The sequence below is a fragment of the Peromyscus leucopus genome, chromosome 11 (genome assembly GCF_004664715.2).
Source record: "Peromyscus leucopus breed LL Stock chromosome 11, UCI_PerLeu_2.1, whole genome shotgun sequence".
Taxonomy (NCBI): domain Eukaryota; kingdom Metazoa; phylum Chordata; class Mammalia; order Rodentia; family Cricetidae; genus Peromyscus; species Peromyscus leucopus.
In genome coordinates, this window is record NC_051072.1 from 36247430 (window position 1) to 36391608 (window position 144179).

A 144179-nucleotide genomic window follows, 5' to 3' on the forward strand; every position below is an offset into this window, starting at 1 on the left:
CAGAACACACTGGCTTCATTTTTTGCCCACAAAGGGGGATAGTGGAGTAGAACTGGGCAACATCAAGGAGCAAATGTTTAGTGAATAATGTTTGCTCTATATCTGTTTATGTTCACTTGTGAGTTATATTTTTATCTTTAGCTCAAAACTGCATAACAGTGCTCATCAGAATCACCATTTAAAAACTAGAGCTTCCATATATAAAAAGCCAATTCTTTGCAATACCTTAAAGAATAGAACCTGTTCACTCCAAAAGTGAATAACAAATAATTTTTGTTTAAAAACATGTTCATTTAGGAAGTTTGTTCACATTTTAAATGACAGCTATATTAAATGATATAGTGGTTTGGCCTTTCTTAAATGTGGCATAGCCTGGCAGGTTCCATCTAGTGCTCACTAGATAAACGCTAACATCTTTTTTGGTGCTGAAACAGAAAGGTGGTTCTAGGAAAGTTTAAAGCAAGCTCAAGCTAGAGTGCTTCTCTCTCTCTCTCTCTCTCTCTCTCTCTCTCTCTCTCTCTCTCTCTCTCTCTCTCTCTCTCTCTCTCTCCACGGTTTCTCTGTGTAGCTTTGCGCCTTTCCTGTAAATTGCTTTGTAGACCAGACTGGCCTCGAACTCACAGAGATCCGTCTGGCTCTGCCTCCCGAGTGCTGGGATTAAAGGCGTGTGCCAACAATGCCCAGCGAGTGCTTCTCTCTTATATCTATCATCTTGTATTAGGACTTAAGTTCCTGACAAATATCTAGACATTTCTTCAAAGATTCAGAGAAAGGAAAATGATAGAAAAAAAAAAAAAAAAAAAAAAAAACGAGAACTGTGCTTTACATACATTTCATTGTTATGCTTTTGGGGGGACTGGTAAAAACATTGAAAGATTTTCCTTCTAAAGAGACGAGGAATGGACAGAGTTAGAATATGTAGTTAATGAGCGCTCTAAATACTGGCAACTGCCCTCATGGATGTGATGGGGCAAACCATAAACCCAGACTTTGGCAAACAAGCCATTTCTTCCTCTTTTCTGCTTGAGGGGCTGTTTTCTTCCCATTAGACTAGCTTTCTTGACCACTCCAAGATGAAATCGCATCCTCGCCCCCCCCCCTTTTTTTTTTTTTTTTTGTTTTTTCGAGACAGGGTTTCTCTGTGTAGCTTTGCGCCTTTCCTGGGACTCACTTGGTAGCCCAGGCTGGCCTTGAACTCACAGAGATCCGCCTGGCTCTGCCTCCCGAGTGCTGGGATTAAAGGAGTGCGCCACCACCGCCCGGCGCCTTTTTTTTTTTTTAATGGGGAGGAAAAAGACCCGCAAAAAGACCAGCATCGCTTCCACTAGGTTTCAGTAGAGGAGTGGAGGCAAGTGTGTATTCTTCAAATACAAAGAGAGAGCTTCAGACATTTAGACCCAGCAGGGCCAAGCCAGGCACCGTGGGAGGTCAAGAGAGGGCCTAGCAGCAAGGATGGAGGAGGGCATCTGCGTGGCTCCCATGCCATCTTGAAAAACCTTTCGTGGGAGAAAATGGAGCTGAGGAGGCCCTGGGGGGGGGTGGGGGGGGGTCCCAGGAGACGGGAAGGACGCAGTGGGTAGCAGGCCCAGGGGCAGCCCGCCCCCGCAGGGCCTAACAGGCCGCACTGCCGAGCGGGGGTGGGGTGGGTGGGGTGGGGTGGGGGAGCCTGGGCTACATCCAGGGCCCAGAACGTGCGCCCCCCCCCTTCCGTGGGGCGGGAAGCCGCGCGGGTCCGCGGGCGCTGATTGGCTGGCGGGCCCGGTTGCCTGGTGCTCTTTGTTGTCCGGGCCCCCCCCACCTCCCGCGCACTCGACGCAGTGGGCGTCGTCGTCCGCACGCACGTGCAGCCGTTTAAGCCGCGCCGGCGGCCGCGAGGAGCCCAGGAAGCCCGGAGCGGGGAGGTGAGTGGGCTCGGCGGCGGCCTTGCCCTCGTCTCGGCCGTCGGCCATGGACGCCCGAGCCAGGCCCGGCGGCCTCCGGGGGTGCCGAGTCGGGACAGAGCCGGGGGGCCCCCCGGGCCTGCGTGCGGTTTGAGGCCGGCCTCGCGGGCCCTCTCCCGTCCCGACCTGCGGCTTCGGCTGTGCTGGGTGGCGCCGGTGTGAGCTCACACTTGGGGCCCCGCAGGGGAGGGAGGCCCAGGCGGCCGTCTCTGCTCAGCCCCTGGGCGGCCGTTTTCCGGGAGAAACGGTGTTTGACGGCGCCCCTGGGAAGCTCGACGCCCTAGGTCGAGGGGATTTGGGCCGCCACCTTCCGACGACGACGTCCTCCCCGTCCCGTCCCGTCTCCCGGGCCTCCACACATCCTGTGTTATCTTTGAAGGGACGCAAAGGGGAATTAACCTGGACGGTGGTGGCAGACACTACCTGCCCAGCCACCCCGGGAGGCAGCGAGCTCTTTGGGGATCCCTTGCGGGAGAGCAGACAGATTTTTGGGCAAACCTAGGCATTGCTGGGGACCTGGGGATTGCTTGAATGATTCACCTAGGCTGTGAAAGATTAAAAAAAAAAAAAAATGCTGGCTCTAAATATCACCCGTAGGCGAGAAGCAAAAAGGCTTTTTGGGGAAGATGATCACATTAGTCTAATAGCTGCAAGTGGTGTGTAGGGACAAAAAGATAATTTATAGTATATCAGTGCCCTGTGCTTCATTTACTATGTCTTTCACCAACAACACAGCCCCATAGTTGAAAGATAACTCTTCTGACGTGACCGTGGCCGAAAATGTATATACATATATTTTTTTAAAGGAACCTGTAGCTACCATGGGAGATGAAGATTGGGAAGCGGAAATCCTCAAACCTCACGTGTCTTCCTACGTTCCTGTATTTGAGAAGGTAATGAAACTCGCAGTGTAGAGCCATTAAATGCTGTGGATTTTTATCAGTTAAAAGTCAAACTGCTGAGGAAGTTCTAAATTATGATAGCCTGTTTAGTATTTATCTGCATGTGATCTTTATTAACTATTTTATGGGGAATGAGAAAAGCAGGCTAAGCTTCAAATTGAATAACGTCTAAATGGTATTTTGATAATCACAAGCAAAAGCTGTAATACCACCAGTGTAATTCAAATCTCAGTGCTTTAGGACTTACAGGTGAACACAAGCTTGTACAAATGTGCTTGAAAGTCTTGACAGATAACTTGTATAGAAAAAGTTGAAAGTAATGGTTTGATTGAAAAGTAAGGAGCTCAATGAGAATATATTAGGCTATAAAATATTAGATTTTTTTCTGAATGGTATTGGGGAGTTAAAATTGTAACTCAAGGAGCTTTGGGTTTATATATATATATATTTTCACACAAATTATTATTATTATTATTATTATTATTATTATTATTGGAATGTACTTTCTAAGATACTGTTTTTGGCCAGGCTCTGGTGGTGCACACCTTTAATTCCAGCACTTGGGAGGCAGAGGCAGGCAAATCTCTTGAATTCAAGTCCAGCCTGGCCTACAGAGAGAATCCAGGACAGCCAGGGCTACACAGAGAAACCCTGTTTGAAAAACCAAAAACCAAACCAAACCAAACCAACCAACCAACCAACCAAACAACCCCCTCTTTTTTTTTTTTGCAGAAGCTCCCTCACATTTAGAAGTTCCATTGTGTGTATATCAGTTCTGATTATAAGTGATGTCTTTGTGGAAATGCTTATTTTATACAAAAATAAAATATTCAGTGTTTTGATTTAGTTGGGTTGATTGATATGTGGACTTTGAATTCAGATACTCCAAATAATAATCTGAATGTATAATATTTTTTGGATTGAAACTTATTTTAGCACTAGCAGCTTTAGTGTTTATACACACACACACACACACACACACACACACACACGTATGTACACACACTGTTTTTTGTTTTTGTTTCTCTCTGTAGTCATGGCTGTCCTAGAACTAGTTCTGTAGACCAGGATGGCCTTGAACTCACAGAGATCTGCCTGGCTCTGCCTCCTGAGCAATTAAAGATGAGTGTCACCACTGCCTGGGTTAGTGTGGCATATTTATTATTTATTTACTTATTTAAAATAATTCATTTTTATTTTATGTGCATTGGTGTTTTGCCTGCATGTATACCTGTATGAGGGTGTTGAGTCACTTCGAACTGAAGTTACAGCTGCAATGTGGGTGCTGGGAATTGAACCTGGGTCTTTTGGAAGAGCAATCAGTGCTCTCAACTGCTGAGCCATCTCTCTAGCCCTATAGTTCTCTCTGAGTCATAAAAACATAACATTTTTGTAGACAGAGGCAAGTTACCTAAAAGTCTTGCTGTCTCATTAAATTTTTAGTATTTGTTTTTCAAAAATAATTTACATAGTTTTAATGATGTGCATAACAATATTTTTGATTTTTTACTTCAACACCAATTATGATTTCTTAAAAATAATATTTTACAATAATATAAAATTTTGTCAAAAGAATGTACCGTAATGTAATTTTCTTTGGCTTTTTAAGATAGTTGTAGTTTTCCCTTATCTTATTATCATTAGTATCCACAGCTGTGTTTAATTTGAAATTTTTTTTTTTCCAGAAATGGTCAGAGGACATTTAATGGCTTATTGTTCCTTCTGGTTCTTAATAGATTCATGATAAAAATTTACTGACACAGGCTCTGTTGTACTGGATTTTGTAAGTCATCTGTCTGATTTTTCTTTTCTTCAAGATTTTTATTGTCATGAAATGTTCTGTAAACAGCATTCTGCAGTGTGGAATGTGTTGTGTATATTTATTGCCCTGGGTTCCTGAAGGTGAATGGTGGTTAAATTTCTACCCCCTCCCTTCTTTCTCTCCTCCCCTCCTCCCTTGTCTAAATGCAGGGATTATAGGCCTGGGCCATCGAATCTGGAAGGTGGTTAGATCTTTCAAATATACCTTTTTGGAGTCTGTACTTTTAAGTAATATAACCATGTCTCTTGACATCGAGAATACTGAGTTGATAATTCTATCTTATGATTTAATATCGTTGTATGGAGCCAGTTTGTAGTAAGTTTCTTATTCTTGTCTTCAAACTTGACACTTGGTGCTGGTTTTACAATTTAGTGACTTGGCTTAGTTAACCTGAAGGAACATAATACAATCCATAGTTTTGTTGGCCTTCCTTGTTTGAGTAAAAAATGCAGATGATAAGGGTAAATAATATTCTTATGGAGGAAAATCCTAAGGTCTTTTATTCAGAATTTTTTAAAGACACTATTTTGAGTGTTCCCAGTGAATTTTTATTTCCATTTTGAATTTAGTGGTTTTAAAATAATCTTGTGCTAATATCATTGTAAACAGTATCTGTGATCAGATTTTTAATGAGCATTCTTTGAGGTATAATAATATATACTTTGAAATATTAGGGCAGTGTTCTGCTAGCTCTTGGAACTTCTAAAATCTAGATTTGGAAGTAAACGTTCCACCTAAGGATAGAATAAAAGATGTGATTGTTAGTTAATTGTCCGCGTTGTGCTCTTACCCTGCAAGAAAATGTCACGAAACACAACAGAATCCGCTAATAAGAGTTTTATTAAAGATAAAGGGACAGAGAGTGCGCAGGCCTGTGGGAGAGACACGTGTGTGGAGAAGGAACCGGGAACATGGCCCTGGATTTTAAAGGCTGGGTGTGCACAGGTCACGTCACTACTCCACGAATGTGCATAGATCACATGGCCACGTTGTGCGCTTACGTCGCCATGGAACGTCACAGATCCTGGTCAAGCGAGACGCCTTGACCCGGAAATGGCTATCTTGACCTGGAACTGGCTAGGCGGAAGTGTCCAGGTCCGCCGGGCATCCTGGTTACGAGAGACGCCCTGACTCGGAAATGGCTATCCTGACCTGGAACTGGCTAGGCAGAAGTGTCCACCAGTGACTGTGGGGGCGTGTAGTGAACCCTTCAATTATGAAAAGCTGTTTAGCAATGTAGTCCAGAAGTCAGTTGTTACACATTTGTATATTGTTGGCATATTGGGATGAGTGTGTTAGATACTCACTTTGATTACTGTACTGTGATGCTTTTTGTTAACGAAGAGTAATTCTAAATAGTGATCATTTCTGTGTAAGGCCTATTTGTCTTTTGGGTACATTTTAGGATAAACTCCTGAAAATTAAAGTGGAAATAGATTGAGTTAATCTCTCCATAATTGTAATGTTATTAAGCAGTAATAGCAGTTAGTAATAGTTGATGAAATAAATATGTAGATGACATCTCAGACTTAACAGTAAGAATATAGGTAAACAAAACTGTATTCATTTAATGATATTTGTAGCTACACTGAGAGAATATGGGTCACATATTTTAAAGTTTCTATATTGGTGTATTTGGGTGGCTTAGGAGACAACAAATGGTTTTTAGCTGCTTGTTCTAAAAGCAAATGAATAACATGACCTATGATTTATTCAACATATTTTTACTTAATCCTGTGTGCTATACATAGTGTTGAACATGATAAAATACTTTCTTTCAAAGACATTGTATTTTAGGAGACAGAATAAACACATTCGAGAAACAACTAACTACCTGGCAGAAAGAGCCATAAAAACAGAAGTGTGAGTCTGTTATGTTGGGGTAGGTTTAGATCAAGGGAGAGGGATGGCTTCCTAGAGGCACCGACTTGTGAAGATCAGTACACAGAAAGCTTAGATGCATAATGAGCAAAAAAAAAAAAAAAAAAAAAAAAAAAAAAAAAAAAAAAAAAAAAAAAAAAAAAAAAAAAAAAAAAAAAAAAAAAAAAAAAAAAAAAAAAAAATAATGGAAACATGAGAACATTTTTTTTTTTTTTTTTTTTTTTTTTTTTTTTTTTTTTTTTTTTTTTTAATAAACATATCGATGGAACATACATACATGTGGAATAGATATGGAACGTGTGTGTGTGTGCGCGCGTGCACGTGCACGCCTGTATAAGTGTATGGTGTGTTCCTTGGATTACACCCATACCTAAAAGTTGAATGATTATCTCTGTATTAGAGCTTGGGGAAAATCAGGTAGAGTAAGAGTGTAATGGAGACCAGATATAGAGTTGCACATCTTAGGTCCCAACTCCCAAACCCTCAAATGGCAGTGCCACTGACAGTGTCCAAAGGGCTGAGCTCAGACTGGACTCGAGACAGGGTGAACAAGGATTGGTAGTGCAGATAGATAGATAGATAGATAGATAGATAGATAGATAGATAGATAGATAGAGGCTTAACATTGAGCATTCCCCAGAACTGGTGAAACAGGTTTCTGCCTGCCAGGAGTAGCTACTTTAGCTCAGTATTAGCACATACCTGTCACATATCTGAGCCCCATGCTAGCCTTCTGGCTCTTTGGGTATCTATTAGCAGTACCTTGTAATGCATGTCAAAGCCACCCTGGAGCCTGCAACTCCCTCCCCACTCCCTTAAACTTCCAGGCTGTTCCAGTTTACAGCTTCATGTTGTAATAAAATGGACCATTACCATTTATCAGTAAGGTTTTTGCTCTGTTTGACTGATATCACCCTGTCCATTGGTAAAGCTGGTTGGATAATTCTTGTTTTGGTATCTGGTAGCTATAAATGTGGGCTTTTTATTATAGCAGTTTTCTAGGGCATTTGAGGGACACTGTTGTTTTTGCTCTTAATGACAACTTTGGAAACTATCTGGATGATTGCTGAGCTATATAAAAGTTTTGAAAGTCACTTTAGTGTCTTTTATGAGAGAAATTTTAGGAAAGTGTTACCTGAAAATAGCCATCTTGGTGCACTCTTTTCAACTTTGGCACACACTTGGAAGAACTTACCTGAAGGAAGACTGTGACTTTAATGTGATCATTTGACTACAATAATACCTATAAGTAGATATACCTATAATACTTATAAGTGTAGGTCGCTTCATTCTTAAATTATTTGTGTTGAATTTCAGAGCTATAATCTGAAAGTTTTTTTATCTTAGAAGAAGCTTACATAAGAAGAAATAAAGGTGCTGGAAGTGAGAAAAAAATTACTTAAATTGTCATTAACACAGAGAAACCCTGAGAAATACTGGAAGGTTCAAAGGTTACCTTGGTATTTAGTTATTGATTTTGTAACACAAGTTGAATCTCCTAAGCCCATTGATTAGTATAATACTGCCACATAATGCACGTGCATCTACAGCAGAGTTGTTAGACTAGAAACAGGAACAGTGAGTATTTGAGGGCATTGGTAATCTTCAACTACTGCTTACTCAGGTTAATTGAAATTACTCGCGAATATTTTCACCCAATAGCTGGTGATTCACCCACTTCATTGAATTTGAAATATAACCCCAGAATTCATATAGTTTTCATAAATGAGTATTCTTTCAAGTCAGTTCTTTAAGTATAGATATATTATTTTAGTTCAGTTGAATTATTTATACAATAGTAGTGCTTCTTAAAACATTTTTTTGAGACAAAATCTTCTTAGTAGCCCAAGTTGGCCTCAATCTCTCTATCTTCCTGTCTTAGCATCCTGAGTGCTAGCATGCCTAGTCACAGTGAAAGTTTTAAAGTATGTTTACTGTGAACCTGCCTTCTGATAACTTTGTCCTGTGTTCTACTTTAGCTTGTAGCATTGGTAAGTTCTGTGAAATGCTGAGCTCTGCAAACAATATTGTGTGTTGTCATTGGTTTATTTACTTAATAACAGTTTATACTTTCAGGTATGTGGGTCAGCAAACCCTTCATTTAAAGTACTAGACAGTGAATGATTTACATGTTGTAGGTTTTAGTCTCATCCACAGCTTGGCTATTGCAGCTACTGATATAGTCATAGATTAATGAATCGCTGTGCTCCATTAAATTGTTTATAGAAATGGGTAGCCCACCAGTTTTGGCCCATGGCTGTAGTTTATTATTTCATAATTCCAAGTGATAATTTCATATCACACCTATAATGCTAAGGTTATTATGTCTTAGAAAAACTAGTGAGGCTACATTTAGTGACCTAGAAAATCTCACTGTTATCATGGTTTTGATGCAGTTCTATAGTAGTGTCTTCTTCCTTTCACTGCAGGTTTGCTGTTCACGATTTCAGTTACCAGTAGATAGCTGTGGGGTGAAAATAGTAAGTGGGAAATTTCAGAAGTAAATAATTGGTATTTAAATTGCATGTCATTCTGAGTAGCATGTTAAAACTTGCCATCACCCCCCTTTGTCTTGCCTAGAGAGTGAGTCATCCCTTTGTCTGGTATATCCATGCTGTATACACTACCTTTCTGGCGTGAGTTTGTGACCCATGATCACCTGACATATGTCAGAGGGTCACTAGTAGCTCAGTCTTACATTAGAATGTTTCTGTCCTCTGCCTCACTTTATCTCATTATATGGGCATACGTCCGAGCACAAGGGAGGTGAATAAAGAACAATACAGGTTTTTACAGTCTGCGGCCATAATTGTTTGATTTTCTTACTGTGCCAAATCCATAAACCTTACCAAAGGCATACATGTATAAGAAAAAGTATCTCAGCCGGGCGTTGGTGGCGCACGCCTTTAATCCCAGCACTCGGGAGGCAGAGCCAGGTGGATCTCTGTGAGTTCGAGGCCAGCCTGGGCTACCAAGTGAGCTCCAGGAAAGGCGCAAAGCTACACAGAGAACCCTGTCTCGAAAAAAAAAAAAAAAAAAAAAAAAAAAAAAGAAAAAGAAAAAAGAAAAAAAAAGAAAAAAAAGAAAAAGTATCTCATGTATTTTGTGTGTATGAGAGAGGGAAAGAAGAAGTGAGGTGAAGAGAGAAAGAGAAAGTGTATGAATGGAGATACTACTGGTTTCAGGCACGGAGGGTCTTAGAATTTATTTCTCATGAAAAAGGAAGGGACTGTAATTTTCTGTTTGTGAAATAGATGACATGTTCTTATTATTCAGAGTTGAAAACGTGGTTTTCTTTCTTACAGGATAAATACTCTTCTGGAGCAAATGGAGACACTTTTAACAGGTCTTCAGTTTCATCAGGTATGTGTTAAGGCAAGATGGTTTTTTTTTGAGGTTAAAGGTTTTGTATAATACTTAAGGAGTAGACTGATAGATATAGAGAGTTTTTTAATTTTCTAGTGAGGATTTATTCTAGTTTGGATATTTTGGATAGTGAAACTCATATCTAAAGATGATACAGTGTTAGAGACCGTATTATTTAATTTAGAGAGTGCTGTAAAACTTTTTCCAACCTGTGGGTTGCATATTTGGCTTCCAGTTGCTAAAGCATTGTCAGGCCTCCTGATATAAGGGAGCAGGATAGATGGTAAAATTATTAAAATAGGTCCTAATTATGATGTTTGTCCAAAAAACAACCGTTTAGGCCAGACACTGTCATACTGTCAAGAGCATGAGTTTCTTTGGCATCAGAAAACTAATTTATCAAAGTTCCCAAGAGAATGAGAGCTAAGTTTCAAAATAAAGGATCGCAATCTATTCTGCTGCTCCTAACCCCTCTCCTGTAAAATTTTTATTGGAGCTGCCCACCTTCCCTGCACGTGTACTACTACTACATGCTGTAGAATTAATGTGTACAGGAACATGGTAGACTCGGACTTGAGTAAGAAATTAAAGCACGGCAGTCGTCTTTGGCTTGCTTGAAACAGGCTGAAATGTGACTGCTGCTGTACAGTGAAAGATTTTTTTTTTAATGGTAAAATGTACATAACAGTGACCATCTTCACCATTATTTTTATTATGTGCATTGTGTGTGTGTGTGTGTGTGTGTGTGTGTGTGTGTAGGCCAAAAGATAACTTTATGGACTAGGTTCTCCCTTCACTCTTAGGTGTTTGAAACTTTAGGGAATCAAACTCAGATGGTCTTGTACAGCAAGAACTTTCTAGTTTCTGAGTCATCTTGCCAGCCCTGATCTTTGCCATTAAAAATTAGAAAAGATTGACTTTTATTTATGTGTATGGGTGTAATTTAACTTTGAGGAAGTATCTCATAAATTCCTAATACTGGCCTAGAGCTTACGTTGTAGGGAAGGTTGTCTGAATTTGTCACCTTCCTACCTCAGCTTCTCGGGTAGCTTGTCTCTGCCACTTTTCTTGTTAGTAAATAAAATCCCTCTGTTATGTGTGCGGCACAGTGTGTGTGTGTGTGTGTGTGTGTGTGTGTGTGTGTGTGTGTATTTGATTTGCTTTGAAATGTTATTTGCGTTAGAAATGGAAGATGGACCTTCTGGAAGAGATCATTTCATGAGAAGTGGATTTTCCTCTGGAAGAAATTTGGGAAACAGAGGTAAGTGTGGTCTTCCTATAATCTGAACTGTTGACTAATGACATAGGGGCTTTGACTGGCTATTTATGCAAAATTAAGTGGGCTATAACTCAGTGGATGGAAGGTTTTGTTGGTATGATGAATGAATTTTTATTTAATGTCTGGTATGCAGGGATGGGGCAGAGAGACAAAGACAGGCATGCTCAGCTAACTTCAAACACTGTCTAGTATAATCCATGCTGGCCTTAACCCACACTGGCCATAAACTCTCCATGTGTGTAATAGAGTGCAGACAGGTATTGAACTTGTGACCCTCCTTCCACAGCCTCCTAAGTGCTGGTAGCAGAGGCCTGTGCTACCACATCAGAGAATGCCAGTGCACTTTACTGCTGTTTTGCTTCCTTGGGATATAAGACATAGTTAAGTTGACTGACTACATGGACAGATTGCTGTTTAAGTTCAGATTTCAGGAACTGATGTGAGAAGAATGTTTGTATAACCTTTGGAGGGTAGAATAAAAGGACCTCCTTGAGTGTTAAGTTTTCTTAACAAAAACCAGTATGGGAGATAGCTCTATTAGCTTATCAATATTGAGTTTAAGAAGTTATTTTACCAAGGTTGAATTTATTTATTTATTTTTGAGACAGGGTCTCTGGGAGTCCAAACTGGCCTTGAATTTGCTGTGTAGCTGAGACTGGCCTTAAACTCTAGTCGCCACCTTCCAAATGATGCAATTATAGGCATCACTAAGCCTGACAAGACTGGATTTTAAAATTGTATTTTTAGAGCAATCAATACTTGCCATGTGTGGTGGATCCTGTAATTCTTGCACTTGACAGGCTGAGGCAGGAGGATTTTGAATTTAAGGCTGCTCTGAACTGTACTCAAAACCCTGTCTCAAAACAAATGAACAAACAAAAAGCTAGAAACACTTGGGTTTGTAGATATTAATAGAGCTAAATATCTTCATTTTTCCATAATTAATTGAGTTTATATTAAAGTGCTGAAAACATTTTGTACTATGTTTTATTATAATACAATAGCCTGTTATTAAAATTCCATGTTAACTTTAACCTGTATGAGCCTTTTATCTTTCAAGGCATAGCATAGCTGGTACTGTTTGGTAGTTTTAAAACACCTAACACTCATTCTTAAATTGGTCTTTTGAAAAACTTTATTGAATTTTCAGTTGCTATCATAATTAAGGTATTTCATTTGACATCTGGAAAATCTTACTTCTTATTTATATACAGACACAAATTTGAATTTTATATTTGAGTATATTCTTTCTACTAATTGTTAATATAATCTGTAAGTATTAAAGTACATTTTGTTTTTAAATGTTTACATATTAAGTTATGTTGCTGATTTGGATCATATAATTAATTTTTTTTCATTTAAAAGACATTTCTTTTTTTTTTTTTTTTTTTTTTTTTTTTGATTTTTCGAGACAGGGTTTCTCTGTGTAGCTTTGCACCTTTCCTGGAACTCACTTGGTAGCCCAGGCTGGCCTCGAACTCACAAAGATCCGCCTGGCTCTGCCTCCCGAGTGCTGGGATTAAAAGACATTTCTTTAAAAGATAGTTTTACTTTGTAGCCTGTCTACCTTGGACTTGCTATGTAAACCAGACTGGCCTTGAACTTGAGTGATCCTTTTGCCTCTCTCTGCCTCCTAAGTGCTAGGATTATAGTGGTGTCCCACCACACCCAGATAGATCATGTAATTGGGTGAGCTAAAAGGTTCCAGTGTTGGTTTTTCTAGCTCCTACTAACAGTAGAAATAGTTAATATCTTAGTATTATATTTAGGAGAGAATTAACAATGTAGTTATATTTTCAAATTTTAAAGAGGTTACATGATACATTTTGATGTGGGCTTCTAAATAATTGAGTAGAAGACTATAATTTCAGGGATTTATTTCTTCCTTCCCTCCCTCCCTTCCCTCCCTCCCTCCTCCTTCCTCCTCCCTCCCTCCTTCTTCCTTCCTTTTTTCCTTTCTTTTAGTGCTGGGCTTAAAAACATGCTGCTGTGCCTCACCTCAATACTTTTTCAGTGAGAAAATGACCAATGTAAAAGGTTTTATCATAAGTTATTTTCATTGTTTTAGTTTGAAATACACATTTTTTTTTTTAAAAAAAAAAAGTCAGAGCTCTGTGAGTTAGGTGTGGGGATGTACATACATAGTTCCAACACTAAGGAAGCTTAGCAGTGCGTGGGTTCAGAACCAGCCCAGAGCTGCGCAGTAAGATCTGCCTCAAACAAAACCAGAAATCCCTCTTGGGTGAATGCCAATAGCTTTAAAAATTATCTTTGTACTTTGTGAACTCAGAAGTTTATAGATTCATGAGTATGTTTTTTCCTTATGACTGACTTAGCATTTTATATGGTTTAATTGTGGCAGTGTTGTTTGAACTTGTATAGTTCAATGTGTGTTAATGTGTTTTTTATTTTATTCTTAGAAATGCAATGTACTGCTTAGCTTTTTATGTCTTTCAAATGGTGGCTGAAATCTTTAAATTCTTGAATTACATACAGTCCTTAAGATATGATGAAAATATTCCACTGTTGGACTGTGTCATTAACACATGATTGTTGGAGTTTTGAAGGTTTCCTTCATCATTTCAAAACTGGAATGTTACAGAGATGAGTAAGACAGTTTATAGGGCTCATAGAGAATGTGTTTTCCAGTTGTAGTGTAGAATAACAGTGCGTGCTGATTTGGATGTCTCTGTTGCTCCTTTCTGTTCCAGGTAGAAAGGGTGGTAAGGTGAGGAGCTGTGTGTGTGTGAGGAGGGGGGATACTTAAAATACACTGTATGAAATTCTGTAAGAATTAATGAAAATACTGTAAACAATAACCGACTGTGCTCCTTGTCGTGGTATCACTGACTTTAAGATTATTTTTCTTTTATGAGGTTCTTGGCAGTGTTGCCCAGGCTGGTCCAAACTCCAGGGATCAAAGGATTCTCCTGCCTCAGCCTCCTGTGTAGCTGGAACTGCAAGTGTGTCCTACCTACCAAGCAACTGGTTCTTAGTGGTAGAGAAACACGTGGGACATTACAAAGAAGGGAATAGTGCTATCTGGAACATGGAAGAACTACACGTGGTTCGTTAGAGTGCTAGAAAAGACTTCACAGAGGAATTGGTCTGCTGAAGGATGAAAATTTCAATAGGGAAAAACCAGGAAGGCAGGGAATGCCTTGCCAAAAGGAATATCATATAGAAAGGAACAAAAGACTAGATGTCCAGTGCGGAAATGGGTTTTTTAGTGACCTGGCAAGATGACTCATTTGCTCTATGAGTGTGATGCCCTGAGTTCAGTCCCCCAGTTCCAGAGTGGAAGGAGAAGATAAACTGAAAGCTATCTTGTGATCTTTCACGTATGTGCCATGACACATGCGCGCGCACACACACACACACACACACACACACACGCCGAAAAAGCTAGGTGTGGTGTCACACACCCTTAATCCCAGCACAGAGAAGCAGAAGCAGGTGTTGGAAGCTAGCCTGGTTTACCTAGTGAGTTCTAGGCCAGCCAGGGCTACATAGTCAGAATTCGTCTCAAAAAGAGAATGAAGGTAGGAGGCTGGCAAGGTGGCTCGGCCCAAGGTGCTTTGTGCTAAGCTGACAGCTGAGCTGGGGTCTCGAACCCACACGGTGGAAGGATGCAGTCCATCCTCTGACCTTCACCTGCATGCTCACACAGAACATCAGAGTGTAAAAAATGTTTCTAAAGTAGGAACTTCGGAAGAGATAAAAGTATTAGGAAAATAATAGAACAATTAAAACAGAACATAGTGCCGAATTTTCCGTAGTGAAGATTATCGTGTGGACTGAATTTAATACCTTGGGCTATCGAGGTGAGGAGGATTCAGTATCTAGAAAATCATAAAGTGAATTCCTGATTAAAGGTAAAAGAATGAATAGACCTTACATTTTACCACTAGTAAATTTATGATTTTTACTTTGGACTCATAACTTGAGAATTATAAATAATATACTTGCAAGTTATTTTTTTTTAAGTCCCTTTTCTATTTTCTTACTGTCTGTAAAAGTCATCTAACCCTAAAGATTCATTTCATTCCTATTTGTTAATGACAGTTATGCATATTAAGAAGTTTAACTATAAACTTTTTCAGATATTGGCGAGTCTAGTAAAAGAGAGAACACACCTTCAGCTGGGAGCTTTGGAAGAGGAAAGGGCTTTGGAAACAGAGGTAATTACTTACAGTATTTTACAAACAAAATTTTAGTTGACTCCTAGGTTCCCAGTTATGTTTTTTTAGAAAATAAAACAAAGAATGTGGCATGCTAGAAATTATGAGGATCACAAAGTATTTTCATTTAGATATAGTATAAAAGCCATGGTTTGTGCTGCTTTGGGTATATGCAGTGTTCCACTTGTCTTTTTAAAAGATTTGTTTTTATTACTGTTTGTAGTGTATGTGTGGGCGCACGTGTACTGCGGTGTATGTGTGGGCACACTTGTATGCGTGTATTGTCCACGTTACTGCGGTGTATGTGTGGGCACAGTGTACTCGTGTTGTTGGGCACACTTGTACTGCGGTGTATGTGTGGGCGCACGTGTACTGCGGTGTATGTGTGGGCGCACGGGTACTGCGGTGTATGTGTGGGCGCACGGGTACTGCGGTGTATGTGTGGGCGCACATGTACTGCGGTGTATGTGGGGCGCAGTGTATGCGGTGTATGTGTGGGCGCACGGGTACTGCGGTGTATGTGTGGGCGCATGGGTACTGCGGTGTATGTGTGGGTGCACGGGTACTGCGGTGTATGTGTGGAGGACAAAAACCTTTCCAGGTATTGTTCTCTCCTTCCACCATGTGGACTCCAGGGATTGACTTCAGGTCAGCAGGCTTTTGCAGCAAGCACTCTTCTTACCCTGTTGGGCCATCTTGCTGGTCTTCCACTTTGCCTTTTCCTCTTGCTTTAGTATCATTGGTTCACTATACATGAGCCCCAATTCTTTCCTCCTTTACTACTCAGTTCCCTGGGGAGACTTGTTTATACCTCAGTAGGAGAACCTGTGTGCTCATCTGTAGCTGAGCAAAGGAAGACCAGGAATGTATGGGTGAGAGAGCTTCCCAGTCTTTTCAGAAACTGAATGCTGACTCTTCCTTAGGACAGGGATGAGAGGAGCAAGCAGCAATTGAGAGCGGTGGAATAGTCATTTTCTCAAGCAAAATCGATGATTGCAAATGCTTAAGTGACAGTAATAATTTAAAACATAGGGTTTTTTTGTAGAAATATTATTATTTTTTAGGGATTGCATCTATCTTTTGAAAGGAAGTATCTGCTAAAGAATTTTTTTGGTCAATCATACAGTGAAGCTCTTGGGTACTTGCTCTTATATGAGAATTATATGTTAAATTTCCATGGTGTTTTATTGCTGGGGGCCCCTTAAATTTGGTTAAACCTGAGGATGTCAAGTGACTTGAGATAACACGTATATATCATGTATAAATTGAACAACTGTACAAATAATTCATTAGTTCTTATATTAAAGAAGCTTAATTGTAACTGAGTACTTTATAATGTAGTTAAGACCATGATTGATAGGTAGGTATTTATATTGACATTTAATTTTAAGGTATGTATCCCCACATATCTTTTCTCTGTGTGATAGAGAGTGGGACAGGCTAGGGTGTCTCACTATGCTGTCCAGGTAGGCAACTAACTCGTTAATTCAAGTGATACTCTATAACCAGCTTCCGAGTAGCTAGGGCTACAGACATGCACCACCATACCTAGCTCCTTGAGTATTTTTACACTAAAGACCATTTTGTTAAGAGTCAGCATTTTGGAGACAGATCCCTCTCTGAACCCAGAGCTCACTGATCTGGCTAGACTGCCTGGCCAGCAAACCGCAAAGATCCTCTGGTCTTGCTTCCTCAGTGCAGGAGTTAGAGGCACACACCATTGTGTTTTTTCACTTCCTTTTCATGTTCATTTCAGTGCTTTTTCTGAGTGGTGCTGGGAATTGAACTCAAGCCCTCGTGCTTACGTGGCAGGCACTTGATCGTGAGCCGTCTCCTCAGCCCCAAATTTGAATTTTTTTAAATTTTTGAATAGAAAGTCAGTAATGGTTATAATGATACATATTGTTGTTTTACCTGCATATATATATATAGGAATATAGGGTATTTGAGATAATATAAAATTTACTGAAATGTCTTTTAAACTTAAAAGAGTAGAGCCAATAACTTGATGAAGCAGAAACAAGTATAATTTGAATTGGTTCTCATACTGTATCTGTATATGTAGTTGTATAAGTTTATCTCATTTTGAATGTCATCAAAACTAGCTGTCCCTGAAAAGTATTTTATACTTTTAAAACAGATTTTATGTGTATATGCATGTTCTATGTGTTTCTGTACACATGCCATGGAGGCTAAAAGTGGGCATCCGATCTCTTGGAGCTGGAATTACAGGCATTTGTAAGCCACCTGCTGAGTGTTTCATCTGAACCCTTGCCCTCTGATAGATCTGGAAGCACTCTTTTTTTTTTTTTTTGTTTTTTTGTTTTTTTGAGACAGGGGGTCTTTGTTAGCTTTGTGCCTTTCCTGAACTCACTTGTGCCCAGGCTGCCTCTAACACAAAATCCAGCCTGCCTCTGCCTCCCCAAGTGGCTGGGGATAAAGCGGACGCACCCACCACACCCAGTCCTGGAACACTCTTAACTGCTGAGCCAGCTCCAGTTCTGAAAATCGTTTTTAAAACTGTAGTAGAGGTAAAACAAATTTTTTCAGAAAGTTGAAGTTTCCTTTTGTATTTTGTATAGGTTTTTTAAATAACAAGTTTGAAGAAGGTATAGCTCTGGTTTCTGGAAAGGTAAGTTGTGTTTTTGTGGCAACTTTAAACATACCCAATTTCAGAACAGGCTAGAAGATCAGATGGCATTTACCGGAGCCGCACTAAGTTATTTAGCCATTTCAATGAAGCAGCTACAGGGACCTTAGGCAAGGATGTAGACAAAGAAGTCGGGCATCTTTAATTTGGTACTTTGCCACTTGCCTTAGTTCTATCAATAAAGTACAGCCATTGAAAATTGTTACATCTGTACACACAGGTACAGGTAGTAGAAAAAGGTAAGTCAAGAGTTAGAAGTCTACTCTAGGGAAATGTAGTTGCCCCAAGCCTGATGATCTGAGCTCACTCTCCAGGACACATGGTGGGAGGACAACTGATTCCTGAAATTTGCTCTCTCACCTCCACGTGTGCCTGTGGCCCCCTCAGACATACATAAAATAATTAAATAGATTTAAGGAAAATAAATTTGAAGCCACGTGTAGCAGCTCATACCTTTAATCCCAGCATTTGGAAGGCAGAGGCAGGTGGGTCTCTGTATGTTCGAGCTAGTCTGGTCTACAGAGTGAGTTTCCAGGACAGCCAGTGCTTCATAGGGAGACCCCTCCTTGAAAAAAAAAAATCAATTCAACCCCACCCCAGTGTAAATGCTGGAGCTGTTTAAATTCCAGGAAGTCTAAGAGGAAGATGGCTAAAATGTGAGTCTCTCTTCAAAGTAGAGCCATGTCTAAGGTATTAATACTCTGGAGAAGTAGAATAATGTTATCAAAAAGTCAATAATGCTTTCTCAAGTCTGATGGACAAGGTTTGTGTGGGGTCTTATATATAAAGAGCATCTCTGGTGATTCTAATGTGCCTTTTGTTTGAAAACCACTGACCTGTAGAATCCTCAGGACATTGGGTTCCAGAGCTTATTCACTTCTTGGCCCTGGTTACCTGCTAGTTGAGCGACATTAAAACAAATTAGTCACTCTAAGCCTGTATTTATTACTCTGTAGACTGGAGACCATCCATTTTTTGTGCTATTTAGGCTGTTAGTAAAAGAACAAAGCACAATACTAATATTTGTGGTAAATATTTAATAAATGTCATTTTTTTTGTCATTAGATACTTGAGGTTTGACTCTTGAATGGAGCTCAGTGGTAGTCTTATAGGCACAAGACCCTGGGTTCCATCTCCTAGACTGGAACAAAGAGAATGGGTGGGGAGCTTATTTTATTATATGCTTTGATTCCCAAAGTCAAAACCAAGACTAGACACAATCACTAAAACTCTTTAAAAATTGAGATTGAGTAATTGTTGCTTTTGAGACATGGACTTACTCTGTAGCCCAGGCTGGCCTTAAACTGGGCAGTCCTCTTGGCTCAGCTTCCTGAGTGCAGTGCTGGAACTTTAGATATGAGCCACCATTCCTGGTTTAGATTGGATTGTAGTGTATGAAATAAGACAGTTTCTTGTAATTATTGTTTTTACCCTGCCCCATTCAAAAGAAAACATATAACATAGAATTAATATTCATGAGGGAAAAGTCAACATAAATTTTAAACTATGTTCTTATTTTAATCAAAGAATATAAAAAAAGAATTAATATTCATAAGGGAAAAATCACTTAAAATGTGTCTACTTTTGAGTTCTAGTTTTAATCTAATTTTAACTTAGGTACTAGATGTATTAGTTGTGTTTTCTCCTCATGTGACAAAAGCAACTTCAGGAGTTTGTCTGAAGAAGTCGGTGATCCGTGGTGGTGGTGGTGGTGGTGGTGGTGGTAAGGCCTGGCAGTGGGAGTGCGAAATGGCTGCTTCTGTTGTACACACAGTGAGGAGGCAGAGAAAAGGATACTGGTGATGCCCGGCCCACCCTTTCTTTTTCTTCAGCTCAGGACTCTAGTACATGGGTAGTGATAGCCACACACAGGGTGGATCTTCTTCCTTCATTTTTTCAGACTCTCTGGAAACATCCTCACAGACATGCCCAGAGTTGTGCTCTTACATGATTCCACATCCAGTCAAGCTGACAATGAAACTTTACCATCGTAATGATCAAGATTATTTCTATCGAACCACAAGTTTTCCACTTTCCCCATTTGAATCCTTTCTAGCAATTGTGGTTCCAATAACAGCAGAGCATAAATCAAGTTCTCATTATGCTAAAGAGAGCTTTTCCCCAAAATGGCTTTTCCTTTTGTCTATCTCTGATTTCATTGCTAATTAACCCTAAAGATGAAAAATGACACCTACAGATGAAATTCTTTCAGACTCACAGTTACAGGCAAATCTAGGAATGGGTGAGCATCACCATAGCACCTTTGCTTGCAACACATGGAGTGTCTGTGATTCTTTGCCCAGCTTGGTATAGTATAATGATCAGGGCTGGAGATTTTGGAGTTGGGTGCCTGAAATTTGAAACCCAGACCATCCTGGGAGTTGTAGTGTCTTAAAAACATTATTTAACTTTTTTTTTTAAACATCCTCTGTTTATAAGATGAGGAGTATAGCCATTGGACACAGATTTTGTGAGGGTTAAAGTTAATTCAGCAAAGCAAAACTGGGTGTGATTGCCTGTACCTTTAGTCCAAGCTCTGGGAATACTAAGATAGGAATATCAGGCCAGGCATAGTGGTTTCTCCCTTTAACCTCAGCACTTAGGAGGCAGAGGCAGGTGGATATCTGTGGGTTCAAGGTCAGCCTGGTCCACAGAGAGAGTTTCAGGACAGTTAGGGCTACAAAGAGAGACCCTGCCTTAAAAAACACAACACAACACAGCAAAACAATACAAAAAGATAGGACAGTCACTTGTGCCCAGGAGTTTAAGACCATCCTGGCAAATGTAGTAAGACTCTGTTTCTGACAGATAGGAAGGAAGGCAGAAAGGAAGGAATGTATTAATGATTTATTTAGAACAGTGCCAGGGGCATAAGTTATACGTGACATCATTTTTATACCATGCAATTAATAGGTTATAACTATTTAATTTTATTTAATTTTCATTTATTCTTGGTTTTATCTTCTATATCCACAAAGATCACTTCTTATTTTAAACTTATTTCTAAATGGTTAGATTCACAAGAAGTTAGAAAAATAGTATAGAATTGATTTTTCTCCAAGTTCTCCTAATGCCATTATTCTATTTTACCTCTTAAAGTGACCAAACTAAATACAGGTTGTTTTAGGGGAATAATTGATGAAAGATAATATAAGACCCCTTCCTTTTTGCCAGGTCCTAAAGTGATCTATAGGATATTTTTCAAATACAGATGTGTTAGCTCTCACCTCATTATCTCAAAGTCAGTCTTCTTTCTAAAAGCCCTTTTTTTCCAAATATATTTCTTAAATCTTCTTTTCGAGAAAGTTGTGCTAAATGATTCTAGGAATATATGCTTGCTGGACAATGGTGGCACATGCCTTTAATCCCAGCACTCCGGAAGCAGAGGCAGGCGGATCTCTGAGAGTTCAAGGGCAGCCTGATCTAAAAGTCAAGTTCCAGGACAGCCAGGACTGTTACACAGAGAAACTTCATCTTGAAACACACACACACACACACACACACACACACACACACACACACACAGTCAAAGAGGGACCTTCAGCTAGGTATCAAGATCATGTTTAAAAAATATAAAAGAAGGAGGCCGGAGAGATGGCTCAGAGGTTAAGAGGACTGGCTGAACTTCTAGAGGTCCTGAGTTCAATTCCTGGCAACCACATGGTGGCTCACAGCCATCTGTAGTGAGATCAGATTCCCTCTTCTGGTATGCAGGCATAGCGTAAATGCAGATAGAGCACTCATGTATATATAAAATAGATAAATCTTAAAAAATATAAAAAACCCCATTAACTATGCAGTACTTTTGTGCACGAGTTTAGATGATCACCTGTAAGCTGTTTGGTCACTCGACATCATTGCCATTTGTTTAAAGTTCTTGAATATTGGACCTTAGTGACGTGTAAAAGATACCTTGAAACTATCTCTGTATTTCCCAAATATGCCTTTGCTGTAACTTGAAGATCTTAGTGTTATATTAATAACATAAAACTCTGAGAATGGAGCTTAAGCATTTATTTTCACCCGGTTCACTTGGGTGTCTTTCAATGTTGTGATTGATCCTCACACCACCGTTTAGAGAAAGTCTTGGAAGTGTACTGGCACTGTCATTAAAACAGAAAAGCCATTGGGTAATTGAGTGACTTAATTAGGGAAAAGTGAGGAAAAGTTTGCATGGATTTAAGAAAGCACCACTGTCTAGCATTATTAAGAATGGTAATTACAGAAAAGGAAATGAGGGCATTTCAAATAGAACAGTCTTGTGTCTCTAGTAGCTCATGAATGCTTTTCAGAGCCATATGATTACTTGTGGAAGTTTTTCTTTTTGTATTTTTTTGTCTAGCACAACAGTGAGCAAATATTGACATACATAGACACTCTGTATAGGGAATTTACCCTGAGCAATGTTTTTATGTTTCTAGTAAAATTATCTTAAGAAATGCAATGTTTATATTTCAGCTTGGAAAATATTCCTATTAAGTTCTATTCTGTTCTTTAGCTTTTATGCCATTAAAGTTACTTCGATGCTATTCACATGTTATGTTTCTCTTCAAGAGTCTAATAATGACTGTGAAGACAATCCAACTCGGAGCAGAGGGTTTTCCAAGAGAGGCGGTAAGGAGGATGCATTGAACAGTTTGTGTGTAAGACAAAACTGAACTGACAAAACCAACTTTAGAAAGGCTGAAAGAAAAGAAATGAAAGCCTAAGAAATATGGTGGTATATGCTCCCTGCTCCTAATCCTTGAGCAGCTATTTGAAGGTCCACCTCTAATGTCATTAGATATTTGGTTTTTTCCTTAGGATCTCAAGAATGTGCCATCATTTACAAAAGAGAGATGTTTAGTGTCTTGATCAATCACAATTTAGATGAACTGAGAATGAATTTGTTTCTGAAAAAGGTCATTAGAAATTTGGAAGAAAAGCCGAAATAGCTCAGTTGGGAGGGTGTTAGACTGAAGAAATTTGGAAGAGGCAAGAAATTGCACATTATTTTTTGTTCAGATCTCATTGATAGTCCATCATTCTTTGTTAATTCTATCTCTAATGAATTTGAGGTGAGATGGTATATTACAATTATTCATACTTTTTTAATATATAGAGAGACATGTTAAGACAATAGTAGCAATACCTTCAAAGAACGCCAGTGAAATTATGATAGAGTACTCACTCGAGTACTCATCTATGCATCTCTGTAATAAAAGCTTTTTTGTTTGGAACTCCATCACGGTATGACTTGGGAGCGTCTTTTGTTTTACCTTTGAGATAATTAGCTGACTGAACAGTATGCTTCCCCTCCCTCCCCAGTGAAGCTATCACTCAGTTTCAGATTGAAGAAAGGCTGTTTCCTAAATTAAGCCTTATGATAATTTTGCAAAGATATGATAGTGGAGAGAAAAACAAAATTTAAAAAAAAATTCTCATTGAAAAAAAAAACCCACAACAGAAACAACAGTGCTATCCATCAAACCCAGGGCCTCCTGTGCTCCCTAAGATCTCCACCACTAGCTGCCTCCCCAGCCCTCATTCTCTTCCCCATTTCTTTCTTTCCTGTTTTTTTTGTAAAATACTTTTTTGGTGGGTTCCCTCCCCCCCTCTTCCAGACAGGGTTTCTCTGTAGCTTTGGAGCCTGTCCTGGAACTCACTCTGTAGCCCGGGCTGGCCTCAAACTCACAGAGATCCGCCTGCCTCTGCCTCCCAAATGCTGGGATTAAAGGCGTGCACCACTACTGCCCAGCCTTCCTTGTTTCTTACAACCAGTTTTTTTGATACCAGCTGTTTGGAAAAGATTGTTCATATTTTAAATATTCTGATTGTTTTCTGGAGAATGATGAATGTTTGTGTGTAGCCATAAGTTTCTCTGGTCCTGTCTGGACCCATGGTCACACAGCCGCTTGTAAAATAATCACTCAGAGGCTTAATATTAATTGTAGATTATATGGCCTATGGGTCAGACTTCTTATTAGCAAGCTCTTATAACTTAACCCATTTTTATTAATCTGTATGTGGCCGTGGCATTACTGGTCTGCTGGCGTCTTGTTGCTCCTTCAGCGGCAGGCTGGTGTCTCCTTGACTCATTGTCTCATCCTGAGTTTGAATGTCCCACCTAACCTTATCCTGTCCTGCCATAGGCCAGTGTAGCTTTATTTATCATCCAGTCAGAGCAACACATATTCACAGCATACAGAAAGACATCCCACAGCATTTGTCTTACCTTTAAGTCAGATTAATTCGTATTTAAATGAGGAAGCCAGAAGTCATTTGGAGCAGTCTGTTCGTGTTTCTGACTTAAAGCAGTGTAGGATGATTAGCTTGGACAGAGCCATTTTCTAGGGTCTTCTTGATTCCTGTTCCCTGGAGACATACATATTTTAGACTAGGAAGCTAGCACATGGCCACTCAGTGAATGTGTGTGTGCTTATTTTGTAATATGATATACATAATTTATTACTAGGTAGCTCAATACTTAAGAAAACTGAACACCTCAATTTATTCACCACACCTAGGTTAAGAAATAGAAATTACTAGCACCTCAGAAAATCCACTTTTTATACTTATCTTCACTTAGAAACAATGCATTCTGAAGGTTAATTTTATTCTGACTTCTAAATGTATAATTTTCTCTCTCTTTCTGCTTGATATAAAGGGACTAATATAGCAGGTGCTGTTTTGTTTTTTGTTTTTTTTTTTGGCTCCTGTTTAATGTTCTAGGAGAGCCATTTATGATATTGCTCTTATAGATCATTAACATCACTGAAAATAGTCTTTTTTCCCTACTAATAACAAGTGTTGGGGTTGTTTTCAGTTTGGGACTACTATGAAAGTGATGCAGTGAATGTTCTAGTATTTTTGTACATTGGTATACATTTAGGAGTAGAATTACTGGTTAATGGGCTATGGAAAGTTTTAGCTTTAAAATACATTATGAAACATTTCAAAGAGTTTATAATGCTAAGATATCCCTCACATCTATACGCTTTGCACTTTTCCTTTTTCATCTGAACAGTTCACTGAGTTTTTTTGTTGAACCTCATTATGCTTTTAGTTTTCATTTACTTTTGTATATAAAGTAGGAGTCAGAGGCAGACAAAATAGCTCAGTGGGAAAGAGTACTGCACAAGCTTCTAGGTTTTCTAGCCACATTTTATGATTTTCACTATGGAGTCCTTAAACATCTTCCTAATTGAGTTATTGGTATTTTGTGATACATACCACTTTTCTTTGAATTAATACTTCATATATTATAAAATTTGCCAGTTGATTTCAGTATGTTCACTCTGTTGTACAACTTTGGCTAATTCTAGAACATGGAGCAACGTGTTAAAATGAGTGCAGGATTTCTTTTGGAAGAGAATGAAAATATTCTTTTCTGAAGATTATTACCATACATTATCAGAAACTGCTAATGAAATATAGGCCATATCTCTTCTTACCTTTGAATTCAGGACTCATTACCTCTAGAATGTACTGTTGGAACTGAGCTTATAGCTCAGTGGTAGAGCATGCATATGGCCCTGAGTGTGATTCCTAGTGCTGTTCTTTCCAAATGATAATGTTACTTAGGAAGTAACATTTAAAGTAGTTAATTTAAAAACAATTTAATGACTCAGAAAAGTAAAGAATACTCTGTTATGAATGAACATTTATATATGGATACCTATATTTAGCAAGAACATTTTTCTGCATTTCCTTCAAAGCCTGGAAAAACTTAAGAATTATAGGATGGTAGAAGATGGTCTACTTTATATTTCATCTCCCCTTAACTGACTGGTTTATATTCTGTCCATATTTTGATAAAAAGTTAACATATATCTGTCACTACTAATTCATTATATTTTAAGATACCTGCTGGGTATGGTGGTTCACATCTCTAATCCCAGGACTTGAGAGGCTGAGGCAGAGGATTGCTGTAAATTTGAGGCTGGACTGGGCTATAGAGTAAACTCAAGGATAGTTTGGAACACATAGGAAACCAACCCTTTCTTAGTTTCCATGTTCAAGAAAGTGTCAGTCTGTTTGATTGATTGTTAATTTTGTGTTCTGTTCTTCCGTCAATCTGTTTATTTTAACAAGGTAATTGTTAAGATTATGGGACCAAAGAGCTTGTGCCGCTTCTTTAAGGTAGTATTGCCTATCTTGAGGGAAGGCATAACACCCATGTCCCTTCCATCTCTGGTTAATATTCTAATATAACTTGGAACTGGCATGAACTCTGGAGGAGCAGGGCGTGCTTCTTTAAATGCTTGCTTCTATTCTGTGTAGACATATAACGTAAAGATACTAAAGGTGCCAGAGCACAGAGGGGATAGATTGGCGACCCAGCTTGTACTTAGAGAAAAGAATAGTGTGACTGAAATTTTAAAGCACAGCACATAAGTTCAACAAAAACGAATCAAAAGTAGATCTGAGAAATTATAGTGGAAATGGAAAACAAAATGTAGTTAACTGATTGGAAACTGAGTAGAATGTCTGCTTGCCCACCATATACCTAAATATCTTCTAAGAGAAAACAAGGGGAAGGCAAAGAGGAAAGACGACTATTCAAAGGGAATAGATAAGACTTCTAGTTAGTCATAAGAGTTCTGAGCATATTAAATAAAAACAAATTCCTAATCTCATGCATATATTGAAATTAAAGTGTTTCAAAGGTTGAAATCACTGGAAAGGGCAGGAGATACATAATAGTAAGTAGGTTACAGTATAGAATACTATATTCAGAATGTTGAGGAATAGCTTTGAGTCCAGATTGCTGTATTCAGATAGTTAGGTGCCAGTGAGAAATTATGCTATTCAAGTAAAAACAGTATTTAACACTTACAAGATATTATAGATAATACTACAAAAATAACTATGAAATCAAAGGCAGAAGAAGGCAACAAGAAGCCTGGAGGAGGAGAGAAGCATCAGTGAGGAGTGCTAATGAGATGACTGCATATGTAAAGGCACATGGCTGCCAAGGCTGATGGCCTGAGTTCATTCCTGGGACCCACCATGGTAGAAGGATAGAGTCACCTGAGAAGTTGTTCTCAGACCTGTGCGAGTGCTGTGACATGCATGCAGCACCCCCATACACACACACACACACACACACACACACACACACACACACACACACACACAAAATAAAGTAGTAGAGTTTTCCCAGGGGCCTGCCCTGAGAAGATTCCTCCCAAGGTCCTGGGGGAGACGCTATGTCCAGCGTGGGGTAAGCTGAGGGAAAATAATCTATGTACACCATGCTCTTTATTTCTTTGTCCATTTACTTTATTTCTCTAAGACAAAATTCTGTCTATAGAGCTTCAGCTCCATCCTCACATACAGCTCCTCTCTGTACCTACTGCCTGTAACTAACTAAGCTCCTATGCTTTCGACCTCATCTTCGTCCACTAAGCTCCTCTGCTTTCGTCCTCCATCTTTCCTTCCTTGCCCTTTATGCCTTTACTCTGCCTTCTTCTCTTCTCTCTGGCCACAAGGTTCTGTCTACTGTCCACAGAAATTGCCTTCTTTGTCTCATGACCACACAACTCTACTCTGGCCAGGAATCCTGCCCCATCCTTCACTCTACCTAGATATGCGAAAACCTCCTTTGTTCTGAGTTAATTGCTCTGGAATGTCATTTTCCCTGTCTGGGGAAGAGAGGTCTGAGCTTCATTTGCACAAGAAACAAAACTACGCATCTACAACCAGCCTGTCTCCTAGGCCCTGCCTGGATGTTACCTAGTGGATCAGCAGTAGGTCTGAGAAGCTAAAAACTGTTTGTCATATAGCCTAGTAGTGTATGGGCACACAAGAATTTCGTGGAAGACAGCTGATATATTAAAAACTGAATAACACCAAATATTCCTTGATAAAGGGCTTCCTCTAGAAAAACGCCTTGACTTTTCTAGGTGTAGCTTTAATATCCAGCTGAATCTCTAATACATTCTTGTAGCCCACTGCAATAAAGTGTAATAAAACAGTGATAGGGCAAAAATGTATGAAACTGGTAATATATTGGTGATCGTAAGTAGAAGCTGCATTGACTAGCAGTGATGGCTTAGGGGTGTTATAAACACTAAAGAAGTAAAATACTATGAAAGATGAAAATTTAGGTTCATTGCCAGCTTGAAAGGAAACTAAAAGTTGCTTTTGACTAAAATTGAAGGATAATCAGAGAAAGGACAAAATAAAGTGTATGCTTTACTACTAGAGACAATCCAGTAGGAAGGCAGAACTCAGGAGGAACAAGGTTATGTTGAAACTAATTTAAATATTTTCTGAATTGATACAGAGAGAGGGAGAAATAGTTTTCTCTAAGGATGACCCTCCAACTGGTAATCCAATACAAATTGGTCAGCCCTGATTTCATTCATATACATACAATACAAGTAGCACTAAACAGACTATGCAGTTTGTATTTTTATATTTAGGCACATGTATATATTATAGATAAATAAAAAGAGACCATGATTTTGAGAAATAGCAAGGACAGGGTACCCAGGAAGTATTGGAGTGAGGAGAGGAAAAGTGAAAATTGATAAAATTCAATGAAAAAAAAAAAAGTTAAACCCCTCAAATAGTTAAAAAAAAAAAAAAAAAGCTGAAATACCAGATTCCAAAGAAATCAGTTTTTACAAGGAAGGGTTTTTTTTTTGTTTGTTTTTTTGTTTTTTGTTTTTTGTTTTTGTTTTTGTTTTGCATTTGGCAATAAAAAATTGATCTTTAAAAAGCATTTCCTTAGCTGTTCATTAATTAATTAGAACACTAAAGGAGAAAAAACAAAACTGAAAAAAAAACCTCAGTGAAGACAAAAAAAAATAACAAAAGCAGAAACAACCATAAGATGGTAGAAATAAAAATCCGTGTGTCAGTAATCATAATATTGGTAAATATATTCATTGATAAATTGAAAAGAGAAAGTTAATATTAACTAAAATTTACTTGATACAGAGATGGGAAACAATATAATTTAAAGTAGAGTATTAGGAATAAACATAAGGGAAAATTCATAAGTCATAGTATATTTTAGTCCCATTTCCCTCAGAAATTAGGAATGAGCAAACCACTAAGGATGTAGATTTGAATACCAGCTAACAAGTTTCATGTAACATTTCTATTTGGAATAATAGATTCCAAAATCATAAATTAGATGCTTTCTTAATATATATTGAAATCACATACAAATTAATCATTTAGTAAGACCAGATGAAACTCAGAAAATATGTTACAGAATTTGTTATTGTTTCTCTTACTAAATGAAGTACAATAAAAATAAAAAATTGAAAGTATAGCAAAAGCAGAAGTCAGAAATAGAAGTCTGAATTTCTTGGTTTATGAATAGTCTATAGTGAAAATGTATTTATTATCTAACACCAATATAAAATAGATCATAATGTGTGAGATACAGCTAGTTTATTTCATGGGAAGCTAGTGAACTGAGTTCCTGGAGGAAGACAAGTCAGTAGAAAGAAGATAATAGAGCATGTGTGATAGAGTGCTGTTCCTGGTAGGACAAGAACAAAGCCAAATAAAAGAAATGTAGATCCGCTTCTCTGGGATTCCACAACAGAATTAAGCGTGCTACTTATATATATGTACATAGATGAGAATATAAGCGTAGGGAAATGTAAAACAATACAAGGTGTTGGTTGAGTCGGTGAGGGAGAGAGGTGCTTAAGGAGAGAAACAAGGCAGAAGAAACTCATGGCTACTGTTAGCATCTTAGTCTTAAACTGGATGGCAGGTCCATAGTCCTAAATTATGTTTTAACTTTAGAGATATGTTTGATGTCTTATCTGATGACCTTTATGAAAATAATTTCTGCTTAGAAAAGAGAAGTCCAGAAGATTTTTTTACGAAAAGTAAGAAAGTTGATAGACTTCTTTTTAAATGTAAAGAGACACAAATAATTTAGAATTATTAAGTAGACATAACTATTAACTATTATTGAAAGATTAAGGATTGTGTTGGCTAATAGATACATAAATTTGAATTTTCTTTGATTTTTATAAATTTTGTTTTTGATTCTTTAAACAATGCCCTTTCTTCCTGTCATAGAAATATCTATATTGGTAAAGCAGAATATCTATAGAATATCAGTTGTGACTCTTGAAAAGTTAACTTTCTGTTATTGAAGTGTTCACTAAATCCATTTCAATTATACAAAGGTTAAATTCAATTACTATGTCTCCAAGATTTCTTTGTTGTTATTTTCTGCTATTCTTGTGTGTATTTTAATATAGGCTATCAAGATGGAAATGATTCAGAAGCTTCAGGGCCATTCAGAAGAGGTGGAAGAGGTAGTTTCCGAGGTTGCCGTGGAGGATTTGGTCTAGGAAGACCAAGTTAGTAGTGAATTGATTGCATAAGATGTTTTCATTTGTTAAGAAGGAAATGATTTTAAAAAATCTATTGCACAAAGTGACCACAAGGATTATATGAGTATTTTAGTAGAGTGATAGATACAAATTAATCACCCATATCATGGATCATTACTTTTAGAACATGGGTAACTAAATATTATATTGGAACACATATTTCAGAAGTTTGTGTTACCAAGTCTTTATAAAGTATTATGTTTTGGAGTCTGGGAACTATGGCTGATCTTTTATAAGTGGTCATCTTACGGCTCTCCCATTCATACATTCTTTCACCAATATGGCTGTCTACTCTAAATTCTAACAGACATCATTTTCTAGAAATACTGTTTCAGAAGTCACTGTTGGCATGTCTTTTAATAGAGGACAGATTAGTGACATTGGTAAACCTGTAATACTCATTAAACAAATGTACAGAATTGAATAAATTGCCCTTCAAAAAGAAGTAAAGGCCTCTGAAGAGTTTGTAAAGGGCAGAGCTGATAACATTAGATTTGGCAGTGGTGGGAACAGGGATGGTATTTTGGTGAACAAGTAGTGAAATGATGCAATGTGGTTTCTAGGCACTATTTAATTGCTATTTTTTGTGGGGAGGAGAGGCTTTTGTTTGGGTATAACATTGACCTTAACTTATTTATAAAATAACATTAATTTTTGAGGGAGTTATTTGTAATTGAAATATGTAATTTGTAAAGAAATCCTTTCTCTGACACTTAGAAAAATATACATTGTGATTCTTATTATACTATTTTACACATCTTTTAGCCAATAATACCATGACTTGGGCTTTTTTACTAAACGATTGTAAAACTTTATTAAAAGTAACAGTCAAATTCTGTTTCTTTCAAATAAAGATAATGAATATGACCAAGATCAGGGGACACAGCGTGGTGGTGGCCTTTTTGGTTCTAGAAAACCAGCAGCAAGTGATTCAGGTGAGAAATGAAACTTTTACTGAGGACTAATATTCATGTATGCTTTGAGCAAGAAGGCATGTTTAAGTATACTGAGGCTAGCTGACAGTTTCATCCAAATCTTAGTTATGTAGGCAAAAATACGTGGGTAGTTTTGGCTCCCTTAGAAAACTGGCACGCTGTGAATTATCTTTTCTTTGTTGACTGACAGTATGAGATGTGAGTAAATACTTTTAAGTGGAAGAAGGAAAATAAGGCTTGTATTGGTTTCAAAGGTAAGTTTCTGAAGTATAGGGGGCGATGATGTATATGATTTGAGGTGAAATGGGAAAACACACACACAAGTGAAAATTGCCTGGAAAAGAATAAGGTTTAAATGAATTCTATGAAATAAAAAAAATTGAAGGTATTAGGAATCCTGGGTTATGACTCTATACTGAACACAGTTATCTGTTCCTTGTGTGTCTGAGGGGTAGGGAAGTAGGAGGTATGTTTTCTCTAAAGGTGTCGCAATGTAATGTCTTCCAGGTAATGGCGACACTTACCAAAGCAGAAGTGGAAGTGGACGAGGCAAGTTCTCCCTTGACTGACTTCTAGTAGTTTAAATTTATTGTAATCTGAGTTTATTTTCTTTAGGATAAAAGTAATTGTCGTTTCTATATACCTGATAAGTATGAATTTTACATGGTCTATTGGGGTTCCTTAATTTTCTAGGTTATTTCTGATCTAGCAGTTCCATTGTAAGGTTTATACACAATAAGAGTATTTATAAACACCTGCATAAGGATACCAAGTTTTCTTTATATCAAGTAAAGCCTGAAAACCACCTAAAATTCATCAATATTTACTATAACCATAAAATGGGATATCATGCAGATAATAAATATTGAGATATTTGCATAAATTATTAAAACACTTTTCCTTTCATGATCTAAGAATAAAGGAATGCTAACAGTAGTGCAATAAATGTGACTTTTTTCCTCTCAAAAAGTTTTTTTCTTTTAAATATCTCTAAGTATTGTATGAAACTTAAGATACTTTGCAGATCAGTAGATCAGTAAAGTTTACTTGATTTCTGGTAATTATTAGTCTGAAAACATTCAAGGTAACAATCTACCCCTGACTTCTTACATTCTTCAATATAGAAAAAAGTCTATTAAAATCCAGTTTAATAAGATTGTCCACAGATGTTTGTTTATATATAGCTTGTCTAAAGGGGGTTTGGGAATATTCAGGAGTTGTCAAAGCTTATGGGGACTTTTGAAGTGGGACTGAAAGCATTTTGCAATATGAGTTGGCAATGAATCTATGGGGACAAGGGATAAAAAGTAGTCTTTCAAAGGTGATACATTTAAATGTCAAGTTAACAAGGGATAACTTATTATAGTTTATGCTAATTAATTAATCTTGACATGATCTATAATCACCTGGGAACCACATCTTTGGTATGTCTGTGAGGGATTTTCTAGACTGGGTAATTGAGGTGTCAAGACTCATGGGATCCTAGACCAAAAACATCCCCAGTGTTCATTGCTCTCCACTTGTTCACTGCTAATGCAGGGTGATCGTTGTCCTCAAGCTCCCTCTGCCTTGGCTTCTTTCCATGATGGATTCCTAGCAATTCTGAGCCAAAATAAGTCCTCTCTTCCTTCAGTTGTCTTTTGTCACATCAGTAAGAAAGGAACCAAGACACTGCATCCCTTAACCTGGTCGGGTTGATTGCTAAGCTAGCTCAGCTAACTTGTGAGAATTTGGAATTGGGAAAGAGGTCCACTCTTCTCTTTGAGAAGAGCAAGTCATGGTGCCTGACCTGTTTGTACAATATACATATGTGGTTTATGCTGAGTACTTGCCTTTTTCTGTGATGCTCTTGGATTTTTGTTATGGTATATATACTAGGCAGAAAGTACATGAGTTACCATTCCCCTAGTGAAAATTCCAGATATAAGTCTCTTAACTGCTCTGGTAAATACTTGTGTTGTCAAAACTCTAACACGAATAAGACTGGAAAACTTGACCCACGTTCCTTTTTTCTTGTTTGAGTACGTTCCTTATTTCACTTTATGATCTGAGTCCTCCCAGCAAACCATCCATGCTGGGGGATGGTCTAAGTTTTAGTCCCTTTTAGAAAATTATTCCCTTGCTGACCAGGAAAAAGATCTCATGGCTTAAGCAAAAACAGTAACTGCAGTTTGTAATCTACATAAAGCCACCATGTTGAATACCAGACAACCTTAAAATGTGTAAGATTCTTGCTTGCCACCTCCCTCTTGATCTTACTCCTCTCCTCTCCCTCCTTTCTTTTCATGCTGGGGATGGACAAACCCGGGCCTTGTGCACATTAAATGTTCACTGGTAGCACCAAGCTGTGCCTGTGGCCTCTAACTGTCTCAAACACCGTTTGTAAGAAGAAACATTAAAGATGCTTGCTATTTTAAGATTTACCCGCTTTGAATACAGTGAGAGTAAAGATGCACACAGCTTTGTATCTTAATTGATGATCACTCTGAATTTCTTTAATAGGTGGCTACAAAGGGTTAAATGAAGAAGTAGTGACAGGCTCTGGAAAGAGTAAGTTCTATTTTGGAAAAGGTTTTGATCTTTGTAGTACTGTCCATTTTACTCTTCAATTAACATCTTTTTTGTTTTATCCCCTTTAAGATTCCTGGAAGTCAGAAGCTGAAGGAGGAGAAAGCAGTGATATTCAAGGTACATTGAAATTTGCATTATCTATTTGAATATATGTTGCATTTCACTAAGGTGAAAGTATTCAAGAGTGTGGTTAAATTTAAAACATTTGAGCGATAATTTTAGTAGTGATTTCTACAGTATTTTTATTGGTTTTTGTCCTTTTCTCTTGTTTGTACTTCTAGTATGTAAATTATATTTTTCATTTCTATTCCAAGGTCCAAAAGTGACATATATACCCCCTCCTCCACCAGAGGACGAGGACTCCATCTTTGCACATTACCAGACAGGCATAAATTTTGATAAATATGATACCATACTTGTAGAAGTTTCTGGACATGATGCACCACCAGCAATTTTGGTCAGTGTATTATTTTTATATTGATATAAACATATGGTATAATTACATTGCTATCAATATAAGTTACCTTTTAGTGTCTAGGATCCTTGTTGAAAGTTGAGAAGCATTGTCAACCATTTTTAATAGGATTGCTCTATCAAAAGAGGAAGTGCTAGAATTCATATCTACTCCTTGTACCATATTAGGAACTTGTTTCAATTTACTAAAAGGCTACTTTTTTTTTTTAGAGAGGAAAAATATTCACATACTAATTATGTGAGAAAAGTAGGTCTTAGGAAGTGGATTCTGTGTGTATGGCTGGTTTGCTTGTATATGTCTGGGCATTACATGCCTGGTGGCTACAATGGCCAGAAGAGGGAGTGCATCCAGCTCCTGGAACTTGGTTGTAAGCCTGTATGTGAGTTCTGGGAATTGAACTCATGTCCTTTTGAAGAGCAGTCAGTGCTCTTAACTGCTGAGCCATCTCTCCAACCCTGGGAAGTGGATTCTGTATGGAGAATAACAGAAGTGTTCTATTCCCTGTTAATAATTATCCTCATAATGAGCCTTTGTTACTTATCAGTTTTTTTGTGTCTCACAGGGTCTAAGGGTGCAGAAAAAGATATTTCCAAGCAAAGTCTATGGAATATACTTCTACTATGTCATGAAAATAGGTTCTTATGTATTTATAGTGGGGCATATTGGTTAGTGTGTAAAGTAGAATCCATGTTTAAAGCTCACTTAAATGGAGTATGTTTATGAAATGGTGAGCATATGATGTGCACAATTTATCATTTAATCATTGCTTTCTTTTCTTTTAGACTTTTGAAGAAGCTAATCTCTGTCAGACCCTGAATAACAACATTGCTAAAGCTGGCTATACCAAGCTTACTCCTGTGCAGAAATACAGCATCCCCATTGTGTTAGCGGGACGAGATCTGATGGCTTGTGCTCAAACAGGGTCTGGGAAGACTGTAAGTCATCTTTCCAAATACAGCCAGCCCTCTATCAAACTTTTTTTCTTCCTAAGCAGCTTGAATCTCTTCCGTTGGTTAGAAGATTATTAGCGGTCTTCTGATTTGGGGTTTTCTTAGTGTTTATGTGCTTCTGTTTTCTTGCCTCCTTTTGTGTTTACACTTGAATGCTATGTAGGTTCTACACTTCTATGCCTATGTAGGTTCATTTTTATCATGCTCTTGGGTATATATAACTCGGTGAGGAGCATCCAGTTCTACATGTTTCAGTTACAGTCACACATGCTTACATTAGGCTTCATAGCAAGCCAGAGTGGCAGAAGTCTTCTTGTCTAAGCAAAAAGGCAAAACCATTGGGCCATGAGACCATAAGGGCCACTATCACTTGAACAGAGATTTGTGGTCATAGCTACCTTGAAGAAGCTATTTTTAAAATTGAAGTTAGCATGCAAGTAATAGGATTTATTATAGCATGTCTACATATATGTATGTCATACTCTGCTATTGTCCCTTTCGTGGATTGTTCTCCCATACGTCCCTCTTCCCCCTCTTGCTGATCCCCTTCCTCCCTCCAAACAGTCCTCTCTTGTGCCTTCATGTCCTATGTTCATTTACCCTTTCCTAACCTCCCGCTTGTTCCCATTGAGATCGCATCCTTCCCTCATGGTTATGGTTTCTTTCTATTTCCATGTCCTACTCACAAACAAAATCTGTATTAAACTTTGAGATAAAAGCGTAGTATTTGTCTTTCTGACTCTGGAGTATTTCACTTAACATAATTATATCTAATTGAATCCATCTTCCTGCAAGTGTTTTGATTTAGTTTTATTTATGGTTGAATGAAATCCCATTTCTTATATTAACACATTTTCTTTAACCATTTCTCTATTGATGGATATCTAGGCTGGTCCTGTTTTTTAGCTGTTGTGAATAGTGTAGCAGTAAACATAGATGTTTTGAGTGTTTTTGTTAGAATCCTTAGGATGTATATACAGTAGTATTTTGTTTGTTCTTCTATTTTTTTTTTTTTGAGAAATATCTATACTGATTTCCATAGTGTTGCCATCAGCTCACATTGTCACCAGTTAATATATAAGGGTCATTTGTTCTCTTGATAGCCATTCCCACTGGGATGAGATGAAATTTGAAAGTAGTTTTAATTTGCATTTCTCTGATGGCTAAAGGATATTGAACACTTTTTAAGTTTATTAGACTTTTTATTATTTTGGGGATGATGTATTCAGTTCATTACCCATTTATTAATTGCTTTTAGAGGTTACTCAAAATTTGAAGTTTTTATCTTCTAGATAATGGTCCTTCATTTTGGTATATAGCTAGCAGACAATTTTTTCCCCTTTATTCTGTAGGTTGTTCAGAAGCCATGTAATTTCATGTAGTTGTAAATTCTTGGGGTAGTTTTCTATATTACCAGAATCTTAAAACTGTTTCAAAGTTTCAGGTTTTACATTAGGAACTTTTATCCTTTTCTAATTCATTTTTGTGCAGGATGAGATAAATGGATCTAATTTCATTTTTCTATGTATGGATATCTAGTTTTTCCAATATCACTTGTTCACATAGCCTGTCTTCTAATGTATGTTTTGACACCTTTGTAGAAACTTAGGTAGCTGCAGCTGTGTGGACTTATTTCTGTGTTTCTGTTCTGTTACATTGGTTTACATGTCTGCTTCTGTGTCAGTACTATATGGATTTTGTTATTATGACTACTTGTCTGTTCTTGTATTAGTACTTTATAGATTTTGTTACAATGGCTCTGTGTTTGAGAACAGGTATTATGTTACCACAAGCATTGTTCTTTCTGCTTAACATCGCTTTACTTCAATATAAATTTTAGAAAATTGTTTTTCTAGTTCTATGAAGAATGCCATTGAAATTTTGATGAGAATTGTGTTTCCTCTGTAGATACTTTAGTTAATTCAGCCATTTTGTAAATGTTCCACCAGTCTCTGACAGTCTTCAGTATATTAAAGCTTTCATTGTAGAGCTCTTAGATATTTATGAATTTTCTATGTTGAACCAACATTGTATCCTTGTGGTGAAATGAACTTGGTCATGGTATGTCCTCTTAAGGTATTCTTGAACTAGAGTTGAAAATATTTTATTAAGAATTTGTTTGTGGGGGCTGGAGAGATGGCTCAGAGGTTAAGAGCACTGGCTGTTCTTCCAAAGGTCCTGAGTTCAATTCCCAGCAACCACATGGTGGCTCACAACCATCTGTAATGAGATCTGGTGCCGTCTTCTGTCCTGCAGGACATACATGCAGGTAGAACATTGTATACATAATAAATAAATCTTAAAAAAAGAATTTGTATGCACATCAGGAAAATGAATATATAATCCAAATTATGATTTTCAAATTTGTATGCTCCTTAATGAACCTGTGATAGATATTACTATTTCCTATGATAATTTTATTACTATTCTCTCAAAGACTGGTGTAGAATAACTTTTGAGAGTAGTAATTTACATGAGATTATACCTACATTCCTCTGTATAAGTAATGTCACTTTGTTTAGCTATGTAAGATACGTGTATTTTCTTAAAAGACTAATGTTTTGTTGAGCTAGATTATTTTTATCAAACATGTTATGTTATATAACATGACTATGAAGACCTAGTTAACTCCTTAAATAAAAGTTATGCTAAGCTGTCATCATCACTCTACCAGTAAGATGGAAGGGAATTTTAAGGGCTATGAAATAGGACTAGATTTTGGCAAGGACAAAAATGATATATTGTAAATTAATCAATTTAACCTCCAGGCAGCTTTTCTCTTGCCTATTTTGGCTCATATGATGCGGGATGGAATAACTGCCAGTCGCTTTAAAGAGCTGCAGGAACCAGAGTGTATTATTGTAGCACCAACTCGAGAATTGATTAACCAAATTTATTTGGAAGCCAGAAAGTTTTCTTTTGGGTAAGTACATCTGGAATGTTACTCTTAAAATAGTTCTTACAGAGAAGTATATTTTCTTATAAACTTGTTTATAGAACCCTTTTTATTTTTAGAAGAAATAAAATTAGATAACATGTAAAAATAAGAAAATATTACAAATATTGATATTCAGTAGATTGACTTTTCTGATACTAAGGATTGAATAAAGCACCTTGCACATGCTAGGCAAGTACTCCACCACTAAGCTACATACCTTTTTTAATTTTGAGATGGGATCTTACTAAGTTACTAAGCTTAGTCTCAAATTGAAATTCTACCTCAGTTTCCCAAGTAACCAGATTATAGGTATCTGTCACCACACCTGGATTTTTGGTAGTTAAAATATTTTACTATGTTATTTCTGAATTTATTTACAAATATTTCTTGTACCTGTGTGCCATGGAGGTCAGAGGACAACTTAGAAGTGTCTGTTCTCTCATTTTCACATGTGTGTTCCAGGGATCAAATTCAGATCATCAGACTTGAGGGCAAATGCCTGGTTGTGCTGAGCCACCTCACTGGCCTTCTGGTAGTTTGTAGTCCTTGGGGCTGGAGAGATGACTCAGAGGTTAAGCTCCCTTCTTGTTCTCACAGAAGACCTTTGGTTCTCAGCCCCCATGTGGTGGCTCACAACTACCTGTGAGTCCAGTTCTAGGGGATCTTTCTTCTGACCTCCACTGGCACTGCACACATGTAGTCTACATATATAACTCAAGAAAATACACATGTATAAAAATGGGTGCTTTTTAAAAACTCTAAAAAGTTTACAAAATGAACTTTGAATGTCCCTGGTAATTACCTATGTTTTGACTTCACAGTGTGAAAGACTGTTTTGTATAATCAAGTTTGATTTTAATGACGTCAGGTTTGTTTATGCATTTTATCTTAAGGAATTTGATTTCTTTGGACTGTTGTAGTAAAAGCACAATGCCTGTCTTGTGTGAAGATTGTAGGGGGACTGGAGAAAGATGACTTAGTTGGTGAAAGTGCTTGATTGTGAACATGAGGGTCTGCGTTCACATTGGTAGTTCCCATGTAAAAGCTGGGTGCATATTGAGCATCTGTTGATCTCAGTGCTGAAGGGTGGGGCTGAGGCAGTGAGTCCTAGGAGCTTGTTGGCAGCCAGTCTGGCTGAACTGGTGAACTTCAGGGTCAGTGAGAGATCCAGTCTCAAAAACTAGGGGAGAGTCTCTGACTGAGAAAAACACCTGACTTTGACCTCTGGCTTCTGAACATACACCAGGTGGGGGGGCACGCACACACGTGCGCACGCACATACACACACACACACATACACACACACACACACACACACACACACACACGGGGTAGGTGCAGAGAGAGGGGGGTTTTATGGTTTTTAATTTTTATGAAGTGAACTTTATAATTTAATTTTTATGATTTCCAAATATGTATGCTCCTTGAACCTGTGATGGATATTATTGCTATTTCCTATGATAATTTTATTACTATTCTCTCAAAGACTGGTATAGAATAACTTTTAAGTATAGTAATTTACATGAGATTATACCTACATTCCTCTGTATAACTACAGGCCTGCCTACAGCCTTGTCTTATGGAGGCATTTTCTTTTTCCTTTTCTTTTCTTTTTTACAGTATTTTTTAAAGATTTATTTATTATGTATACAGTGTTCTTATAGCTGGAGAGTTTTCTCTTCAGATCCTACCAAACCCTGGCAGTCCGACAGCCCACTTATAAAATAAACACAAAGACACTTATATTATTTAAAGTGTTTGGCCTAATGGCTCAGGCTTCCAGCTATAATGTAGTTCGTTACCATCTTAGACAGATAGCTTTTCAATAAGGCTCAACACTCTCTTATTCATGAGTTAGAAGATAGGAGAAAGAGATCTGCGTGATGTCTGTGATTATCCAGTAGGAGATTAGTGGCGTTCTCGATACATCGTGGTATTATTCGCCGTGTGATTAGGTGACGTGGAGATGGGCGAGGCAGGCGATGATTAGTTCAACTGATGGATGGCAGAGCTCACGTGTACTGTTCAATGATGGTCAGCTGAGGTTGGCACGGATCGTTGCACGTGGTCATGTCGCAGGTGCTCTACACCGAGTGTACGCTCGTTCTGACTCAGATGATGCGTCCTCAATCGTCTTCTTCGTGTCTGACGACGTAAGGTACAGGCACGCTGTAATATCTGATGGATGTCGGCTGGTGGTCGTAGAGGGCGCTTGGATAGTAGTGGGCAGTAATGTTCGTCAGTGCAAGAGGTCAAGAGGTGATATGTATGATGTGTGATTGAACTCACTGCAAGAAGCAGCATGTTGTGACCAGTACACGCAGCGTATTGACTACAGTATCATCGCGGTAGGATAATTGACGATGCGGGGGCATTGTCTCTCTGCATGTATGCTGCAGGCCAGAAGAGGGGACCAGGTTCTCATATATAGATGGTTGTGAGCCACTCCATGTGGTTTGCTTGGAATTGAACTCAGGAGCCTCTGGAAGAAGCAGCCCAGTGCTTTTAACCTCTGAGCCATCTCTTCGAATGTGCCATGCCACCCCTCCCGTATAACCTAATGGTCACTCCTGGTTAGATATGTATAGATATGTGGTATTTTCTTAAAAAGGACTAATGTGATTTGGTTGAGGCTCAGATTTGTGTTCAGAAACTGGCTTTTGAACTCCTTGCTGAAGTGATCATGCCTGCGTCAAGCCCTGCAAGCCCTTCCACTGAGTAACTGGGGCACTACGGTTGGGATTCAGATGTGCCAGGCTGTGTAACCGCGAGACAGGTCTCTGTGGATAGTGCTGATTACTCTATTTATAAGTCATGTGAGTGCGGCGGCCTTGAGTGTTTGGTTAGCATGATTTGTAGAGTTTTGTAACAAGGCATTGATTTTGAAGTATGCTGTGACACGACCTAGAGATGTACAGATTCTTGTAAATCTCAGTTCATGATACTGAGAATGTCTAGGTTCGCACTTAGGCTGCTTGATGAACATTTGTTTATGTTACCTGTTAGTCCGTATTTGGATTGCGTGTAACGTAGAGTATAGCTTCATCGCAGTATGTGTGCTGTGACGCTGGTGTGCCGTTAGGTGCGAGTCTAAGTGCATCAGGGAAGGAACGCGTATGTAGTTGAACAGACATAGTCTGTGAGAAGACCTTGGTTACGCATGCGACCACGACTGCTGACACTGGAATTCGGGTTAAGAATTGAGGGAGGCAGGTCGGTTGGAGATATTGGATGTGCATGTGGTGTGGTTGCGCTTGATTTGTATATAGCTGCTCCGTAGGGTATCTACTGTTGTAGGATATACGACTCTAGTGAGATAGTAGTAGCATATGCGAGAGCGCCAGATCATTAAAACGTCTACGCTCGCAGTCATGTCAGGCTGGCGGGTATATGCGTTTGAGCAGCGGGGAGCACATTCACCAATGAATAGTGAGCGTTACTAGTGCCGAGTGTGTCGCGTCTCGTGTCAGTGGATAGACAGTGTGGTAGTCGACGTGAAGTGTGGCGCTGGTTGTTGGTCTCGCGTGCACTTGCGAGTGGCTGTGCGATTAGATACCAAGCATAGGGGCGAGTATGCATGCGCCAAGTGAAGTGTTTGACATAGAGTGCATTCGCGCCGAGGGTGCGCTTGATAGTCATCTATAAAGGTACGATTGTGAATCAGAACGGCGACATCGCCACGAGTCACTGATTGAAAGGTGGATGTCGCGCTGCTACAGTTACTAATGAGATCAGAGGCTGTCATGTAGGTCAGGCTGGCGGCATAGCATACTCACGTGATGTTCTGGGAGCATGGGTTTATTGCGACTGAGTTATCAAGTAGTAGCTGCACAGCGAGTGGGTACTCGTGGACGGACAGATGGAGGACGAATATGAGGGCGTGTATGAGGTAGGTATAACAAGACTAGCGTAGCTGGATAAAGGCTGCAAGTGGGTGTACTCGAAGACTGCGCTCGTAATGCTGAGCACATCGCGTGATTGTGCATGCCGATGCAGTATGTTCTGTAGCTAGCAGCCTGCTGAATTGCATACTGATGAGTGTGATAGCGAGCACTAAGCATGTGAGTGAATGATATACTGACGTGAGATTGAGACGGCTAACGATTGGTTACAGATTGGATCGCTGGTGAGTGACTGATAAGTGATCACTGTGGATAACTCGGTACTTAGCGTCGAAGATGCCGTCGCGCGTATGCTGGTGTGTTCGTTAGCGTGCGCTCGCAGAGAACACTGGTTGTTTGAATCGAGGTGAGCCGCCAATTACCGATGGGCTATAGCGGTCGCCGCGACAGGAGCATGGTTCGATTGGCGGTATTGAGTGATGCTGCATATGATGGTATACGATAATAGACTACCATCTGGACAATGCTAGTGACGAGCTCAGCTGATTGTGAGCAACGCGACACTTCTGTTGCTATGGGTTAGCGAGGGCGTCTGCCTGGTATGGGTATCTATGTGGCGCCTAGTCGTCCAAACCGTGACTCCGTATAGTACTTGCGAGATATCATTCTATTACCCTGGATCGGCTTATCATCGCGCTGGTGTACACGCCTAGGTGTAATGTGTTAGAGGACTGCCGGGGTATTGGTCTATTGTGCGACCTCGGTCATGATTGACCGCTCAGCTGGGATAGCGGTGTGTAGTAATAGTATCTATATAGCTATGAGCGTCGCTGCTATACCGTTAGAGAGGTGATTCGCGTGCCATAGCATAGCACGTAGTAGCGGTGCTACTGGTCGCCTGATTGATAGATCAGATGTTTAGAATACGTGACTGAGTGTTAGTCATTGGTTGTAATAGAAGTAGTATGTCTGATATGATGTTCTTGTGGACGGACGATAATGATCGCATGGATAGCAGATGCGGGTTTCTATCCTAGCGAGTGTGCAAGAGGAGAGGCATTTCTTGAATCTTTGCGAGGGTGAAGGGAGGTGGATGCGCGTTATCAGAACGTTAGTGCTACGAGTAGACGAGTGCTAACAGTAGGCGTCACTTGGCGGGATAGAATCACGTGGATGTATTCTATGACTAGCTGCTGAGGCAGTGTTGTCTGTAGACAGATGACCGCGGGTACTACCACGTAAACGATGTGTTATAGCAGTGATACACAGATGAATTCGTCAGAAGTCAGTGCTATAAGAAGTGAAGTAAGTCCCTTGAAATGATGGCTTGGGTCTTCTGTATGAGGAAACAGGAGCTCAATGGTAAGATGGGTTGTATGCGCTCATCCAGATGTGTGGATGGCCGTGTGAGTTGCTGTGGAGTCGCAGGGGATGTGTGGGGATGTAGTGAGGCAGAAGGTAGTTGCATGAATGAGTTGATTCTTATTCGTAGAGGGTGATGGAGTCGACGAGTGGTGTAGTGGACGGCAGTAGGTGTCCGAGGTGTTCGATTAGGACATAGCGCACACGGCGATTAGGTTATCGTTTGTGTGTAATGATACTATGTGCATCTATGTGTCTGAGGAGTGAGCGATAACGATTTAGGCCTGTCAAGTCGTCGTTTAGGTTAGATGGCAGGGGAGGTTGGGCGAAGGTGTAGCACGCGCGTGATATGTCTATGGAGGCACGCAGAGGTCGTTAGTCTGGGAGAGTCGCACTGCATGAGACATGCGGCTCTGGAGTGATTAATTGATCATGCGTACGGAGAGTAGACAGTGCGCTGATTATAGGTAGTAGGCATGTAGCGATTTCGTCCCGCGGGAGAATAGATGTATTAATACAGCAGTGTTATTACTACATAGAGGGTAGGTTATTGTAGCGTTAGAGTCGTTGGGTGGACTAGGTTAATTGTGACTGAGTTACAGTTAGGTGTCTGTTGATCGAGGACTGTCGTTGGCAAGTGTCGTGTGAAGCGAGTGATTGCGATACATCTTAGGCTGTATGCATGCGTTGTGCGACTCATGACTCAGATAATTTCGTCAGCATTGTCCAATGGTAGCGGACAAACTATGCTGTTAGCGCTTGGATGCAGTGTGTCCTGCATGGTCGGTCTTTCATGTTGGGCAATGAGTGATAGAAGTGTGCATAGACATCTGTCTTCTGGGATGCTCATCATGAATCCGTGTGTAGAGCGAGGTATAGTCATTTCCGCTTAACTGGTCGAGGAGATTTGTAGAGTTTGAGCCACTGTGTTAGGAAGAATCAGTGGTCGCTCAGTCATTATATGGATTGTTGTTGTGTAGAGATCTATCGCGCGTCTGGCGAGTCGTGGTGTAGTTGGTAGCAGGACTGGGCGTGCTGTGGGAGTGGCTTGTAGTCGGATCGGGGATGCCACTAGCGCAGGTTTGCGTGTGATGTCGTGCGGTATGTTGTGAAAGGTTAGATGAGATGGGAAGGTAGGTTGAGTTGATTGCGTTGGGGATACGGTCATTTGTAAGAGAAGTGCCTGTCTGTTAATGTCAACAGATGGCTTCTTACTCAGGGGCTCTTTCTTGCGTCATTACATGTGTGTGAACTGATCGGTTGCGGCGTATGGTGTAAGAGTAGTGTTACTTGATAGAAGGGATTGATTATACGATGTTTATGGTTTTCTTGATGCATCGTTGCACGCTGTCTAGTAGTGACTTCAATTTCAGTGAGCTTGGGTGTGAGGCTGATGGGTATGTCTTCGAATAATGTTAGATGATAGTAGCTTTTAAGTGCAGATAGATATAAACGTTAGAAAGTTGACATATTAGATATTTGTTTCGAAGAGCCAAAGATACGAAGTGCGCGAAGCGAGCTATTAGCCGCATCATTCAAGGAGTTGTGATATGACAGTACGAATATATATTATTGTCAAGTGATCCAAGAGATGGAAATTTTAGATATTTTGTATTGTTCGTTGAATGTATATGTAGGGTGGTGGGTGCACGATATCTTGAGGCAACTATCATGAGGATTTTACGAACGTGGAGCTTGGGGTGATAAACACATGGAGTGTTAGACGATAGTACGCCATGACTAGGGTGTGGATGGATGTGGATGTCTCAGCGGCTTGAGATCCAAGTAGCAAGATGGTGGCTACGTCGATATGTGTCATCAGCTTGCCTGTATAGCGAACAGTGTTGGCTCTTGACGTCAGGAGAGAGCAGTGAATCTGGCTACGCTGGAGCCATTGTCGCAGATTATATTTAATGGATAGGTGTGAGAGGCGACGCGTGCGCTAGCTGCAGCAGACAGGACGGCAGGTGCTGGTGAGAGTTGGGATAGTCCTGGTTCAGAGTTCTAGTAGAGTGCCAGTAGCATAAGTGAGAAGGTGTACAGTGAGAGCTCGTAGGGAACGAGCCGTTAGGCAGGTATGTCGTGTTCTGACAGCGCAGTCGGACGCTTGGCTCGCTATAGGAGTATATTGAACTGTATGTGAGTTTGTAGTCAGAGCACCGTCCGACTGTCAGAAGTTCTGTGCTATTGTGACGTGCGGGCGCCTGTAAAGATCAGAGAGAGGAGTCAGGAAGGAGAGTCTGTACAGACCTCGACTTGGTAGAAGCAGTTTGCGTCCAGTGTAGGTGTTCGGTGTACTTCTAGAAGAGTGATGGATCTGTGAGTTGGAGGAGGGAGAGACGAGAGATAAGGATGTTGTGTAGGTGAAGGAACTTTGGGTATTTGTGTTCGCGCACGCGGACTCAGTATGCTTGATGTCTTGATAGGTTCCGCAGTGTAAGCGCAGTACGGCGCATATGTTCGTGACGATGAGGATGAGAGGCCAATTGAATGAGCTGTAGTCCCGATAGTCAGATTGGGAGCGTTACACCTGGTGTCCCTGAACTTGTTGCTCATGCGTAGAGCGAATTCGTGAGATCTCATAATTAGTGTTCGAGTTATGTGGCTAACCGTGATAATTATGCGGAGCTAGTTAATCTTTCAAGTGGTGGGAAGGAGGTTTAATGCATCTGCTGTGTTGTCTTGAAGGAGGGATGACGTGCTGATAGAGTAGGTGTGTTGTTATTGTATCGTTGCGGCTTGGATTGTGCGGTGCTGTATATATGTTGTCACGAAAGAAATGTTGGAAACAAAGTGGGTTACAGTGATAAGAATATTGGCTCCGCAAGATAGTAGCTTGGAAACATTGTCGGAGATCGTTGGTTGCATGCCTTGTGATCTTCATATGTGCACGTACGGTTGGTACTCGAGTGAGATTGGGTGATGCTATGAGGTGCTGCTAGGTTGTTATGTAGATGCGGATAGATATAGGTCAGCGATAGTGCATTGAGTGGAGGGTGCAGTGAGCCGGCAGGTCGCATAGCGCAGTATGGACTCGAACATTGTGTACTAGTGCGCCGGCAACTGTCGGTGCAAGGATGTAAGTATGCGCCCGCACGGGAAAACACTGGATAGGTAAGGGAAAGCTGGCGCATGGATAATGGTAAGTTGACTTAGCTGGCACTAAGTGTGCGGTGCGGAGCGTGTACTCTATGAGAATACCCAGGGAGGTACGGATGATGTGATGCGAGGATGATTGCAGAGTGGGTATATGTGATGAAGCAGGTGATTGCTGAAATAAAGTGATGATGTAGCTATCGCAGAAGTGTGACTGTGTAAGAGAGCAGTTAGAGGATGGACTAGGAGTAGTCGCTTCAGGTACCATTCTATCGACGGCAGAGGGTGGAGCGGTGCAGAGACTGGGATATTATTCGATGTCTGATAGCGAAATTGAGTAGCAACGCTTAGAGATAATGTGATTTAGCGATGGCATGGGAGCAAGTGATATTATTGTTTCGAGGTGAGTGTGCCATAGGAATGTCGTCGAATATTCAATGCTGAGTTATAGAGTATAAGTAATAACGTGAATCGGTGCAGGTGATCTGGATTCTACCTGTCGAACGATATGCGCGATATCACGCAGCTTAGATGTTAGAGAATAGCTGTCGAGTCGAGCATCTAACTAATCGGTATTCAGTTATGGTGTGTGATTCCTATGATGCTAGGAGAGTATGATACGCGCTCTCGCAGCTGCATAGAGCTCGATGCGCGGGCCTGCCACGAGCGGATGACGGGCTGATAATCGAGGTGGGTGATGAAACTGTTTGAATCGTTACGCCGGCATGTTCGTATATGATGAGTACTGGTTGAGATGCGGGATGGGACGACGACGCTGACTGCCTCTAAGGGATAGTATGAGAGTGTCCGATGAATATGAAGTGTTGCATTATGCATGAGAACATCAGCTGAGCTATCAGTTAGGGTTGCGCCGCTATTCAGATGATTATTGCAATCGTAAGACTGCGTCGAGCTGTGGCGTGTACGTGAGAATCGCTAGTTCGCTTCGTACCGCATGGAGAGTCGTGGCAGTGTAGCTGCGGTGATAGCAGTCTGCCTGCCGTCTTCTTTACTACGATATTCGAGTTACAGGTTGAATGTCAGTACTATCTGGCTAGGACTTAGGCAAGCGTCAGCAGGGGGATTGTGCGTTAGCATGAAGTGGTTGCCTGGAGTACTGAGTGGTGTAATCCATGGAGTTCCACACCTTTAATCACTAGACTTGGTGAGGCAGAGGCAGGTGATCTCTGTGAGTTTGTAGTAGCTGATACGTTATCATTTAGTGTGTACGAGCTATATTCATGGATGACAGGAGACAGGTGTCGCTGTCTTATGGATGTGGTGTTGTAGATCTAGCGAAGGGTGAGTGCAGAGATATGCGGTGTTAGATGTTTGGAGAGATGAGTTACGACGGATGTATAGACGTCACGTGTACTCACAAGAGGGGTTCAGTAGGAGTACTAAGTGACGCATCGTTGATGGCCAGGATTGAGTGAGACCTGAGAATTGATTAGATTCTCATCCACGACCGCGCAAGTTATCTCCAGGAGGATTCGTCACGTTATAAGATTCTTTCGTAGTCGCTCAGAGATAGTATATTACATCGCGGACGCCGCGTCGCAGCATGAAGTATAGAGATGTCGATCATACTGTGAGTAAATATTCCATCAGCACGTCGCAACGGGAGATAGATCGCTTAGACAATTGGCAGATAGATGAGCAGGTGTAATAGTACTATGTGACTGATGTGTTCAGTCGGTTTAGGGTGCGCTACCGCATCGCCCACTCGCTGTGGTGCGTCTAGGTGTTGTCGAAAGAGTAGAATCAGATTCTTGGTTGGATGGATGAGTCAGCTCGCGTAGTACGAAGGAGTTCAGATAGTCGAGTGCTGTTTGGCTGGCAGAGGAGTTGACGGAGGGCTGGCTCGGGTAGCAGATATTCAAGTAGATGAACTATGTTTGTTTGCTCGGGGTGGATGCAGTCGCGTTAGGTATATATCATAGAAGAAGCCTGGCTGGGATCGAGTGACACGCTCAGGCAGATTGCAGGATGTACGGCATTGGTGCTGAGCTAGGTGTATGCAGAGCAGTAGACGTACGTCTCTGTATTATTGCTGGTAATTTATGAGATACTATAGGGTTTCTGAGTGTTGTATACGAGGGATGAGAATGATGAGTGGTAGTCTGTTGTTATTGTCATGCGGTTAGTACTTATATAGGTCTGTCAGTGTTATGACGTGGATCGCTTCGAGGTGACCGATCAGAGTGCATGGTTAACTGTGTTGATGATAAGTACAGGTTCGGTTTGTATGATTGTAGTGTGAGCTCAGTGTGTTCATTAAGTGTAATTATGTGCTGCAGAGCAGTGTTGTTATGATGACTAGCAACAGTCATGTCGTATATGTTATGAAATGTATCATACATTTGGTATTGTTTTGTATGTTAGCGTTCGCTTGTCGATGAGTGAGCAGAGTTATGGTAGTAGTGATCACTCTGTGTGGGCGAGTATTCGTAATAAATGAGTCAGACTAGACTCCGTAGTCTACTGTTCGTGACGTATTTATTACTGTTACACTATCCGAGGTTTGCGAGGGCTGGAGTCGGAGTAGAAGCGACGTCATGATGATGTGTCGGTGATGATGTGTTGCGCGTGATGCGTGTGATGATGATGTAATAAGCACGCAGTGAAGTGACGTTAGATGACTAAGAGGTTTGAGAAGATGAGTGCAGCAGATAGTGTCCGTAGTGCATATCGTAGTGAGTCACTTAATGCATTTCTGGTTGATAGGCGGATCAGTCACTTAGTTCCAGGACAACCAGAGCTTCACAGTGAGACCCTGTCTCAAGTTAATATATTTTCAGTATTTCATGTTGTTAGATTTTGTTTTCTTACATTAAAAAGTTTGATTTCATCATATATTATAATATGGATCCATGTTGTCCAGTATAAGTAACTATTAGCTATATGTTGCTACTTACTGCTTTAAAATAATACAATAAAAATTTAATTTCACAATTATTTGTTTCAAACTACATATGGCTAGTGCCTAATAGGTTAGACATTGGAGATAATAAAGTATTCAGTTAATGCGGGAAGTTCTGGGGTAAAGTATTGCTGTAGATATTTTAGGTTCTTTTAAACTTAATTTATGAAATATTTTATATATCAGTAAAAGTTTAGATCAGGCTGGGCAGTAGTGTTGCATGCCTTTAATCCCAGCACTTGAGAGGCAGAGGCAGGCAGATCTCTGTTAATTCAAGGCCAGCCCAGTCTACAGAATGAGTTCCAGGATAGCCAGGGCTACACAGAGAAACCCTGTCTCAAAACTACGCCCCCCCCAAAAAAAAAAAGTTTAGATCAGATATATTAGTATTATCTATTATCTATGATGAACCTAACAGTTATTTTATGCCTTGATTTTTCACGTACTGGGTAAGGTTTCTGTTGCTGTGATAAAACACCATGATCAAAACCAATTTGGGTAGGAAAAGGTTGAACATTACAGTTATTATTGACAGAAATCAGGGCAGGAACTCAAGGCATGGCAGGAACATGGGGGCAGGAAACTGAAACAGAGGCCATGGAAGAATGCTGCTTACTGGCTCGCTTGCTCACTCTTCATGACTTACTCAGCCTGCTTCCTTATAGCAACCCAGGATCACCAGACCAGAGGTGGCACCATACCCTGTGAGCTGGGCCCTCCCGCATAAATCATTAATCAAGAAAATGCCTCATAGGCATTATTTTTCAACTGAGGTTCCCTTCCCAAATGATTCTAGCATGTGTCAAGTTGATATAAAACTAGCCAGCATAGCCCCTAAGAATACTTTAACAATTGAAATTGTGGAGTGTGTTTTTGGCTTAATATAAACTAGTATGCATTTTCTGTTCTTGTCTTTGAAAATATCCTTAAAGATTGGTCTCAAACAAGTCAAGTACTTAGTTTTGGATGAAGCTGATCGAATGTTGGATATGGGTTTTGGACCAGAAATGAAGAAGTTAATTTCTTGTCCGGGAATGCCATCAAAGGAACAGCGCCAAACTCTTTTATTCAGTGCAACTTTTCCAGAAGAAATCCAGAGGTAAATACTTTCCCTTTTAAAAACAATTAAAGGTACACATGGTAGTATATGCCTTTAGTCCTAACACTCAGGAGACAGAGGAGACAGTTTGAGACCAGCCACAGTTACATAGTGAGACTGTGTCTCAAAATTAATTACTTAATTTAGGGGTAGGTAAAATGCCTGTCATGTAAGTATCAAGACCTGAGTTTAACCTCCAGCATATATGTACAAAGCATGGTGGCAGGCTTTTTATTCCAGTGCTGAGCAGGCAGAGACAGGCAGATCCCTAGCGCTCACTGGCCAGACATTTGAGCCTATTATTTAGATCCCTGTCTCAGAAAACAAGGTTGACTTCTGCCTTTCATATGTACAACCATAAACACATAAATATGCATATGTCTGGACATGTGGGCACACATGCAGATACACATATACAAAATACCGTAGCTATATAACAAATGAAAGCAATGTGAATATTCTAATTTCAGATACTTGAATTGCTCTTTAAAAAGGGCTTTGCACATGTAGTACAATAGTATGTGTATGCTTTAAAGTTTTCCATTTTCTCATTTTTTTTCAACTTTTATTCCTGACTGCATTATCATCACCACCCCCTTCCCGTGTGTAGCTGGGAATCAATAATTGTTTACTGAATGAAGTTATTCTCACTGTGCCATATTTTAATCCTAAATGTATAGGAGGCGAATTGGTCTTTGGTAGAAGCCAATATACCAATCATTGACAGATACTTGAGAATCATCCTGTGTATCCTGTGGTCTTATGAATTCAGAGATCCTTCATAGGATGGCAGCTTCTTCTACCAGCTAGTCCCTTACTTGGCACCAGGAGCCTAAAGTGTCTAGGCAATGCCGGTAGCTTATGATTAAGTAGAATCCTTGCTCTTTTGTCTGGTGAAACTGTTCTTGAGAACTAAGAACTCTGTTCCTCCCCATCAAAGAGGGAGAGGTCAGGAAGCACAGATTTCCTAAGTGGATTGATTATTGGGGGAGTGATAGTAGATGACCCATTCTGGCTTGTATGCCATGCAAAGACCCATATTCTATGGAGGTACTGTGTCATGTTGTTTGGCAGCCTCTCCTCAAAGTTGCCTCTAGGTGGTCAGTCCATAGGCTGTTCTTTCCACAGAAAACACAGTTCTCTTAGGCTTGAAGCTTGTAGCTAGTGCAATACATGTTGTAATCTGTGGATCCTAGAATACAGGCCTATTTCTTTTATGCAGAGTTGGTCTTTGGCCTCATAAAATATTATGTGGGATTCTGTGCTAGTGTATCAAACTACACAGTCTTTGGTTAGGCTTGACACTGGCCACTGATTTGTTTTACTTACATGATCAAAACTTTTCATAGAAAATTAAAAAGCTCTTAATTGTGGAAAAACTAAGTCATAGAGCATTAGATCAGTTTCTTAGTGGTACTTGAGATAGTCATTTCTTTTTCTAAAATTTATTGTGTATGAGGGTGTTTTGCCTGTGTGTATGTCTATACCCTGTGTATGCAGTGCGTGAGGAGGTCAGAAGACTTTGGGAGTGGAGTTACAGGTCGTTGTGAACCACCATGTGGGTACTAGTAGTCATGCCTTGGTTTGCTGAAAGAGCAGCTAGTGCTTGTAACTGCTGAACAATCTGCTCCACCCCACAATAATTTAATGGTTGCATTCACTGTATCTTAAATTTGAAATGGAGTATCTGCATTCCTATCAATGTTGATAATAAGTAGACATTAACCTAACCAGTGAGCAGATAATATTCCTGCTGCTGTCTCTTTTCAGATTTTCTTTAATGTAGGAAAGTAAAAATATTAGCCACTCAAAATGATTCATGTATACTACTGTCAATAGTAGTATTTGTTGATCTTTTATGAGTCATGTTTGATTAGTAACCTTGGATATACATGGTAAACAGAAAATATCTTGATTTTAAATTGTTTACATTTTGTTTATAGATTAATTTTTATTTTTAAAAATATTAAAATTAATATATGCATACTATATTTGCATCATTCTCCCCCTTCTGCCTCGTAACTACTCCTGTACTCCTACTCCCTCAAATTCAGGGCTTCTTTTTCTTTCATTATTATTGTTATGTATACATTCTCTCTCTTTCTCCCCACTCCCCTTTTTCTTACACACATGAATTAATATGTAAATCAACCTACTGAATCCACTTGATGTTGTTCATATGTATATGTATTAGGCCACTTAGTATTGGATAGTCAGCAGGGAACTCATCCTTGGGGAAGACTGGTTCTTCTTCTCTTAGTAGTCATTAACTAACTGCCTGTGGCTCTTCATCTATGAGTGGGACCTTGTCAGAGTTCCCATCTGCATTGGCATGTCAACTGATGGTATCATTGTTGGGATCATGTTTAGGCAACCATATTGTTGAGATTTCCTGGAGTAGCTTCCTTCACATGTACAGATTCCAACAGCAGACAGTTCTTTGACTCTTGGAATCTTTCTTCCTCTTTTTTGCAGTGTTCCCTGAGCCTTAGGTGCAAGAGCTATTTCGTAGATTTATCAGTTGGGGCTGGGTACTCCACCGACAGTTCTCTGTAGTTTGTCAGGTCTGAATCCCGTCTTACTGACTGGACCTTAAGTCCAGTTAGACAGCTGTGGCTGCCCTCAGGTATAAGTGCCACTGGTGCACCTCTGCTGATAATCTTGCACTGCTGCTCATTATTGAGGTTTCGTCACAACTGGTGAACTCTTGTCCTGAGGGCACCACTCCCTTTATTCCATTCAGTATTAGACCTTTCTTTAAATTTCTCTTCTCCTTGAGTACGGGAATGGGCTCCAACATACCCTGGGCTTCTTTTTTTCACAAACTGTACATTTTTTATTTCTTCCTTCACTTGCTCTTCCTTTGTAGATCTCCTTAAGAGTAATCACTGATAACTACATGACACAGTCAATACTAGGCTGTCTTGAGATTTCCTCTGCCAGTGACATTAGTCCATAATTCTTCAATTTAGCCGAAGGGCAAAAAGCAACCACATTCTTAGCCAAAATATCACAGGAGTGGTCTCTAGGACAGTTGCTGTTGTTTTCTGAAACCTCATGAGCTAGGCCTTCACTACCAAATTTGCTCTCAGCACTATTGTTTTCCTGCCCCATTAAGCCCCCCCTTACAACTTTCAGCTGATTTCCTAATCCAAAGTCCCGAAGTTCACGTTCCACCAACAAGCAGCATGGTCAGGCAGTACACCACTCTCTGGTACCAACTTCCATCTTAGTTGCCATTCTATTGCTATGATGAAACACTATGACCAAGGCAATTTTTTTCTTATTTAAAAGTTTTTTTCATTTTACATATCACAGTTCCTCCTTCTTCCCCTCCTCCCAATCCCCCCACACACCTCTTCTCTTACCCCAAGCCCCATTCACTCCTCAGGGTAAGGCCTCCCCTGGGGGAGTCAACGAAGTCTGGCATATCAAGTTGAGGCAGGACCAAGCCTCTCCCCTGCTTCAAGGCTGAGCAAGGCATCCACCATGGGACTTCAGAAAGCCAGTTCATGCACTAGGGATAAATCCTGGTCCCACTGCCAGGGGCCCCACAAACTTTCCAAGCCACACAACTGTCACCACATTCAGAGGGCCTGGTTCAGTCCCACACAAGTTCCCCAGCTGTCAGTCTAGAGTCCATGAGCTCCCAGTAGCTTGGGCTAGCTGTCTCTGTGCATTGTCCCATCATCTGTCCAAGGCAGCTTTCTTTACGAAAGCATTTAACTGGGGGCTTGCTTACATTTGCAAAGGGTTAGTCTATGACTACCATGGTAGGGAGGGTGATGGCTGGCAGGCAGGCATGGTGCTGGAGCAGGAGCTAAGGGCTTATATCCTGATGTGTAAGCAGGAGTCAGAGAGAGAGAGAGAGTGAGTGAGTTGAGACTGGGCCTGCTATGAGCTTTTGAAACCTCAGAGCCCACCCTAAGTAATGTACTCCTCCAACAAGGTCACACCTATCTCAATAAGGCCATACCTCATAATCCTTCCCAAACAGTTCCACTAATTAGGAACCAAGCGTCCAAATTTATGAGCTTATGGGGGCCATTCTTATTCAGACCACCATAGTAGGACTACCTATTCTTTTCTCCTATGACTGCTTGCATGGCACCTCACCTATGAAAGCTAGTCCTCAGGGAGGAGGTTTCCAGATCATATCTTAGCTTAACTTTTCCCTAAGTCCCATGTTTGAAGTTGGTATCTTCAGCCATAGGGACTTAACTTCAGTTCTGGGAGGCAACCAAAGGCAACAGTGATAGCCTATACTGTTTGAGAGTTTCTGGGACTCCACTGACCAATAATTCAAAAGGAGGTTTTTCATACTTGATACTGGAGGTTTCCTTAGGTCATCTATTGCTTTTGGAGGGAGCATTATCACCCTAAGTATTCACTGCACACTTTAAAATTTTACCTGTAGCCCACTCTCTGTCTAGTCTTTTCTTTGCAATTTATTTTTTAATTTCTCTTATGTGTGTTATATATACATATTTGTTTGTGCAGGTACCAGGTGGGCATGCGTGTTGAGGTCAGAGATCAGTATCTTCCTCTCTTGCTTTCCATTTTGTGGTTTAAAACAGCTTCTCTTACTAAACTTGAAGCCCTAGTTTCAAGGAGCCGAGGCTGGCTTGCCAGTGAGCTCTGGAGATCTGCCTGTCTTTGCCACCAGAGCTGGAATTACAGATTCATGCTGCTGTGGCCAGATTTTGACATGGATGCTGCAGATTTGAACTCAGATCCTCAGGTTTCCCTATTGAACTTGGAGTCAGGCTGGTAGCCAATAAGCCCTGGTTATCCTCTTGTTTCTGCCTCCCACAGAACCCTTTTTCTTTTTAATTTTAACTTTGCACAAACAGAAAGCTACAGGAGATGCTTGTCTTTCTCCCTCTGGCTTATTTTGCTTAACAGTTCTATCCATTTTCCTGCAAATGACATGATTTGATTTTTATGGTTGGTACTACTTTATTGTGTTAGGTGTCATATTTTAAAAATCCAGCTGTTGATGAACAGTTCAGCTGATTCCAGATATTGGGTACTGTGAATAATTCAACACTAAACATGAGTATTCAGGCATCTCTTGTATGCTGTCTTCATTTTGTCAGATAAATACCCAGGAGTGATGTTTTTTGAGAACTGTGTACTGTTTTCCACAGTGGCTGTGCTGTTTACATTTGAATGAACAGTGATGGGGGTGTCCCCCCCCCAACATTCTTGCCAGCATTTGTTGTTCGTTGGTTGGTTATTGTTCTTTTTAAATTCTCTGATGGCTAAAGTACTTTCCATTTTCATATTTTATTAGCTATTTTTAAGTCAGCAGTGCCTGTCCATTTGCCCATATTTTGATTGGACTACTTGTCCTTTAGGTATTAAGATTTTGAGTTCTTTTAAATTCTGAGTATTGTTTGTATCAAATGAATAGTTACAGAGTTTTCCCTCATTCTGTATGTTACTTCTTTGGTCTATTGATTGTTCCTTGCTGTGCAGCAGCTTATTAATGCAATTCCAGTCATTTACCGATTTTTGGTTTTGTTCTTGGGATATTGGGATCATATTTTGGAAGCTGTTCTGTTGCTTGGACCAGTATCTTGAAGAGTCGTTCCCTTTCTTGTAGTAGTTTCCGAGTTTTAGGTCTTGGATTGTGTTGAGTTGATGTCTGTACAAGATGAGAGATGCATGTCTAATTTCAGTGTTCTCCATGTGGCTGGCCCGTTTTCCCAGCACCACTTGTGGAGGCTGTTTTTCCCCTCAGTGTTTTCTTGTTTGGTTTTGAAGACAGGGTCTCACTATGTACTCTGGGCTTTCCTGGAGCTCATTATGTAGACCAGGCTGGCTTTAAAGGTGTAGAGAGTTGCCTGCTTCTGCCTCTCAAGTGCTGGAATTAAAGGTATGTACCACCAAGCCTGGTTCTTTTCAGTGTGGTATTGATACCTTTGTTGAGATTCAGTTGATTGTAAATGCATGCATTCACTTTTGGGTCCTTTTCTCCATTCATCTGTGTGTCTATTTTTTGCTACTACCATGAAGTTTTGTTACTGTGGCTTTGGAGTGTATTTTTGAAATCGGGTATGAAGTCCTCAAATTTTTGTGTAACTCATCTCTACTATTGCTATGGGGTAAATATACAGCAATGGCTTGTTATAACCCTCCTCACTGTGTTTTCTTAGTGTCAGGTCAACATCTGGGGATTTTCATGGAACCTTTTATTTAATTTGAAGTATCTGCTAAGGTTCAAGCAGGACTGGGTTGTAGGTAGAGTAAAGCAGAATTATTTTGGCTAGGTTTAGTGGTATAATTCAGTGGCAGAATGTTCCATCCAACATGCTCAAAGGTTCAGCACTACATAGAGGTAAGCAAAAAACAAAACAAAACAAAACAAAAAAACAAACAAAAAAAACTACAGAGTGAAACAAAACAGAGATAAAAACTAAGTACCGAATAGCCACCACAACACCAAATAGATGAGAACATGGCAACACACAGTAGAACAAGCTGAAGTGTTAAGATAAAAATTAATTTTAAAAAGGAAGAAAAAAATTAAAAGATCAAAAATAAGAAATAAAGAAGCAAAAATAATGTAAAAAGGGGAAAGAGGAATGAATTATTGAAAAACGAAGGCAAGAAAGAACACAAAATGCATATCTAAAAGTAAAACACCAATAACAGAAAGTCTTAGTAAAAAGTAAGACTTTCTTCTCTTCCCATATGGTTGACCCATGTGAACAAGAGTAAACATGGCAACTCATGTATTCAGAGCATCCTTTTGTCTTCTTAGGCTGTGTGGTCCTTGGAAAGAGCAAAGACTTAAGGTGATCAGCAAGAATGGTTGAAATCCCTCCTAGATGCCCTGAGTGTCAGTATGAGCTATGTAGAAATAACTCCTCCTCCAATGCTTTACTCCAGAGTTATTTGACACACCCAGAACAGCGTGATGGATGTCCCAGGTACCTTTTGTGCTGCCTGCATGAAGACAGAGAATCAGTCAGCTTGAATTATGCATGCTAGATTGAGGTGGAGGGAACTCCCATAAATCCAACTGTTGTTATTCTAAAGTTGGAAATGATATCCCATGGCTATTGTACTTCAGAAGTCCTGTAGCTGGCTTCCTAAGTTATCAGTATTGAGGGGGAGCACAAAGCATTTTCGTAAGGCATAGAACTGTCAGTGTTTTTGTTAGTTTATTTTGTTTTGTTTTTAAGAAGTAGCCTTCTCCTAAGGTTCAAGGTAGATGCCTGCTGAATCAGTGTAGAAATAGTGCTATTGGATAGGAAGCTGTAGGATAGATAATATGATTCTCAGAGTTCAAGCGCAAGGTAAAACCTGCTCAAAACGGTTTCCTCCACTAAAACCAGGAAGTCTGCTCTGAAATGCAGAGAACTTCTCCGTGAGCCAGGTTGTAGGTCTGCTGTCTGTTCAGATTGCGCTTCTGTAGAGTGCCAGAGTCTGTGGCAGAGGTGACCAGTTTATCACTCCCTTTTCTTTCGTCTCTGCCCTGTCCTTCACCATGCTGCTTCGTAGTCTGCAGTAGAAGACACTCTCTCTGTTTTACTCTCCAGGGTCTGGGTTTCCCTAGGTTTCTGATTGTTCACTATTAGACTGGAAACCACCCACCTTTCTAAAGGGTGATCCCCTCTAATTTTGATTCTCTCAGAGAAGAGGGTAATTGCATGGTACCTTTTCTGATTTATCATCTTAGAAATAACCGTTTTCTCATTCTGTACATTCCTAAACCAGAGCAGTCTTCATTCCATTGGCTCCCACATGTACCTGTAACTCCCAGTTACTCTTGTACATGTGATTTCTTATATCAGCCGCAGAGTTTTATATTTTTATAATTTTTGTGAATATTTTTTCTTATAAACAAGTTAGTATTGACTCTTGTTGAGGTCCAAAATTGAACCTACTTTCCCCTTTATTTCTGTCTTTTCTTATTTGGACTAATGTATCTTAGTCTTTTGAAGCTAAAAGACTTTGAATCATGGTAATTCCTCCTTCACATTCCTTTTTCTGTCTTTGAAAAATATCCAGATTGACAATTATTTAAAAATTACTCAAATCTAAGATTCTTTACTTTCTGCTCCTGTGGATCAAGCCTGAAAGTTTTAAAGGTTCTTCTTCATAGACTTCATTTCATTCATTTCCTGCTCGTTTCCATTGTGGAAGAAACTGTAGAAAGCACTGCACATGTCTTGGAGCCTAATATCTGTGAAGTAAATGGTAACTATTCTAATACCGAATTTAAAAATTTCATTTAACTTTGTCCTATTTGAGGCTGGTACCAATGTATTCATCTTGTGCTCCCAATACCATGTACCATGAATACTTAAGCAAGTGAAGGGGTGACACATGCTAAGAATTTCAGCTGCCTGGGAGAAGAGGGTGTTATAGTAAAAGAAGGAGGTATATTAAAAAAAAAACCTTCTGAAAACATGCATGCAAGTAACATCCCAAAAAGGTTGTTTTCTAGGAATGACTATGCATTGTATAACAACAATTAAAAAGAGGCCATGAATTTGAAAGGGAGCAAGGTGGGGGAAGCACATGGGAGGGCTTGGAGGAGGAAAGGGGAAGTGATGTAATAATATCAAAAAACTGGCCGGGCGTTGGTGGCGCACGCCTTTAATCCCAGCACTCGGGAGGCAGAGGCAGGCGGATCTCTGTGAGTTCGAGGCCAGCCTGGGCTACCAAGTGAGCTCCAGGAAAGGCGCAAAGCTACGCAGAGAAACCCTGTCTCGAAAAACAAAAAAAAAAAAAAAAAAAAACTGAAAAATAATTAGAAGAAACTAAGGGAAAAGTTGTGTTTTTATGGCAAGAGACTAGATAAGGAGCAAGAAGAAGGAGTAACTGAACTAGAGTTTGGGTATGCTGAGTCTGAACTGTTTTGTTACATTCACGGAAACAACGAGAAAATACTGGACTGCTACCTACACAAGAGGGGAGAATTTACCAAAGACTTGTTTTCTCCCTTCTTAACCCTTCAAAGCTCAGCTCCCTTACTTGACAATGGCCTCACAGAATTATGTTAGGGGCTGATGTACAGCAGTGCCTTTCAAGTGCATACTCATAGTATGCACTTGAATGACTGTGTGTCAACTTTGGGGGCAACCTTACACAGCTTAATTTTGCATTGCCCTTAGGTTTCATTTTTCTATATGTATTAGGACAGGAAAAACATTGACCTGAATCTGATTTACTTGTAACCATTTATTTAAAGAAGAGTAACTTAACAAGTAATATTTCAGAAAGCAAATCTGAGCAATAGCAAGTATTCATAAGTATTGAGATTAGAATAAAATTTGTTTTAAGTTTACATTTTAATCCCCCTTCCCTCCCCCTCCCTCTCTCTTGTGAGACAGGGCCTCATATAGCCCAGACTGGCCTCAAGCTTGCTGTGTAGCTAAGGGTGATCTTGAACTTCTAGAGATCATCCTGGCTCTACCTCCTGAGTGCTGAGATTACAGACGGGCACCACCACAACCTGGGTTTTTTGTGGTGCTGGTAATCAAACCCAGGGTTTTGTACATGCTAAAGGAGCAGTCTGCCAATTGAGCTACATTCCCAGGTCCCCTTATAGTTCCATTTTTAACTTAAAAAATTCTTCTTGTTAATAGTCAGCATTGTAGTTCACATTTTTTATTGTTATGTACAAGTTTAATATAACTTTGCATAGACAGAGAGTTCACTGGAACTTCCTGTGTCCATAGTTTGACACAGATGTTTTTGTGAACTAGTTGTCTATTTTCAAAGTCTTAGCATTGTATCCTGACCTCTGAAAGAAACGCTTGGGTAACATAAGTACCACCTCACCACGTTTGTGTTGCTGTCTAGCTAACATGAAATTGCACTCACAGGACTGAAATAATACCATGAGCACAAGTGGACAAGACGAAGCTAAGGAGTAATATTTTCTCTTTGAAGGTTGGCTGGGGAGTTTTTAAAGTCAAATTATTTGTTTGTTGCTGTTGGACAAGTGGGAGGAGCTTGCAGAGATGTTCAGCAAACCATTCTTCAAGTTGGCCAGTATTCAAAAAGAGAAAAACTTGTTGAGATTCTACGAAACATAGGTACCTTATTTTAATATAATTATTATGCCATGATTTTGAATTTTAAAATATTACTTATTTTTTAAAATCATCATTGTTTTGTATAACTTAATAAATCTTATTTTTTGTAAATCTTTTATAGATGACTATGACAATTTTTGTATAAATTATATAAAAATATTTATCTCATAAAAGTAAGGTATTGAGACTTAGTTTGACAATGCTTGACTAAAAAGTATTTCAGCAGAAGTGTATATATATTTTGTTTTTTTTTTTTTAGAAAGCTAGAAAGGTTTAAAAGTAACACATGTTTTTATTACTGTTACTATGTTGAAAGATAATTCTTCAGTCTGTACGTGAGAGAACAGATCTGGAATCCCAGCTTTCATGAAGCTAAGGCGGGTAGCTTGTGAGTTTGTGGCCACCCTGGCTTAATAGCGAGACCCAGTCTTCAAAGAAAAACCAATGTGAACTCTTGCTGACTTTGTGTTTCTGGTTCCCTCACTTCTTGCTTACTTAACAGTCTTCCCATATTCATAAGATTTAAAGTGTTTCAGGGATGGAGGGATAATCAAATTCTGTCCTAAATAATACCCGTGAGAAAAATTTTTCTCTGCCTTCCTCCAAGTTATTTTTGTTCTTAAAGTATTTTGTTTGTTTTGTTTCTTGAAGTAGCTTTATTATTAGATTGGAAATAACTGGTATGGTCCTCTTGATGTCTACTTATGTGCTATACTTCCCCTCCCCCTTTATTTTCCTAGTTTAGTAATTCTGTTTCGGTTTGAGTGTCAGTGTTGAGACAGAGGAATGAGAAGTCAGTTGTAATTATGAGCGATGTTTCTTAAATCGTGACTTACACTTGTTTATGTGTGTGTGTACACAACATACCATGGGGAATGTATGAGGGTCAGAGGAATTCTTGCAGGAATTGTTTTCTTCCTCCACAGTATTCCGGATCACTCTCAAGCTCTCAGGTTCAGTGGCAAACACCTTGACCCACTGAACTATCTTGTAGTCCCTGAGAGATGTTATACTCCTAAGGACTGTTTACTGTTCTACTGTTTTAGCTACAGGCTAAGAGTTAACATAGAAATACAAATTTTAGCAATCTGGGTACATGGCTCATTTGGTAAAGTGCCCTTGCCCAGTCCATGTTATTTTTTGAGACAGGCTCTCACTGTACCTGGAGCATACCTCTTTGGCTAGACTGGCTGGCCAGGAATCCCAAGTGATCATCCCACTATCTTCATTTCCTGTATGCTGGGGTTACAGGTATGCGTTTTTTGTGCTTAGTGTTTCTACATGGATGCTGGAGATCTCAGCGTACATCATGCTTGCGTGGCTGGCACTTTACCAACTGAGTCATCTTCCCAGGGAGGTAGGAAAGAGTGATCACTAGCAGCCAACATTCTTTCTTCTGTTAAGGCTATAGATATCTTACCATCTTTCTTTTTCAGCATTTTATAGAGTTATCCCTTGTGTAGAATAATCTATGCCAGTTCAGTACTTTAATCTTGCAAGCAAATACTGTTTAATGAGTTAAGCCTCTGGACAAGGCCAGCATTTAACTTTGTATCATGTTCTGGGAATGAAAGGGTTTGCATTAAGAGATGACGTTGCACATAGATTATAGAGTTTATAGGGTCGGATGTCATTAGTGTAAATGCCTTCACCTATCCAGGCAGAATGAAAGATTGGATTACTTTTGGAAGTAACAAGCATTTATAGAATAGGAAATGGAGAGGCAAAAGTGATTGAGACAAATTTGAGATTATTAAGAGATGGCAGGCAGCTATTTATATTTGCTTAAGAAAAGAAGACCCGCTTATCTTTTCTCAATCCCTCTAATAGGACAACAGTTGTCTCTTTCTTTGACATCTATTTGTTGAGGAAACACTAACTCTTTTCATACCAGGTACTAGTACTACAGTTGTGGAGGAGACAGAGTTTCTCGTTCTAACGTGCCGCCTTTTCTTTTGCTTAATTTTGTATTTTGGATAGTAATCATTTTGTGGTTTTGTAGGTGATGAAAGAACTATGGTTTTTGTTGAAACCAAGAAAAAAGCAGATTTTATTGCAACTTTTCTTTGTCAAGAAAAAATATCAACTACAAGTATTCATGGGTGAGTACATTATTCTTTTTTTAAAAAATCATATTATTTTAGTATTTGTTTTTTTTTTTTTTTCTCCGAGACAGGGATTCTCTGTGTAGCTTTGCACCTTTCCTGGAACTCACTTGGTAGCCCAGGCTGGCCTCGAACTCACAGAGGTCCTCCTGTCTCTTAGTATTTATTCTTGTGTGTGTGCCAGTACTGTGTACATGTGGAGGTCAGAGGACTTACTCTGTAGCCCAGGCTAGCCTCGAACTCACAGAGATCCGCCTGCCTCTGCCTCCTGAGTGCTGGGATTAAAGGTGTGCACCACCACCCAGCTCATTCTTTGTTTTGATAGGAACTAAGTAGCAGAGACAGGCAACCTAAAAGTCTGCCTTAAACTCCTCATGAATGGGAACTTGCCAATAGCAGTCCTTATGGTCTCTGACTCTTAGATTTCAATGTTTCTTGTGCTTAATCTAATCTTTCTGATGCCTGACTTTTCTTTTTTGAAGTTGGAATACTAAAAAAAGGCACATTAACACCACTTTATTGGTACTTTACTAGAAGATCTAAAATAATTTTTGCACATGTAAAATTCTGGAATTGAACTTTAAGAACATTTTATGAGCAATAATTCTAACCAGGTAGATCTATAGTCTTTTGCTAAGACTAGAAATTACTCTTCTATTACTGGGATTTATATTCTGGTCCTATTAGCTGTCTTATTCCATCTACTTATGGGGTGGTTGTTCCACCTGAAGACGGTGAGGACAAAGTGGTGGCTGGGATGGGTTATTAGAATAACTTGTATGTGCGCAGTGGGTGCTAATACTATGTGCTGTCATTTTCACTTTTTGAAATACACTGCTTGATGAACTTTATAACTTCCTCAAAGGTGACTCTAATACAGACTTCTTTTTTTAAAGTGATCGGGAACAGAGGGAGAGAGAGCAAGCTCTTGGAGATTTTCGCTGTGGAAAGTGCCCAGTTCTTGTTGCTACTTCAGTAGCTGCCAGAGGGCTTGATATTGAAAATGTTCAACATGTTATCAATTTTGATCTTCCTTCTGCCATTGATGAATATGTTCATAGAATTGGGCGTACTGGGCGTTGTGGAAATACTGGCAGAGCAATTTCTTTTTTCGATACTGAATCTGATAATCATTTAGCACAACCTCTAGTTAAAGTACTATCAGACGTAAGTCTAAACAATTTTTTTAACTTTAAATATTTAAAATAGAATAGTTCTTTGTTGTTGACATCTTGTACAATTTTCCAGATTTCATGTTGCATAATAAATTTTTATTTTCTCAAGGCTCAACAGGATGTTCCTGCATGGCTAGAAGAAATTGCCTTTAGTACATATGTACCTCCTGGCTTCAATAATAGCACCAGGGGAACTGTGTTTGCATCTGTTGACACTAGGAAGGTAAGTTGAGAACATTGAGAAATGGATTTCTAATTACTCTTTCAAAATGTGCTTGATTCTGTTAGGTAATACCATTCAGTAATTAATCTAAAGCTATCATTTTAATTATTTATACTATTTATATATATATATATATGTACTATATCACACACATATATGTATATGTATGTATTTATTTGAGATTTATAGCTGAATACCCCAGTTCTTTTTGCTGGTATTTGTTCGGATCATCTTCTGAACTTTCTAGAATATTCTTTCATTTTGACCACATCATTAAGACAAAATGCTAGAGCTGTGGGGCAACAAATCTTAAAGACATGCCAGGCTTTTGTTTTTGTTTTTGTTTTTTGCAGTAAATCTTGTTATAGAGGAGTGTTGTTACTAAACGTTTATGCTTACTGGAAGTTTAATGTTAAATTTTTCTGCTCTCTAAAACTTAGTGACTTGAAAAATCATTTCCTTGAGTTATTTTGTACAGTTTAGACTTTACAGGTTTGTATGGGCCTTTTTTTTTTTTTAAAAGACAATCATTTTATAAGAAAGTCTTTGCATTCTTGAGGTAGTCGAGGTAGAATATGAGTCTCTGCTATCAGTCTAGACAGTGTAACATTAGGGCTGTCATAACTTGTCTCTTTCATTTTTCTTTTCTTTTTTAAAAAAAGAATTACCAGGGCAAGAACACTTTGAATACAGCGGGGATTTCTTCTTCACAAGCTCCCAATCCAGTCGATGACGAGTCATGGGATTAAAGCAAACAAACATACCTCAAGTCTGATAGTTTTGATGCAGAGAAGAAAAGTTTTTATTTTTAAAATTTTAACAGAAGTGTGAAACCTGATATTCTTATATCTCCTGTTCTTCTGTTCTTACTCCAACCCCTTAAAAAATAACCAACTTCATTGACTAGTTACGTGAGATGCTGAAAGTTACAACATTGCAGTTACTGATACAAATGGTGTTAACTGAAGACATTAAAGCATTCTAAATGTTGTGCTTATTTCTAGAATATTCTTCAGAAAGTTAAGGCATGTTTCATGTCCAAGTGCTAAGTCTTAGTATAGTGTTTATGATCTTATAAAACAAACAACAGGATATGATGTATGTTTGGTTAATTATTGGGTCTAATTTCTACTTGATCCTCTAAAAGAATAGTGTGTTGGTACATTGTAATAACATGATTTTCATGAAACAGTTGAGACTGAAGCCTTTCAAAGTTATTTGATTTTTTAGATCATCAGTCAGGTAATGAAAATGGTTCCGTTTGCAATGTGAGCCCTGTACTTGGTGGTATGGCAAATGTTTGCTTTTATAATATACAGATTTTCCTTGGAAATAAAAGATGGAACACATTTCCCCCTAAGTTTTCCAACAGTGTTTTTTATTTTTCTTGTGACATATTATAATTTCTAGCTCTCATATTTGGAAAATTTGTTTCTTGTGAAATCAGTGCAGTGAGCAAGGAGTTTTAAACAAATGAAATATTAATGTGTAACATCCTGACTACCAAGATGTGGTAATGAAAACCAGTCTTAGACTCTAACCCGCTTATCAGCAAATACAATGTTTCAGTTTCATCATGATTTTTATTCATGTTTTAAGTTGGTAATGGAAAGAGCTCTTTCATTTATGTACCTTGAATTTACCTAGCGTATGCCATATTAAAAAATAATTTCATGTAAACTTAAAAAAATGCCATGAAGATATTCAGTACCCTGTATGTTAATTTAAAATAGCTGAGACTACAAAATACAGAATTTTAAAAATCTTTTGAGTTAGGAATTAAGGTTGACTTCAAGTTCTAAGGACGAAAATCACAAAGAAGGAATAGATTGGCTAAAAATGTATTGAGCCTATAGAAAAGAATGAAAACTAGACAGGGAATAGATAACTGTGACCACTTGATGATCAGTGTGTGGTTCTTTATGAGTGGTTATGTGGGAATACAATACCATGCATGGACAGCCCAAGTAAGGCACTTCAACTCACGAAAATCTGGAAAACATTTACTTTATAATCTCACTTCTGGGAAAGACTAAATGAATGAAGATGTTTGCATTATATTTTTAACATCTGTTTTAATTTTTCTCTTCTAATGTATTTGCAGAGAGCATTCATAGTAAATACTTGTCTCAGTTTTTTTTTTCATTTACTCAGAATCTTCGTCCTAGCTATCATGATTGCTTTAAAGTTTTTGGTTTTGCTTAATTTGTAAAATTACTATAAACAGCATCTTTGAGTCAAAATAAAGCTGGAAAGCATACATAATCCTACCAACATCACAAAAACAACTGTGAATCTTCCTATGTTCAGTTAATTCTTTCGTCTCTAGGTGTAGGTTTGAATAATTTCCTTAAAATTATCTATAATTAGGAAATACAGTTATGTAAGAAGTGTTTATAATGGCAGTATTCTTCTGGGTTTTTTTTCTTCAAATCCCACCCCCATTTCATTATCAACTGCCTTTAGCAGTTTCTAGCTGCTACTTTTATATATCCATACATATTTTTGGCCTGCAGTGTTTAGACATTGATAATTTTGATATTAGGATATAACTCACTTCTCTTTAACTTAGCATAAAAGCATATTTTGTGGGGTGATAGTAAAGGTACCCTTTCTCTTGCCTGTCTTCTTTTTTACATAACAGGCTACATAGGATATTTGCATTTTCCAGACACTTGCATTCTGTTCCATAACTATGATCTCCTCTGAATCTGTTGGTTGATTGTAAAATTAAAACAGTAGCCAGTATTTATATTGTACCTATACAGATGTCCACAAGGTGGGCCAATTAACAGTCTTGATAATCTTCACAGTCTTCCTAGTTTTATGATCTCTATTTGTATATAAGGAGAGAAAGGTTATAATTGTTGGGGTCAAATGGAAATTTTCAAAATATCCCATAAACAAACTTGCCTTAAATATGGATCCTAATTTGAGCAATTTATTTACAATGTATTTTTTAATCATAATTTTGCCTAGGAGGTTCAAATTTTCCATAACAGTTCTTCTACTTTATAGTGATGAGTAGGCCTTTTAATTCTAGGAACTACTCTGTGCTTTGAAGAATGTCTTTTTGGGGAGAGGGTGTTCCAGGCATAATTTTTTTTTTCTTTTTTTTCTTTTTTTTTTGGTTTTTTTCGAGACAGGGTTTCTCTGTGTAGCTTTGCGCCTTTCCTGGGACTCACTTGGTAGTCCAGGCTGGCCTCGAACTCACAGAGATCCACCTGGCTCTGCCTCCCGAGTGCTGGGATTAAAGGCGTGCGCCACCACCGCCCGGCTCCAGGCATAATTTTTATTGTTATTTCTTAGCTAGTTGGCTCCATAACTATTTAGTTCTTTGTATCATATCTTCATTTGTTTTTTGCTTGTTCTTATGTTTTGGTAGTTTGTTGTTAGTGTCTTTCAAGCCATTTTAAAGCAGTTATTTTTAATATCCCAAGCCTTTCTTAATTTCCTTCCCCAAATTATTGCTTAATCAAATTTTCTGTTTCTTAATACTACTTTCTTAGAATTTAACTTAAATCAGGTTTACATCTGAGGTTCTGTAGCTTGATATCAGAATCTTAAGCTGCTGTCATTTTATAACTTGTGTATTTTATTCAGACTGAACATTCAGTCCCTTTTTTGTATTTAGATAGAGTCTGATGCTCCTTTTTGCCTGATGATCAAAGTCGTCTTCAAGAGAAGGCAGAGGTGATGGTGTGTCTAACATGGGTTAGTTTTCGTCTGGGATCCTCCTTCATATTTTAACTGGGATTGAATGGCTGTCCTAAGACAGCTCAAATACAGGATAGCAAGCCGCTGCACACATGGGACTTGGGAGGAATGGAGACGTGACTGGGGACAAAAGGAAGGAGGGGTGCTCTTAGGGTTGGCAGCCTGCCTGTTCTGCTCTTTCCTGGGGACTTGGGACTGATGCAGTGGACATGGTTTCCTGATAAGCACCGAAAATACCTGTGTTCAGAGGGACGGTATGGGGTGAGCTCACAGGACTTCCTTTCTCAGCTCCATAATTGAATGATTTCTGTAGTTATTTCTCTGTTGCCTCTGACTGAAATCATGTCAGTTTTTGGTTTTGTTTATTGGTGTATGTTTTTCTCCTGGGGAATCTATCAGAACCTGGCAAATGCCAGATAAGTACTATACCACTAAACCACACACCCAGGCCCATCTTGATACTTTGTTACTTACATTTATTGAAAATTGGGGATTGCCAGGTGATGGTGGTGCAAGCCTTTAATCCCAGCACTCGGGAGGCAGAGGCAGGCGGATCTCTGTGGGTTCGAGGCCAGCCTAGCCTACAGAGCGAGATTCAGGAAAGGCACAAAGCTACACAGAGAAACCCTGTCTCAAAAAAAAAAAAAAAGAAAAGAAAAGAAAGAAAGAAAACTGGGGTTCTACATTTAGTGTACAGAGAAGCATTTCCCAGGGGTTGTATTTAAAACTTAAGCAATCTGTCTCATATTAATACCTTCGAGCTCCTTGAAGACTGTTACTGCTCTTTTCATCTGATCATGTTAAATATTCTCTCAAGTCATATGTTGAGAATTGCAGTGTGACTGGGGAGAGTTCATTCTTTCCTAAACCCTTTAGCTTCTCCCATCCTGCACTGAATCATTTTCTTGGTATGTGTTTTGTACAAATGAATTCCACGTTTCCTGGGGCTCTGGCTGTGAGGCACTAGCCAGGAAAGTCTAGCTCTGGTGCCTGGCAGCCGGCAGCTGGCTACCTGTGCTGGAGCCATTGCAGACCTTCTGCTGGTCCCGAGAAGCTGTTGCTGTCCTGACTCTGAGAACATAGTGCTCGAAGCCACAGCGGGTCCTGAGAAGCCACTGCTGCCTTGGCTTACAGAGATAGATCCCACAGTGCTGAAACAGCCCTGGTCCGGGTCTCCTTCCACTCTGTACCTGGTGACCCTAGCCTGCTTGGGGTCGAACGAGAGGCTGGCCAGGTGGGACCTGGGGGAGCAAGCTGAGCAGCCACAAGGGATCCTGCAGCCAGGAACCAGGGGCAGCCGTGTCCAGGTGAGAGTTGCTGTGTAGTTATGTGGATTGTAGACCAAAGCCTTATCTAAAAAGTCAGGTAGCTGATCAACTTGTCAGACACACTGCTCTGCTAGAAGGAAGAATTGGCAGCTGCAAACGAAGACCTCTGTTGTTGAGGTAAATGGTGCCACAAGAAATAAACCCTGGTAGGAGAGGAGGGAGGACTAGGAGCAACAACAGGCTTTGTATGTGGGAATACCAATGTGAGTGAATGCTGGTAATTGAAGTGAGAAAATGAGACCCTCCTACTCTGGTAAATTCCTTAGTCCTTTGCGTAAGAAATTATTTTGCTATGATGTAGAGGGTGACTATCAAATCATCCAAGCAGGGCACCAGGAAATTACGATTTTTTTTTTAAATTGGGGGATTCCATGAAGAATTGTCTCCACAGTTAGTTTTTTCTATATTTGAAGTCTCATGTTTCTGTGAAATTCCCTTTCAGTGTTCAGGAATAAAACCCTTTTTCTTCTTTCTGAACACATTTACCCAAAAGTCTTGGGCTTGATCTATTTCAACTTGGTTTTCATGTGAGATTGAAAAATTCTCAACAGATAGCATAGAACATAGTTCTTTTTTTTTTTTTTTTTTTTTTTTTTCGAGACAGGTTTTCTGTGTACTTTGTGCTTTCTGAACTACTGGTATCCAGCTGCTCGAATCAAGAGATCGCTGCTCTGCTGAGTGCTGGGATTAAAGGTGTGCGCCACCACCGCCCGGCTAGAACCTAGTTCTTAACATTAAGAATTTTTGCACGTAGCACACAGTGAGTTGCTATACAGTGAGATGAACATGAGGCTTCATAAGTAGCTAATTGGAATAACATGACATTGACTTTATCGTGTGTGTGTGTGTGTGTGTGTCTGTGTGTGTGTGTGTCTCACAGGGAGAGAATCGGCACATCCAGTTATCACCTTTGGACCTCCGTTAACTTGTGTAAAAGGAAGATAGTACCCGGGGCCCCTCCCACCCATTTCATGTGACTAAGTCAGACAATCCATGTAATCACATAAAAGTTTGGAGAGGCAGACTTGTGGAAGAATGAAGATTATCAGTGCTGCATGCTGGTGCACTTGTGTAATATTTAGGTCTTCTTATCCTAGTAATGTATTAACTGCTCTATCAATGTTAAATAGTTGGTTCTTGACCACATTCCAGCTGTATTCTATGTTTCTATTGTCCTTGAGCTATCACACAACTTGTTTAATTGTCTATCTTGGCATCTTACTACACCCCTAATCAATTGTTCCATCAGAGTGTTCTGCCATTGAGATTTATTCATGATAATTCAGGAGTTCTAATCTGCTCAGGCTGCTCCCTATTGAGTTCTTGCCAGTAAGTATGGTGTGAGGAAACAGGAACTTGCACTCTTAAGGTGTAGGGATCAGGTACTAGAGGCTTTTAAGCAGTTCAACTGAGACCCTCAGGGGTGAGGACTCAGAGGCTTTTAGTCTGAGGAGTCGTGGAAACAGGATTGGCTGAGGAAGTTGGCTGTGGCTTGTTCTGCTTCTCTGATCTTTCAGCATTCACCCCAATACCTGGCTCCGGTTTTGTTTTTTTTTTATTTTACTTATTTTTTAAATTAAGACCATTTAGCAATTTGCCTTACAAAGTGTTTTATTGTAAGCTCTGATAAGTTGCCTCTTAACATACCCTTCAGCTGAGTTGATTGGGTTAGCAGTCATCTGAAAAGGAAAATTTGGTTCTGATAATTGGCTTTAAAATAATAAACAGAATTACCTATGTCATTAACCCTAAAGTTAATGTTATTGCTTGGAATTTAGAATGTCTGTGTTTCGGTGAGTAGTTTATCATAGGATACTATGAATAAAACATGTTGAGTGATGCTAATCACTTTTGAGTAGTTATAGACTTCATTTCTCTCATCTGTGTGTAGAATTCAGCAGGAAAAGAAACCCTACACTAAGAAAATAACTCACATTGGCCATTGCCAATTATGTAATGTGTGCCATTAATTTATTTTTAATTTTTATTACATTTTGTTCTCTGTCTGTACATGCCTTCTGAATTCTTTATGCTCTTTTGTCAAGCCAGAAAAAAATGAAAGAGTAGGAATAAGGCTCATAGACGTGAATGTAAGATTGTTATGACTTAGACATCTTGCCACATTCCATGTTGAGAACTCAGCCTTACCTATGTGTCCAGAAAGTTGAAACTTGACTGGAAGGAAGTCTTAGCTAATAATGTTTAAATAGGATGTGTTCTAGGATGATCAGTAAATTTCTGTACTAAATTGAATCAGGACAAAGATGATTGAGTATGAGAGAGGGGGGGAGGGAGGGAGAGAGAGAGGAAGGAGAGAGAGAGTGTTCGTGCACATGCTGGTAGCTGGAATGGAGGCTAAAGAAGACTTTGGATGTCTTACTAATCTTAGTTTTTTTTTAGACTGGATCTCTTACTGAACTGGGAGCTCACTGAGTAAGTAGACTGACTGGCCAACGAGCTTCAGGGATTTGACCGTCTGCTCTCTCCTGCTCTCTCCTGCTCTTGGTGTCGGGGTTGCAGAAGCCAGCCACCACACTGCCTTTTGTGTAGGTGCTGGAGATTCAAACTTGTATTCTCATGTTTCAATGCCAGGTACTTTACCAAGTCAGCTATCTTCCTACTCCCAGGACAGTGACTTCTTGATCTCCTTCAGTTACTAAGGAATCTGTAATTAAGTGTAGCTTAAACAAGGACCCCTCCTCATTCCTTGCTTTCTTCCGCCTGAATATGCTCCGCAGTTGGAAAGTGACCATGTAAGTAAGGATACAGGCTGGTGAGGTGACTCTATGGGTAAGGGCTTGCTGCCATGTTGATGACCTGTGCTTGATCATTGAACCCCATATTGTAGAAGGAGAGAACTGACTCCCACAAATTGTCTTAGGACTTCCACACATCAAACACACAAGCACACACGAACATTTTTAAAAATGCAGGAAATAACTTCTCATTCCGTGTGCTGGGGATATGGTATAGTGGAAGAGAACTTGCCTAGCATGTGTAATCCTAGGTTTATACCCAATAAAGAGCCTCAACCAATAGAAATGGAAAATAAAAATTCCAAGCCCTATTATAAAACCTCAAAACTTTTCATGTCCTAAGTCTCTGTTTTCATTTTGCTGTGCTTACCTTATCCAGGGATTATTAAGACCTCAGATCACCCCACACTTTCCTGGGCAGCCTGAAAGTCTTGCTTAGGACCGTTGGAAGACAAGTGACATGACAGAGGTGACATTGGTTTGCTTAGCTTATACATAGGAAAGGAGAGAGGAGGCAGAGCTTGCAAATGCTTCTTTCTGGATATGACATGACAGCAGCTGTAATGTCTTGCACAGATTTGTACAAGATCCAGCAGTCAAAATTCCACATAGATGGGGAGGCACTCTCAAGACCCCACCCATTACTAAGGAGTTTATTGGCAGTTGATCGATGCTGAGTGAGGGAGAACCACTCTTCCTATGGGGATGTTGTGACTAGTAGGTTGCATAGTGGGTGACCCCACACCTCTGTACATGGTCAGCATGAATTGGACTTACTGGGTTACTAAGGAAAAAAAGACATGAAGTTAGGAAAAGCATACATTGAAGGGAATCTGTAGGATATGGGGGATGATATGATAATATGTGTATATATGTATGTGTATATATATATGTATATATATGAAATTCTCAACTTTATTTTAAAATTATTTAAAATTTTAAAAGATGAAATAGATCACTGGCCCCTTTGTCAAGAGTGCTGTGAGATCTCCCATATTGTGCCCAGTGCAAAACAGGTGGATTAAAAATGTGTAAGCATCTTCAGGACCCACCCAAAGCCATTTTGCCCAAATCCATCTATTACACCTGCCCAGGAACAAGCACTGAGGCTATAGTTCTAATGACGTCACAATGGTGTGTCTCTACACTGTTGTTCATTGTTACTGATTGAGAAATGTCCCGTGCTGGGTTGTGTTTTTGAACACTTTACCCTTAACTTGGGAATGTTTAAGGGTGTTGTGGAACCTTGAATAAAGAAGGCATGGCTGGAGGAAGTACGTCACTCTGAGGGTTGCAGCCCAGGCCCTCTTCCAAGGGCCTGTCTTCTGTTCTGCCAAGATGTAAAGAGCTGAACCACTGTGTGGAGCCAGCAGCTCCCATGCCTTCCAGGGACTGATGGGACTGATACCCTGAAACTGTGAGGTGGGATGAATTCTTGCCTGTTAGTTGTTTCTGCCAGTATTTGGGCACAATGAGAGAAGTAACAGAAATTCACTGTTGGTGCAGTTTTGGAGACCATAACCAAATGGGAGAGGAGGAAGCCAGAGTCCTTTTGTTTTGATTATTTTTGTGCTGTTAGGAACTGAACTCGGGTTTGCACAAATGCTGTGTAAGTACCATGTCATTGAGCCACATTCTCACCCTTTTTATTAGAGACCAAGTAATGGGATGTTGGCCCAGGAAAGTTTTCTCTGCAATAGACTTCAACCAGGGGCTTAGAGTTAGGACTCGGAGATGGGGCTTCTTCCTATTATCCCACCTTACCAGTCATGTTTTTCTCCCTTATAACATCTCCTTTATCAACGGTTATTCTGTCTTTATGCACTCATACCCAAGAACTACTTGCCAAAGTTTACATATATGTGTGTTCTGTTTTTCTGTTTCCTTGAATTGAATTTTGCTTTAGTTACCTATTGACATATAATTACTCCTAATCTGAGTGACATAAAACATTTCCTATCTTAACCTTTTGGTAAGTTAGAAATAAGAGTAAGGCTTAACTACTTCTCCGGTTTTAGGTTCTTACAAGGCAAGATATCAGCTACAATATAATCGAGGTAGGGCTTGTCTGAGGAAGGATCTGCCTGCAAGCCCCTCAGATAGTTGTGACTCTATCAGTTTCTTATGAGCTACTGACTGAAGTACCCAGAATTCCTTGCCATGTGTACCTCCCCCAAGTGCATCTTGTAACATGGCAACTGATGTCATCAAAGTAAACAGAGGACAGGAGTGGGAAAAGCACATTACTGGATCCAGACATGTCTCATTGCTTTTGCTCGAAAGGTTATTTAAGAGGACAAATAAGGCAAAGTCGCTGGGAGACATTTTAGAAGCTTCCCATGCTGTTCGATTCCTTAACTCTTCAGTGTAACACTACCAGAACTTCAAACATCTAACTTGAGTTTGACAGTTGTCTTACTGAAATATCCAGACATTTAATAACAACTTACTGTTTGTATTGTAATTGATAAGGTCTGTCTTAGTTCTTGCTTACAATGGGAAGAATAGAAAAAAATAAAGCACTAATTAAGCTCTCAGAATTACCTCAGTGGACCAGGTATCAAGAGAAAAACATCATAAAACAATTTAAATGTGATTATTGTGCCAAGCTCTTAATGATATCTTTGAAATTTTTATTTCCTTTGGCTGTCAGGCCTTATGAAGGGTTGATTTATCTGCATAGTCTGTCTTCTGCCCAGCTCCAACTTGTCAATGGGAGTAGTAATTGCTTTTGCAATCTTTGTCTGTTTACTATCAGTTTGCATTGCTCTTAATTACCACTCCTTGTTACTGAGGTATGTTGTGAATCTCTCCAAGCAAAGGATCATCTGCCCTGCAGAGTTTCAAATCTTGGCCGTATTTACTAACAATGTCCAATTACTAACATAACTTTAGTGACGCGGCAGTGTTTATCGTCAAGAACTAGAAAAACTGACTTCAGTTGCCCGTTTCCCACTTTACTTTTCTTTGAGACATCCAAATTTTAACAGGTGAGGTTTACAGTAATATGTTTTTATGAAATATGTTTTATTATAGGTAAAGCTAAGAATTAAAATAGTAATGAATTTAAAATGTAAACAAACTAAAGCATTCATTATGTAATTGAAGCACTTTTTTGTAACTAGTGAGATGAAATGAATTTCAGTTTTTGCTTTTGGTCACCTTTGAAACACTGGTCTCTATGTCGTATTTTATTTTGTGGGCTGGAATAATTTTCCTTCATATATGTTAACTGGTGATAAGTTTCTTTTCACATTTAAAAATGATATGTGGGACAAATATTTAATAGAGCAGAGCAGCCGTATTTGAGTGTATTTGGTACAGAGTCGTGGAACACAGTCCCAATGGATACACACACACAACATTCCTACACCAAAGACTCAGGGAACATTGTGTGTGTGTGTGGGAGATTGTTAGAGCCAGGAGATCAGGGAGTTTGTTGTGAGATTGTGTCTCCTAGTAGTGTCAGGAGCTACACCCATAAAGTCCCACCAGCATGACTACCTAAACATGAGCTGAACAAGGCCAACACCAGTAGATGTGCCACAGTGGACAGGAAAACCGTTGAAGCCTGAACCCTACCCAAAGAACTATAGGCAGCTAAGGAATGCTGAGAGTGGAAGAAATAGTCTCTAGGGAGGAGCACACCAACAGGTTATCTAATACCATGTGGTCACTCCCGAGAACACGCCTATGAGTAACATGCAGACTGTGAGCAGCTGTAGTTAGGAATATATGCATATAACACAATGAAAAGATGCCATGAATCTGAAGGCACTAGGAAGTATATATGGGAAGGTTTGGAGGAAGGAAAGGGAAAGGGGATAATTTTCTCAAAATTAAAAGAAAAAATGAGTGTATTTGGTGTTGTGTACTTATAATTTTTGATCTGGAAATCAAGGTAGTAGGTCAAGAATCTGAGACCAAGGGCAGAAGAAATGGCTCAGTGGTGAACACTTGCTGCTCCATTGGGTTCCCAGGACCCACATGAAGGCTCACAACTGTCTGGAGCTCCAGTTCCATGGGTTCCAATGCTGGTTTCTTGCCTTTGCAGGCACTTTATATACATGGTGCATGTCTATATATACAGGCAAATAAAAACACTGATACATGTAAGAATTAAATAAATAAACCACCAGCAGCAACCCTTGAGACCAACTTGGACTACATAGCAAGTTTCAGGCCAGTCTGACATACACAGTAAGACCCTGTCACAGATGGAAAAGAAAGCTTAGTTGACCCACTGTTCATATTTAATTTTACCTTTAAGCTATGCATCATGGCCTACACCTGGAATCCCAGTACTTAGTAATCTTAAGGTGAAAGGTCATGAATCTGAGGCCAGCCTTAGCTACCTAGTAGACTTTTTCTCAAGGAAACTGAAAAACTAGAGCTGGGAATGTAGCTCAGCTGGTAGAGCGTCTGTCATGCATGAAGCACCTGTACCCATTACTCAGCCCAGGGTAGAACTAAGCATTATCTAAAATCTAGCGCTTGGAAGGTGGAGACTGGAAGATTGAAAGTTCAAGATCACCTTCAGCTCCATAGCAAGTTCAAGGTCAGTCTGGGTTATATTGGATACTGTCCCATGCCTCCCCACCCAAAATCAAAATAAAGTAACTCTTCACCCAAAATATCTACATGTATCTAGTTTGAATAGTCATAGTTTGAGATTTGTTAACACAAAAAGTTATTCTGTTCCAGTCATCTGTTACTGCACTAGCTCTCCCAGCGAGCTAGGGAGATGATGGTAAAGTGCTCGCTGGGTTAGCATGAGGACCTGAGTTGATCTAAAACCCACATTTAAAACAAAATGTGGTAAACATGATGGTGTAAGCCTGTAATCAAGCAGTGAGGTGGTGCATGCCGGAAGATCCCTGAGGCTTGCTGGCTAGCCAGGCTAGCTGGATTGGAACGCTTCAGCAGGAGACCTTCTCTTAATAAGATGGAGAGCAAAGGAGAAAGATAACCAGTATCTACCCTTGACTCCACATGCACACAGGCATGTATGTGCAGATGCACATCCTCCTACCCATGCCGCTGTTTGTTTTAGTTTTCTGTCACTGCAACAAGTATTTGAGACAAAGAGAAAAGGTTTATTAGTGCTCATGCTTTTTGAGTTTGGGTTCATTATCAGTTGGCAGTTTTTCTTTTAGGCTTGGGGTGAGAGTACATGGTGGCAATGTGTGGCAAAGCAAAGCAATTCACCTCACGGATGGTGAGAGAAAGAGAGGGAGAAGGAAGCCAGAATCCCAAAATCATCTTCAAGGAGATTCCTGAAATCACCCAAGACTCTCCACTAGCCCCACCTCCTAAGAACCACTGTCTCCTTCTAGTGCCATGCTGCCAGGCCTTTATCACATGGACCTTTGTGGGAGACACTGTGGTGCTTGTTTTAGAGCCAGTACTCTGTGAAGGCTCCCCTAGTACCCTACCTAGATCAGATAATAAATGCATATTACATTATACTGAGACTGAGCCTTTGACAAGAAGGGCTGTGTAGGGCTATTGCACAAATTTAATGCGTGCACGCACAGTAAGTAGTTGCAGGTTGATCGTGCCCAAATTCTCTTGGTACTTAAGCTACATTGAACAACTCACTCTTGTTGGTGTAGTTCCCATCCTTAGTGCCAGTAGAGAAAGCAGGAGAGAGAGGTGGTAACCAGAGAAGGAAGCTTATAATGTAGAGCTCAAAATTGCAAAAAGAATTTTAAGTATAAATGGCAAGTATATTTGGGGGAAGAACTTAAGATGTTCCTAATTCTCTTCAATAAGAACCAGAACTATAGATGTGAACTTCATGCAAAAAGAAAATATGGGGCCTTTTGTCCAAAAGATGATTAAGAATTTCAAGGCAAGCCGGGCGGTGGTGGCGCACGCCTTTAATCCCAGCACTCGGGAGGCAGAGGCCAGCCTGGTCTCCAAAGCGAGTTCCAGGAAAGGCACAAAGCTACACAGAGAAACCCTGTCTCGAAAAAAAACCCCAAAAAACAACAATTTCAAGGCAGCTGGGCTTGGTGGTACTTGCCTTTAATTTCATCACTTTTGAGGCAGAGGCAGGATCTCTGTGAATTCTAAGCTGATCTGGTCTTCATACTGAGACTCTGTCTAAAAAAACTAAACAAAATCAAAACCAGAATTTCAAGGCAGTAATCTCAAGACTTTAAAACAAAGACCCAGAAAGAGCTAGATGACACAGTTACACAGGTCATGTAACCTGTGTATAGAAAATGAACAAGGAAGAATGGAAGGTTGGAAAGTGACTTGAAGCATTTGTCTACATTGTTCTATTATTAATAAAAGCTCAGGAGTCAGATATTGGAGTAAAAACCCAATAGATCATGAAAGCAGTGGAGGAACAACTATCTGACCCTCTGTCTCTATGCTTCTCAGATTGAAAAGGCCCATAAATCCTTTTCAGCCCTTTCTACTCTTACCTTTGTCTCTCTATTGTATGGTAACCTGGGCCCTCTAAGGTCTGTATAGCTAATTCCAGCCACCTAGTCATTGACTCCACCCCCTGATTCAAGGTTAACTTTATTAACAGTCTTGGAGTGTCACAGTATAATCAAAAACCCTGCAACAGTGACTGCAAGGAAAGATCCATTTGTATGATCAGTAACCCAAAAGACCATTTGTACTCCATACAGCTTTAGAGCAAATCTTCATCTCACGTGATACATAGACGAGTGACATGATTTTTAGTGTCAGTCTGTCAACTAGATGGAGTCACTTTCTCAGAGGGAATGAATCTGATTCTTATTTTGATCAAAGTAAGGAAGCCAAAGAAAAATGCCCTAGAACAAATTACTAAGAGACCTTGGCTGTCCTCTCTGAGAGTTTCTACTTCTTTTCTAGTAAAAAATAAGAGTGAAAAATGATCAGACCATGAAAGAAAAACAAGGTGGTTTTCAGAAGTTGAGAAACACAGCTATAGAAATGCATAAATTTGAATATGAAAGATTGCCATGCAGTTTACAGAATACAACAGTCTGTTCAAATATTTGAGAGCCTGACAGATACAGTAGACCTTCCCTTCAGTGATAGATGCAGTAGACCTCTTCAATGACTGATAGATGCAGTAGGCCTTCCCTTCAATGACTGATAGATGCAGTAGACCTTCCCTTCAATAATAACTGCAGTAGACCTTCCCTTCAGTGATTGATGCAGTAGACCTTCCATTCAATGATAGATGCAGTAGACCTTCTCTTCAATGACTGATAGATGCAGTAGGCCTTCCCTTCAAGATGCAGTAGACCTTCCCTTCAATGATTGATAGATGCAGTAGACCTTCTCTTCAATGACTGACAGGTACAGTAGACCTTCTTTCAATGATTGATAGATGCAGTAGACCTTCCCTTCAATGATTGATAGATGCAGTAGACCTTCTTATCTAGGTGGAATTGCTTGTGCTTGCTTTACCTTTGGACATAGCATGCTTATCAGTGCCTGTGAGAGGGAGGGTTAGGAAGCAGAATTGACAAGTCAACAATCTGAGAAGCAGAACTGGGAGGCATGTCCAACGAAGCCCAAGAACCATTGGTAGACAAGCCCTAATGTATTTATGGTGACTGTGGCTCATACTAGGAATAAAAACTGAAAGACATGAGGGACTTGTGTCTGTGTCCAGTGTTCTCCAGTTTCTTTTCAGTCATTATAGTGGAAAAAATATTTTGTACTAGTGAGATATACATAATTATGAAAAAGCAGATAATTTTTCCACTCACTATTCTTAAGGAAACATTTTTTAAGAGTAAATAATGGGTCCAAGGTTTAAAAAGCCTGAGGAGTTTCCAGAAAATTGTGATGATACATTATAGTTGGCATGATAAGGTAATGAGATCCATTTGTACTCCCTGGCAAGGGATTGTGTCTCTGTCATTGAGTTGCTTTTAAGAAAAGGTGGTTTCAGAACCCCCACAAAGTGCCTTATTTGCACTGTCTTTGAGTGGAATTGCGCCTTGCTGCAGCTTTCTTGTTCTGAGGCGGTACAGCCATGATTGCATTCTACAGTCAGCCTGATCAGCTCTTGAGGACGGCAACAGGACAGTTCCTTCGTAAAGAGTACAGTTGGAGGTGAGAGCTAGAGGAGGCCTGAGTATATAGGTTAAAGAGTTATGTTCTGAAGACAAATCAGGATCTAATGACCTAAGGAAATGTGGACCATCAAAGTGTCATGAGAGAGCAAATATGTTCCAGGAGTATTATAATTGTTCAACATTAAATAAATTCCAAACCCCCTTTAGGATAATTCCTTCAGTTGGCTTTTCTAGAGGATCATTAATGAGAAGTTAGCTTTTTGAGAGTTCTCCACATCAACTTCTATAGTGGCTGCACCAGTGTGCAATCCTCCTCACAATGAACCAGGCTCTCTCTCCGCCCCGGCCCTCTAGCATTTGTTATCTCTTATTTTGTGGGCCTTTGCCATTCTGACTGGGTAAAACGAAATCTCAAAGTTGTTTTGATTTACATTTCCTAATTGCTAGGGATTTTTTAATTAGCCATTTTTTTCTTCTTTTGAGAACTATTGGTTCCATTCCCAGGTCTATCTTTGTATCATTTGGTTTTTTGACTTTTTGGGTTTTTTTTTGTTTTTAAGTTCTTTTTTTGTTTTTTTTCGAGACAGGATTTCTCTGTGTAGCTCTTGTTGTCCTGGAACTCTCTCACTGTAGACCAGACTGGCCTTGAATTCAGAGACCTGTCTTTCTCTGCCTCCCAAGCACTGAGACATTCTTTATACATTCTGTATATGAGTCCTCTGTCATGTTTAGTTGGGAAAGATAGTCTCCCAATCTATAGGCTTCCTCTTCACCTAGTTGTTTCTTTAGCTGTGCAGAGGCCTTTTCAGTTTTATGATGCCCCACTTGTTCATTGTTAGCCTTACTTCTTGGGCAAATTAAATCCTGTTCAGAAAGCCCTCCCCCACATCTAAATAGGTAGGGTACTGCCTATGTTTTTTCTAGCAGTATCATTGTTTCAGGTGTCACATTTAGGTCTTTGATCCATTTGGAGTTAGTTTTGTGCAAAGTGATAGCCACAAGTCTAATTTTTTTCCTTCATGGCAGCATCTAGTTTTCCCAGCACCAATGGTTGAGGAGGCTTTCTTTTCACCAGTGAATTGTTTTTAGCAGCTTTGTCAAATATTAAATGGCTGAAGTTATGAGTGATCATGTTTGGGTCTTCAGTTTTGTTCCCTTGGTCTACATAGCTGTTTCTGTGCTAGCACCATATTTTTATTACTATGGCTTTGTAACGTATCTTAAGCTGGAATGGTAATTTCTCCAGCATTGTTCTTTTTTTTTTTTTTTTTTTTTTTTAATCAGGATTGTTTTGGCTATCTGGGGTAGTTTGTGGTTCCATGTGAATTTTAGGGCAATTTTTTTTTTCTATTTCTGGGATAGGATGGTAATTTTGATTGGAATTGTATTACATCTGTAAATAGCCTTTAGTAAAATTTTGGTAATTTTCACAATATTCTGCCAATCAATTAGCATTGGGTGTCTTTCCATTTTCCAGTGTCTTTTTCTTCAGAGGTTTAAAGTTTTCATTGTAGTAGTCCTTCACTTCCTCAATTAGGTTTACTTCTGGGTGTTTTATTTTCTTGGAGGCTGTTGCAAATGGCGGTGTGTCTACGATCTCTTTCTCTGTATGTTTGTTGTTGGTATAGAAAAGATATTGGATTAGTATAAGTGATCATGTGTCCTTCCATGTTGCTGAATTTTCTTACTGTTTCTAGCAGTTTCCTGGTAGAATTTTTTTGGGGGGATATCTAATGTATAACATCATGTCATCTGCAAATGGGAATAGTACGACTTCTTTTTTTATTTTATCCCTTCGTTTCCTTCTCTTGCCTTATATTCCAGCTAGTATGTTGAGCACAACATTGAAAAGAAGTGGGAATAGTGGACACCCCTTTCTTGTTCCTGATTTCAGTAGGGCTGCTTCAGGCTTTTCTCCATTAAAATGATGTAGCCTGTGAGTTTCTCATATATAGCTTTTATTATGTTGTAGTATATTCCTTCTAGCCCAATATTCTCTAGGGTTTTTACCATGAAATCATGTCGGATTTTGTCAAAGGCTTTTTTTTTTTTTTTTTGAATCTTATTGAAATGATCATGTGAGTATTTTTCTTTAAGTCCATTTATATGGTTTATTACATGCATTGACCTGTGTGTGTTGAACCATCCCTACATTTCAAGGATAAAGCCAAGCTGGTCATAGTAGATAATGTTTTTGATGTATGTCTGTATTCTGTTTGCAAGTATCCTATTGAGCATATTTGAGTCTATGCTCATCAGAGAAGACATTGGCCCATGGTTTCCTTTGTTGTCCTCTCTTCACCTGGTTTGGGTAGTAGAGTGATACTGACTTCACAGGAGTTTTCGACTGTCCCTTTGCTTTTTTTTTTTTTTTTTTTGTCTATTTTTTAGTAGTTTAAGAAGTGTTGGCTGTAGGTCTTCTTTGAAACAGAAAGTAGAATTCTGCTGGTCTATCTAGCCCTGTACATTTCTAGCTAGAAACCTTTTTATTACTATTTCATTCTCCTCATTTATTTTGGGTCTATTTAGGTTGTTGACTTCCTTTTGGTTTGATGGTTTGAATCTAGAAATTCATCCATTTATTTTAGGTTTTCCAACTTAATGGAGTACAGGTTTTTAAAGTATTTCCTTAAAATATTCTGAATTTCATAGGTATCTGTTGTAAGATATTAATTGTTTTTTAATTAATTTAATTGATTGGTTATTGTTTTTTAATGTTGTAGTGTTGTCTATTTCTGATTCTGTTAATTTGGCTCCTCTGTCCTTTTTGTTAGTTGGGCTAAGGGTCTGTCAATCCTGTTCATCTTCTCAAAGAACCAGGCTCTTAGATTTGTTGATTCTTTGTATTTTGTTTGTTTGTTTGTTTGTTTCTATTTCATTAATTTATGCTCTGATTTTTATTATTTTCTTGCCATCAACTGGGTTTAGATTTGGTTTGGTCTTTTTGTAAATTTTTGAATCATATCATTAAGTCATTTATTTGTGACTTCTGATTTTTTTAATGTAATCACTTAGCACTAAAAATTTTTCTTGGAAGACTGTGTTTGATGTGTCTTAAAGGTTTTGTTGTATTAGGTTTTCATTTTTATTTAATTCTAGGAAATTTCTTATTTCTTGATTTTTTTTGATTCATTCAGTAATGAGTTGCTTAATTTCCATGAGTTTGTATATTTGCTAGAGATTTATTTGCTGTCCAGTTTAAGTTTTATTGCATTGCAATAAAAAAGGATACAGTTATTTCAGTTCTTTCGAATCTGTAAAGATTTGTTTTGTATCCCAGGATGCGGCGTTTTTTAGAGAAGCTTCAGTGTGTTGATGAGTATTCTTTGGTCTTTGGGTGGGATATTCTGTAGATATCTGTTGAGTACATTTGATGTATGATATCAATGGCACTCACACCTTTAATGCTAGCATTCTGGAAGCAGAGATCCATCTGGATCTCTGTGAGTTCAAAGCCACACTGGAAACAGCCAGGCATGGTGACTCACGCCTTTAATCCCAGGAAGTGATGGCAGAAAGCAGAAAGGTATATAAGGTGTGAAAACCAGGAACTAGAGGCTGGTTAAGCTTGTAAGCTTTTAGCACAGTTCAGCTGAGATTCATTCTGGATGAGGACTCAGAAGCTTCCAGTCTGAGGAAACAGGATCAGCTGAGGAATTGGCGAGGTGAGGAAGCTGTGGCTTGTTCTGCTTCTCTGATCTTCCAGCATTCACTCCAATAACTGGCATCAGGTTTGATTTTATTAATAAGACCATTTAGAATTACATCTACATTTACCATTGTATATTGATATTTCTTCTTTTGAGAATTACTCATTAGCCCATTTATTGTTTGGATGGCTTGGGGTCTTTTGGTGTTTAATTCTGCAGTTCTTTATGTATCTTAGATATCAATCCCCTACCTTGTATGTAGTTGTTGATGTTCCCCATGTTTTAAGGCAGTCTCTTTACTCTGGGGATGGTTTTCTTGCTGTGTTAGTTTCATTTCCATAGCTCTGATAAAATCTCCATGCAACTCACACTCCGCCGCCGATTTGCGCTGCGTGTCTTTTCGCTGCTCCGTCGCCCCGTCCTTCGCTGATATCAATGGAAGAAGAAATCGCCGCACTCGTCATTGACAATGGCTCCGGCATGGCAAAGCTGGCTTTGCTGGCGATGACGCCCCCAGGGCCGTGTTTCCTTCGATCATCGGGCACCCCGGACACCAGGGCATCATGGTGGGCATGGGCCAGAAAGACTCCTATGTGGGTGACGAGGCCCAGAGCAAGAGAGGTATCCTGACCCTGAAGTATCCAATCGAGCACGGCATTGTCACCAACTGGGATGACATGGAGAAGATCTGGCATCACACTTTCTACAATGAACTGCGTGTGGCCCCTGAGGAGCACTTGGTGCTTCTGACCAAGGCCCCCCTGAATCCCAAAGCTAACAGAGAGAAGATGACGCAGATAATGTTTGAAACCTTCAACACCCCAGCCATGTACATTGGCCATTCAGGCGGAGCTGTCCCTGTATGCATCTGGGCGCACCACTGGCATTGTCATGGACTCTGGTGACGGGGTCACACATACTGTGCCCATCTACGAGGGCTACGCCCTGCCCCACGCCATCTTGCGTCTGGACCTGGCTGGCCGGGACCTGACAGACTACCTCATGAAGATCCTGACTGAGAGGGGCTATAGCTTCACCACCACGGCCGAGCGAGAAATTGTGCGCGACATTAAGGAGAAAGCTGTGCTACGTTGCCCTGGATTTCGAACAAGAAATGGCTACTGCTGCATCGTCCTCTTCCTTGGAGAAGAGCTATGAGCTGCCTGATGGGCAGGTGATCACCATCGGCAATGAGCACTTCCGGTGTCCAGAGGCGCTCTTCCAGCCTTCCTTCCTGGGCATGGAGTCCTGTGGCATCCACGAGACCACCTTCAACTCCATCATGAAGTGTGATGTGGACATCCGCAAGGACCTGTATGTCAACACAGTGCTGTCTGGTGGAACCACCATGTATCCAGGCATTGCTGACAGGATGCAGAAGGAGATCACCGCCCTAGCACCCAGCACAATGAAGATTAAGATCATTGCTCCCCCTGAGCGCAAGTACTCAGTCTGGATTGGCGGCTCCATTCTGGCCTCACTGTCCACATTCTGGCAGATGTGGATCAGCAAGCAGGAGTATGACCAGTCGGACCCCTCCATTGTCCACCGCAAATACTTCTAGATGGACTGAGCAGGTGCCAGGCATCTGCTGCATGAGCTAATTCTGAAGTATCAATTTGCCCTGGCAAATGTACACACCTCATTAGCTAGCTTCATGAAACTGGAATAAGCCTTTGAAAAGAAATTTGTCCTTGAAGCTTGTATCCAATATCAGCACTGGATCGTAGAACTTGTTGCTGATTTTTGACCTTGTATTCAAGTTAACTGTTCCCTTGGTATATGTTTAATACCCTGTGCATATCTTGATTTAGTCCTTAGTCCTTAGCTCGGTCACTTGGTGGCTGGGAAGAGCACAGCTGTGGTGGAGAACCCCAGCCTGGTGGATCTGTGAATCACCATGCAGTGATCTGTGCAGGGATTAAAACCAACAGCTGACTTCCAGGATTTCTCGAGGCTGGCAAGGGTTCCTGAACCAGTTACCACTTCCGTCTTGCCGGTCTAACGGTGGGAAAGTCCGAGCCTTAGGACCCAGTTTCCGTTCTGGTGTTTCCCTCCTGACCGCCGTGGGTTGTTACTTGCCTTGAGTTGGGAAAGTTTGCATTGATACCTGTAAATGTATTCATTCTTTTAATTTATGTAAGGTTTTTTGTACTCAATTCTTTTAAGAAATGACAAATTTTGGTTTTCTACTGTTCAGTGAGAACATTAGGCCCCAGCAACACGTCATTGTGTAAAGGAAATGAAAGTGCTGCAGTAAAAAAAAAAAAAAAATCTCCATGCAAAAAGCACCTCGAGGTGAAAGGTTTGCTTGAGTTCACTATTCCAGGTTACAAGTCAAGTCAGGGAAGGCAAGGAGTCCGTTTTTATTTTTAAATTACAAATTAGTTTACAAATTACAATTTTTTTTAAAACAACACATGATTTTAAAATAGGTTTATTATCGTGAGTGTGTGTGTGTGTGTGTCTGCTGCACTGTGTGCATGCAGGTGCTGGAGGAGGCTAGCAGAGGGCACTCGATGCCCTGGAACTAGAATTACAGGCAGTTGGGAGCCACCTCAAGTGGTTTCTGGGAGCCAAGCCCAGGTCCTCTGGAAGAGCAGCCAGTATTCTTCACTTCTGAGCCATCTCTTTGGCACCTGCTGGGTTTTTATAAACACTATCATGATAATTATCCTTAAGGGTGTGTCTCGAGAAAACTCCATCATTGTTCATTTTTAGTAAATGTCTAGAGGTGGAATTCCTGGGTCAATGGCATATCCAGTGTGTTCATCTCTGTTTCCCACTAATGAATTACGACACGCCCATTGCCCTGCTCTTCAGGGTGTGGCTTGTGAGTGGAGCAGCCTCAGGGGCTATAACTCAAAGACCATTCCACAGGGAAGAACTGTTGTCAGTCCGTCAATCTGTCCTTTAACTGTCAGTCTCTGACTTCCCCCTTTCAAAACCAATAAACAAGGATGAAACGAAAGAAATAAAACAAAGACCCCTCTTAAATTCTCCAGTTACCCAAGAAACCAGTTCCTTTTGTTCCTCATGGCAGGACATGGTTTAAGTGTCAGATTGAGAGGGACATTGCCCACATTCTGTAGTGGGAAGAGCACTTGTTAATTCATCTATCAATTCTCATTATCATGTAATTGTATGTGTTATCGCAGTATTCTGTGTATATAGTGTGCACTTCAGAGAGCACTCAGGGCTACGACTGAGACAACGCATGCCAGATCTCTTCCCCAACTTTCCCCCAGAAATATTGTCCCCTCAGTTTTATAGTGGAGGTTGACCGCAGACCCTTCAGCAAGCTGGGCAAGGGCTCTGTCACTCAGCTGCACCCTCAGCCCTTGACATTTTCAGGTAAGATCTCACTATATAGCACAGGCTAGTTTCGAACTCAGGATCCTCCTGCCTCCAGCCTGCTAGGTGATGGAATGAAAAGCATGCATCCTCATACCTGATACTGTAATTTTGGGGATTTGAATTTCAGATAATTATTATCTTCTTGCTATGATAACTCCCAGGAGTGAAAAGTAAACAAAGTATGTTATATAGAATTATAGAATTAGTAAGTAATACATTTTAATAAAACCTCATTGAAAAAAAGAACCCCATTTGTTAGTCTCTCTCTCTCTTTCTCTCTCTCTCTCTCTCTCTCTCTCTCTCTCTCTCTCTCTCTCTCTCTCACACACACACACACACACACACACACACACACTTTGCTAATACCTTTCTTACAATATAGTTATCTCACAATTTTTGGTTGAGTCTATCACTGTTTTCATTGTGATCACTATGTAGCTGTTCATAGCTGAGCTATGTAATAAACTATAAAAATACTTTTATAAAGTTTCCTTTTTCTTAGAAACATAGCCCTCCAAAACTTAACTATTTTTTATTTTAAAATTATATTTATTTAAAATTCTTGTGAATGCATGTGTATATGTGTGGGTGCACATATATCACAGTATGACCTGGAGACTTGGAAGATGGCTTTTGGAAATCCATTGTTTCCTTCTACCGTTGTGGAATATTAAAGTGTGTTACATTTGTTTATGCTGTGGAACATTTGTTTAATGATACAAAGATGTTGCATTCTTTTGTGTTGCATTTGTTTAACTCTGTGAAGCTGTGTTAACTGTGCCTGTCTAAAACACCTGATGGTCTAATAAAGAGATGAACAGCCAATAGTGAGGCAGGAGATCGGATAGGCAGGGCTGGCAGGGAGAATAAATAGAAGGAGCATTCTGGAAGCAAGGAGGAAGAAAGAGGGAGAGGAGAGGAGAGGAGGATGTCAGGGGCCAGCCAGCCATGGAGTAAGAGCGACAAAAAGATATACAGAAGTAAGAAAAGAAAAAGCTCAAAGCAAAAGGTAGATGGGAGAATTTAGGTTAAGAAAAGCTGGAAAGCTGGGGGGGAGGGGTGGCACACTCCCTTTAATCCCAGCACTTGGGAGGCAGAGCTAAGTAGATCTCTGTGAGTTCGAGGCCAGCCTGGTCTACAGAGCGAGATCCAGGACAGATATCAAAACTACACAGAGAATCCCTGTCTCAAAAAGAGAGAGAGAGGGGGGGGGAGGAAGGAAGGAAGGAAGGAAGGAAGGAAGGAAGGAAGGAAGGAAGGAAGGAAGGAAGGAAGGAAGGAAGGAAGGAAGGAAAGGAAGGAAGGAAGGAAAAAGCTGGAAAGAAAGAAGCCAAGCTAAGACCAGGCATTTATTAATAAGAATAAGCCTCTGTGTGTGAGCTGGGCAGCAGGGCCCCCAAGAGCCCAAGAGCACAGAGTAAAAAACAACACTATTCTACCATGTGGGGCTCAGGGATTGAACTCAGGTTGTTAGGGTTGTAGGCCAAGTGCCTTTGTACATTGAGCCATTTCACAGACCCCACACTTTACTGTTTGTTTAGCACTAATCCTTCTCCAGACTTCCAGTTTCAGTATCTGTCCCTTTTTTTCTTCATTCGTTGGAATCATCAATCTAGTCAGCGTGTTCTTTAATTCTGGGGAACTGAAATTTTTTTTTTCATGATTTCTCCCCATCACTTCTCTCTTTCTGGAACCACCTCTAGTCAGATGTTGTTTATACTTTGTATCCTTGCTGCTGCTTCTGCACTGTGAAGCACTGTGCCAACTTAGATTTCACTGTGTGATTAATTTCTAAGGAGTCTTTTTTTCTAGTCATGGCTTTTTCTTAGTATATTATTCTTACTGTAGAGGTATGGTCTTTTCCTTATTTTCCTAAGGACTTTAGTAAAAAGTTCATAATTAAATATAGTTTGTATTGTACAATACATCTCTTTCTTTCCACTTATTTTTGTGCAAGTGTGGTGGGGAAAATCGAGTCAATTCAGCTTTGTGGGTTTGGGGAAAATTGTAGTAGTCTATTTTCTCTGCAGATTTTTAACCAAATATTTCATATCATTTCCCCCAAAATCAATTGTTGTTATTTTTGACAGTTTTGTTCTCTGAAGTCACTGAAAACACTGAATTAGCAAATATTGAACAATTTCCCAGTGGAAAATACAGGGCTGCGTTCCTCTGGGCCTTTGCTCTGTTTCGTGCTTTAGTGTGTGTTTGATTTCAGTTACTGTGCTAGGTAGTGGGACCTTTCTATTTGGAACAAGTGCTCTTCAATTCTGGGAATTATATTAGTTCTCTCATGATATTTCCATCATCTGAATAATGCATAACCTAGTTTTGAGTGTGTTTCCCTTAAAATGCATTATTTGTAGTGTATTGTTGATGAACTCAGCTCAAGGCTAACCACTATACTTCATGCCTGAATGAGGCTTTGTCTAGCATTTATTTGCTCCATAAAGCACATCCCATAGTCTTGGGAATGGTAGCTAGCACTCAAAACTATGCACATGGCCATTTGAAACAGTATAGTCAGTAAACATTGGTACAGAAAACAAAAATTTTTTAAAAAGTGGCACTAAGTGGACCACAAAAAGGATACTTGTATACTTTGAGTGCGGATCAGAAGGCAGCTAGGTTGGCTTCAGCTGGAAATTTGTGTATCAGGTAATTTAATTTTCTGATACTGTACACACATCTACAAATGACCAAAACTGCTATATTAGTTTGAGAGTTTACAAATAAATATTAGTAAGTAGGCAAATTTAGAAATAAAAGCCATGAAAAACGAAGGTGAGTTATGCCAACTAATGTCTCAAATTCCTGAACCATATGTGAGTCTATAGCATAATTATACTTATTTCCTATTGACATTCTTTAGATACTGTTAGGCCTCAGCATTCTCATTTAACAATTCATTTACCATCGGTTTCACTTCCCACTGTTTTGAAAAAGAGTTTAAATTTTAATTAAAATGTAATTGCATTTTATTTTTGCATTAATGTAATTACATTAATCACTTTCCCTCTTCCCTGTCCTGCTTCCAATCCCTCTCATATCCCTTCTCTGAAACTCCTCCTATGCCCTACTCTCTCTCAAATTGATGGCTCCATTTTGATTATTATTATTATATATTATATAAATGCATTAAAACAGCCTGCTGAGTCCATTAGTGTGGCTTGTGTGTATGTCATTTCAGGGCTGATCACTTTGTACTGGATAACCAATGAGGGTGCTCATCTCTGGGAGAGACTGTCTCTCTCTCTCAGCCATCATTAGTTGCCTATAGTTCTTGGTCTGAGGGCAGGACCCTGTGGGATTTCCTCCTTCCCTGTTAATATGTCTATCGATATTATCATTTGTATGGGTCTTGTTTCATCAGCCATATTGTTGATGATGTATCATGGGTGTAGCATCCCTGTCATTTCTAGGAGACACAACCTCACAGCACACTTCCTGGCCCTCTGGCTCTTATAATCTTGCTGCCCTCTTCTGGGATATTCTGTGAGCGTCAGGTACAGGGGTTGTGTTGAAGATATATCTAGCATATATAATATATTATATGTCAACATAATCTGCTGATCTCGACATTATAACCTGTGTGGTTTTCTGTAATGGTCTCCATTTGATGTAAAGAGAAACTTCTTTGGTGAGGAATGAGAGCTTCACTTGTCCGTGGATATACGGATAAGTTTTAAAATGCAGTTAGGAGTTATGTCTGTCTAGTAAAGTGGTGGTAGTAGATCCTCTTCTAAGATTCATGATCTCAGTAGCTGGCTAGGTTTCTGGTACCAGGCATGGTTTCCCTCCCGTTGAGTGGGCCTAGAGTCCCATCAGATAGAAGTTACTGCCAAGATACTGCATCTTTAGGGATATCTTACCACTGGTTATTGTTATCATTCATTGGTATCGCACTGTTGATTCCTGCTCTCCCTTGGTAGTCTGTGTAGCATTTTCTGGCATTAAGAAAGCTGGGCCACAGGAAGAAGGCCTTCAGGTTAGAGCCAGCTCACATCTGAGTCCTGTGTCCAAAGTGTGCCCTGTCTTCAGCAATGGGAACGTAGCCTTCAACCTCTGATAGGCAACCAAGAGCAGAAAAGCCTGTGTTGTTTGGGGAGTCACTGGGACGACCCTGACCAACAGTTCAAATGGGGGTGTCTCATGACTGGCGCTGGGGGTTTGTTAGCATGTTGCTCTTGTAGGAAGCATTGTTAGCCCAAGTGGCATACTTTCACTTATACATGTGCATATGTATATATGTATGTATATATGCATGTGTGTATGTGTGTGTATATGTGCATGCATTACGTATAATTTTAGGTAAATATAAAATAATATGATTCTTGGACGCTTTCTCAAACATCTTTTGTGTTACTTGTCACTCTGCCCTCCTCCTTCATCTACCTTGACTTCCCCTTAAGTCCCACTATGAAAAAAATAATCAACATTTCTTATTTGCTGTTGTCTCTTTTCTCGTTTGTTTGTGGTTCTATAGTTTCTCGAGAGATTGAAGGTGGATACCTTCAGCTGGCCGTATCTTAACTGGAATTCCTGTGCTACGCACTTTGGGCAGATGTTACACATACCTCAGGGATAAGGACGGTTGACTAAGGAAGGGCTCTGTACTTCTCCTATTAGCTTTCCTATGTAGTTCATTCGAACAAGACCAAATGTATTTATGTTTACTGTGTAAACAGCTGAGCCTGTCCCCTCACTCCAGGGTTTCTGCTAACTTCTTCTGCACAGTGGAGAATTGCCTAAAGAAGATGGAGAGTGGGTTTAAAATAAACAACACGAGTCCAGAAAACATACCTTATCTTCAAACACAGGCTCTGTTTCTTCCCTGTTGTAACACAACTTCTTCTCTGGTTTTTATTTCTCTGTGTTGATGGTTTTATCAGTCAGTTACAGAAGGTTGCAAAATTGGGGTGCTCAATGGGAATCCCCCAAATCCTCTAATGAGGCCTTGGTATATAGGACCAACAACACGGGGTGGCCGTGGTTCTTGGATCCAATCTTAGTCACTTTTATACTGCTGTGGTTAAACACACTGACCAAAAGCAAGGTTTTATTTGTTTTAAATTTCCTGAATCACAGTCCATTGAGGGAAGTTGGGATAGGAACTCAAGCAGAGCAGAAACCTGGAGGCAGGTGCTGATGCAGAGGCCATGGAGGGGTACTGCTTACTGGCTTGCTCCTCCTGTCTTGTTCAGTCTGCTTTCTTAGAGAATCTGGGACCATCAGCCCAGAGATGGCACCACCCACAATAGGCTGGGCCCTCCTCCATCAATCACTAATTAAGAAAATGCTCTACAGTCTTGCCTACAGCCCGATCTTATGGAAGCATTTTCTCAGCTGAGGTTCACTCCTCTCAGATGGTTATAGCTTGTGTCAAGTTGACATAAAATTAGCCAGCACAACTCCATATTTTGTGCAATTTCTCAACCATTTTGAATTCAACTTCTTCACTTGTACAGTAGACATACTGTCAATCTCACGGGATCATTGTGAAGAAGAAGAAGTGAGAAAATTAAAGTTCTCAGTCCTGACCCAACACATAGCGAGGGATTCATATACTGTTAGTAATTCAGCATTAGTGTTGAGCTGGGTTTCTACTCAGTTCATATACAGATGCACAGTTCAGTGTAGGCAGAAATAAGAATTAAAAACCTCTTTTTAGAGTTAACTACCATTATCTCTTTGCTCTGGCTCCTTCCTGGCTTACACATCTCATGGTTACATATTTCTTTTTTCAAGTTGAAGATACTCAAAACATTTTATATCCACTGCCACATTTGCCAGGACTTCCCGAATATAGACTTGAAAGTGAGTAATTTTCTTGAGTTGTTTGTGGCCTCTCCGATGGTACTTCCTTTAAAGTTGAGTGGTCTAGCAGAAGCCGATGATTATTTATTTAATTGTGCCGTTACAGTAATGCAACCCATTTCCCAGCATAAGTGGGTGAGTGCCACCCTGGGTTGGGCTGAATTTAAAAGCCAAAGGAAAGCCCTCAGAGAAGCAGAGGAAGTGCACATCTCCCTAATGATAAAGTGCACATCACCCTCCATATCCTGGGTTGTGCATAGCCTTGGCTTCTGTGAGGATCCTTTGAACCAGACATTATGGGGTAACACTTAATCATGAAGGTGAGTGTAAGGACTTATTTGCTGATAATCAAACTCCCTTTTTCCTACTATGTATGGGTTTGCTTGCTGAAACTATGGGTCAGAAGCCATCTTATGGGTCACTCCCGAGACAGCTGTTGATTGTAGACACTTTTGGAAGGTTGTGTTTTTAAAAGCTATGATGAGGAGTCAGGGGGGTCAGGAGTGAGAGGTTGGGAAATGTTTCTTAACATACCAGATTTAAACTGTAGACTAAAAAAATTACACCTAGGTGAGTTGGAGCAAAATCCTTGTGGGTAGTAGAGTTTTGAAGCAGGAAAGATGCGGGAGACTAAATCACTGAGAGCTATCATACCATTTAATTGAGAGACTGTACTGAAGAGCTTGGATTTGTTTTTGTCTTCACAAACTAAGCATTTTTCTTCTGTGCACATTTTTGAAATGTTTACAAACTATCTCTGATGTTTGCTTATCTATGAAGTGGAGAGAGTGCCAGCTCTCCAGGGATTTGTAGATGAGGGTACTATGTAATGTAATCACCACTCACTGAGCTCTTCCTGTTAGCTGCAGTGTGTTCTTGCCAGGCTAGCTGCTGGCCACTTAGAGCATTCTTCCTCGGAACAGCCCACTTCCAAATGGGCTTACTGACTTTAGGGCTGAAGGCAGACCTCTGACATCTCAGTTTCTTCCTGGGAAAGCATTCAATACCTCATATAAAAAGTAAGGGGACCATTATTTGTGAAGTTTAAATTGCTAATATTTGGCTGAGTTTGACTTATGAAAATAGTAATTTTATGTAACTTAACGTAAAATGTAATCGATAGAATATATTTTATATAGTTTTAAATAATGTAAATAAATAGGAAACATAAGTTATCTGATTTACTTCAGGGACCTGGGTAAAAATACCTGTGTAAGTGCTGTATAAAGCTGAGGCCATTATTATTATTTCAAGGTCCAAATCAGCATTTAAGAGAAAGAGAGGGGCTAGAGAGATGGCTTAGGTGGTGAAGTCCTTGCCACACAAGCACAAGAACCTGAGTTCAATTCCTGGAACCCACATAAAACCCAAGCACAACTGTACACATCCTGGAATCCCCCAGAACTGGGGAGGCAGAGACAGGAGGATCTCCAGGACTCTGCTCAGGCAGGCTAGTTGAACCACTGAGTGCTAGATCAGCGAGAGACCTTGCCTCGGTAATGTGGAGAGACTAGAGAGATGACTTAGCATTGGCTGCTCTTCAAGAGAACATGGGTTTGGTTCCAATTCTCAGCACCCATATGCAAGCTCACCACTGTCTGTAACTCCAGATCCAGGGCGTCTGATGCCCCCCTGTAACCTCTGTGGACATCAGGCATGTATGTGATGTATAAGCATACATTCAGGCAAAAATACTCAAACTTATTTTTTTTTTAAAGGCGGAGTACATCTGTTGAGCTCTGACCTCTGCATCCATGCTCACACATGTGCACATGAACCTTCACATACAGCAGCAGAAGAGAATGAGAGCGGGGGCCCTTCTGTTTAAGCAAAAGAAGAAAAACTGTACACCAGATCCTGGGTGGAATTCTGAGGGACTGTGCTCGGTACTGTACTCAGCCGTACTGGGCGGGGCAGCCCTGTGCTTTGTAGAGACTGAGAAAACAAGTGCGAGTGGCCATCTGGTCCAGTACCTTAGACTTCACACGAGGGGTGGGGGGTAGGGGTGGAGGTGGGGGGTGGGAGCTGATGATGGGCGATCAAGCTGCCCTGCCTCACTCAGTCCCTCGGAATTTCTCACAGACATTAAGACTTGGTTGATAGTTTTGCTCTACTGTGCCTGGCCCAGAGTGGCTGTCGACAAGGAATTGAATGAGTTATGAACAACTAACCAGATGAGAGAAAGTAAAAAACTGGAATCAAAGTTGAACATCTATGGCCCAACCTTGATAAAGAATGGAAATGGCGAAAGTGTGGAGTGGTGTGGAGGATTGCTAGGGAGCAGGACGGCCACCCTTCTTGCTCCTTCACTTTGTAGCACGTGATAGGACATGAGGAGGCAGAGACAACATTCTCAGATTTGCAGTGTCTACTGTCAGAGGCCGGAGACTTCCACTTCTCTCCTCTTCAGCCTGGTCATTGCTTTGTAGCCAGCGGCAATTGCTTGGGTTGTCTCCTCACTTGGTGCCAGCTGCTCGACTCCAGATCCCCTGCTCTGCTCAGGCTGGATAGTGTCCCACCACCCGGCTAGTGTCACATCCTTGGAGGAGTTGTAATTGGTAGTGTGAGATGGAGAAGTAGCGTCACCAAAGTCACGAAGAGTCCACTGTGGCATATTCATTGTCCTGTTCAGGAACTCTGGGGCTTCACGAAATTCTCTGTTCAAATGCATTTTCTCTGAGACTGCCAGTTTCTAGGAAGGGGTCTTTCTTTGAAGACCAGGTACCTGCTAGTGCTCCATTTCAAAGTGAAGGCTGATGACCCAGGATCAGGAAGTGGTTTGTAGTTCTTTCTGGCAGCGCAGCAGAATCTTTGTGAATTCCCTAAAACAGACTTACTGAGGATGATTCACCTCACTCACAGCTCTAAGAGACCCATGAGGGACAGTGATTCTTGTGGGAGTGCAGCTTCCACCTTCCAAAGGGTTCTTAGGTGGAGGAGAGAGGAATAAGAAAGCATCAGATAGAAGGATAGACCTGGACGACAAGAAGAAAGACCAGAGACACAGGATAGCTTTGGGAGGGCCTGGGTCAATACCCAACAGCCTCAAGGTTTATTCAAAAGGGCTTTTTATAATATGCCAAGGGGAGCGACAAAAGACCTTCCCCTTGCAAGATCAAAGCACAGCATACAGCCAAGTGTAGACCCTTCCAAACACCTGGTAAACACACCCGTGGCCAAATCATCTCCTTATGCAGCCCTGCTGGGTAAAGCAAGCTCAGATTCTCTGACCTTGAGTAAGTTCTCACTAGGAAGCCTCTGTGGGCTCCCACAATTTCTAACACAGGAAGTCCTACATCCCTTGCCCTGGGCTTCTCCTTCTGCTAACCTTGCAATCAGAAAAGGCTTCACTGATTCTGAGCAACCTGGGAAGGAGACTTTTGGCTTTTGAGGTATCTTTCACAAGGCTGTGGTACAGTCTTGTGGCTGCCCTGTTAGAATCTGTCACTCTGATTGCAGAACATTTTGTAATTTCCCTTAATAAATCGTACTGGATAAAAACTGCCGTGTGTGTGTGTGTGTGTGTGTGTGTGTGTGTGTGTGTGTGTGTGTGTATGTATGTGTGTGTGCACGCGTGCATGCGCATGTGCACACATAACAGGTGTTCCTGCCCACAAGTGCTTGTGAAGGCCGGAGGAGGACCTTGGTCTCCTGCTCTAGCACTGGCCGCCTCTTTCCTTTGAGAAAAGATTTCTCATTTAACCTGGAGCCGGGTTTACAGCCTCAAACCCCAGTGATCCTCCATCCACCCCAGGGCTGGGGGTTACAGGCATGGGTGTGACTATGCCTGGCTTTTTACATGGGTTCTGGGGATTTGAACTCAGGTCCTACTGCTTGGACAGCAAGGACTCTTACGAAGTGAGTCACTTCTATCCTTTGAATCATCCATGTTTTACCTTCTGAGATGAGTTCTCCTCAGGGACCCCCACAAGCCTCACTGCCTGTGTGGGGGGCAGGGTGGACAACAGCAAGGATGATCCACAGAGAGTGAAGAATGAAACTTGAGACAGTGCCATCTTTGCGAGCACCGGGTCGGAGCCTTCCAGAGTCTGACCTCGTGGTTCACTTTTCTTCCACACTTAAACTTGTGACCTAGTGACCTTTACAATAAGAACTAATTCTGTTGGCTGAGAAAGAGAGCTCAGGGCTAGGACCTAGAGGAAGGGTATAAGAATAAGGACAGAGTCTATTGGTGGGGGATGCAAAGTACATGGGTCCTCTTTCATACGGATGTGTTCCGTTCACTGCGGGACTAGAACCTGAAGGATGCTCGGGATACTAGGGGGATTCAGATGGAGGCTGGCTCTTAATAGAAAATAGCAACTGTTTTTTCTAGGCATGAGCCTGCTCTTGGTCAGCTGGCTAGAGGATTCAGTATACGCTTAATTGGTTTAATAAAGCATGGCGAGCTGTTATTTTTTTCATGGGGATTGTTTCACCTGCCATCCAACTATGAAGACTTTCCCTATCTCCCTCTCTGAGATGATACACAGGTCCTTGGCTGAAGTTTTGAGCGAACCCGTGCTCTTCAGTTGTGCCGGGACTTACCACCCACACTGTGATTGCCTCTGCACACAGATTTTACTGGTTGAAGTCCCTGAGTTTGTTTCCGAACTCCTGGGAGAGTCCACTCATCTAAGAACGTTTACAGCAGCAGACAGATCTTTCTACTGTGATGCTTCACAGTAAGAAGTGGAAAAGTCCCTGTGACAAACACACATTAGAATGACGGCCCCATCCTGAGGGCAGGGCTTGTTGGCTTAGCTGCTCTGTGTCCTCCCTGCATACTTGTGCTCACCGTGGGACATTTAGGATCACAGTCCATCTGTGACTCTACCGGGAAGCCCGAGACTTTTTATCCATTTTGTGCTCAGGCTCCCTGGAGGAAAGACAGCAGGGCAGTCATCAGTAATAGCAGCTCAGTCTGGCATTGGTAGCTTGAAAAGGTAACTACCCTGGCTGTCTTCTCTCTTTGTCCCTTGTTAAGAAGCCACGACGACGCAGCTCTTGGAAGTTAGAGCTGGGCTCTTCTCCCTGCGCATAATGCTGAATGAATCCAAGAAATCTGGCTGCCAGTGTCTCTAGTAATTCTAGAAAGCCACTCTCCAGCTGTGAGCTCTCCAGCTTTGTCCTGGCTGAGGTAGTGCCGTGAGCTGTTTAAAGTGTCTTTCTAAACTTTCACCATTAACAGGTAAGTGTTCTCACAATAAAGGAATGATGTGATGACTGGCATTCATTAAAAAATATCATATGTTAAATTTTAGTTAGCATGAAATGATTTAATAATAGATTTAAAAATGAAAAATAACTTATTGGTAACAGTTTTAGCTTTATTATATAGATAATTATTCATTGATTCAATTATTGGACTGGTGGCATCTGTTTTTATGGAATTTCCATATCTAGACCTCTCTCCCTATCTAATAATGCTTTTTGAATGTGTAAATAAAGTGGGAGCGAAGACTTAAAAGACTTGTTTTCTCCTAGAAACAGATTAATATAAATTCTTAACAATGAGAAGCAGAATATTATTGTGCAATGATTAACTTTTGTTTCTTTTTAAGTTTTTTATTTTAATTTTGATAACATTTTTTAATACATTTGTGTGTGTGCATATCACAGTGTACCTTTGGGGGTCAGAGGACAGCTGGCAGGGGTTAATTCTCTTCTACTGTGTGAAGCCTGGGCCTTGAACTTGGCTGGTCATGCTTGGCACCAGATGTTTTTACCCACTAAGCTATCTTGCTGGTCCACATGATACATTTTAAAAGCTTACTTATTCTCCACTTGTAAAATATTCCCCCTTGATGTTCCATACCCATGTCTACCCAAAGTGGCTACGTCTTGAGTGAGGAAAGTCTCTAGAGTTACGTTAGGCATTAACTGTTGCTCTTCTACAATCAACAGTCCACTCCTCCATTGATGCCATTTTCCTTCTTCTGCTTTCTCAGTTTTATGAATTAAGCTTGTTTGTATCGTAAACTGTCCTCAAACTTGCCAAGGTGAGTAGGATAGTATTGAACTCACAGCCGAACTTGGACCTCAGCCTTCTGAGTGCTGGAATTCTAGGCATGTTTTCATCACTTCTGACCGTTTTTGTTCCTGTAGATCAAAGCTCTCATCCTGATTGATTACTTTAGGTATTTTCATTTCGTAGGCTTCATTTAGGTTGTCTCAGGCATAAGAGACGTTTATCCCTGTAGCTTTCTCCAGAAATTTGATGGTTGGCTTTGTTCAGCACCACCCCTGTGCACACATCCCATGATCTGTCACAGGAAAATGTAGCATTGTTCATTTCTTCCTGGAATGAGTTATGCTTTTACATTTGCCTCGTCTTTAGATTTTCCTAGACCAGAGCTGGCAGATGTTTTATTCCTTGTTAACAGCTGGGTTACATAAGCAGTACTGAATGTCTGCCATACAGCAGGCACCGTATTGAATAGGCTTCATTCTCACAAAGCTGCCAGAGCGTGGGTAAGCCAGAAAGTATGTTGCTGAGCATCACTCATGCCCACACTCCGTGGGCGGGGCTCAAAGGAAGACTCAGAGGATGCTCATGGAGGGCATCCTAGTGTAGACTGGCCTTGCTTTGAGTCTAGGAAAGTGATTAATGTGCCAGGAATAAGGATGTGGCAGGCAAAACAAAATGTCTTGATTTCTTCTGCTGCTAGACCACAGTCACCACAGAAACTTCTAATAGCAGATGGGTGGGGATTTCTCACATAGCAAACAATTGATTCTGTAGCACCAGATGCCAGAAAAATGTCCTCTAATTTGATTCAGTTCTGATACCGTAAGCCCAGAGATAACATCAGACCCCCCAGGTTGGAGGCACAAACTCCAAGATTCTCTCCCAGAAAATGCAGCTGCTAGTTCCAAGCCTTGGGTGGTTTTATTTGTGCTTTTGGATCAACTGACTATAAATCGTGGTTGTTATTACTCCTCCTTGAATTTGGCTAATTTGTTTGAACAACTCGCTGAACTCAGGAGCAGGCTTATCACATTATTACGAAAAATTATTTAAAAACATACAGATAAAGAGAAGCATAGTAGAAGGTGTGGGGTAGAGGCATGGAGCTTCCACACCTCTCCTGAAATCTCTGCTTCACTCAATTTTCATCTCTCTGAGAGCTCTGGGAGCCAGGGCCTTTGGGCTTTTTCCCAGTGTATAGGCTTGATTGATAGTGAATTGGGTGGAAAACCCAGCAAGTCTGTGGGTGGAGACTTTCTTCCTCTAGGAAATGGAGTGGGCTCCGTCTGCAATGATGAGAGTTTTAGGACTTGATCCTACAGGGGAGGGTAAGGTAGTCAGAGGGCTCTTGTATGCCTAGAAGCCAGCTAGAGAGGCGGCAGGAGAAGCTGGCACAGTGACATAGGCCAGGAATTCTGGCACTGAGGGTAGCTGGGACAGGAAGATTGCTGCTGTGGGTTCAAGGTCAGCCTTGGCCACATAAAGCTCTTGGGTGACCTTGGTTCCAATGTGAAACCTTGTCTCAGTGAAGAAAGCAAGGAAGGGAGAAAGGAAGAAAAGATAAAGGAAAGAAAGGGGAAATTAAACTGGGCAGTGGTGGCACACGCCTTTAATCCCAGCACTGGGGAGGCAGAGGCAGGCGGATCTCTGTGAGTTCGAGGCTAGCCTGGTCTACAGAGTGAGATCCAGGACAGGCACCAAAACTACACAGAGAAACCCTGTCTCGGGAAAAAAAAGGGGGGGAGGGGTATTAGAATTTCTGTTAGAGCTTCTGTGACTTATCTCAGGAAAGAGATAGTTTAGTTTCTATGGTCTGCCTTGAGGAAGGAGTTATAAGCCAAGGACCAGGTGAAAACCCAAAGTATATATCATAATCTTATAAGGTGAAAGGGCCCTGTAGGTACATACACAGTTTGGAGACATGAAATAAAATAGAGTTTCTGGGAAACTGGGGGTTATTTCATTTGATCCAGTGCTCAGTAACTGAGGCAAAGACAAGAAGCTGGCCTCAGATCTGTACAGATTTGTGGTACCTTCTGTCTGCCTCAGTCCTGTTCTCGATGGTAGTTTGCTTTGGGTATTGCAGAGTGGTGTGCATTGTGGACAAAAGAAAAGCCTGTTGCCAGTATATATCTATAATAAGGACTGGGGTTGATGTAATAATTATGAAAAGATCTGTGTTGTGAAAGAGCCAATGGGATGGGATGGGAGATGGGATAGGATGGGGAATGGAATGGATAGGATAGGAAGGAGGATGGGATGGGAAGGGGATGGGATGGGATTGAGGATGGAAAGGGATGGAGGATGGGATGGAATGGGGGATGGGATGGGATGGGGGATGGGATAGAGGATGGGATAGGATGAGGATGGATAGAATGGGATGGGAGGATTGGGATGGAAAGGGATGGGATGGGATGGAATGGGGGATGGGATGGATGGGGATGGGATAGAGGATGGGATGGGATGGGATGAGGAATGGAATGGGATGAGATAGGAAGGAGGATGAGATGGGATGGAGGATGGGATGGGATGGGGGATGGAAAGGGATGGAGGATGGAATGGAATGGGATGGAAATAAAACTATCCTTCATGCCCACGTGCCTAGAATCCATCACTGGAGTAGTGCTGTTAGAGAGACCCTCACTTGACTGATGACATCTTGAGCTCTCTCCAGCCTCTGGGTGTGAATTCCGGAACAATGTGGACCTTGGCACTATGGGTGTTCCCTCTACTCTGCAAATGCAGCCTGGCAGGTAGGTCAGCCTTTCATAAATCATGTAGTTCATATGTTTTTGGATAAGAATTTTAACTTCAGAACAAAGGAATTCTGAACATGCACAGATAAACAGCATAGAATCTGTGGCAGTGTGTGTGTGTGTGTGTGTGTGTGTGTGTGTGTGTGTGTGTGTGTCCACATGTGCACAAGCTTGCAGAAGTGTACTGACAATAGAAAGTATATAGTCTTACAGTAAATTTGGAGTGATGATCTGTCACTCTTTTAAAGGAAGAGGTATCCTTCAGGTCAAGAGCATTTAGACATGTCCAACATGTGGTCCACAGGCTACATACATTCCAGGTTAGCTATGAATGAGATCAAACACATTTCTAGATCACAACATCATGCCACAGTGTCAGAGGGTTGGACAACCCAAGGATAGCTGTAAGTACAGTCTGGCATAACATTGTAAGCCTACTTTATGAGATAGCTTTTGCCATGTTTTTGTGACTCAATTGCATGGCTCTCAAGAGTGAAGTTTGTAGATGACAGTTTCTTGTGCCAACGTCAAAAGGTTGGTCACATCTAAACCATGCCAGCCTAAGAGCAATTCATTTTATCACAACTTATGTTTAAATGAATTAAGATTGGGAAAAAAAAGTCACTCTGGGCTGGATAGTAAAAGGGAAGGGAAGTACCATTTACCAGCAAATGTAGGTTTCTTGCATGTCAAATGGTCAAGGCATGCCCCCATGACCTTTCCTCATCTTTTTTTTTTTTTTTTTTTTTTTTTTTTTTTTTTTTTTAGACAGGGTTTCTCTGTGTAGTTTTGCGTCTTTCCTGGAACTCACTTTATAGCCCAGGCTGGCCTCGAACTCACAGAGATCCGCCTGCCTCTGTCTCTCAAGTGCTGGAATTAAAGGTGTGTGCCACCACTGCCCGGCCCTTTCCTAATCTTAAAGGGTCAAGGAGGTACAGTCTTCCTGTGTGTTCAGGAAAAAGAAATAATGATGCTAGAGGACATTTACTCTGTCCTAGATTTCTTCCCTAATATCCGTGTCAACTGTCTTGGTTTTTCTTGTATGGCAAGCAGCAAGCTCCGAACAAAGGCAGCACCATGCAGTCAGCCCTGGCTGAGTGGAACATCAGATTCAGAGCCATTCTCTTTTCTCCTGACATCTGGCGACATCTTTATTCTGGAAACTAAACATGTGATTCCTTCTGTTTATGGGTTTTAATGCATGTTAACCAAAGCTGCTTCTTTGTCTTTGAAAACTGGCTTTAATGAGATAAAGTTCACGCATCTTACAATGACGCTGAAAACATTGGATCCAGAGGTTTTCTCAGAGTGTGGCTCAGCAGTTAAGAATGCTTGCTGCAACTTGGGCAGTAGTAGCACACACCTTTAATCCCAGCTCTCAGGAGACAGAGGCAGGCGGATCTCTGTGAGTTCGAGGCCAGCCTGGGCTACAGAGTAAGTTCAGGACAGCCAGGGCTGCACAGAGAAACCCTGTTTCAAAAAAGAAAAAAGAAAGAAAAGAAAAAGGAGAAGAGAAGAATGCTTGCTGCTCTTGCAGAAGATCCCAGTTTAGATCCCAGGAGCAACCCCAGCTCCAGGGATCCCATGTCCTGCTCAAGTACTGGCACTTACAAGTACGTGGCCCCACACAAATACTCATAAGTACAAATCTTTAGAAAAACCTGTCGTCAATTTTAGAATATTTTCATCACCCCCCAAAAGAAACTGTAACCATATAATTATGGTTATGTGGGCCCTTTGTAGAATGTGTTCATTGTACACCTTCTAATCTCCATGTAACACGTACTGTTACTGGGTTCCAGGTCAGTTCATTTTTGTCTTGTTATGCATCTAAACTTGCAGGTCATCATCTTTTTCATACTTTTTAGTATCTGAGCCTCGAGATGGAAACTCTGACTGAACTGCTGAGTGGTGGGTGGTACAGATCTAGAGCTTGTGGGAAGGATTTAGACAAAGCACAATATAGAGGAATCCATCTCTCCCTCATTTTTTTTTAAATATTTATTTATTTATTTATTATGTATCACAACATTCTGCCTCCATATATGCCTGCAGGCCAGAAGAGGGCACCAGATCTCATTACAGATGGTTGTGAGCCACCATGTGGGTGCTGGGAATTGAACTTAGGACCTCTGGAAGAGTAGTCTGAGCCATCTCTCCAGCCCCTCTCCCTCATTCTTATCTGTTACTCTCCAGGGGCTCCTTTGTGCCTGTGGACAGTGCACATATTATTGAACAAAAATATAAATGTGTGTGTAAACATTTGTACATAGAGCCCTTTAAAATCATAAATGCTAAAATCTGAACAAAATGATGAATGTCACTCATCGTGGAGTCCTTTACTGTTGCCTTCCTAGGAAGAGGTAATACCTCTGGCAGAGTTAAAATACAAATCGAGTTGTTCAGGTATTGCAGAGGGATGGGAACACCTTATTTTCTGTGATTAAGCTAAATCAAACAAAAAAGTCCCCTGTCCACTGAAAGAAAAGTCAGGCAGAATACAGAAATAGAGGAGGTGTTAGAAATCCTTTAAATCAGGCTGGAGAGATGGCACAGATGTTAAGAGCACTGACTGTTCTTCCAGAGGTCCTGAGTTTAATTCCCAGCACCCACATGGTGGCTCACAACACTCTGTAATGAGATCTGGCACCCTCTTCTGGCCTGCAGGTGTACACGCAGGCAGAACACTGCATTCATAATAAATAAATAAATAAATTTTAAAAAGACAGGAAGAAGAAAGAAATTCTTTAAATCTGTTAACCTTACCTCACTTTCTTCTGGTTCCCAGCATCTTGTGGTTAACTCAGTCTTTCTGGGGTAAAAACTTCCACTTCCAAAATTCTTACTGTTCCCTTGCCTTCCCTTCTGATGGTGTGTGGGCATTAGAGCAGACTTTGTGTAACACCAGTGTTGGTGGGGATGGGTCCTCCCGCTCCGCTGCTCTTCTCTGGCCCATCTGGTCTGGCCCAATCTCTCCTCTGCTATTCATTGTGGGGCAGCAGGCTCTACCTGAGTACTGGGGCACCCATCATGTGTGTATCTACCCTTAAAGTTCATGACCACATTGTTTGGTCTAGAAGTCCCTCTATATATAGAAAACTCTCGATCCCAACCCCAGGCCTACTTTAGTATTACAGACCTATCCTCAGCCCGCCCCAAACCTGAAGCTCAAGAAGGATTCTGGATCCCTGAATGCTATACTCACCTATAGGCAGCTCACCTAGAGTTGCTCTAGGCCTCCCCTCTGCCACTCAGGACACAGATGCCTTGCTGGATTTGGTGCCGAGTGCTGAAATCTAGCTCCTAGACTTCCCCACCTTTTCATGCTAAGCCCTGTAAAATAGGGTACCTGTAGCTGAAGTTTTCTCCAGTCCTGCCTGGCTCATGGTCAGGACAAATCTCTATCACTCGCCAGTCCTGCAGCTGCTCAGACCCAACTGAGTAAACACACAGGGACTTATATTGCTTACAGACTGTATGGCCGTGGCAGGCTTCTTGCTATCTAGTCCTTCTATCTTAAATTAATCCATATCTATTAATCTATAAGTTGCCACGTGGCTCGTGGCTTACCGGTACCTTACATCTCACTTCTCATGGCAGCGGCTGGCAGCGACTCTCTGCCTCAAGCCTTCCACCTCCCAGAATTCTTCTCCTCCTTGTCCCGCCTACCCTATCCTTCCTGCCTGGCTACTGGCCAATCAGAGTTTTATTTATTAACCAGAGCAACACATTTAACATGCAGAACATCCCACAGCAGGTACCAGCCTAAGATGGCTGATGGGGCTCATTTACATATTTATCTTGCTGTGCCTTCCTTTCATTCCAATCTCCTCTTTAGTTGTTCCTTGCTGGAGGGATAAGTTGCTACTACCACCAGTGCCTCTTTCCTCCCTTCTCTCCTGTGATGAGCGTGTGCGCTCGCTCGCTCATCCAGGTGCTTGTGCCCATACCAAGGCCAGAAGAAGATACTGGGTATCCTGCTCTTTCATTCTCTACCTCATTCCCTTCCCATCTCCTTCCTCCAGTGTTGGTTCAAGGCTCATGAGTGGCCTTGCCCAGCTTCTTCTGTAGCTGCTGGGGAACCGAACCAGGTTCTCATGCTTCTGCAGAAAGCTCTCTTACCCACTGAGCCATCTCCCCAACCCAGCCTTCCCTAGTCCTTGTCAGATAAGGACTTCCTTCCTAGGAAGCATTAAAGCATTGGTTTAATGTGATTGTAACTTAAGTTGATTTCCTCTCTCAAATATACCTTCTCTTTAAAGGTTATTATCTTGTCAAACATTCAGAGGACGTTGTTGGAGCTTATCTGCTGAACATTGCCCTTAGTTGCCCTCAGCTCTTGCATTTATACATGTGTAAGAAAATCCATGGTCACCTGGTATAGCTGATGAATCACCTTCTCAAAATAGTATGTGTAGATGCAAAAAAACCAAAAAAAAAAAATCAGCACGATGTAAAATTACAATGGAATCCATATGTTAGAAGTCAAATTTTCAAAAAAAACAAATTTACGACACTTATTCTAAGTATTTTAGTAAGCTCTAATTAATTTATATCCGACAATAACCAGGTCCAGTCACTACCTTAACCTAGAAATTGTAACATTAGTATTTTATACTTCATGTTATCTCCAACTGAAATAAAATGTTAAAATTTGTGATTTTTAAAACAATGAGCCAAAGGCAATGGTTCTGTTTCCACAGTTTGTTGACTACATTCACGATGAAAGTAAATTTTAAATTTCACTTAGGTGAGTGAAAAATTAAGATGTAATGTCATCGGTCTAGAGATGGTAGGACCTGGGAGAATGGAGCCAATAAAGGAGGCGGACTAAAGTCTCATGCCATACTCAACTTTATTCAGAACATCAGACAATTTATACTCTGAGGATTAAGAGGAGTCACCTGAGTAAAGTGTCCAGTCACAAGGACAAGCTACACATGGCAAAAACACATTTTTCCACTGAGGCATATAGACAAATAACAGCAGCCAGTTGTAGTGAATAATCTGAAGTAAACTCACTCCTATCCGCTGCACCTGGGAGGAGCATGAAAACACTCAGAAAGTGTTGAGCATGAAAACACTCAGCACTCAGAATTCTCACACAGCACCATTCTTGGGTTATGTTCTGACAGTATAATGTATTCCCATTACTGTTTATGAGTATGTAAATTCTACTACTTAGGGAACCCTTAGGGCTCTAGGCCCGTTTTGAATGAAACATCATGTGTTTCTCCTGTTCAGTGGGGAGCTACCAGGAACATCAGCTCTAAGACATGTTCTCTTTAGGAAAAATGGCTGATGCATAGATCAGCATTTTTTATTTTTCTTAAGTCCATATCATAATCACTTACTCGGAGGAGTTCATTTAATGCCTCACTTAGTAGTTCACATGCATCTAATGCTTACTTACAACAGATTTTGCTTCTAAGTGTTTATTTTTATTAGGAATGTAAAAGGTATTTTTTTTAAGTAGAAATCTAATTCTTCAAAGGGAATATCTGACGTGACAGACTTTTCCTGAGTCTGATTAGGAGACTCTACCTAGCAAATGGCATTTGGAAGGCATTGGTTAAACTATCAAGTGCTAGCAATGGTTCTTGTGCACTAAAGCTGTGTTTCTGTGACTTTCCCCAGCTCTGCCAGCTAAGCCCGAGAACATTTCCTGCATCTTATACTTCAACAAAAATATGACTTGCACATGGAGTCCAGAGGAGGAGACCAGCGGCACCAACTATACCGTGAGGCTGACTTAGTGAGTGTGGGAAGTGCGTGTGCTTTCAGCAGGGGGCAAAGACTGTGTGTGTGTGTGTGTGTGTGTGTGTGTGTGTGTGTGTGCGCTCGAGTGCGCACACGCACGTTCTCAGTAGGCAGCAGAGGCTCTTGATTCGCCCAGGAGTCAAGTCACTTAGAAAGAAGGCGTTTCTCATTGACAGCTTGTGCATGCCAGCTGCATCTACACACTGACTAGGTGGCATCTTAGTTCCTTGCAGGTGTGCTGACAGGGTTGAGGCTGCAGAGGGAGGTGATCACCACATGGGGCTCTGCCCTTAGACATTCAGAGTGGCTGAGAGTGGTCTCCAGTCAGGAGCGTAGTGGGAAAGTCTTCATTTACCATATTTGGTCAGACTCTTTTCTAGAAAGACCTGGGCAACTGTTTTTCTTCATGGATCCAGATATAGGGTAACTGTGGCCTGGAAAAGAACTAAGAGGGTTTGCCTCAGTCCGCCACTGACTTTTAAGGTACTGTTGTCAGTTCAGAGGCTCAGTCCATGATTGTCATGGCAGGGAGGTGGCAGGCATAGCACTGGAGCAGTAGCTGAGAGCTTTACATCCTGATCCACGTGTACAGCAAAGAGAGAGGAGGCGGCAGAGAGAGGGGAGGGGGAAGAACGAGGGAGGACGGAGATGGGAGAGGATGGAGAGGAAGGGAGGAGAGAGAGCAAACACACACACACACACACACACACACACACACACACACGGCCCACCCCCAGTGACACATCTCTTAGTCCTTTCCAAATGGTTCATCAGCTGGGACTAAGTCTGCAGGTATCTGAACCCATGGGGCCATTTTCATCCAGATCACCTCATCCACCTACCCTCTGTCACCTGTTTATCATCTCTCTATCAGTATTTTATCTGTATGTATAGCAATCTATCTTAATGAATTTTTAAAAATAGATGTAAAGTGCAAAAAAAAATTCAGCATGAAACATACAGATGTTTTTAATTGTACCATAAAGAGACAATAATTTAAACATTTTTATGAAGAGCTTTCCAAGCGTCTCTGACAAATCACATAAATGTATGTCTTCATAAAACTGATCATTCCGTACATGCTGCATACCCTATTAGAAGATGGGGTATCTTTCTACATCAGTAACCATGAGTATAATAATAGCTATAATTTTAAATATTATTTATATTTACAATAATTTATTTAGCAAACCCTCTGATGGTTTCTCTATGCAGCCCTGAGTGTCCTGGAACTCACTCTGTAGACCAGGCTGGCCTTGAACTCACAGAGATCCGCCTGCCTCTGCCTCCTGAGTGCCAGGGTTAAAAGTGTGCGCCACCACCTGACTTGAAAGGATAAATCCTTGAGACTCTAACTTTAATATTCTGATTCTAGTCTGGACTTCCAACACTCTGTTCCTTGTTTCTGATGGTAGGAATGCACTGTCAGAGAGTCTGCTGGGTCTCCAGGTCTGTGTGGCTCACAGCATCTCAGGCAGGTAGGCAGGCAGAAGCGGGTTCCCTTAGTATAGAGATGCACCAAATCCTGGACCACACAAATCTCCTGAGAAAACCAAGCAAAACTAACACATACTGCTTAGTACTGGGAAGCGTGATTTTGTCTTCAAACTTCTCCACTGACCTCATGCTGAATTCCTTTTTCTCCCAAAGCTCCTTTGGGAAAAGCATTTGCACGGCTTATACCACGAAGGCTTCGTGCTCCTTTTTCCCTCCGTGTGTGTTACCCCCAGACTACTGCAGCGTGCAAGTAGAAGCTCAGAATGGAGATGGGAAAGCGAAATCCGACATCACGTACTGGGACTTGGACCACATAGGTGAGCGGCTGAGGATACCGGTGTAGTGACAGTGAATAGTTCCTCTCCCACTTCCTTCTCAAAATAGAGGGATCTTTGAGCTCAAATGCAGACTCAGAGTCTGTGGGAATGATAGGTATATGCTGTGGGCCGCAAAAGGTACACAGTATTAAGGAAGCGGGAGGAGAGGAATGGAGAAAGAAGGGAGAAGATAAGGAACTAATTAAATGAGAAAAAACAATGATAAAATAGTTATTTTGCTGACTGTTGATCTCTTTCAAAGCATGGGACATGAATGGCTCTCTGAGAAATAAACAGGCCGTGGGCTGGAGAGATGGCTCAGTGGTTAAGGGCACTGACTGCTCATCCAAAGGTCCTGAGTTCAATTCCCAGCAACTGCATGGTGGCTCACAACCACCTGTAATGAGATCTGGTGCCCTCTTCAGGCCTGCAGGCATACATGCAGACTGAACACTGTATACATAATAAATAAATAATTTTTTTTTTTAAAAAGAGAAAGAAGCAGGCCCCTCCCCAACATGTCATCATTGCTCATGAAGAAAAGAGGGACTCTCATTTTCAGAAAGAGTCGCTGCCAATTGTTCTTTCAAATGTCTTTGAAAAGTCATTTTGTTTACCATATAACTTAAAGTAACTGCTTTATTTAAATATAATTAATATGCTACACATTCAAAGCACTAAAGTGTGCATTTCAGTGATTTAATATGTGTACAGAGATTTTTAAATATCACCACTAATTCAGTAATAGGACTAAGTTCAATGTATCAAGAAACTTCATACTTGTCAGTAGCAAGTTTCCAATCATTTCTTTGCCTTTTCCTCCAACCTCTAGCAACTTCAAACCTGTCTTTTTATTCCTATAGATTTACCAGTTAGGAACATTTCATATAAGTAGAATCATGTAATATGTGGCCTTTTAAAATCTGGCTTCTATAGTGTTTTTTTTTTGGTTGTTGTTGTTTGTTTGTTTGTTTTTTTGAGACAGGATTTCTCTGTGTAGCTTTGCATCTTTCCTGGAACTCGCTTTGGAGACCAGGCTGGCCTTGAACTCAGAGATCCTCCTGCCTCTGCCTCCCGAGTGCTTGGATTAAAGGCGTGCGCCACCACTGCCCAGCAATTTTGGCCATTTTTATTGTCTTTTCAAAGTATTTTATTGGCTTACTAATCACAGTTAACAATAGTTTTCATCATGATTTTTCCACACACAATTAAAATACAGTTTGATTATATTCTTCCCATTACCCTTCCTTCTCCCATCCCCACTGACCGCTTCCCAGCTCTATTGTTTTAAAGTTGCTTTCTATTTGGAATAGGTGGTTTACAAATATTTTCTCCCTTTGTTTGGATAACCCTTTAAATTTTTTGATGGTGTCTTTTTAGACAACAAAATAAGTTTGATGAAATCAATGTCTCTGTTTGTCTTTTATTGCCTGCGCTTCAGGTATTGCATCTAAGAAATAAATCTAAGAAAGAAATCATTACCAACCCTAATTGATTGCTGTACTTTCTTTTAAGGTTTTAAATTGCTACACTTTGTTTCATTTGGACCATTCCAAGTAACTGCTTTGTTTGATTTTAGTGTTTTGGGGCAGGTTGCCCTCACACTATATAGCCAAGACTAAATTTGAACCCCCAATCCTCACATCCTCCACCTCTCAAGGATTATATGCATGTACTACCAGGCCTGACCCATTGAGCTCACTTTGTAAAAGGTGCCTGTTTATTTCATTTTAATTATGCACGTGGGTGTCAGTGTATGCACATGGGTCCAGGTGCCTGTGGAGGCCAGAGGGGTTGGACCTCCTGAGCTGGAGCTGAAGGTGATTATGAGCTGCCTGACATGGGTCCTGGGAGTTGAACTTGGGTCCTCTGCAGCGGTACTGCACACTCTGAGCCATGTCTCTAGCCTCCTGAGGTAGTTTTTAAACATGGCGTTAACTGTGTTAGCCAGCCTTATGTTACTATAACACACCTCTAGACAATTTATAAAGAGAAAGGACTTATTTTAGGGGTTCAGTCTATGCTAGGGAGCCCCATTGCTTCGAAGCTATTTACTTCACGGCTGGAGAACATAAGAGATGAGAGAGAACGTGGTCAGGGCTCTATTGTCCTCTTCAAAGGTAAATGCCTGATGCCCTCCAGACCTCGTACTAGGCTCCACCCCCCAAAAAGTGCCACAACCTTTCAGTAGCTACAAGTGAAAACCAAACTTCTAATACAGGGACCTAAGGAGAAGCTGAGTGGCATTCTTTTTGGAAACTAAACATTTTTTGCTTTTTACTTTAGGATTTTAAAGAAAATTGTATTTATTTACTTAAGCCAGGGTCTTGGTCTGTATCAGTCAGATACAGAAGTTGTTTGAAGTTGTTTGAATCTTCTTACTTCAGTCTCTCACATTCTGGAGCTATAAATATGAGGCACCAGGCTTGACTAAAATCACATTTTCAAGAAAAGAAATTTGGGGTTATGATGTTGGCAGTGTGCAAGAAAATTGAGAGGCATTTTCTGGTGGCCATTCTCCTTCATAGGGAGCCACGGACAGAGGCCTGCTAGATGCTTACATCATCGCTTCATAAACAATTTAGTTATAGTTTCTTCTGAAGGCCACATTTTGCTTATGATTGCATCATCATCATTGAATGTGTTCCTATGCTTTGCCACTGTTATGCTGGACACTGAGTAAAGAACTAATTTGCAAAGAATTCACAAGAGCAATCCTCTTTTGGCTGAGCGTGCTCTTTCCTTTGGTAGCGAGGTTTGGGAGAGAGGCATTCTCTTTCAACTGTATGGCTAATGGATCTGGGATTAATGAACCACAGACTGTGGACTGTCGTTGGCTCCCTAGGTTTACTGTGCTCTCAGTCAACTCTAGGTGAATGTTGTTAGTCTCTTCTGTCTATCTGTAAATATGACGTTTGTATTTTTTTTTTCAGTGAAAACTGAACCTCCTATAATTTTAAGTGTGAATCCGATTTCGAATCAAATGTTCCAGATACGGTGGCGACCCCGTGAAAAGCTTCGTGTTTATCATCTAATGTGCATGCTTCGGTTCAGGACTGTCAACAGTACCCACTGGGTAAGTTACCACTATGATGTTTCTATGAGAGACCCCAGGAAAGACCTCACTGACAACTTTTGTTCATCTGGAATTGTGTTTTTCACTTTTTACATGGAGGACAGAAAAAATATGAATAGTGACTATTCTGCTTGCCTGTTTTCCATTTGCAGCCTCCTGAGGCCTGCACTTACAGCCATTTTATGTTTGTTTATGTTTGGCTTTGTTCCTTTAATATGATACTGTTAAGGTACATCGTGTTGTGTAATGTGCAGTTTATACATTCCCGTTGCATGAATCACTCTAACTAGCAGTTACCCGACTTCTAATGAAATCGCACCAACCTTTTCATGGTTCGTCGGCCATTTCAATTCCTTCTTCAGAGTGCTGATTTAAGCCTCTGCACATTTCTGTACTGCATTGTTTTCTGTTTGAGTTTCTGATTGGTTTGTGGGCATTCTTGTGTATTCTATTCAACATCTTTTATTTGTATGTAGATTCCACTATCTTGGCTCTAGGGATGATAATGGACAGAACATAATGCTGTCGAATTTTTATCAGTCTTTTGCTTTATGTTTAATGTTCTTTGTATCTTAAGAAATCTTTTTTTTTTTTTATCTCAGAGCTAAGAAGACATGCTCCCATGTCCTTCAGTATGGGTGGAAATGACATCACTTTTCTGTTTTGGTGATCCCCCCCCACACTACTAAAATGGTCAATAACCTATAGTAAGCCAATTAACTCTCAAAGACCATTTTCCTCATAAGGCTTGCAAATAAAATGCATCTCACTGTCTCATAATTTATTGCATCTTAACCAAAACTCAAGTGCTTTTTATTACCCTTGGATTTCTTTATGTTGGTCTCAGCCATCATTTCAGCCTATTTAGAGTCTTTATTCTGCTCTCTCAAACTTACCATTAACATTTTGCTTCTGATGTTCAAGGCCTTCAGATTTGATAACTTCATAACTTTATTGTCAATAAAAGTGGTGACTGACTCAGAGCCCCGTGGCAAACCAGCAGACCCTCAGGGACAGTGACTCTTCTTTCATTAGTTGTCATTTGTTTTCCAGGCCTTTGGGATTACATCTAGTCACCATGACATTCAGCCTGTTTTTAATTTATCCAGGCATCTGTCACAGGACCTATTCCTTGTATAAGCTCATACACTATGTCTATTGTATCCTAGGGTCCGGAATTCTCTCAGAAAAGCAAGTGGGTTAAATGTTATCTGCCCTGTGTTCAGGAGGAGATGATGTTGGCTACTCCTTCTAGCTTCCTCTTCAAGCCAGTCAGTCCTCGGACCCTTCCCTGGAACCTGTATACATGCGACTGGCAGTGTGTTGTTTAGGGACCGCCTAAGCCAGGCAGTTCACATCATAGCAAGTTTATATGTCTCTGTAAAAGAACAGGTGATTCCTTCTATGGAGGCTGGAGTCAATACAGCTTCTGGGATAGGATTCATTGGGAAAAAAACTGGGACGTCCATCCATCTTGAAAATTATTAAGCTGTGGATAACCCAAAGGAGCAAATACAGACTATTTCCAATCCTTGCCTCCCAACACTTTTCCTTTACCCTTTTGACAAACCACTACTTCTGTGGTTAGCTTTGCCTCCTCCTTTCCTGATCCTGAGGTCAAGATGGCTTCCTTCCTGCTCTTCTGGAGGATGTGAAGCAAAGCTTGATGTACAGTCAATGCCTTCTCTCTCTTCTCAACTTTGAAACACAAGCAAGTCTCTAGCTCCTGACCAGCTAAGCTCAACCCGATCGTTCCAACCTTGTATCAATGGGCCCTCCTAATGATCTCAGTCCTGCTCCCACTGGATCTCATACATTAATGATGAGTTCCAAGTTTCACTCCCCTAAACATTAGCCTGTGGCCACTGAGTCTCCCTGGTTGTTCCAGAAGAGTCTCTCAGGGGACCTGGGCTTTGGCAGCAAAACTACCATGGCCTCTGGATTGAACTTCCTTGCTCCATCCACATCTTACTGGCCCTGGTGTTAAAGAGTGTCCCTTTGGACCTGGGATACTCACTTGTTCCCTTTGCCCAATCTCCTCCAGGACCCATAATTCCATACTTGCTTTCATAGCTGTCACATGCATGTAAGAAATGTCAGGACTGCCTTCTCCTGCAGGCTACCATGGGAATATGCTATGCACACACTAACAGAAGGGGCAGCCTGCACATGTGATGTGTTAATTCAATGTAGGTTTTATAAATCAACAGCTAACCAGGTTTATTGCTGAAGCTGTGACTGGATTAGAAACAAAAAGCTAAGTTTTCTGTCTCTCCTAAGGGGACTAGATCCAGGGACTTTTAGAGCTTCAGTAGAGCAGCAGCCTCATTTTCCTCACGGGAAGTTGACCTTGAGAGAAGGGGATGGACTTATCTCCCCAAGAGAGTGAGAATTTATACATCTAGGCTGCCAAGAAGGGGATGGACTTGTCTCCCCAAGAGAGTGAGAATTTATACATCTAGGCTGCCAAGATTTTTAGCAGCTTGCAACGGTCACCCAAAGAGTGATGGTTAGGAATAGAAGACTTGGCTAAAGAGGACGAGTCTAGAAGTGAAGAAATCTGTCTTTCGCTGACCACAGCTGTCAAGGTCGTCCAAGGTCACTTAACTATAACATCTGGGCTAAGCCTGATGCCACATAAGTCATCACTCCCCTCCCCATGTTCTGTGAGGCTGAACACTTCTGGGTATCAGAGTCACTTGGGGAGTTTAAACCAAAGACTGGGTGGCCCCTGGTCAGGGGGTTCTGTGTTATACCTCCAAAGGCAGTGAACCCCGACTCTTTGTCCCACAAACTTCCAAAAAGGAAATGGAGAGCATGGCAGCGATGTGGAGTGTGATCCACGTTTATATAGGTATAAACTGTCTCAGCAAGAAAGCATCGAGGCTGAGGCAGAGAAGCAGTAAAATAGTACGCACCGTCGCCCCTTCTGCTCAGAATCCATTCTGTCTTTCAGACGGAAGTCCATTTCGAGGATCATGGCTTGGTCTACAAGAATTATAACTTGGTCTACAACCTCATGGGACTTCAGGCTTTCACGGAATATGTCATAGCTCTGCGATTCAGGGTCAACGAGTCAAGATTTTGGAGTCACTGGAGCAAAGAAGAAACCGGAGTGACCACGGAGGAAGGCAAGCTCGCGCTCTGCTGTTCCTCATCTGCTTAGTCTGGTGTAGGGCTTCCTGGGTCTGGTTTTCGACACATGCCATGCAGGTCCCCTCTCCATAAGCACTAATGGTGTCCACTGCACCCCTGGGAGTGAGCATGCTCCTCAGATGGCTTAGTTACTGTAGCAGCTTTTCATTCCCAGAAATCTAAAATCTTATCTCTCATACTCTTTAGGAGATTTTTTAAAAAAGCTTTATTTATTTATTTTATGTATATGAATGCTCTATCTGCATGTACACTTTTATGCCAGAAGAGGGCATCAGACCCACTATAGATGGTTGTGAGCCGCCATGTGGGTGCTGGGAATTGAACTCAAGACCTCTGGAAGAGCAGCCAGTGCTCGTAACTGCTGAGCCATCTCTCCAGCCCCTCTTATGTGATTCTTACACTCAAGAAGTGGTATCATATCCTCTGAAGACATCCTGTGATAAATTGAAGCTATACATCTTAAACCTTAAAAATGGCTACTAAGAGTATGAATGTAGTGATAATATGAGAAAATAGGTCATGTTTTTAACGACAGCAAGGTAAAGTCAGAGTCTATTCACACACTGGCCTCTGAATCAACTTCTGTACCTGTGGCCCAGGATTTTTTTTTTTTTTTCCTGTTCCTGCTTGAGTTTCCCTGAGACCAACTTGGAACTATCAAATATTTGCCATCGTTAGCCTTTTGGTTAGATTCTGGAACCCATCTGAATTTGCATTCCCTTTTGGAGGTGTTCAGGCATAGCCTGTAACTTTCTCTTCATGGATATAGCTTCATGCATCAATTGGGGAACTGTACCCTTCTCATCTGAGATTCAGGTTCTGACATGCTCTGGTAATGTGGTGGAGAGACCACAGAAAATCCAAAATCACATGCTTAAGTGTTAGGACCGGGCCTAATGCATAATGATGGCTATATTAAAGGAATGCTTTTTTTTTTAAAATTAAAATTGTAAGCACTAGGCATGCATCCTATACACACATCTCTGATGCTCAAGCAATACAAATGACTGTAGGTATAAAACAGCACATAAAATGCACAGTAAGAAATGGCCAAATGGTGCTGGAACAGTCAGAGCTGTGTCTAAGCTGAGCTCTCCCTGTAAAAACATCAGAATGAACCTCATGTTACGGAGTCCTTGCCCAAACTGTCCTCTTCCTCAGCTACACCTTTCACCAGGGAATTTGGTGATTACGTAATACCCGGAGTGTGGTTGTGGCTTGTCCACATCTCCTTGCCGTGGCTCTCAGTTTTCTTTCATGGTGCTATCATGGCTCATTCTCAAGCCTCGCCTGCTTTTCAGGCCAGTACATCCTGATGAAACTGTCCCCAACTTTTCTTGCAGTCAGCATTATAATTTTTTGTTTCTGCTGCTTATGAGTTCAGCTGGCTGCCGCCATTTGCTGACTAAACCAGACCAACCCTTACATGGAGAACTTCGGCTCTGAGTGGAGCATTTTCTCTACTTTTGTTTTTCCTCATTCTTTTTCAAGATCTGAGAGGAATAGATAGATGATTGTATGACCAAAACCCAGAGATTCCTAAGTTCTTGTTTTCCAATTCATAAGCCATCCCTTCCCTATTTCATAACAAACTGCTAGCTGTCTAATTCATACCACCTCAAACTTTACAATTATTTGAAAAGTTCTAAGCCAAATTGAAAGGATGCTTTTCTTTCTTTCAACCTATTGATTATTAGAACTATCTCCCTATTGATTTGAAAAGCTCTATTTAAATATCTATTCATATGGTGCGTATCTACTTGGGTTTAGATCCTGGCTGTATTACTCAAAAGCTTGTGTAATCGGGCAATTCCTTCATTTCTCTATGAGGATGGTAATGCCAAATCCTCACAGTGATGGGGCTGTAAGAAGTCCGCGAGCCCATACTGCAGTGGTCCTTGCTGGAAGTTAGCTGCTGCCGCCGTTGGTCTGATTGCAGATGGAAGGTGTCAAAGGTCAGAGGACGTAAGATGGTGCATTTCCACCCAGCTTTAGGGGACCAGATGTACCCCAACGAAGCCTACTTTACTTTCCCCTCTTTCCATTATTATTAAGTTATCAGACCAAGAGCAGTTAGTTTTATTTTGCAATGTGGTTGGTTCCAGTCCTTCAGCCACAAAATGAAGACCTTGTTGGGCGTTGTGAGGCTGACTCCCTCCTCTCTGCCTCATTTGTCCCCTCGAGTACCTCGAGGGCAGGGTGCACAGTGGCCCAGTGAATATCCACAAGCTCTTCTGTCACTTACGAGCTTCCTCTTGTTCTTTTCAGTGCCCCATGTCCTGGACCTCTGGAGAGTCCTGGGACCGACAGACGAGAACGGAGTGAGGAAAGTGCTGTTGCTGTGGAAGGTGACCTCCCTTTACTTAACCCCCTGGTTAAAAACCTTTGGTGGTGGCCCACACCTTTAACCCCAGCACTCGGGAGGCAGAGGCAGGTGGATCTCTGTGAGCTTGAGACCAGTCTGGTCTACAAAGCAAGTTCCAGGATAGCCAGGGCTACAAAGAAAAATCCTGTCTCAAAAAACCGGAAGAAAAAAAACAAAAACAAACAAACCTTTGGTCCCTTCCCCTTAAAGCACTGTGATTCCTGATGTTTTACCTCCTAACATCCCCTTCCTATAAGTCCTTGTGCTGTCTCCCAGCTCACAGCTGTACAGGTCAGAAACTCTCCCTCGGTCACCCCATAGATGCCCCCCACACACATCACAGTCACGGGCTGCGTTCTTTATCTGAATCATTAACATTTGGGGCAGTTACAAAGCCCAGCTGCAGGATGCCCTGTGGCCTTGCCAAGGAAGCCATCCTGGCTGCCATCCCCTAGTGTTCAGTGTAAGATTTTGCAGCCTCATCCTTACACCCAAGAAGATCACTGACTGGAGTCAGCTCACTGGGGCGTCAGGTCATCAGATCTTGCCAACACATTTGATACGAGTGTTCCTTCAAGTGTTAGAATAGTGTGGTGTGCAAGGCAGAAGAGTGGCCACATGATCTTTCCTAGGGCGCAAACCTGGGCCTGAGGAAAAAAGAAGACCGTAGGTGATACAGGGAAGCGGGGAGGGGGAACTAATAAGAAAGAGGAGGGAGAAGCATAGAAAAGGAGAGTGTAGAGGTCAATAGGAAAGGACGGGGCAATTAGGAAAAAAGCTACAGGAAACAGAAAAGAAAAATGGGAAGTTGAAGAAAAGGTGAAGAGGAAAAAGCTGTTAGAACTCCAGTGTATCTCCAGGGCTATCAGGAAGAAATCTACTTGCTCACGTTTGGCAACTTAAACCGTTTGAAATGGAGACATCACCCTGGCTTGCTGAGTGACATCCAAAACCAATTATTGCAGGGCTGGCGCTGCCTTTGTCCATCTCCTCGGCAAAGCCTCAGGTGGCAGAGGCATGGGCATAGGAAATCACAGCCAGGGATGCTGGGAACTCTTTGATACTAATCTCAGATGTGGTGAAATGTGGAAAGAGATGACTGTGTTCACATGTTTTGGGGGAGAAAAGTGAACAGTGATGTGTGCCCTTGCAAGGTCTTAGCTATCCTGTGGTCGGTAGGAGTCAAGAGGCCAGCCTGGGAAGTAGCACCAGACACTCCTGCCTGCCGCCTCCTCCCTCTTGCTAGAGGACTGGTTTTCTCTATGCCTTAGGAGGAGGAGGGGTTTTTCTAAGAATTCAACTCCTTTAGCAAAGTTTGCCCTAAAAGACTCCAAAGTCTGAGTGTGATGAAGGTTGTGAGGTCTTAGGACCGTCTTGAAGATCACTGACTTGTTCACATTTAAGTAGTGAATGTGATGGGCTCAGTGGTAGGGTGTTTGGCTAGCCGCTAAGGCTGTGGACGAAATTCCCAGCACTGAAAATGAACAGACAAATAAAACCACATTGATAAAATAAGAGCTCCATATCAGCAAAGGCTACAGGGGAAAGATAAGTCCTTGTCCTGAGAGACGGGGACCCTCATCATTTAGAGTCTCTAGCTGGTCTTTTATAGCTGTGGTCAATGAAAGGGAAATTCCTGGACTGGATGACATTGGGCCCGAGTGAATTCAAACCCTATGAATGCTTGTAATCAGTAATAAACACCGAAAACTTGGAATCCCCATACTTCCCAGAAAATATTCCGTACGCTTACTCCTAGGCAAAGCATCTGGGCAGTGGGCCTAAGTTCAAGACTAGAAATAAGAATTTGAGTCAGAGTTTCTGGGCTTGTATTTTGGACTTCCTGCTAAGGGGACTGGCAGGGAAAGCCTGAGTATTTTTGTCCTTTTAGCTGGATTACCTGGATGTCTGGCCCAGGACAGTTATCTTCCCTCTTTAGAAGGGGAACTATGGGAATAAAAGTTGAAGACACAGCTACCCACCAACATTTGATGACTTCTGAACTTGATTTTGGCCCAAAAGGGAATGCCTTGACTTTTTAGCTTTTATACCTCTGTGCATGAAAGAATGAAAGAGTCAGAAGAAAAGAGAAGTTGCATGCTCATACTGGTTTGGACCTATGAAACTGGACTTGTGTTAAGAGTTGATACCGAGGTACTATGGTGATATTGTGCCCCCCAACATATTGTGCACCCTAATAAACTTATCTGGGGTCAGAGAACAGAACAGCCACTAGATAGACATAGAGGTCAGAAAATGGTGGCACACACACACCTTTAATCCTAGCATTCCAGAGGTAGAGATCTATCTGGATCTCTGTGAGTTCAAAGCCACACTGAAAACAGCCAGGCATGGTGACTCACGTCTTTAATCCCAGGAAATGATGGAAGGAAGCAGAAAGGTATATAAGGCATGAGTATTCTTTTTAAAAGTCTTTTTAAGCTTTTGGCTTTTAGCAGCAGTTCAGCTGAGATCCATTTGGGTGAGGACTTAAAGGCTTTCAGTCTTAGGAAACAAGATCAGCTGAGGGATTGGCAAGGTGAGGTTGGATGTTCTGTTTCTCTGATCTTTCAGCGTTCACACCGAATATCTGGCTCCCGTGTTTTTTTTTATTAATAAGACCCTTTAAGATTCATGCTACAAGGTACCATTTGATAAATAATCTCTTCTGGCACTTGAAGGGTTATCATCACCACGCTGCAAATGTTATTTGTGTTGGAAAGGTCATAGCTTAGCGTCTGATGGCTAACATGATCTTGCTCCATTTATCACTGTCATTGTGCCTGTCTCTTTCTGGTGTTGGCAATTCCCTTTGTTTTCTTTGGACACAGAAGGCAAGAGGAGCCCCCGTCTTGGAGAGAACACTTGGCTACAACATACAGTACTTTGCAGAAAACAGCACTAGTCTCACAGAGATAAGCAATGTCACAAACCAGCAGTATGAACTGCTTCTGACGGGCCAGTCATACCGCGTGTCTGTGACTTCTTTTAATTCCCGTGGGAAGTCCCAAGAGGCCGTCCTGAGGATCCCAGCTGTCGATGAGGACAGTAAGTACCTCTTCCTCCAGTGTCTCGTCCCATCTGGTTGGAGAAGAAACAGTCCGTGTCCTCGGGGTAGTTGTTCCTCTGGAATCAAGCTGAAGGGTTGGGGAACAAGGACTTTTTGTGGGGAAACAGAATCTGCTGATAACTTTCGGGGTGTAAGGGTTAGCTCCTTTGCAGAAAAACTCGTGCTAAGAATTTAGAGACTGAGTCACGCAGCACAGTCAGAGTCTAGAAGCGCCGCGTGCTGCTTTGGTTGGATCTCGTCCAAATGGTTGCGTGCCGGGTTGAGCCACATGCAATAGTCGTATTTGAGACCTATGTCCTCAATGGCTGTGACCTCTCCTGAACTCTCTTCATCCCAGATGGCATCTGTCCCGCTGTGGCTTAGCGTTCACCGTCCTGTTCTCTCTCCTTTCCCTTCCGTCTGATGGCCCAGCTAGGAAAACTGCTGAGCTGTGTATATAGACTTGCCAATAAGTTGCTTGTTAGTTTTTTTTTTGAGACGGGATCTCACTCTGTAAGCGGGCCTCTAACTTACAGACTCTTCTGCTTCCGCCTCACGAATGGTGGTATTGCCGACACCAGTCACCACGCCTGGCCTCTGTCTACACTTCATGAAGTAGTTCTGGGCATTTTACCGAACCCAGGCAAAGTGGCAAAGCTTTTATTTCTATGTTTTGGAGTAGAAAGCCTTGTTGGATTGTGCGTGAGAGAGTGCTGTCCGTGTGTGTGTGTGTGTGTGTGTGTGTGTGTGTGTGTGTGTGTGTGCACTCACTGTGGAGACCAGAGGTTGAGATTACTCTCCACCTTTTTTTGAGGCGGAGGTAGGGTCTCTCACTGAACACAGAACTCACCGATTGAGATTGACTACATTGCCTGGCAGGAAGCTCCCTGGGGCTCTTCTGTCTTCCTCCAGTGCTGTGATTACAGACATGCTCAGCCTGCCCACCGCCGGCCGTGCCTGGATTTTTAGGTGGGTGCTAGGGATCCAAACCCAGCCCCCACACTTGCATAGCAAGCGCCCGCTGACCTTTCTCCTCAGCGTCCTCACTTTGGGATTTGTGTTTAAAACTTGCAGACAATAGAAGGGACTCTGCATGTGTACCTAGAGCCAATCAGTCTCTCTGTCTCTCTCTGTCTCGTCTCTCTCTGTTTCCATTTTCTCCTTAAAGAGGATGCATACCCCATGAGTGCAGTTGTTATAGGAAGGCAACCTTGGCAGGTTGGAGCCCATGGCAGAACTCATGTGGAGATTTATTGGGGGGACGGGGACGCAGAGTGCGCCACTGGAGATGAGGGCTGAGCAGAGGAGGAATAAGAGAGGAAGGGAAAGGAAGAGAAGAGCTGGGAAGAGAGGAGGTGAAGACTCGGCCTCATGGGAAGAGAGAAAGAAATGGGGGTATAGGTTTGCCTTTAACAAGGGGAGTTAGCGCATGCGTATACCGGCTATGCAGCCATGCGGCACATGTGCACAGACTAGGGCCATCTGGGCTGTCTAGGCATTTGCCTGAATATTAGCAAGTGCATCCTACCAGGTCCCCAAGGGGCGGACCAGGTAATGTCTAAATGCTAACAGCAGTCACTTTTTAAAAATAATATTTTTATTATTAATTCTTGAGAACATCATACGATGTGTTTTGACCACATTCATCCCTTCTCCTAACTCCTCCCAGATCCACCCTCTCCCTCAACCTCCTTACTGCTCCCAAATTAGAATTGTCTCCTTCTGTCGCCCCCCTCCCCCACCCTATTCCCTTGTAAATCCAGTGTGTGTTGCCCAGTTACTCTTTAGTGGACCCAGGGGGCAGGGTTTCGTTTGCACGTTTGCCAGATTTTGTTTGTTTGTTTCCTTTTTTGAAATATCATTTCTGACGTGCCGAATAACATAAGCAGCTGGCGTAGACATCTAAGAGCTGGTCTCTCTAATTTATGCCTCTGTTTGCTCAGCCCAGCCTGACTCGGGCATTTGTGTAGCAAGCTCTAGACTTCTCTGCCTGTCCTTCCCTTTCTTTTCTTAAACCCAGTCCACTTCTGCCTTCATTTTAGAATTCTGGGAAGCTCATCATGCTGTGTTTTGAGTCAGTGTTTAATAGTATCGAGACAGGGTTTCTCTGTGTAACAGCCCCGGCTGTCCTGGAACTCCCTCTGTAGACCAGGCTGTCCTCAAACTCAGAGATCTGCCAGCCTCTGCCTGCTGAGGCTGGGATTAAAGGTGTGCGCCACCACACCCCCCTGGTTCTTAACATCCTTGTTCCAGTGTCCGGGAGTCTAGTGACATTTTCAATAAATGATATGCGATTGGACTATGGATTCTTTGTTTAATGGAGGTACTGCCAAAATGAATTACCCTCACTTCCCACCATGGCCCCATAATGGGAAGCAATAGAGAACAGAGGAGGGAAGCATGGTCCTTGGAGTCCAGCAGCCCCGGGTTCAAATCTTTGCTCTTCCACAGGTAACATTACCATTGGACAAGCTATCTAACCTCTTTAAGATGCATGTAAACGGGAACTCTTTCCTAATACACCTGTCTCAGAAAACCGTTGCGAGGAGTGAATGAGATCCTCTCTGGAGATGTGTCTAGTGCTGATCATTACGGCTTTTGTTGTTTGGAGACAGGGTCTCATGTAACTCAGCACGCCTCAAACTCACAAGGCAGAGGATGGCCTTGAGGTTCTGACACCCATGTTTCTTCTTCCCAAGTGTACTACCAAACCAGGTTTGTGCTGTGCCCAGGACTGAACCCAGGGTCTCATTTGTGCTAGGCAAACACTACCAATTGAGTTACATCTCTGGGCCTATCATCAGTGTTCTCTTTGTGTATGTCTCTTTGTCTCTGTGTCTCCATCGCTGTCTCTGTCTCGTCTTCTCCCTCTCCAGTGCTGGGGGTTAAACACAGGACCTTATGGGTGCTACACAGCAAAGTTCTCCACCACTGAGTTACTGGGTTATATCCACAGCCCACTACCACCATTCCTAATAAAGTTCTGGTTAGTTACATTTGTATTAGGTATGAATTGTCAACTTAAAAACACTGTAAGAGGCACTTCAACTAAAGTGATGCTAAATTCACTTAGGATTTTTCTTTTTGGAGTTTATATTGGAACTATTGCCTACCATGGTCCTAGACAAGGTATTGGCCAGATCTGGCCTAACACATTTTTTTTTTTTGCAAACGAACTTTTTGAAATACTGCCATATCCATGTGGATCTTTACATGTGCTCTGTGGCTTCTTTGCCTAACAGTTATGTAATAAATAATTGTGAGTTATGTAGCCGGTGCACACTAAAATGCTTATCATCTGGCTCGTTATAGAGGAAGTTCGCAGAACGTTGTCGTAGACAACTAGAAAAGCTTAAATCATTCTTTTTCATTATCAGTGGCCACTGACAGGAGCAGCTGTTCAGTGTGGTACACGTGTGTGTCAAAGGCATTATCCGTGCATGTGCATGGAGACACAGGAAAAGATAATGTCCATCATACCTCTGGCTACTCTGTCAGTCTTTGTCATAATTTATCACAGAAACCTAAGACTCTACAAAAGTTTGTTTAATAAAATAAAATCAGCTAGGAAAGAATTAAGTAATAATAATTTTGATGCTTACCTTTCATTGAATTTATATGATCAGCACATGTTGTGCGTTAGGCTAGGTCAGGCATTGTAAGGTGGCACAGGCTAGCTCAGCTATGAAATGATCCATGATGCTAATACTGTTAGGTCTATCTTCTACATGATGAAAAGATCCAGGAAAGCTTTGTAATTTGTACAGGATTTTCCCAGTGCAGTTTTAGCTGGTCTGCATGAATCAAACTGGTGAAATTAGTGTTCATTAGGTGATTTGGGGATTCTGGTCACAAACCCTCTACGAGCCAAGATGGTTATTGGCCTCTGTGGGCCCCAAGTTCTCATCTTTAGAATAAAGTGTTGGCAGAGATGACCCATCAGGGTCCTTCTACTTGAACTTCCGGAATGTTATGTGTCTTCAGTCACAGGCAGGAGTGGTCTGATACAGGATGTGGAAAAGCAAAGCCACTTGTGGTGAGGGGGCCTGCGGGGCAGTGGGAACTGCGTCAGGGAGAGCTGGGGTGAGTCTGAGCTGGCAGAGGGAGGTGGCCCCGAGAACGGTATTTGGTAGATCGGGGTTGGGGGTTAGGGTGGGGAGGTGGGAGGAGGCTGTCTTCTCATCCTTTGTACGGCAGCGATGATGTTCGAAGTCCAATCTCTTCCCTGCTTTCAGGGCCCATTTCTTTTCCTCTTACTCTTCAGAGAGTCCTGTATCAGGAGTGGGCGCTCAAGGTGCTCTTGATTTGGAACGGAAGAAGGCTGGTAATTAGTCTGTATGCCATAGATGACTTAGAAACCTGTCTCTCAGCACTTCTCATCGCGGCCAGGCCTCCCCTCTTGCAGGACTGACTCACAGTTTCTGGACCCCTTTCCAAGCTCCCCATGTCTGCTCCTCAGCCTCATACCTGGCCCCTTAGACCTGGTTCTCCTGCTCTTTCTGAGTTCCAGGATTGCTCACTCATCTTCAGGGCCAGGATTCCTTGCCAAGTCGCTTGTTAAGAAAGTGCCTCCAGGAGGCCAGAAGAGGAAGTATGGAAGACAGGCAGGCAGGGAAGAGGCTAATTAAGCCAAGGTACTAACTACCTTGTTGTCCTCGACAACTGGGCCGCTTAAAACAAGAACACATTGTCCTGCGGTTTGGGAGGCTAGAGGTATAAAGTTGTGGACTGGACCATACTCCCCCCAGAGTCTCTAGAAGAGGACCTTCCTTAATCTTTCCATCTTGTATAATATTAGAGGGACCAGCCTTAATATTATACAGCCCAGGGGCTCAGGAGAGAGAACTACTAACGGCGAGGACTATTTTTGGGAAATAGAATCTCAGCACACCGAGCTCTATCGTCCACTTGCTTTAATTCCTCTGGCATAACATCCTTTATACACAGCTTCAGTTCTGTTCTCGTGCCTAGCTCCTTTCTTGCCTGATTTCTCTCTATATTCATCTACTGCTCCCTCTAAGTTCTATCTTAATTCTCTCATCTTAATTCTGCCTCATCTAAGTCCTTTTCACCTTGTTCTTACACAGCGAGGACTTCCCCATCTGACTCTTCCTCATCTTCCATCTCGTCCACATGTACTCTCTGGTCAAAATCCTCCCTATCCCTCCCCATTCTCCGTCTCTCCATTCTCCATGTTCCTCCTAAGTCTCCCAGGAATCCAGTTATAAACCAAGCAATAGCAAGCCCCTGGCCGAGCAAGGCCACCAGGCTGGAATTCTACAGGGTCACAAAGGCAGGTGAGAATCTTCCTCAGGCAGTGACCACCAGGCTTTCTTTTATAATCCAAAATGGGAGTGGTAAAAGAGGAGGTCAACTGAGTGCTAATGACGAGTTAGTGTATGAAAAAGGGGGTCTATGTGCTCAGTCTACATTCCGAGAAGTGGTTCAGTAAGAAGTTTGGGGTCTATTAGTAAGGTTGTATAAGAAAGGAGGGTCTCACCCTAAATCGCACAAGAAATAAAGCTATCCGCCTGACCTAGGAGACAGGTGTTGTTTCATATGGCCTTGGACGCTTGATAGGCATTTTAGACAAATACACTGTTAGGAGTTCTTGGAAACACACAAGAAAATAATTTTAGGAACCAGCTAATATATATACAAAAGCTAAAATATTACCAAGACTCCTTAAGTGGTGGCTTGACCTCTGGAGAAATCCTTGACTTTTCCAAGTAGTAGCTTTTGTGATAGGAGCTGAATTTCATTATGTTTTCCTACAGCTTGTAGCATTTCCACACTTCTTGTGGCCCTAGACCCTGGCTTGGGGCAGTTCCAATACCTCCAAGTTCTCTCCTCCTTCTCTCTCTCTCTCTCTCTCTGTCTCTCTCTCTCTCTGTCTCTCTCTCTCTGTCTTCTCTCTGTCTCTCTGTCTCTCTCTCTTCCTTTCCTTCCTTTTCTTTTCTTTTGTATGTTTCTGTGTATGTTAATTTGTATCCATGTGTGGAGGCCTGAGACAGACATCAGCTGTCTTCTTTAACTGCCCTCCACTTTGTTTTTTAAGATTGTGCGTGTGTGCCTGCGTGTGTGTGTGTGTGTGTGTGTGTGTGTGTGTGTGTGTGTTTTGAGGCAGAGTTTCTCTATGTCATCCTGGTTATATTGAAACTTGTTATGTAGACCAAGCTGGCCTTGAAGAAGATCCTCCTGCCGCTGTCTCCCAAGTGCTGAGGTTAAAGGCATGCACCACCCCACGCTCCTAGATTGTTTTCTATTATTTTTAATTATGAGTATGTGTGTGTGCATGTATGTGGGTATGTGCATGTGGGTGTAGGTGCCCATGTAGACCCGAGGCATTGGACCCCCTGGAGCAGGAGTTACGGGCACTTGGGAACACCCAGTGCTGGGGACCAATTCCAGTCTTCTGCGGGAACCACGGTCCTCTCTCCTGCTCGGCCATCCCAGCCGTGAAGGGACAGGGTCAGCCACTGATCTTGGAGCTCACCAGCTTGGCTCAACCAGCTAACCAGGTGGCTGTAAGAATTCTCCTGCCTCTGTCCCCTGAACTCGGTGTTTTATGTGGGTGTTGGGGATCAAACTCAGTTCCTCAAGCACGGTACTGACTGAGCCATCTCCCCCGGCCTCACCCTCCCCTGGTCTCCCTTTCTCCTAAGGACATCAGTTACGTTGAATGCAGGGCCCGCCATCCACACCATATCTATGGGGGTCCCATTTTCATGGGAAGTCATTTCCTGTAGCACTGGGGATATCATTTCAGAGGATACTCATTGACTCTTAACAGATGTGGGCGGGGGAGGCAGGGGGAGGCAGGAGAGTACAGGGGGAGGCAGGAAGAGGCAGGGGAGGCAAAGGGAGTCAGGGGGAGGCAAGGGGAAAGCAGTGGAGGAAGGGGACAATAGGGGGAGGCAGGGGGAGGCAGGGGGGTGGGAAGGGGGGCGGGGAGGAGAAGCAGGAATCCTGCGGAAGAGGTGGCAATGATGGCAATGATGCCCAGGCTCTGTGCTTCTGGACCTGGCTCTGCCCCTGCCTCAGCATCACATCTTCAAGCCTTACTTTTCTCAGAGCTGCCTTTCCAGGTGGACAGATTACCTGGCTTACGTCCAGGAGTAGCAATTGGAATCTCAAATACAGGGCCAGTCTGGGAAAGGAGCTCATGAGCTGCAGCTTTTAGGGATGAGACTAGGTTTCCATTCCTGCTGGGAGAGTTTTTTGACTTGCAGGGAATGCAAGAAGCCATGTAATCATCAGAGGTATTTGGTAAAGAAACGGGAAAAGGCTGAAAATAAAGTGGGAGGAGCTACCGTGGGGGGTCTGGCAATCTGGCGTTGGCAGGATGCCAGTCCGGTACATGTGGGCGGGTTGTGGCAGCTGTGGGCGCGTCCTTTCCTCTCTCTCCAGCCATCCAGTGCGTCCGCAACGTGGAAGCCCACCTGGCGGAGCCCCTGCTGGTGCTGACGTGGCAGAGCGCCATTCCTGAGGTGGACACTTGGGTGGTGGAGTGGCTTCCGGAAACCGTCCCGTCCGAGTTCTCTGGCCCTTCCTGGGAAGCCGTGTCTCGGGTCACACACTGGACCGTCGAGCGAGGTAGCCGGCCCAGAACCCGCAGGCTCCCTTGGTGCAGGGTCTGGTTTCCTTTCAAGCAGCTTTTAAACCCCTTTTAAAAGCTGTGCCCGTGAGGGCGGCCCTGGAGAAGTTTAGTCACTGTCACGGCTCACAGCATTCCCGGCGAAGCTGGCAGACAAAGCCTGTCCCCAGGTGGGAAGTGCACACGATCTTAGCCTCACATGTTAAAGGAGACGCAGGAAATAATGATGCTCACTAAGCCTGCCAGTGTTAACCATAATTTACATAGAAAAGGAAGGCTTTTTAAAATGTTTAATTGAGCTGATAATTTCATGTGAACATACAATGCATTTGCCCATGTCCGTCTGTCCTCCTCTTCCGCCTCACTGTCCCATGTCTGTCTGATTCCCCTTCTTCCTCACTGTCCCATCACCATCTGACTCCTCCTCCCAGATCCCCCCACTCCCCCCACCCCTCCCATCTTTCTGTTCCTCCCTTTTTCCCTCTTATTTTTTAATAACCCAGAGTCTCATTAGCGCTGCCCACATAGGCATAAGTGTGGCCATCCACTGGGTAGGGGTGACCCACTGGGGGTGGGGACACACCCTTGAAGAAAGCTGACTCTCCTTCCTCTGTCAGCCGGCAGCGGTCCACAATAATGCCCCAGCTGGGGGTGGGTCCCACGGGTCCCCCCACTTCATGCTGGAGTGTTGACTAGTTTGGTCTCAGGCAAGCGACCGCAGCAACTGTGAACTCATGAATGCGGTGGGTCCGTCATGTCCAAAAGAAACAGAATCTTGACACTTACCCGAGGAGAGCCCCGATGATCCTGGGGTAACACCAGACTTTGGGTACCATCTGTCTTACCTTGGAAACTCCATTCTGTTTCAGTGGCCCTCCCTCAGTGACCGACGGAGTAAATAGGCTTCATTCCCAGAAAGTTCGTTCCCCACCGAAGGTATAAGGCCAGCTTTGCCTCTGAAGTCTCCATACTCCAGCTGCCTCCCAGGACTTAGTAGCATCTATATTAAGAAATATATAGTCAGGCATGGCGGTGTGTATTTATAACCCCAGCCCTCTGGAGGAGGCCGAGGCAAGAGGAGGGTACTGAGTTTAAGGCTAGCCTGGCCTTATCACAAGACTTCGTCTCCAAAAACACACAAAAAGCCTTATAAAGGAGCACAGGCAGGTAGAGGAGCTGGGATTCAGGCTGTTGTCAGAGGGTTAGATTTTATTCAGCACATGCCCAAATCATATGATAAAATCAGTGATGGGGGAGGAAGGACTGACTGGCTTTTCTCCCTGTTCATGATGGAGCTGTGATTTTATTAGAATTGTCCTCAGCTTAGTTCTGGGAGCTAGTCAGAACATTCTAGAGCCAGAGTGGATGTTAGAGACCATCTCACCTAGAGAACAGAAGGTCTCCTGCGGGTCTTAGGTCACAACTCAGTCCTTCATGTCCGCCGTTCTGCCATTATGTGTACTGATGCGGCTCTCTCTCTCTCCCTCCCTCCCCTCAAGATAAACTAAAGCCTCTCGTGTGCTATAACATATCGGTGTATCCAGTGTTGGGGCAACAAGTGGGAGAGCCACGTACGATCCAAGTGTATGCCAGAGAAGACGGTATGTGTGGACCAGCCCTGGGGGGTGGGGACACACTTCTATAGATTCAGGTGCTGGGCTGTCTGAAGGACCATTTCGACCACACCCTAATCTTCCCCTTCATCTGTGTGTGCTTGACACCCTGGGGCCCAGGTTACAGTCACTACATTTCAAAGGTGGGTAGATGTAAAGCGTTCAACAGATCCAGCCACTTCCCCCTTCACAAATGGGAAATTGAGGTTCACGGAGGTGAAACTCCTTACCTAACATCACAACGAAACAGCAACTCGAGATGTAACCGAAGTTAACGTTCATTGAGATCTATTCAGGAAGCCTACCAAGTTCATCAGACCCAAGTTGAAAAGGATTCCCTGTTGAGGGTGTGCAGGTGTGCGCATACCTGTTGGTCGCGTGTGTGTTGGTGCACATGCGTGGAGGTCAGATGTCGATCTCACTTGTCATCCTTCAGGATCCATCCACCTTGTTTGGTTTTTGAGACTGTCTCCCTGGGACCTGGGGCTTGTACATTAGTCCAGGCTGGCTGGCCAGCAAGCCCAGCGATCTGCCTGTCTCTGCCTCTTCAGCTCTGACATTACAAGCAGTGGCCACGTGGTCAGCTTTTTCCACACCTCATGCTCGCCTGGCAAGTGCTTTACCAACTGGGCTATCTTAGAGCCCCCCAAATGACTTTTATGAAACAATAAGCAAGGACTTCACTGATGCATTACTCGGACGTGATTTCATCTTTTTGAAAGTCTGCATCTTCTAGATTCAACACTGGAAACTCTCCTGCTGTATATCGAATGGATGGCCAGGGAAGTTAGTCTTCAGCTGCTCATGCTTTACAGATAGGAAAGAAAGCTGGATGCTAATTGGAATGGGGGACCTGTAAGAAAGTACGTCTTCTTGGGGCTTTGAAACTCCTTGTTGTCTTATATAAGATTCCTGACCGAGAACAAAACAAACAATCTCTACAAACAAGTTGATGTATCAGTCCGTCCATCCATCTGTCATCCTCCCCCCACCATCTCCGTCCCCCCTCTGTCCCCCCTCCCCCGCCAATTCAGTTACCTTTGTGGGTCTTGCTTGGACAATGGTAGCAGCTCTGGGCAGGGGTGGATCTTCCAGGGTGTGATTCAGCCTTGGTTTCTGTTTGTTTGTTTAATCTCCCTGTCCTCTGAAGCTCCATCAGAAGGTCCTAAGACCTGGGCAGAGAACATTGGTCTGAAGACAGCCACAATCATATGGGAAGAGATTCCCAAGAGTGAAAGAAATGGATTTATCAACAATTACACCATATTTTACCAAGCTGAAGGTGGAGAAATATTCTGTAAGTGTGCTCAAGTTGAGGAAACTCAATCGACCTCTCCCCACAGATGATGTGAATAAACCTGACATGGGGATGGGGGGTGGGGTGGTTTCTCCTGTGCAGTCACGGAGTGCTTTGACTCACCCCTCAGACTTTTATGACCATTACTTCTGGCGGGACCTGCCCATCTTAGAATGGGTCCATATGTGGGGACATTTGGTGGCCCTTGCCTTGCTGCAAAGCTCCTTTTGTCTTTGTTTTTTGGTTTTTCGAGACAGGGTTTCTCTGTGTAGCTTTGGAGCCTGACCTGGATCTCACTCTGTAGCCCAGGCTGGCCTCGAACTCCCAGAGATCTGCCTGACTCTGCCTCCCGAGTGCTGGGATTACAGGCGTGTGCCCCCACCGCCCGGCCGCTGCAGAGCTCTTTAAGCTTGGGTTCTACTGCACGCTGCCCAGTGCTTTATTCTTGAGTCCACAGCATCTTCTTCACATCGTAAACTGAGCTATGCTTGGATTCCCAGTTAGGCTAAATTTGACTTTGTTATGGTGGAGTAGACATAACGTAAAATTTAGCAATAAACATTTTAAGGTCTTAAGAACATTTACTATATTGTGTAGTTATCACCTTTCTGTATTCCCTCTCCATATGGAACTCTATATTCTTTAATCGGTCACTCCCCACCCCCTCCTCCCACAGCCTCTGGTGACTACCAGACTGTGTCTATAGACTGTGCATTCAGATTATTTCAAAAAAGTAATCAGGGCGGAGGGGGCAGCTCATAGTCCAAGCCCTTATCTAACATGCACGAGGCTTTGAGTTCACCGCAAAATAAAATAAGTAAGTCATACAGCATGTGGTCCCAAGGGGGACCTCATTTAGAAAACTGTTTGTCCCTGGCCACCAAGGATATGGAGCAGCCTTGTGTAGTTGTTGGCCACTGTGTCTTCTTCAGAGAAATGTCCTCTTAATTTGTTCACCCGTTTTAACATTGAGTTATCTGTGTGACTTTGAGTTATGAACCCGTTATATTCTGAGTATAAGCTCCTTATCAAATATGTAACTTACAAATACTTTCTTCAATTTTGTAGATAGTTATTTCAGTCTTACGCTGTCTTTTGATGAACAAAAGCTTTTTAATTTTAATGAAGTTCAGTTTAATATTGTTCTATGTAGTTGCTTGTGCTTTGGGTATCATATTTCAAAAACAATTCACAATTCAAAGTTGTGATTTACTTATTTTGGCTTTTGAAGAGTTTTATATTTTTCGCTCTTGTATTTAGGTCTTAGGTCCATCTCGATGGACTTGTTTTCAGCAGGAGTTGAGAGGGGCCGGCTAGACTTGCAGGTCAGGGCTTCTAGGGTCAGTACTAACGCACATTTTCAGTTTGGCTTGCTGTATTGTTCAGCTCCTGTTTTTCCCTTCAGCCAAGACAGTCGACACCCGTGTCCTGCAGTATGGCCTGGAGTCCCTGACACGAAGGACCTCTTATACTGTTTGGGTTGAGGCCAAGACTGGAGCTGGGGGAAAGAGTGGGAACATAATAAACTTCAGGACATTATCAATCAGTGAGTACTGGCTTCAGGCCTCCTTGTAGAGTTTACATTGTGTTGGAAATGCCATTTGTCAAGAGCAGGGAAGCCAGCAGAATGCAGCAGTGACGCCTTGGTGCTCTCTGTCTGGCTCAATCACCTCCCCGGGAGATCAACAGTAAGAAACTGCCGGGAGCACTGAGGGCTGAGTCAGACAGACTGTTAGTTTGCTCCTCCTTCCTGATAGGAAGCCCCAAATAACCTTTGGGGGGAGCCACCAACTTCCTCCTCAATTGTGAGTAGTTCCATGACAGGCTGTCATCCTACCTCACACTCACGAGTTTCTAAATGTCAGGACTTGTGCAACAGACCCTTGCAAGGGAACGTTGGTTGATCAAAGGTCACTGATGAGCAGGAAGAGACTTAATGTTACCATCTGTGGGGTTTGGGGGCAAAAAGATGTGTGTGTTCAACTCACCAGCTTCTGCATTGAAAACACAGAAAGCAGGAAAAATTTGATAGAAGTAACAATGTAAAATACAGTAGTTTCATATGGTGGTTGGCTAAGGAAGATATTTAATAGGAAAGCAGTGGATATGTAATAGACGAAGGAAAAAGAAGGGAAAAGCCTGGTCTGCAGAGTGAGTTCTAGGACAGCCAGGGCTACACAGAAGGACTCTATCTCAAAAAAACTGGAAAAACAAAAACAAAAACCAAGGAACACTGCCAAGTTTTGCAATAACTAGTATAAGCCAAAAAAATGTCTTCTTGAAGCATCTCAAAATCCTCTTGTTATTTATATTCTGAAAGAATAAAGTAGACTTGTGGCTCTGGAAACTATGAGCGGAACATATGCCTTCACACAGAAAACATGTTCCATTCTGTGGGCGAGCAATGCCTTCTTGGAATTTTCTTTGATACTGCTTTTGAAAAAAATCCTTTTAAAAAATCATGTTGTGTTTTCAGAGCACTGGGTACAAGCTGTGTCAGCTCATGGAATTTTCTCTCAGGATCAAACTGAAGGCAAGATCCTGTGTTGGAGCCTAGACTGTCTCTCCTTGACCTATAGATTAGGTTACAGGCCACTCTACGATCATGCTGGATTAGCTGAGTGAATTTATGTGAACCACGTGCATGTGAGAGCCTGCATAGGTCAGAAGAGAGTTCGAATCACCTGGAACTTAAGTTCTAGGCAGTTGTGAGCAGCCATATGGGTGCTGAGAGCTGGACCTGGGTCCTCTGCAGAGCAGCTGGTGCCCTTAACTATCTCTCAACCCTCTACGACCCACTCAGACACAGCAGCCCCAGTTTAAAGTTCTAGATGCCCTGTGGAAAGCCCACCAGTCTCTGTCCACCCCTTACTTCATTTCCTCTCCCTTCCTGCCTCTGTTTCTCTAACTCACTCCTTCTCCAAAGCTTGTGCGCATCTCTGGAGTGCTTTTCTCCGTAACTGTGCAGGGCAGGCTCTTTCTCGTGATCAGATCTAGCCAGGTGTGGTGCTGAACACCAGCCTCGGCACTCAGGGCAGAGACAGGAAGATGTGAAGCGTAAGGCTCAGCCTACACGGTGAGTTCAGGCCACTCTGGCTACACAGTGAGACCCTATCTGAAAAATTAAATAAATGATCCATCCATACATACATGCAAGATTAAGTTGTTAACCACCCACCAGCTTACCCTAGTTGCTCTATTTGATTATTCTATTTGAAGTACTCTTACTTAGGATAATCTTCTGTCTGCATTATGCAAGAACAGAAACTGATTTTAGTGGTTGTAATGTCGGATTTGGAAAAAAATGCTTTAGACTTTCCAGACAATGATGTTGTCATTCAGCTGCATGCTGCGCTGAAGCGGAGACCCTGGTAGCTGCTCAGTCTTAGAAGTTTGAGTCTTTAGAATAAGAGTTGGGCTTAATGACGCAGTCCCCATCTAAAGCTGGACCTGGAAGCTCTCTGGAGAGTTGCTAGGGTGAGTCCATGTCCAAAGACTTACTACACTGAAGTCTAAAATCCACAGATAATGGCCCCAGCAATGAACGTTCATGATCAGGAAGAAGGAACTTGTGTTTACTGACTGGCCTTCTCTTTTTCTACATTTATCACATCTGGGCCCCAGCATATCCGATGGTCCTGCCTACAATCGGGGTGGGGGTGGGGGTCTTCCCTTAGGTTGTTCTCCTGTGGCAGTCCTCTGAACACACCCTCACAGACACACAGATGCATGTTTTTACTGTTCTGTAGACATCTCTCAGTCCAGTCAAACCAACAGTCAAAGATTAACTATCAGGGTTTTACTGTGTGAGTTTTTCTACCCCGGTATATAAGGACCATGTGAGTAAGGATCCGATATTTCTTGCTTATTTGTTTTTATTTCTCAGAATGATGTCTGGCCAATAGTTATTATGCTCAGTAAGTACTGAGTAAATGAATGAATTTGGAGGATGACCCTGGTGAACACATTTACCAATATATAATGTGTAATATTTGAAGACACCAAAATGAAACCCAGTATTCTGTATAAGTAATCTATACTAATACAAAATAAAGTATATCAATATCTACCCTATTACATGGGGGAAAGACAGCTAGATGGGGAACCAAAATCCCAGTGGTTTTAATAGAAAGAAATTTAATTCAAATAGCAGAAAATTGATGAGAATTGTTGCTGAGGCTAAAAGAAAAAGTTAATATTTGATTCTTGTCAATGAACAGGGGAACTATATTGACAATGGTATTTTGTTCTCTTTGTCGCAAAGGTATCCTTGAAATTATCTGCCTATCATCTCTGGTTGGAGGAGGCCTTCTTCTACTTAGCATCTTCACAGTGACTTTTGCTCTCAAAAAGCCAAAGTGAGTTTATAATTGACAGTGAATGACTTAAAAGTGAGCAGCAGAAAGCCGTGGAAGGCATCGTGGTGCATGGTATCAGAGGGTACTCCACCCTGAGGGGGTTCTGTTCACTCATTCATTTGGTCCACCTTGGTGGAAACAATTAAAGGCAGCACCCTCAGACTCATCAGGACTCTGACAATGAAGAGGACTTACTTGTACAGGTCCGTCCACCAAGTCTAGATTCCTCTGAGGCTGAGGAGAGCCGCTGCCCCAAAGGCTCTGTCTGCCAATGTCTATCACCTGAGTCTAGAGTGGAGAGGAGACTGACCCTGGGTGTTAGCCTGCTGGGTGAGAACACATATCTGTCCTCTGTGGTGCAGAGTTGGAGTCCTGCCTGCTCTCGTCAGCGTGGGGAAAGAAGTTTGTCTTAAACATCTACATTTCTCCCAGCAGGGAGCCTTAGGCTGCCCTGGTGTTCTTCTTTGATAGAGCGTGCTACACTGGTCCCAGGGAGCTTTCTCTGCCCAGCAGCTGGGACTCATTCATGATTAAGCTAATGTCAACCTCAATTACCAACAGTATGGTGCAGCCAAGTCACAGCACAAATTTTTGTACGTCATGCTCTTGAGCAACCATCTTTGGCACATGTCAAAATCAGGTCCTGCCCCCAAGGGTTTCTGACTCAGAGTTCTGGATAAAGACTAAGAATCTGTATTTTGATTAGCTGTTGATGTTGGTGCTGAAGTTGGGAACATACTTTGGGAACCACTATGTAGAAGTGTGGGTAGTTAGTGTATTAGCTGCTCCCAAGAATATATCTGCCTAGAGTGACTGTAATGCAATTTCCAACATCAGGACCAGGGTAGAGATACAGGGATGATGGAGAAAGGCAGGAAGGATATAATTACATGGGGGAAGCATGTGTCTCCTTCTGTGTTGTCCCACAGACAACTGCTTCATATTTCCCGCCGTGTGGAAGCTTGCCCTTATTGAATAGGGAGCTGTACAGTTGCCTTCTGTCTTTTATTTTCTATTGCTGTGGTAAGACACTATATCAAGGCAGCTTGTAAAGGTTTTGCTGGAGACTTACAGTTTCAGAGGGTTAGAGTCCATGACCGTTATGATAGCGAGCATGGCGGCAGTGAGGCTGGATTGGCTCTGGAGCAGTAGCTGAGTGCTCACATCTTGAGACACAGCCATATGCGACTGAGATGTGTGGGCTTCTGAAATCTCAAGGCCTGCCCCTAGTGACACACCTCCTCTTACAAGGTCACGCACTTCTAGTCATTCCCAAACAGTTCCACCAACTGGGGGCCAAGTACTCAAACATATGAGCCTATGGGGGCCATTCTGATTCAAATATCCATACAAATAGGGAGTCGTACAGTTGCCTTTAGTAAGCCTTGCCCTTAGCTCAGCCGCTCACTACACATGGATCATGCCCTGAACTCACCTCCTCTTCTCAAATCTCATCTCTTCATAGCCGGTTGACTCGTCTGTGTTGTCCTGATGTACCCAACCCTGCAGAAAGTAGTTTAGCCACATGGATCGGAGATAATTTCAAGGTACACATTGTTGGGTTTTGTCCAGGAAACTCTGCAGGCTGGCTGGGGGAGGTGGAGTGGGTGGATGGGAACGGGTGAGGCCTTTCTCTGGGTTTATAGAGAAAGAACTGAAGTTTGAAAGGCCCAGGAAACAGCTGAGCGAGCAAATGGATTCAGCCTTCCTACCGTGACTTTCAACTTGCACTCTGGACTAGAGCAAAGGGCATTACCAGGGTCTGAGGTATTGCCAGCACAGAACCAAAAGCAAAGGCGATATACCAGAACAAAGCATTACCAGGTCTGAGGTATTGCCAGCACAGAACCAAAAGGCATTACCAGGGTCTGAGGTATGCCCAACACAGAACCAAAAGGCATTACCAGGGTCTGAGGTATGCCCACACAGCAACCATCGAGATAGCACAGAACCAAAAGGCATTACCAGGGTCTGAGGTATTCCCAGCACAGAACCAAAAGGCATTACCAGGGTCTGAGGTATTCCCAGCACAGAACCAAAAGGCATTACCAGGGTCTGAGGTATGCCCAACACAGAATGGATCCTGGAAGGATGCCTCTGGAGAGGGGCTGTTTCACGGACTTGGCTTTGTGATGGGGAGCAAGAGGGCCTGCCTGTCTACTCTGTGGCCATTTAAAAAGCAGCCAAGAGTGAATTAATCTGGAAGCCATTCAGAGATACAGGAATACTGGGAGAAATGGCAGCTTTGAATTGCATCTTTCCAACAGGGAGAGTTAGAGTCAAATCTTATTTAATTGGAAGTAGGGTTTCCTGGTGTATTTTTCCAAGTAGAAAACCTCCTTTTAAGTATGTTTTTAAATAGGAAACTTGAAAAAATGTCTAAGTTATGACTTCCTCCTTCAGTGAAAGTCAGCCCAGTGAACTTATAGCTCTTAAATCCTTATTATTGAACATTCTTTCGCAGATTTTCCTTGATGCAAGAATTTAAAATGTTAGTATTTTTTTCAACTTAGAATTTATTTATTTATTTATTTTAAATTTTTATTATGTATACAGTATTCTGCCTGCATGTATGAGGCCAGTAGAGGGCATCAGATCTCATTACAGATGGTTGTGAGCTACCATGTGGGTGCTGGGAATTGAACTCAGGTCCTCTGGAAGAACAGCCAGTGCTCTTAACCACTGAGCCATCTCTCCAGCCCTAGAATTTATTTTGTAATGGGTGTTCTTATAATAATGAACTATTTCTGCTCCCTCCTTTTCTTCCCTTGTGTTATATATTGGCCTCTTTTGTTTATGAAGGTGATGAAATGTACTTCGTAGAGTGTGCAGGCCAGGCATCTCTGGCATGTGCTGATTAGGGAGCGGGCCAGGTCAGCAGGAGACCAAGATGGTAGAGCCCCTGCTCCGTTGTGAGGTGGCCTTAGAGAGCCTGGTGGTGTCTGCCTATGTGGTTTCCCCCCAAGAGTTCTCATCTCACCTGGAGCTTTGTAAATACGCCATGGAAAACAGCCTTGAGCTCTCTAGAAGGACTGTGGGCCCAGAGGTGCTGTTCCTCAGGAAACGGAGCACTGTCGCCAAGCTCCTGCGGAAGTGGCTGGTCACAGCCTGGACCAGCAAGGGATGTGGGGGCTGTATGTGGGGCAGGGCTTCTGTGTCCCAAATCGAATGATTCAGCTCCGTCATTTGTACTCGGTACGCGACTCCTGGGGTGTCCCCTTTTCCTTTTGTAGGAGAAGTCAAGTCCGAAGGAGCCTGAAAACTCTGGGAACACAGAAGGCAGGGTCCTAAAACCATGTTCTGTCCCTGCTGACCTCGTTGACAAGTTGATGGTGAACTTTGAGACTTTTCTGGAAATTGTTTCTACAGAGGAAGCTAGAAAAGGCCAAGAGAGCATTTTGGGAGGGGAAGAGAATGAGTATGTGACCTCACCATCTAGGCCTGACTGTCCGCCGGGGAAAAGTTTTAAGGAGGCCCCTGTTTTAACCGAGGCTGCTGTTCCTGGAGAGGCCTATAACCAATGTCTGGGAACGACAGAGGAGACATACACAGATTTCAACGAGCAGCTTCTGTCTTCCGGCCACAGTCCAGAACGAGAGCCTCTCTGTGAGGAGCGAGCTCCGAATCCATATCTGAAAAATTCAGTGACAACCAGGGAGTTTCTTATCCCAGAGCACACCAAGAGAGAAATCTAAGCGCAGCTGTGGAGTGAGGCCCTCGGAGACTGAATGGATCCCTTCCCTAGCAAAGACAGGAGACTTCTGGAAGCCTTCTTCAGCCCCTCCCCATTCATTTTGCTGCTGAGCTGCCTGGGACGTGGTGATTCAGATGTCAGCTTGTGCTTTACAGGGAAAAAGTAAGTCACTTTCTTCTGGGGACTCTCTCCCAGGCGCCTTGAAATGATGGCGTCAAGAGAAGGACCCAGCTTTGGGCTTAAAGGACCCCTGAGGTGGACACGTCTGGCCTTATTCTCAGGAAGCAAGTTGCCCCGGCCATTACCGAAGCTGCCCTCCTGGTTCCAGGACAGTTGTTTCCTTGGTCTCTCCGCTTCCTCACCCTGTGCCTGAACAAGATGTCTCTTCTTGGTGCAGAGGCCAGGAAATAGAGGGAATTCCTAATGGTTTCCCAGGCTCCTCAGCCCTTGCTCCATCTCAAGGGTCTCCATCCATGCTCTTCCTGGGACTCTTCATCACCCGTTTATGTTTAGTTTTTTTATGTTGCAACACTGGGGGGGGGTGTGAACCCAGCGGGGTCTTGCTTATACTAGGCAAGTGCTCTACCCATCCCATCCATCCCATCCACATTGACGGCGGGTGAATCGGGAAACGCGAGAACCCTCCAGTTAGACTCTGGCTTGGACTGCGGCTAGGTCACAGGTCGGCCTGCGCCGTGGGCCATTTCTCAGCTCTTGCTGCTCTTCTCTCATGTGCTCTACCTAGTGGCAGAAGGCACGTGGATCACTGCAGTGGCTTTTCTTCAGAGCCACTGACCCTCAACACTGGCGTGGAGCCCAGGAGGGCTTACTGAGCAGACCCTACAAAGATCTCTTCCCAGCCACACACAACCGGGACCCGGGAACATGGCATGCTCAGCAACTTTGCTGCTGTATCATGAGGACCTCTGTCCCTTTGCTATAGCCAAGCATACAGCCTGTGACAAGAGGGAGTCACAGGGTCTGTTTGCTTGGCCTAGGGACCTGTGTGGCTGTGCACTGTAGGCCAGGTCACCGGGAACTGAGAAGATCACAGTGGCCGAGGCTGTGAGTGAGTGGCCGGAAGTGCGGAGTCAGGTGCGCCCAGGAAGCCTGTGGTACTTTTCTCTAGGATTAATTAATTAATCTCTAGCCCCAGACCCTGCATTTCAAGAGAACGACAGCCCAATTTTCCTGTCAAGACTTGACCTCCCTAGTTTTCCCTGGGACCGATCCTGAGGATGCTGAGGAGGGTGGTGTCTGCAGGACTGTGCCGGCCAGAAAGTCTTCTAGAGTCACTTGTTCGTCCAGGCATGGTTTGGTCAGTGAGCCATGCACCTGCCCTGTTGGGTCACCGGCCACTTTTCTTGGTTGCAATCTTACTGTGGGCACAGGAAGTAGAGACTGCTTCCCGGAAGCCTCCCGCCCTCCATAGGCCTGTGAGTCCCTGTGTCTCAGTGACTGGCCCTTTCCCCGGCCCTGCTTTTTGCCCCTAGTTTGCTGACTGTTTATAGCTCAGGAAACCGGGGAGGGACATGAGGGAGCTGGATTCTCACTCCTGGAAGAGATAATCAAGGGCATTCCCACACCTCTTCTCTCCAACCCTTCAGCCTCTAGCTGGGAGAATCTCAGACCCCATGGGAGCGTAGTGGAGCTGGCAGAGTCTCAAAGGGGTCCCCAGAAAAAAGACACGATGAGGCTTTTGAATCTAAAGCCCATGAACAGTGGGGAGAGAGAAAGAGACAAGTGGAGAGAATACACACACACACACACACACACACACACACACCACACACACACACATACACCACACACATATACACACACTGCACCACACACATACACACCACACACACATACACACACTGCACCACACACATACACACCACACACACACACACACACATACATACACACATACATACACACACTGCACCACACACATACACACCACACATACACACATACACACACTGCACCACACACATACACACCACACACACATACACACACTGCACCACACACATACACACACACACACACACATACACACACACACACATACATCACACACACACACATACACACACACACACACCACACACACACACATACACACACTGCACCACACACATACACACCACACACACATACACACACTGCACACACACACACATACACACACCACACACACATACACACACACACACACACACATACACACACACACACACACATACATACACACACACACATTCACACACACACACATACATACACACACAGCACCACACACATACACACCACACATACACACATACACACACTGCACCACACACATACACACCACACACACACATACACACACTGCACCACACACATACATACCACACACACATACACACACTGCACCACGCACATACATACCACACACACATACACACACTGCACCACACACATACACACCATACACACACATACACACACTGCACCACACACATACACACCACACACACACATACATGCACACACATTCACACACACATACATACACACACCACACCACACACATACATGCACACACATTCACACACACACACATACATAGACACACTGCACCATACACATACACACCACACACACACATATACACCATACACATACAGATAACACACACACATACACACACACACCACACACACACACACACACCACACCACACACATACACACCACACACACATACACACACCGCACCACACACATACACACCACACACACACACACACACACACACTCACACACGATGCCCTCTGCCTGCCCTGCTACACGGCAGCAGCATCTTGGTTGTCTTTGCACCTGCTGGCCTGTCCCCGCCTCTTGATTTTAGCTTTGCTGGTTTGCCTCCTGTCCATCCTCCCCTCTTTTCAGGCTCTCCGTGCAGTCTCCAGCTCTCCATTTCCTTTCTCCCCTTCCCAGCCTCCCTGTACCACACCCCATACTTACCCTTGCTGCCTTTGGCGGGTAGGATTGTTGAAGACCCTGTGTTGTCCCAGGCGGGCTTCGGGGTCGTCCCAGCAGAGCCAGCTCTAGGGACATTTGCTTTTCCTTTCACACTGAGTTCTCCAGGTGGATCACGGCAGGCAGGCGCAGAAACCACGATGCCTTCCTCTCCTGGATCAAATTACCACACACGCCCACTCTTAGCATCCAGGGGTTGCTTCCGTGGGTACCGAAGGCCATCTGTGTTTTCTCTCTTAACTGTCAAAGCAAAAGGATGCTGGGAGGACTCAGGGAAGTCATTAGGTGGCCAAGTCAGTAAGAAATGATCAAATGCATGGTAAAAAGAGATTCCCAGGATCCCGGGAACCATGCACACAGCTAGATTAATACCATGGAGGGCCTTTCATTTACAATAATAGAAAAAAATTAAAGACTAGTAGAGAAGCCAGTCTATTTTTAAACAACAGAAACCCAAAAGCAACTTCAGGAACTGTGGCAGAGACTTAGGACTGTAGAGTCTGTGGTGTTTCCCATCTGCCCCTCTGCGGGAGGTCTGTGGACGTCTGTGTAAGGCTTAGACATCATGGTCTTAACGCTGAATTAGCTGCTAAATTAAAAAAAAAAAATAATCAAGGGACCAGGAGGAGGCTTAGCAGGTAAGAGTGTTTGCTGAACAAGTATGAGAACCTGAGTTCAAATTCCCAGCACCCACATAAAAGGCTGGGGTCGCCATGTGCGCCTGTAACCTCAGGGCTGCAGGGGCTGGAGACAGGAGGATTCCTGGGCGTGCTAGCCTCCAGCCTGGCCCCACATTCAGTGAGAAACCCCGTCTCAAGGGACTAAGAGAGTGAGCGATAAGGGAGGACACCCAACCTCCCTCTCGGACCTCTAGGCACACACGTGGGCACACGTACCTGCACACACACGGACATACATCACACACACACACACATGTAGACACATACCCCACAAACAAAACCAGGATATCTTTCTGGTTTTCTAGTTGAGAACCTGCCTCCTGTAGAAGGGCACGCACTCTGGGGTCCCCTCGCCCTTATCACTTCCTGTCCTCTACCCAACCCTGTGGAGAGTCGGCGACTGTTTGCCATTTGCACTGGCTGTTCTCACCCAGGGGGAGTGTGCCCTTTCACCTCCACTGTCAGACAGAGAAGCCATGCCTGGAGACACTTTGACTGCCATGGCTGTGTGTGTGTGTGTGTGTGTGTGTGTGTGTGTGTGTGTGTGTGTGTGTGTGTGTTACTGGCATCCAGTGGGCAGCAGCCAGCAATGCTGAACTCTGTCCTACAGGGCACAGCCAGCCTCACCCTCACAGCTAAGGATTACTGCTCTCCAAATGTCAGCCGTCCCAGACTTTCATGGGCTTGCACGCTGTGGTCTGCGAGACAGTCCTGAGTCAATAGGACTGGGCTGAACACAGTGACATCTGTGCTGAACACTTGGTTCAAAGTATCTTCTCTTACCTTTGTCCTGTCCACTTGGGGCTGTTTACAAAGCTGAATTTGCTGAAGGAAGGCCTTAGGATCACATCTTGCCTGATACAACCTCAGGAGGCTACAGTGATTTTCAGGGTGACCAGAGATGTCTGAGGGGTACTTTATCCTTTTCCATGACAGTCTACTGTTTCACTGCTATGAGCTTGATTTTGCTTTTGTTAATTGTTTTATGTGACTGTTAGCTATCATGACGCCCATCCATCATCGATTATGTGGAGGTGTTGGTGTCTTGCACTCTGACTGTGGGGGTCGGAGAGGATGGAGCCTAGCAGAGGATATTAGATGTCCCCATTCCCTCTGCACGCTGGGGTCAGTGGAAGATTTTTGTTGGAGCACAAACAGCTCCAGTCCATGGTAGAGGAGCCCA

At 41.9% G+C, this 144179-nt stretch overlaps 2 protein-coding genes and 1 pseudogene across 2 annotated transcripts; all 3 read left to right on the top strand.

Annotated features, from left to right (window-relative positions):
* The first annotated feature begins 1798 nt into the window (after positions 1-1798).
* Positions 1799-65489, top strand: Ddx4 (DEAD-box helicase 4). Its single transcript, XM_028883586.2, is given in 24 exon segments — positions 1799-1901; positions 2747-2833; positions 9851-9908; positions 11095-11172; positions 15294-15371; positions 17954-17980; positions 17983-18003; positions 22576-22635; positions 30243-30344; positions 31232-31312; positions 31820-31861; positions 33815-33862; positions 33953-34000; positions 34198-34340; positions 35141-35293; positions 38077-38231; positions 39292-39400; positions 40286-40480; positions 50402-50568; positions 60481-60626; positions 62629-62728; positions 63628-63898; positions 64016-64129; positions 64792-65489. Coding segments are annotated over 23 exon segments (2355 nt in total). The 5' UTR covers positions 1799-1901; positions 2747-2761; the 3' UTR covers positions 64879-65489.
* An 18550-nt stretch (positions 65490-84039) lies between these two features.
* Positions 84040-85448, top strand: LOC114703586 (annotated as a pseudogene).
* Positions 85449-97357: 11909 nt separating this feature from the next.
* On the top strand, positions 97358-141089 carry Il31ra (interleukin 31 receptor A). The gene is made up of 15 exons (XM_028885210.2): positions 97358-97984; positions 101370-101517; positions 107158-107275; positions 108931-109094; positions 112028-112170; positions 115127-115301; positions 117595-117674; positions 120523-120739; positions 128151-128336; positions 129837-129938; positions 131101-131247; positions 132653-132793; positions 135512-135605; positions 137071-137152; positions 138839-141089. The coding sequence occupies exons 2-15, from the start codon at positions 101463-101465 to the stop codon at positions 139298-139300; spliced, it is 2166 nt and encodes a 721-aa protein (XP_028741043.1). The 5' UTR covers positions 97358-97984; positions 101370-101462; the 3' UTR covers positions 139301-141089.
* Positions 141090-144179: the final 3090 nt, after the last annotated feature.

Excerpts from the sequence above, each read along its gene's own strand:
- Il31ra (XM_028885210.2), top strand. The coding sequence starts at position 101,463 with ATGTGGACCTTGGCACTATGGGTGTTCCCTCTACTCTGCAAATGCAGC. Across the intron at positions 112,171-115,126 it reads CTGTCAACAGTACCCACTGG|ACGGAAGTCCATTTCGAGGA; the intron begins GTAAGTTACCAC and ends TCTGTCTTTCAG. Across the intron at positions 132,794-135,511 it reads CTTCAGGACATTATCAATCA|GTATCCTTGAAATTATCTGC; the intron begins GTGAGTACTGGC and ends TTTGTCGCAAAG.